The sequence below is a fragment of the Podospora pseudopauciseta genome, assembly GCF_035222475.1.
Source record: "Podospora pseudopauciseta strain CBS 411.78 chromosome 5 map unlocalized CBS411.78m_5.2, whole genome shotgun sequence".
NCBI classification, from domain to species: Eukaryota; Fungi; Ascomycota; class Sordariomycetes; order Sordariales; family Podosporaceae; genus Podospora; species Podospora pseudopauciseta.
The window spans coordinates 2,235,906-2,340,676 of record NW_026946666.1 but is presented as its reverse complement, the minus strand read 5'-3'; the positions used below and the strand labels follow the sequence as shown (position 1 = coordinate 2,340,676).

The 104,771-nt window shown below is 48.6% G+C and overlaps 28 protein-coding genes and 1 non-coding gene across 29 annotated transcripts; 14 read left to right on the top strand and 15 right to left on the bottom strand.

The window, feature by feature from the left end:
• Nucleotides 1-15,901: 15,901 nt before the first annotated feature.
• On the top strand, nt 15,902-17,437 carry QC763_506170 (uncharacterized protein; the record flags this gene model as incomplete). Its single annotated transcript, XM_062913206.1, has 3 exons — nt 15,902-16,304; nt 16,356-17,170; nt 17,231-17,437. Exons 1-3 carry the CDS (start codon nt 16,181-16,183, stop codon nt 17,435-17,437), a joined length of 1,146 nt encoding a protein of 381 aa, XP_062764474.1. The 5' UTR covers nt 15,902-16,180.
• A 497-nt stretch (nt 17,438-17,934) lies between these two features.
• On the top strand, nt 17,935-19,664 carry QC763_506160 (uncharacterized protein; the record flags this gene model as incomplete). The annotated part of the gene is made up of 5 exons (XM_062913205.1): nt 17,935-18,093; nt 18,163-18,438; nt 18,496-18,716; nt 18,766-19,138; nt 19,194-19,664. The coding sequence occupies 5 exons, from the start codon at nt 17,935-17,937 to the stop codon at nt 19,563-19,565; spliced, it is 1,401 nt and encodes a 466-aa protein (XP_062764473.1). The 3' UTR covers nt 19,566-19,664.
• Nucleotides 19,596-22,497, bottom strand: SDS23 (cell separation during budding). Its single transcript, XM_062913204.1, has 3 exons — nt 21,234-22,497; nt 20,699-21,165; nt 19,596-20,633 (listed from the first exon to the last, which is right to left on the bottom strand). The coding sequence occupies exons 1-3, from the start codon at nt 21,579-21,581 to the stop codon at nt 19,907-19,909; spliced, it is 1,542 nt and encodes a 513-aa protein (XP_062764472.1). The 5' UTR covers nt 21,582-22,497; the 3' UTR covers nt 19,596-19,906.
• Nucleotides 21,903-27,318, top strand: PSE1 (importin subunit beta-3). Its single transcript, XM_062913203.1, has 5 exons — nt 21,903-23,594; nt 23,660-23,879; nt 23,935-24,110; nt 24,166-26,669; nt 26,737-27,318. Exons 1-5 carry the CDS (start codon nt 23,409-23,411, stop codon nt 26,948-26,950), a joined length of 3,300 nt encoding a protein of 1,099 aa, XP_062764471.1. The 5' UTR covers nt 21,903-23,408; the 3' UTR covers nt 26,951-27,318.
• A 1,339-nt stretch (nt 27,319-28,657) lies between these two features.
• WC-1 (White collar-1 protein light receptor) lies at nt 28,658-32,744 on the top strand. Its single transcript, XM_062913202.1, has 2 exons — nt 28,658-31,696; nt 31,753-32,744. The coding sequence occupies exons 1-2, from the start codon at nt 28,994-28,996 to the stop codon at nt 32,173-32,175; spliced, it is 3,126 nt and encodes a 1,041-aa protein (XP_062764470.1). The 5' UTR covers nt 28,658-28,993; the 3' UTR covers nt 32,176-32,744.
• A 5,658-nt stretch (nt 32,745-38,402) lies between these two features.
• QC763_506120 (uncharacterized protein) lies at nt 38,403-39,554 on the bottom strand (the record flags this gene model as incomplete). The annotated part of the gene is made up of 1 exon (XM_062913201.1): nt 38,403-39,554. One exon carries the CDS (start codon nt 39,552-39,554, stop codon nt 38,403-38,405), a length of 1,152 nt encoding a protein of 383 aa, XP_062764469.1.
• Nucleotides 39,555-41,534: 1,980 nt separating this feature from the next.
• On the bottom strand, nt 41,535-43,341 carry QC763_506110 (uncharacterized protein). Its single transcript, XM_062913200.1, has 4 exons — nt 43,091-43,341; nt 42,937-43,036; nt 42,731-42,877; nt 41,535-42,645 (listed from the first exon to the last, which is right to left on the bottom strand). The coding sequence occupies exons 1-4, from the start codon at nt 43,107-43,109 to the stop codon at nt 41,907-41,909; spliced, it is 1,005 nt and encodes a 334-aa protein (XP_062764468.1). The 5' UTR covers nt 43,110-43,341; the 3' UTR covers nt 41,535-41,906.
• Nucleotides 43,342-43,936: 595 nt separating this feature from the next.
• On the bottom strand, nt 43,937-44,344 carry QC763_0086650 (uncharacterized protein; the record flags this gene model as incomplete). The annotated part of the gene is made up of 1 exon (XM_062906196.1): nt 43,937-44,344. One exon carries the CDS (start codon nt 44,342-44,344, stop codon nt 43,937-43,939), a length of 408 nt encoding a protein of 135 aa, XP_062764467.1.
• Nucleotides 44,345-47,340: 2,996 nt separating this feature from the next.
• Nucleotides 47,341-51,758, bottom strand: QC763_506100 (uncharacterized protein). The gene is made up of 3 exons (XM_062913199.1): nt 51,045-51,758; nt 48,754-50,986; nt 47,341-48,699 (listed from the first exon to the last, which is right to left on the bottom strand). Exons 1-3 carry the CDS (start codon nt 51,507-51,509, stop codon nt 47,582-47,584), a joined length of 3,816 nt encoding a protein of 1,271 aa, XP_062764466.1. The 5' UTR covers nt 51,510-51,758; the 3' UTR covers nt 47,341-47,581.
• A 120-nt stretch (nt 51,759-51,878) lies between these two features.
• QC763_506090 (uncharacterized protein) lies at nt 51,879-54,267 on the top strand. The gene is made up of 2 exons (XM_062913198.1): nt 51,879-52,951; nt 53,006-54,267. Exons 1-2 carry the CDS (start codon nt 52,461-52,463, stop codon nt 53,736-53,738), a joined length of 1,224 nt encoding a protein of 407 aa, XP_062764465.1. The 5' UTR covers nt 51,879-52,460; the 3' UTR covers nt 53,739-54,267.
• A 118-nt stretch (nt 54,268-54,385) lies between these two features.
• CHO1 (CDP-diacylglycerol-serine O-phosphatidyltransferase) lies at nt 54,386-56,096 on the top strand. Its single transcript, XM_062913197.1, has 3 exons — nt 54,386-54,800; nt 54,891-55,207; nt 55,276-56,096. The coding sequence occupies exons 1-3, from the start codon at nt 54,719-54,721 to the stop codon at nt 55,642-55,644; spliced, it is 768 nt and encodes a 255-aa protein (XP_062764464.1). The 5' UTR covers nt 54,386-54,718; the 3' UTR covers nt 55,645-56,096.
• THS1 (threonyl-tRNA synthetase) lies at nt 55,948-59,265 on the bottom strand. Its single transcript, XM_062913196.1, has 4 exons — nt 56,761-59,265; nt 56,643-56,702; nt 56,183-56,583; nt 55,948-56,096 (listed from the first exon to the last, which is right to left on the bottom strand). The coding sequence occupies exons 1-3, from the start codon at nt 58,838-58,840 to the stop codon at nt 56,372-56,374; spliced, it is 2,352 nt and encodes a 783-aa protein (XP_062764463.1). The 5' UTR covers nt 58,841-59,265; the 3' UTR covers nt 55,948-56,096; nt 56,183-56,371.
• Nucleotides 59,266-59,284: 19 nt separating this feature from the next.
• QC763_506060 (uncharacterized protein) lies at nt 59,285-61,603 on the top strand. The gene is made up of 3 exons (XM_062913195.1): nt 59,285-60,118; nt 60,169-61,313; nt 61,382-61,603. Exons 1-3 carry the CDS (start codon nt 59,546-59,548, stop codon nt 61,551-61,553), a joined length of 1,890 nt encoding a protein of 629 aa, XP_062764462.1. The 5' UTR covers nt 59,285-59,545; the 3' UTR covers nt 61,554-61,603.
• A 370-nt stretch (nt 61,604-61,973) lies between these two features.
• On the bottom strand, nt 61,974-65,327 carry QC763_506050 (uncharacterized protein). Its single transcript, XM_062913194.1, has 3 exons — nt 63,578-65,327; nt 63,411-63,524; nt 61,974-63,357 (listed from the first exon to the last, which is right to left on the bottom strand). Exons 1-3 carry the CDS (start codon nt 64,478-64,480, stop codon nt 62,614-62,616), a joined length of 1,761 nt encoding a protein of 586 aa, XP_062764461.1. The 5' UTR covers nt 64,481-65,327; the 3' UTR covers nt 61,974-62,613.
• Nucleotides 65,328-67,044: 1,717 nt separating this feature from the next.
• On the bottom strand, nt 67,045-68,121 carry QC763_506040 (uncharacterized protein; the record flags this gene model as incomplete). Its single annotated transcript, XM_062913193.1, has 1 exon — nt 67,045-68,121. The coding sequence occupies one exon, from the start codon at nt 68,119-68,121 to the stop codon at nt 67,045-67,047; it is 1,077 nt and encodes a 358-aa protein (XP_062764460.1).
• A 627-nt stretch (nt 68,122-68,748) lies between these two features.
• Nucleotides 68,749-71,490, top strand: QC763_506030 (uncharacterized protein). Its single transcript, XM_062913192.1, has 5 exons — nt 68,749-69,363; nt 69,425-69,778; nt 69,843-70,621; nt 70,681-70,911; nt 70,964-71,490. The coding sequence occupies exons 1-5, from the start codon at nt 69,276-69,278 to the stop codon at nt 71,063-71,065; spliced, it is 1,554 nt and encodes a 517-aa protein (XP_062764459.1). The 5' UTR covers nt 68,749-69,275; the 3' UTR covers nt 71,066-71,490.
• On the bottom strand, nt 71,369-72,442 carry EFM5_2 (Protein-lysine N-methyltransferase efm5; the record flags this gene model as incomplete). Its single annotated transcript, XM_062913191.1, has 5 exons — nt 71,369-71,788; nt 71,837-71,954; nt 72,015-72,131; nt 72,192-72,363; nt 72,414-72,442. The coding sequence occupies 5 exons, from the start codon at nt 72,440-72,442 to the stop codon at nt 71,493-71,495; spliced, it is 732 nt and encodes a 243-aa protein (XP_062764458.1). The 3' UTR covers nt 71,369-71,492.
• Nucleotides 72,443-72,772: 330 nt separating this feature from the next.
• Nucleotides 72,773-74,387, bottom strand: EFM5_1 (Protein-lysine N-methyltransferase efm5; the record flags this gene model as incomplete). The annotated part of the gene is made up of 7 exons (XM_062913190.1): nt 74,120-74,387; nt 73,983-74,059; nt 73,827-73,921; nt 73,678-73,769; nt 73,480-73,621; nt 72,928-73,422; nt 72,773-72,868 (listed from the first exon to the last, which is right to left on the bottom strand). The coding sequence occupies exons 1-7, from the start codon at nt 74,365-74,367 to the stop codon at nt 72,773-72,775; spliced, it is 1,245 nt and encodes a 414-aa protein (XP_062764457.1). The 5' UTR covers nt 74,368-74,387.
• A 91-nt stretch (nt 74,388-74,478) lies between these two features.
• Nucleotides 74,479-76,103, top strand: RPN9 (26S proteasome regulatory subunit). Its single transcript, XM_062913189.1, has 2 exons — nt 74,479-74,979; nt 75,045-76,103. Exons 1-2 carry the CDS (start codon nt 74,712-74,714, stop codon nt 75,923-75,925), a joined length of 1,149 nt encoding a protein of 382 aa, XP_062764456.1. The 5' UTR covers nt 74,479-74,711; the 3' UTR covers nt 75,926-76,103.
• GAA1 (Glycosyl phosphatidyl inositol protein transamidase complex subunit) lies at nt 76,087-78,280 on the bottom strand (the record flags this gene model as incomplete). The annotated part of the gene is made up of 4 exons (XM_062913188.1): nt 76,087-76,774; nt 76,839-77,895; nt 77,956-78,205; nt 78,265-78,280. The coding sequence occupies 4 exons, from the start codon at nt 78,278-78,280 to the stop codon at nt 76,280-76,282; spliced, it is 1,818 nt and encodes a 605-aa protein (XP_062764455.1). The 3' UTR covers nt 76,087-76,279.
• A 457-nt stretch (nt 78,281-78,737) lies between these two features.
• Nucleotides 78,738-80,240, bottom strand: RBD2 (putative rhomboid protease; the record flags this gene model as incomplete). Its single annotated transcript, XM_062913187.1, has 4 exons — nt 79,545-80,240; nt 79,341-79,478; nt 79,019-79,288; nt 78,738-78,955 (listed from the first exon to the last, which is right to left on the bottom strand). Exons 1-4 carry the CDS (start codon nt 79,723-79,725, stop codon nt 78,738-78,740), a joined length of 807 nt encoding a protein of 268 aa, XP_062764454.1. The 5' UTR covers nt 79,726-80,240.
• A 130-nt stretch (nt 80,241-80,370) lies between these two features.
• On the bottom strand, nt 80,371-83,571 carry ACO1 (Aconitate hydratase mitochondrial). Its single transcript, XM_062913186.1, has 5 exons — nt 83,271-83,571; nt 82,796-83,190; nt 82,565-82,673; nt 82,436-82,515; nt 80,371-82,381 (listed from the first exon to the last, which is right to left on the bottom strand). The coding sequence occupies exons 1-5, from the start codon at nt 83,382-83,384 to the stop codon at nt 80,716-80,718; spliced, it is 2,364 nt and encodes a 787-aa protein (XP_062764453.1). The 5' UTR covers nt 83,385-83,571; the 3' UTR covers nt 80,371-80,715.
• A 137-nt stretch (nt 83,572-83,708) lies between these two features.
• QC763_505960 (uncharacterized protein) lies at nt 83,709-85,958 on the top strand (the record flags this gene model as incomplete). The annotated part of the gene is made up of 3 exons (XM_062913185.1): nt 83,709-85,540; nt 85,604-85,783; nt 85,841-85,958. The coding sequence occupies exons 1-3, from the start codon at nt 85,491-85,493 to the stop codon at nt 85,956-85,958; spliced, it is 348 nt and encodes a 115-aa protein (XP_062764452.1). The 5' UTR covers nt 83,709-85,490.
• Nucleotides 85,959-86,434: 476 nt separating this feature from the next.
• On the top strand, nt 86,435-88,821 carry QC763_505950 (uncharacterized protein; the record flags this gene model as incomplete). Its single annotated transcript, XM_062913184.1, has 2 exons — nt 86,435-86,642; nt 86,830-88,821. 2 exons carry the CDS (start codon nt 86,435-86,437, stop codon nt 88,494-88,496), a joined length of 1,875 nt encoding a protein of 624 aa, XP_062764451.1. The 3' UTR covers nt 88,497-88,821.
• A 95-nt stretch (nt 88,822-88,916) lies between these two features.
• QC763_0086480 lies at nt 88,917-89,016 on the bottom strand. Its single transcript has one exon. It is a non-coding gene; the product is annotated as a tRNA-Ser (tRNA).
• A 5,364-nt stretch (nt 89,017-94,380) lies between these two features.
• Nucleotides 94,381-95,890, top strand: QC763_0086470 (uncharacterized protein; the record flags this gene model as incomplete). The annotated part of the gene is made up of 3 exons (XM_062906195.1): nt 94,381-94,429; nt 94,497-95,435; nt 95,792-95,890. Exons 2-3 carry the CDS (start codon nt 95,136-95,138, stop codon nt 95,888-95,890), a joined length of 399 nt encoding a protein of 132 aa, XP_062764450.1. The 5' UTR covers nt 94,381-94,429; nt 94,497-95,135.
• Nucleotides 95,891-95,894: 4 nt separating this feature from the next.
• On the top strand, nt 95,895-98,197 carry MCA1_2 (Ca(2+)-dependent cysteine protease; the record flags this gene model as incomplete). Its single annotated transcript, XM_062913183.1, has 5 exons — nt 95,895-95,971; nt 96,033-96,126; nt 96,184-96,259; nt 96,331-97,156; nt 97,418-98,197. 5 exons carry the CDS (start codon nt 95,895-95,897, stop codon nt 97,635-97,637), a joined length of 1,293 nt encoding a protein of 430 aa, XP_062764449.1. The 3' UTR covers nt 97,638-98,197.
• QC763_505930 (uncharacterized protein) lies at nt 98,155-100,677 on the bottom strand. The gene is made up of 2 exons (XM_062913182.1): nt 100,479-100,677; nt 98,155-100,134 (listed from the first exon to the last, which is right to left on the bottom strand). The coding sequence occupies exons 1-2, from the start codon at nt 100,501-100,503 to the stop codon at nt 98,366-98,368; spliced, it is 1,794 nt and encodes a 597-aa protein (XP_062764448.1). The 5' UTR covers nt 100,504-100,677; the 3' UTR covers nt 98,155-98,365.
• A 1,445-nt stretch (nt 100,678-102,122) lies between these two features.
• Nucleotides 102,123-104,354, top strand: QC763_505920 (uncharacterized protein; the record flags this gene model as incomplete). Its single annotated transcript, XM_062913181.1, has 2 exons — nt 102,123-103,663; nt 103,685-104,354. The coding sequence occupies 2 exons, from the start codon at nt 102,123-102,125 to the stop codon at nt 104,352-104,354; spliced, it is 2,211 nt and encodes a 736-aa protein (XP_062764447.1).
• Nucleotides 104,355-104,771: the final 417 nt, after the last annotated feature.

Below are 104,771 nucleotides of genomic sequence, written 5' to 3'. Positions count from 1 at the left end.
TAATTATAGTACTATAAGCCTAATTTTTAATAATAAAAAAGTTAATTAGGATTAAAAATAGGAAAAATAGTAAGCTAAATATAAAGCGTTTAGGAAATAGTAATTAAATAAGAAAAAAAAAAGAAAAAAAAAGAAATAATTTTCTTTTACTTTTAATTAAAAGGAGAAATATAAAGAAAAAAGAAGATAGGAAAAAAATAATAAAAAAAGAAAAAAATAAAAATTAAAAAAATATAATATAATAATCTTTATTTTAAATAATTACTTTTCTTAATATTTTTCTTTCTTTTAAAAATAAATAATTTTAATAACTTTATTTTTATAATATAAGCTTTAATACCTTTTTAAAGAATAGTAATTATAATATTTTTATTATCGTTTCTTTTTAATGACCTAAAAAATCTTTTAGTCTATCTTTCTTTAAGACTACCTTTATACTTTTACCTTTTTCGAATTTCCTTTATATTTTAATATTTTTCCGTTCTATTTTAATTTTCCCCCTAATTATTATATTTTCTAATATCTTTTTTACTATCTCTTTTTTTTTATCTTTATTTTTTACTATATTTATACTTTCCTTCCTTTTATTTCTAGGTATTTACTTAACTTTCCTTAGTTTTAGCTATATATTTATATCTTTTTTATCTATATATATATATTTTAATCTAAAAAACTTTTTTATTTTATTTAATATATAAAAAGTTTATAATAATACTTTATTTACTATTTTTAAAAAGTAATAAATATTATTTAATTTAACCTTTTTTATTTTAAAAGGGCCGTTATAACACTATTATAGCTTCCTTATTATATTTATATTTAACTTTTTTATTTATTTTATATATTAATATTAAATCCCTCTTTCTAATTATATTACTTTTAGGTTTAATATTACGAATCTCTTTTTATTTTTTCTCGCTATAGCTTTTTATTTTACTATATTAACCTTTTTAATTTCTAAAACTAAATTTATTTTTTATAATTTTTATAGTCTTACCCTTACCTTTATTAAATCTATAGCTGTTTTTTCCTTTTAATATCTCCTTAATTTATCGGAACTAATCTTTTTTTATTAAACGACTTTCTATAATAGTATATTCTTTTCGATTAGCGTAATAAGGTTAAACCTATATATTAAATAAAAAGTATTATATTTATAAATATCTTATATCGTAATCTTATTAATAAATAATATATAAGGAAGCTATTACTTTTAATTCTTTTTTATCCTATCTATTATTTTTATTAATATTAATATAATTAAAATATAATTAAACTTTATTACTCTATTTACTTTTACGTTATAAAGTAAAATTATTATCCGGAAAATTCCTAACCTCTTTAAAATCTTTATAGCTTTCTTTTTAAATTCCGATCCGCCGTTTACTATTACGATTAGAGGGTAACTCTATTTAAGGATAATATTATAGAAAATAAAGTTTTTAACTTTAAAAGTTTTATTTAAATTTAAAACCTTCGTTTTTAAATACCTAATTAAGTTATTCCTTACCTTTAAAAAGTAAGCTTTTTCTTTAAAAGCTATTAGTAAAAATTAAATATTTAAATACTATTTTATAAATAAAGTAATTAAAGGTTTAATATATAAATATTAATCCTTTTAACGTTTCGGGCTTTATTATTAATATTATTTATATATTTTAATTTAAGCTTCGACGTTAACGTATATACCTTTCTAATAATAGTTTTTTACTATTTAGGCGTAAGTAGCTTCTCGTCCTTTATAGCCTATTTCGTTATAGTATATATTAAAGACTCTTTCTCGCTCGATTAAAAGGTTAATAATTTTTTTAAAGGGAAAGCCTCTTTTATTTAATTTAAAAAATAAAACTTTACTTTCGAAAATTAATTTTAAAATATTTTTTTAATAGTTTAAACGTTAAACTTTATTTTAGCCTTTAGCTTTATATTAATCGCGAGGAACTCGGTAATAGTATAGAAGTAAAGAAACTATAGTCCGTTTAAGTAAGGGCTTTCCTTAATAAATTTTTTTTTTTTTTACTATTTACCCGCTAATTATTTATTTTTTAAATATCGTTTTCCTAAATCCTTATATTAACCTTATTATTAATATTTAGTTTTAACTCCTTTTCCTTTAAATTAAAGGAGCTAAATAGTTTTTTCGATAATATATTTACTATAAAGTTTTTACTTTTAAAAATATAAATAATAGTAAAGTCGAAAAGTTTAATTTATTTTAATTATTTTATTATTAAATCGCTAAAAACGTTATTAACTACCCCTTAGATTTAATAAACTATTACTTAAATATCCGTTTTTACCGTAAAATATACCCCGAAAAAATACTTTTTAAATCTCCTTTAAGTATATAATAGTCCTCTTAACTTTCTTTTAATAATATTATACTTTTATTTAGCCGGGCTTTAAATATTATTTTTAAACTAATAAGGGTACCGTTTTTTATTAAATTTTATTTATTTAATTACCGCTCTTTACCCTATTAAGCTTATATTAAAAATAAGAAAAATTTTACTGAAATATTTATTATTAAATATTAAAAAAACTAAATACGGTATTTTTATAGTTAAAAAAGTAAGTTACGTTATTATACTTTATTAAACTTTTATTTATTTTTATTTTATATCTTTTTTTATTAAAAAATATAGTAGGATTATAATTAAATTAAAGAAAGGTATTTATAGTCGATAGTAGCTAGTAATTTTTAAAAAAATATAAATATCCTTTAAATTATAGTAAATTCGCTATTCCTTTATCTTTATTATTTTTATTTAATTATGGAAGCGTCCGTCCGGTATATAGGAATAATTAAAGATAATAGTTTTTTATTTATATTAAAGGGATTTTACGGTTATAATAGTAGCTTTTATAAACTTATAATTAAATAAAATTATATTAATGTTTTTTAAATATTTTAAAACTTATTTCTTAGCTTTTAACCTTTCTTTTTTACTATTATAATTTTACTTTAGCCCTTTTACTATAATATTATTTAGGTATAACTGATATATCTATAGAATAAAATCTTAAAAGACTTTAGTTACGGCCTTTTAAAATTAAATTACCGAGTTAGTAACTCTTTAAAGTAAAGTATATATCCTAAATAGGCCGATAAATATTGCGAAGATAGTAAAGTCCCGGCTCGTTAAAGCTAATTTAACTTAGTCGTATTTAAAGAAAAAATCGAGTAAGGAAGTAATAAGGTACCTTCTAAAATCTTTATTAAACTCTTTAATATTTAAAGAAATAAAAGTATTTCGTTATATAAACTTATTATATCTTTAAGTATCGTTAATTAAACGGAAACTACTATCCTTTTTTTTTATTAGGAATTAATTATTATAGTAAGAACTATTGAAATGGTGAGAAAACACACAAACCAACCACAACACCACAAATATACCCTCAACAGGGTGTATAAATGAACGCACCTGCGTGACAGTGGCTCGCTCGCAGGCCGCACTCCACGTAGGACAAAGAAAAGACTCTATGGGCTCGCAGACCACATAATAAGCACCTGATCGGCCTGATCAGAGGGCCAGAATTGCCTCCACGCGTGCAAGGCACAAAAATATGAAGAAATAAAAGTCGATGTCCTGTCTAAAACAGAATGTCCGAAGCAGACCGCTTATATACATGACCCCTGAACCTCCGAATCCTCCGAGAGCCCCACTTCCTTACTCAAACCCTCAGGCCTATGGCCGCACCCCAAACCAATATATAGACCTTTATCCTTTAGGTACCTCCGTACCTGGCTCACTTCTGCTAAGAGTAAGCGCCCCACTGTACTGCAGCTCCGTCGTTTTCTTTTACATAATTGGCCACTATAACCGGCTGCAGTCTCCATCCTGCCTTACCAGATAGTTGGTCTGCGACACCTAATAACTTTATAATTATATATTATTTTTATTAAAGTTAAAGATATTAAAAATACCGGAAAAAAAGAAAAAGAAAAAAAAAAGGTTAAAGAAACCTCTAAGGCCTCTAAAACCTTTAATAAGCTTAAAGAAATACCTTTTATAATAGGCTTTAATATTAAAACCGGGTTTTATAACGGTAATTTTTCGAAATTTATTAATCGTTAAGCGGCTTTTATAGCTTTTACCTTTTCCTATAAACTTTAAATAGCTCCTACGGCTTCGTTCTTTCTCTATAAGTGTTGAAGTAGGTGCTATTAAGGCCTGTAAATATAGGCTCAAATAGCTATCGGCGCAGTACACTAAGAGCGAAGAAGACTTTAACTGCAGCATTCGACAGTTACCGTGGCACTAAAGGAAGGAGAATTACAGGGGCGGCGCCCTGTAATATATAAAAGAGAATCACTGTAATATAGGCTTGTGAGGCACTAATAAGTGTGGTAAACTAATATATTAATTAAACCTCATAGACAAAAAATACTATAGTAAATAGAGTATAAAGCAAAAGTTTTATAGGCTATCGGCCCTTTACTTACTCCCCGAAGGCGGCTCCGTTTCCGGGCCTGAACGTGCGTTTCCCGAGCCTAAACGTGCGTTTCCTGAGCCCGAACGCCCGCTAAATACGCTAACTAAATATAAGGTTAGAGGCTACGTTACAGGCCATATTGCCGCTACCGTTTGACTACTGTAGGGCACCGGCCTTAGCGCTTAGCTTTCCGGGACTTCGGATTACTTCCGGAGACCAAGCTTCCGCTCCGGTAACCGCAGTCTCTAAACACTGCTGATTTAAGCTATCGTATTGCCTTTGAGGCCCTGTAATATAAAAAGCTTAGATATACTGTAAAATCCACAAATAAAAGCTTTATTTTAATATGTAGTTTAAGGTTAAATATTACTATAGTAATCTTTTTAATGCTAAAACCTTATTATTAATTATATATTTTCGTTTATATATTTAAAATAATATATTATTTACTTTAGTGTAAACTAACTATTTATAATCCGTTTCTTAATTAAATTATATTTTCTATCTTGTATAATAAATAATTATTTTACTTTTTGTTAGCTTCTGTTTATTTTACTATTATTCTTCTAATTAATTATAATTTACTTTCTTTAATTACTTTATATACTAATTAATAACCGTGTAATAACTTACTTTAATAATATTTTATATATTTATATATAATATATTAGAATTAAAGTATATTTTGATTTTCCGGATACTTAAAATAAAATTATAGTATATTTCTTTTATAAGGTATATACTATATAAACGTAGGTATAAGTTTAATAATTTTTTAATCCCGATATTAACGACTTTTTTATTTTTTAATATTTTTTTAATATTTTTCTATTCGAACTTTTTAGATTATTCTTATATAATAATAATTAGATATTTATTATATTACTTTTTTAATATTATTTATCTAATGGATCTTTTTTATTATATAAAGTTATTTTTCCTAGCGACTTCCGTAACGATATCCGTAAAAATTCATACTATTTAATTTTATAGTACTTATATTTAAAGATCTCCTTTTTCGTGCTTCGTCTTTAGCTTTTTCATTATTTCCCGTAATTTTTACAACTTTATTTTATTTTATTTAAAATATTATTAAAAGTTTTCTTAGAAATTTATTATTTCCTTTTATTAATACCCGATAATTATAACCTTTATAATTCTCAGTTCTTTTAATATAGCAATTAATATAATATTATAACTCTAGTGCAGGACGGTTGTGGGGCCACGGGAATAAGAGCCAATAAGAAAAACGTATAGGGGAGCCAATTATAATAAAGAACAGAAGTAATTAATGTAATTAGGGTACTAAGCAGACTAGATAGAAGTAATTAGTGTAATTAGGGCACTAAGCAGACTAAACAGAAATAATTAATATAATTAGGGTACTAAGCAGACTAAGCAGACTAAATAGAGGGGATTAGTAGCCTTAAAAGACTAATTACGGCTTAGTACGAGGACTATATATACGGAGGAACTAACTAACGTAAATAAATAGTTCCGTAATATATAATTTAAGTTATATTTACGGTATTTAATATTTATATCGAAATATCTTATTATATACTATTTAGCTACACCGAACTAGGATTATTTAAAAGTGCTTTTAACTAATATCCTTTTTAAAGGTTCTAGATAGGGGTTCGTTATACGTTATATATTTACTTTAACTCTATTACGGATAAGTTAAAAGTATTTTTTTATTACTATAGCCGGATCTAAAAACGTTTAAATAGGAGGCGTCCCGCCTAGCCTAAGTACCGAAGGACTTTCCGCTAAACCTATACCCTTTACCGCAAAGTAAGTTATTAAGTATTTTAAAAAGCTCGAAGATAAGGCTTAATAGACCCGGAAGTAGATTTTCGCTATCTCGATTACGTTTAAATCGACTATTAAGTTTCCGGTACTAAAGCGCTATAAAGGAAAAAAGGTAGAGCTTAAAAGGTTTTTAATTTAATTTAAAACTTATTTTTATTAATATCTAAATTAGTTTACTAACGAAGAATCGAAAGTAATTTTCGCGGCTATTAAACTTAAAGATAGAGCTTTCGTATAGTTTAAGCCTATCCTCGACGACTATTATAAATAAAAATTAAAAAATTAGGAAAAGATTACTGTAAAATATTTTAAAAATTATCGTACCTTTAAAGCTAAGCTTAAAGAGGTATTTAGAAAGTATAACGAGGTAAGGCGCACGTAAAGTAAACTCTTAAGTTTACACTAAACGCGCTTAATAACCGATTATATAATTTAGTTTAAGATCGATAGCCTATATAACGCTATTAATAATAAAGGGTTAATATAGTTTTTTTATTATAACCTTAAAAATAAAATAAAAAATAAATTATATAAAGAGATAAGGCCCGACATTATTAATAAATATATTACTATAGCTATATAGATCGACGATCGGTAATTCAAATATCGTATAAAAAAGAAAAAAAATAATAGTAAGGGTAGTTACGGTAATAACTATAAGGGACACTTTAACGGTAATCGCTTTAACGATAAGTATAAATAAAAATACCTTAGTATTAGCTACTCCGGTACTATATACTCGGGACTAATAAACGTCGATATTATATAGTAATAAAAGCCGTAAGGCTAAAATTAAAGTAGAAAGAACTTTAAATATTTTAATTACAGTAAAGTAAAATACTTTAAAAAAAACTATAGGGTACCTAAATAGCTTAAATAGAAAAAAGAGATCGTATTAATTATTATATCGAAGGAACCGAGGGTTATAAAGATAATAGCTATCGGGTATTAATAAAGCAAAGCGGTAAACTCTAAGGAAAACTCTAACTAGTACGCCGGATAGAAAAATATAGAGTTTTAAAAGATAAAGGAAGTATTAAAAAGGCTAAAAGTAGAGTATAAGGAAGGAGATCTTTAGATATAAGCCTTACGGGATTAAATAGTATAAATTATTATGGAAATTACTACGGAAGTTACTAAAGGTAAAGGTCTCGCGTAAGGATTTATTAAGTAAACGATATTAAAAAAGTAATATAATAAGTATAGAATTACTATTTTATAAAATATATTATAGCCTATAAAACTTTTATATAAAAGCTAGGAAGAGTATTAAAAAGGTAGGAAGGTCGCTAGTATCGGGATCGCGAAATTACTAAAAAATATACTAATATCTATATAATATATACCCTATAAGGGGGATACGGTATAGCTTTATTCTAGGTATCCGGAGTATCGGAGAGTATTTTAATTTTAGTATATTATATATAGATATATAAAGTACTATTAAAGTAAGTTACTATACGGCTACTAACTAGTATATAAAGTAAGTAAGGAGGGCAAGCTATAGTTAGTTAGAAAGACTATAGCCCGGTAGGAAAAGGCCTAATAGAAAAACCTAAACGATTATATTTTATAAAAGGTTTAGGACTTAATTAAATTAAAGGATAGCCTTTAAATTATATAAATTATATTAAAGTATACGAAATATTATATCGAATATATAAATAATTAAAATATAAATAATAATATACGTTCGTAGAAAGAAATAGTACTAGGATAGTATTTAAGCCTAAATTACACTATATATTTACGGAAAAAGGTTAAATAATATTATTAAACTAAAACGATTAAGTAAAAGAATTACTATCGAGCGTAAATATAAAAAAATATTAAAAACGGAAAATAAAAGGAAGCTAGGCGGATATAGTTAAAAGACTTTATATTATTAATTAACTTAGAGTAAAAGGACGCTCTTAAACGATATAACCGTTTAGGAAATAACTCGCGGCCCTTTACGGAGGCCGTTAACCTTTAATAAACTACGAATAGTATTTTCGAAGGTATTGGCGTAAGGTAAAAGTGTAAAATAATAATCCGGCGCTTATTAGCGAGGTCGCTACTATATAGAGAGGAGGTAAGAAAAATAAACGCCTTTAGGTTACTATACGATAAAGGGATCTCTAGGTAATAGTATTAGTAGACGGTAGTACGGAAACGAATTTAATTTCGTTATAGTTTATATATTAGGCCTATATACTATAAAAAAAAAAAAAAAATAAATCGTTATATAAAAACTATTCCCTATATAAAAGGTCTATAGGGAAATACTACCTCTAGATATTATAGTTAAAGGAAAAATAATATTAATTATATTCGATATTATAGATATAGGACTTTCGAAAAATATAATTTTAAAATAATTATAGTATAAAGATTATAATCTAGATATTAATTAGAAGGATAATAGTTACTTACGACTAAAAAAGCTTTAAAAATATCTAATTAACGATAAAAAATTAAAAGTACGTACGGAGTAAAGTATAGGATATATATCCTCTACGGCACTACCGTAAAAAGTATAGGAAATAATAGTATATTTTATCGATATAAGTAGTAAGATCGAAGAAGTAAGATTAACGACGTTAATAGAGATATCGGAGATTAATAAGTACGCTTATTATAATAATATAAAGAAGGGCGAAAAAAAGGTAATATTAGTAAAATATTAAGGATACTTAGCCTTTACGGCTAAGTATTTAAAGGGGCTTTTAAAGCGAGAACTATAGAACTATAAAATTAAATTAAAAGAAGGAGCTAAGCTACGGCTATTTAAGGTTTATTATATTAACGATAAGTAAAATAAGGAACTATAAAAATATTTAAATAAGAATTTAAAGAAAAAGTATATTAGGGAGTCTATATCGCTAATAAAATACCCTGTATTTTTCGTACCGAAGAAAAACGGTAGTTTACGACTATATATAGATTATTACTAGTTAAATAACGAGACGGTAAAAAATAATTATTTATTACCGTTAATATTTAGGTTATAGAGTTAATTATTAAAGGCGCGATACTTTATATATTTAGATATACCTATCGGGTACGCTTATATACGGATTAAAAAAAAAAATAGAAAATAACGTTTCGTATATCCTATAGTTATTTCGAGTATCTTATAATACTATTTAAGTTAACTAATATATCCGCGACGTTCTAATCTTTCGTTAATTATACGATACGGAAATACCTCGATAAGATAATAATATATTACTTTAATAATATTTTTATTTACTTATGTATTTTAGAAAAGTATAAGCGGTATATATAAAAGATATTTAATATACTATATAGAGCCGGACTTTTAATTAATAAAGAAAAAAGCGAGTTTTACGTATAGAAAATAGTATATTTAGAATATTTAATATCGCTAAGTAAGGTTTGTATAGAGTTTAAGAAAATCGTAGTAATTAAAGATTAGCTTACGCCGTAATTATAGATATACGTTAAAGAATTTTTAGGGTTTATAAACTTTTATTAGATATTTATTTAGAGCTACGTAGGTATCGCGAGGCTACTTAACTACTTAATTAAGAAGGATATAGAATTCCGGTGGGGGTAGAAAAAAGAGTAGGCTTTCTAGAAGCTAAAAGAGGCTATTTTAAAGGACTCGGTACTTAAATTACTAAACTTTAATTAACTATTTAAAGTCGAGGTAAATATATTAAACTATATAATCGGTAGATAATTAGGGTAGTAAAACGACGACGGTAAACTATATCCGGTAGCTTTCTTTTTAAAAAAGCTTAAAGAAATACGTTAGAACTACCTAATCTACGATAAGGAACTATTCGCTATTATCGAAACGTTCGAAAAGTAAAGGCTATACCTTAGCGGTATTAAGTATAAAGTATAGGTCTATACGGATTATAAAAATCTACGGTACTTTACTACTATAAAGGTCCTTAACGTACGATAAATACGATAATTAAAATTTCTTTCGGAATTTAATTTCTAAATTAACTATAAAAAAGGTTCGGAAAACGTTAGGGTAAACGTATTTAGCCGGCGAGCCGATTACTATAAAGATATACCTAAAAAGTTACTATTACTATTTAAGGAAGCGCTAAATAGCATTTTTAAGTATTTACTATAGTTATAAATAAAGTATTACGTAATATATTATAAAAAAGTTATTTCTAATAAATATTAAAGGAAGTTAAATAATAATATTATAAAATAATATTAGTAGGAAGAGCTAAAACTATAAGGTATCCGGAAAAATAATTAGGGAAAACTATAATATAGAAATCGAGCGTACGTAAGGTTAAATAATAAAATAATATTAATAATAGAGATTTACATATCGAAGTTTAGAGGATATATAAGTATCGCTAAAACTATAAAAAAGATTAAGTAACACTTTAATTAACTAGAGATTAAGGACGACGTTAAAGAAGTTATTTAAATATATTATACGTACGAAAGAACGAGGATTATAAAGTATAAGCCCTATAGATTTCTAAAGCTATTACCGGTAATAGAACGGCTATAAAGTTTAATTATAATAAACTTTATTACTAAATTATTAGAGTTTAAGGATACGGTAACCGGCGTTAAGTATAATAATATATTAACGGTAATCAATAGGCTTACTAAATAAATATACTTTTTACTTTATAAAGAAACTTAATTAGCAAAATAGTTAATAAATATAGTACTACGGTATATTATATTAATATATATATAGCTAAAAAAATTTATTATAAACCGCGATATTAAATTCGTATTAAAGTTTTAAAAAACGTTAATAACAAGGTTAAAGGTAGTAAGTAAAGTATCTTTAGCCTACTACCCTTAAATAAACGGTTAAACGGAACGGCTTAACTAAATTATAAAATAATACTTACGGAATTATATTAATTTTAAATAAAATAATTAAGTTAAACTACTACTTACGATATAGTTAGTATATAATATATCGCTAACCGAAATAACTAAAGTTATACCGTTCTTCGCGAATTTCGGCTACGAAGCAAACCTACGGCAGGGACCTACGATTAAGGTACCTAGGGCTAGGGTTAAAGTAAATAAAATATATATATTTTACGGTAAACTTAAATAAAAATTAAAATTTATAAAGGAAAGGATACGGAAATACTATAATATTAAAAGGCTTAAGGGACCTTACTTTAAAAAGGGAAATATAGTATTTCTTTCTATACGTAATTTATATATTAAAAGATTTAGTAAGAAGCTAAATTATAGGAGAGTAGGACTATTTAAGGTTAAAAGGAAAATATTAGAGACGGTATTTAAATTGGAGCTACCTAGTATAATATATTTACGGTTATATACCTTTTATATTTTATTTTTAGAACCCGCACTATACGTAAGAAAGGTTAATATATAGGTAATAGCGGAGGACGAAAAAGAAAAATATAATATAAAAAAAATATTAAATTTACGGTTTAATAAAAGTTAATTAAAGTATTTAGTTAGTTAATTAAGATATCCGGCTATAAATAACTCGTAGGAATTATAGGTATACCTTAATTACTTAAATAAGTAAAAAAAATTCTATTAACGATATCCGGACCGATTAAAACCTAAGTAAGTAAAAAGACTTAGCTTCGGCCTATAGCTAGATAATTATAAGACGGAGCTAAAAGAACTTCGGCAGGAATTGAATTTGCGTCTTCGACGTAGTGGTCGACGTACTATATACTATACTACGAGGTTGGAAGGTATAAAGGGGACTAAATATAAGTAGTGCTACGCGCTTTAGGTACTTTAGGAAAGGAAAGGTATACCGCTAACGGCATTATACGTAGCGAAGAAAGAAGGACCGGCTACGCTAAAGGCGGGAGATAGGCCGTCCGGTAAGGACTAGCCAGACTAGTTTAGTATATCGGAGGCCTAATCGAGAGAAAAGGCTAAAGGAGGATTAGTAGTGGAGGAAGCCTACGCTTTTTCCTACTTTAGATCCTTAATTACCCGCTCCTTGCGAGCGGCTAGGTAACGGAATTTAATAATTAGAGTATAGTACTAGGTATTTACCCGCGAGAGTTTTGAGGCAGCTTATAGTATAGCCGTACGAACTTTCCGCTCGTTAATATTTAATTTTTCTTTCTAACGACATAGGGAAGTTATTATTACAGGAGTAAGATTTAGGATATCGTAATCGGAGCGACCTAAGTATATATAGTAATTATATTTAGAAAAGCGTTTAAAAACGCGGTAATTAAGGATATCGAGGACCTCGTAGGAAAAATAAAGAAATATTTTATTACTAAAAATAGAAAGAGTGTCTATAAGATTCTAACGGCGAAAGGTACTCGAAAGACCTTTCGGTATAGATTTTTTTAACGTAGTTAAATATTATAAAAAGATAGTAATAAAAAAGGAAAACTTATTTAAAGTTATTAATAAAAGAAATAAGCGAGTTAGGCTATCGGGGCGTTAGCCTAAAAGGAAAAGTATTATATTATAACCTTAGTGTAAAATAGTTATAGGGCTACGGGAATAGGGGCTAATTAAGAAAACGTATAAGAAAGTTAATTATAATAAAAAATAAAAGTAATTAATATAATTAAGGTACTAAGTAAATTAAATAAAAATAATTAATATAATTAAGGTACTAAGTAAACTAAATAAAAGTAATTAATATAATTAAGGTATTAAGTAAATTAAATAAACTAAATAAAGGAGATTAGTAGCTTTAGGAAACTAATTACGGCTTAGCATAAGGACTATATATATAGAGGAACTGGCTAGCGTAAATAAATAGTTCCGTAATATATAATTTAAATTATATTTACGGTATTTAGTATTTATATCGAGATATTTTATTATATACTATTTAGCTATACCGAACTAAGATTATTTAAAAGTGCCTTTAATTAATATCCCTTTTAGAGGTTCTAGATAGGGGTTCGTTATATATAATCTCCTTTTTCTATCTATATCGCTTAAGCACTTTATAGTTTTTATTAAAATATTTTACTATACTATAATTAAAATACTTAAGGTTATTTTTACTTTAACTCCGGCTTTATAGCTTTTACTATTATATAATATTAACGTTTATTAATTTTAAATATATAGTAGCGGAGTAATTAGTATTAAAGTATCTTTATCTACGCTTATTATTATAACGGTTATTACTAAAATACCTTTTATTACTATTACCTCTCTTCTCTATAGAATACTAAAACTACTGATCGTCGATCTATATAGCTATAATATCACAGTTAACCTAACGGCAGGTCGCGTAGTATATAGGGCGCAGGACGTCCCCAGCTAATTATTAGGAAAGTCAGGAGATAGCTTAGCTAATTAAAGCTAGCTAAAAGTGCTATAGCGCTAAAACCCACGAGTACTTTGCAGGATATAAGATACTCGAAGTAATCGAAGGCATAGCACGACGAGCACTTTGTAAGATATAATATGCTAAAAGTAATTGGGGCTATAGCAGGATAAGCACTTTAGGATCCCAAGGTCTATATATACGGAGGAACTGGTTAGCGTAAATAGATAGTTTGTGACGAACCCCTATCTAAAACCTCTAAAAGGGATATTAGTTAAAGGCACTTCTATATAATCCTAGTTTAGTGTAGCTAAATAGTGCATAATAAAATATCTTAATATAAATACTAGATACCGTAAATACAAGCTTAAATTGCATACTGCGGAACTATTTACGAGCTATTTAGTTTCTCCGTATATATAGACCTTATGCCAAGCCTAGCACTGTCTTGGATCGATTGACTCGACTATCGATCCTATCGATACTATCTCTTTTAGGGTTAACTTTTTTGGATCGATCCTCGATCCCATTAATCCTATTTTGATTAGTCCTTGCTCCTATACTAATAATTAGTCCGTAGTGCGCCCCGCGCCCTACTAAGTATTAAGTTATAACACAGTTCCGCAGTATGCAATTTACGTTTATATTTACGGTATTTTGTATTTACATTAAGATATTTTGTTATGCACTATTTAGCTGCACCGAACCAATTGTTAGAAGTTACTTTCAACCTATATCTTTTTTAGAGGTTTTGTACAGGGGTTCGTTACATATAATAATATACTTATTGATAATATCGGGCCTTAATTTTTTATATAAATTATTCTTTACTTTTTCTTTAAAACCGTTATAAGATAATTATATTAATCTTTTATTATTAATAGTATTATATAAGTTATCGATCTTAAATTAAGCCGAGTAATTAACTGCTAAATACGTTTAATATAAACTTATAAGCTTTCCTTATATATACCCTACTTTATTGTATTTTCTAAATATCTTTTTAAATTTAGTTTTAAAAATATAAAAACTTTTAAAATCTTTTATAATAATTCTTTTTAATTTACTAGCTTATATTTATAATAATCGTTAAGAAAAAACTCGAATTATATAAAGCTTTATCTTTAAGTTTAATAGCTATAAAATTATTTTTAACTTTTCGTTAATAAATTAATTTAAATATTAACGAAAATAAGTTTTAAATTAAATTTAAAATTTTTTAAGCTTTACTTTTTTTCTTTTATAATACTTTAGTACCGGGAACTTAACGGTTAACTTAAATATAGTTAATATAGCGAGAATTTATTCCCGGGTTTATTAAACCTCGTCCTCGAATTCTCTAAAATACTTAACGATTTATTTCGCGGTAATAATTATAGGTTTACTATTAGTAAAAAGTCCTTCGTTACTTAGGCTAAGCGGGACGCTTGTTATTTAAACGTTCTTAAGTCCGGCTATAATAAAAATAAAAACGCTTTTAATTTACCCGTAATAAAATTAATTTAACTATATAACGTATAACGAGCCCCTATCTAAAATCTCTAAAAGGAATACTAATTAAAAGTACTTTTAAATAATCCTAGTTTGGTATAACTAAATAATATATAATAAAATATTTTAATATAGATATAAAATACCGTAAATATAAGCGTAAATTATATACTACGGAACTGTCTATCTATACTAGCTAGTTCTCCTATATATATAGACTTTGGGAATGTGGACCGTTAACTTACAGACGGTCTTCAGTCCACTTATAATTAGCCGATACTAGACCGTAGACCGTAAGCTCCGCCGCAGTCCCCGATCCCCATTTTATTAATCCGTTCCGTCTAACTAAACCGTAAGCCCCTCTTGATTGCTCGGTCCAGCACTGATTAGCTCCCGTGGCCCCAGTAAGAAAAAGTAAAAAAAAAAAAAAAAAAAACTTATAATATTATTAGTAATAAAAAAAAGACTAGGCCGTAGGGGCTTCGGCCTAAAAAGGAAATATTATATTACGGTTCTAAAAGATAGTAGGGCTACGGAAATTAATTAACATTAGACCGAGTAATTAAGCGAGGCTTACGGTCCAGTTAAATGGAACGGATTAATAAATGGGAACTAGAGACCGCGGCGGGGCTTATAGTCTACGGGTCCAGTATCGGCTAATTAAGAGTAGACTAAAGACTGTCTATAAGTTAATAGTCTACGATTTTAAGGTCTATATATACGGAAGAACTAGCTAATATAAATAAATGGTTCTGTAATACATAATATAAGTTATAATCGTTAATATTAAACTATTATAATTAAAATAAGCTATTATTATATACTATTTAGCTATACCGAATTAGGATTATTCAGAAGTGACTTCAACTAGTATCCCTTTCAGAGGTTCTGGATAGGGGTTCGTCACAAATATGCACCAGTGCTACCATCCGACCCTCAAGAGCGGGGCCAGGACCCATCAACCCATTTCCGGCTTAGCCGAGCTTTACCAGCAGTCCACTTGGGACAGTTGACATCATCGGCAGGGGCACATCTCAGATGCCGCCTCGAAGCGTGAAGCTTGAAGCTTAAAACACATCCATACCTGTATATCAAGCTGTCTCGGGCTCAAGCAACACCATTCACTATACAGCAGAAGAGTCAAAGACAGAAACAGGCAGACATTCACCAAATCCCGCACCTAAGATGGCTTCAAATCAAAAACCACTGATAGATCAGCTGGACAAAGACAAACTCAAACAGAAACTCGATGTCTCCCACTTCGACTTTAACGCCATCCTCCGAGGCGCCCAATTGACCATGGTTGGTGGTATGTTTTCACTCCTATCTACACTTGAGATTTGATTCTGACACCCATCAGCTCACCGCGCGATGCAAAACCCGGACCTCTTCACTTCTGAGCACTACAAGCAAGCTGCCATTGCCGTCGGAGCCGGAATCGCCATTCGTCTTCTCATCGTCATCCCTCTTGTCCTCCTCCGGATTCTCTTCTGGGTGCTCTCCTTCTTCGTCAACATCCCCTGGGACGAGTCATTCTTCACCTTCATCGAAGAGCATGTCCTCCAATTTCCCCTCTTCTTCATGAGCCTGGTCCGCTACATCACACCTACTCTCGACGACTTGTTCATGGATAGCCTGCAGTGGGTGGATATGACGTATATTCAGAAACATAAACATGACGAGGACCCGTCCAAGCTGAGGGCTATGTACTACCCCAGCCTGAGATTGTACAAGAAGAGCGATGGGAGCACCAACTCGACGAGCACGGCGGAGAACGTGAGTATGTTTCTGTTTCGGTTCGCGAGACGGGGCGCGATTAGCTTGGGGGTGTTTTTGCTGAGTTACTTGCCGTATGTGGGGCGGTTTGTGCTGCCTGCTGCTAGTTTCTACACGTTTAACAAGGCTGTCGGGCTGGGACCGGCCGGGATTATCTTCGGAACGGGGATTCTGCTGCCTAGGAGGTATCTGGTTATCTTCTTGCAGAGCTACTTTGCTAGTAGAGGCCTGGTCAGAGAGCTGTTGGAGCCCTACTTTGCGAGAATCAAGTTTACCAAGGAGCAGAAGAAACAGTGGTTCCGGAGCCGTGAGGGGCTCTTGTTTGGATTCGGCATTGGATTTTACACGCTGTTGAAGACTCCATTGTTGGGAGTGTTGATTTATGGCATTGCCGAAGCTGTAAGTCTTCTCCCTTTGTCCGGCGAAGAAACCACGAGGGTAATAACTAACACCCAACAGAGCACTGCCTATCTCATTACCAAGATCACCGACCCCCCTCCGGCCCCGGCCGAGGCCAAAGAGTTTGCAGCCGGTCAGGTCGAGTGGAAGAACAAGCAAAAGTTCCTAAGCCTGAGCCTCGACAAACTCGATACACTCCACGACAAGCCGCCTGCCTACTCCGAGACAGATCCACACCCAGAGGCAAAACCGATAACTGAGCAATGAGGCGGTATTCGCATCAGTGATTCTGACAGATGTGGATGACTGACGGATCGAAGTTGGAAATGCCATTTCCTATCTCTTTTCTCAAGGCCATTGCTCTCACGTTTTGTTATTGGCCAATGGATGATGCTTGGGACCTCAGCAGTCCGCGTTATCTCCGGCCTCAATTCCTATTTGTATATGGATACCTTTGCAGTAGCCTTCTTATCACGGCCCCTCTTCCCACCTCGTCTGCCGTGGTGGAGCGTGCGGGGGCCGTCCAAGAACACTGCGAATGCTGCAGTAGCTTCCTCCAACGGCGTGGGTCTGGGATGCAAGAGAGTCTCGGCGTTCACTGATAGCCCTCCTGCAGGACGATGATAGTGGCTTTTCTGGATGTCATTACGTCGTTCTCTTTGGTTTACATGACCTGCGAGGTGAAGAGAGGAACACATGGGATGCGGGGTAGCTTCACGAGGGATGCGTGAGATTTGTATATATAGAGCTGGGTCTTGTCTTGCATGAGGCGTATGATACTTAATATCCAAACAGTTGATACTTTCCCCTTCCTTTTTCCCGTGTCTTTCTTAACCTCATTAGTAGCCATGGGCAAGTCCGCTATCCGCATCGTTTGCAAGGTTGACTTTGACAAGCCGGCTTCTGAGCAGCCATACCTTCATGTAACTTTTCTCATGGCTCTCCTTCTTCATCTTGGACATGTTGACTAACACCCAGGAACCCTCCTACAGAACAGGTGGCACCCAGACATCCCTCCAGCAGCCACCATTAAAGATGGCGAGACGGTCAAGATTGAATGCCTGGACTGGACCGGCGGCCAAATCAAGAACGACGACTCCGCGGACGACATCAAGAATGTCGACCTCACCCGTGTTCACTACCTGTCCGGCCCGTTCGCCATTGAAAACGCCGAGCCAGGCGATGCCCTTCTCGTAGAGATCATGGACGTCCAGCCCTTTGAGGACCAGCCATGGGGCTTCACGGGCATCTTTGACAAGTCCAATGGTGTATGTTGCCCTTTTCTCCCGTTCTCTCCCCATCTCATGCTGACAGCAAAACGAAAGGGTGGCTTCCTTGACGAGCTCTACCCCTCCGCAGCCAAAGCCATCTGGGACTTTGAAGGCATCTACTGCACCTCCCGCCACATCCCCCACGTCAAGTTCGCCGGCCTCATCCACCCCGGCATCCTCGGCTGTGCTCCCTCCCAAGAAGTCCTCGACACCTGGAACAAGCGTGAAGCCGAGCTCATCGCCGCCAACAAGCTCGACCGAGACGTCGCCCTGCCGTTTGCCTCCCCTTCCCCCTTTTTCTTTCCCTACTAACCCAACACCCAGTCCCCAGCCCCTCAACGTCCACGCCGGCTCCGCAGACCCAAATATAAAAGAAAAAGTCGGCCTTCAAGGCGCCCGCACAATCCCCGGCCGTCCCGAGCACGGCGGCAACTGTGACATCAAAAACCTCTCCCGCGGCTCGAAAGTCTACCTCCCCGTCCACGTCCCCGGCGCCAACTTCTCCGTAGGCGACCTCCACTTCTCCCAAGGCGACGGCGAGATCTCCTTTTGCGGCGCCATCGAGATGGCAGGGATAATCACGATCAACTTCTCCGTCATCAAATCCGGCGTTTCCCAGCTCTCCCTCACATCCCCGATTTACATCCCCGGTCCGGTAGAGCCCCATTTTGGTCCAGGGAGGTACATTTACTTTGAGGTAAACCCCCCCCTTTCCCCCTCCCCATCCCTCTTGCTAACGCCTAGGTATCTAGGGCTTCTCCGTCGACCAACACGGCAAACAACACTACCTCGACGTGGCGGTGGCCTACCGCCAGACCACCCTCCGCTGCATCGAATACCTCCGCCGCTTCGGCTACTCCGACTACCAAATCTACCTCCTCCTCTCCTGCGCCCCCATCCAGGGCCACGTCGCCGGCATCGTCGACATCCCCAACGCCTGCACCACCCTGGGTCTGCCGATGGACATCTTCGACTTTGACATCTCTCCCTCTGCCATCCCCGTCAAAAAGCTAGACATGGGACGCTGCGCCTTTGAGACCGGAAAGACAGAAGGTGAGGTGGTCACCACCGCCGGCAAAAACAGCGAGGTTAGCTTTGGTGGGGGGTTGAATTATAAGGAGTAGAGAGACGAAAATGGTTCGGGACACAAATTTTTTAGTATAGTACAAACCCATGAGGTTTTTTTATTTCCAACTTCTAATATCAATTGATTCTGTGCTATCAAGACGAGTCCCGCCCATGCCGTCACATCATCATAGGTCTGTCTGTTTTCGCCATCGTTCCCAGGAACAGTATGAAACTTGTGTGATTCGCATAATTAGGAATTCTGTCATGATGCCCTCCTTTCTTCCTCTAAAAAAGGCAAATGCCACTCTCTTCCCCTCCCAACACAATGAAACAATACAGGAGAGCGGCTCGTGCTGAGTAATGACAGTATTTCCATGCTTCAGCCATAAAAGATGTACTACCTCCTAAACTCAACGCTTCCTCTCCCCACATCCAAACTTGGCCGGACAGATGCACTCGAGCTCCGTCTTCTCCGAGCCCTCTGTTCCGAGGGATCCGAAGGCCGAAGCCCGCTCGATTTCGCAAAGAGATTCAGCACATCTGTCAGCGAGACAACCCCGGACAACCTCCCAGAGACATGTGCCCCAGGCAAGCTGGCAGAAGGCACCGAAGAGAATGACTGTCCTGGCAGCGGCGATTGGGGCGCTGAGGGGGTTTGCGAAGAAACAAGAACAGTTGGTTGTGGGCCAGGGCTTGATGACGACCCAACACCAGTGACTGACGTAGGTGGAGGAGCCGTTGCAGCCGTAACTCCCAGCTGAACCGGCTGGAGTAACGGTGTAGCGGGAGCACTAGGGGAAGGTGAAGCCGTCTCGACAACCCACATCCGGTGAGATCTTGTCGCAACGAGCTTGGCCACTGTGTGCGCAAGTGTGGAGTAAGGATTGACGTAAAAAACCGGGAAAGAATCACGTCCATGTTCGACGCCACGCTCGTTGAGGATAACGCTGATGAAGTGCATGCACGAGCGCTTGAGAAGGGGCAGGTTGTTCGTACTGGTCAAAAGCCTCAGATCTGCTGTTGAAATATTCCCGAGAACGTTGAGGCCTTGATCGACCACTGCAACCGAAGTCAGGCCCTCGTTGTGCATCAACAGAAGGGCATCAGCGAGAGGCCCATCGGCACTAGGATCCCAAGTTAGCCCGATAACCGGAACAGGGACTTAGCAAGTGATGCGACGACGACTTACTTGACAGCGATGATCTGAGTGCTACCAATCTGAAGATCTCGCAGCACACTCCCGTACAGACGGTCAATAACAGGAAAATTGACCGCTTCCTTCCAGAAGAACTCGAGCAGACGGAGCTGGCTCAGAATTCCAATAACCTCTCTAGCGCTGTTGGTAATCAGTAACCGATGGATGCCGCTTCCGAAAGCCTCCACAGCCGCGTCCAAAGTTGCCTCGGCCGGCAAAGCTACCAGTTCGCTCTTCTTCAGAATAGGCTGGATCTCCCGGAGCGCTACAGGTGTCTGGGCCTGGGCACTCTTCGCGATGTGGTCGTATAGCTCGATCTGCTCCTCCTCAGGTTTCGCAAGCCCGACCACCACCAATAAGTAGGCGTTCAGATCGCTGTAGTCAAACGTGGAGATGGCTCGTTTTGATGTGGGGGTCTCCCGTACAAGGACCGCATTGGTGGGGTGGTTTTTGAGGAGTGTCTACCGAGAGGTGAGGTATCAGCATGGAGTAGCCGGGTCGCGTTGGAGTAAGTAGCTAAGAAACATACCAGCGTGGCATCCTGAACACTCTCATCAAGATCGGTCCACTTCACATCATCTGCCACAGCCAATTCCCCGACTGCAATTTCCTGCCAGTTCCTACCGGCATACTGGGGATTGGCGTGTCGGTTGATTGGGGGGTGGTTCATAAGCTCTTGGACGGCTTGTTGGGTGAGAGATGGGTGTCGATGGCTGCGAGGGGAAGGAGGAGGGCGTCTCTGGTCCTCGGCAAAGCTCTGTCTATGAGCAGCAATATGGCCAGATTTGTTGCGCTCAGTCTGGGAAGTCGAGAGAGTTGCGCCCAGTGAGCTGTTGGAGCTGTTGGCAGCGCTCTCTTGAGCACCAGGGATGTCCATGGTGGGTGGTAGCTGATGACAGTTCTCGATAGGATTCGGTTTATGTAAGACTCGACGGTGGGCTCATTTGAGATGCCAAAGTTTGGGATTCAGAGTTGTGTCAGAGCTGTAGGTCAGGTCAGGTTACTGTTGGGTGGTCAAGGAGAGGAACAACGAGTGGTTCTTGTCTCTGTCTGTTGAGGTGGTCGCTTTGAACAAGGGTGGCACGGGTGCTATGACGGAGCTCCAGGGCGATGCGGGGTCAGCACCAGAATCATAAACAGATCCATGCTGCAGCAGAGGGGAGCAACGCGGTGACTCCTGGCTGGACAACCTGTATACTTTTCAGACAACTGGCGATATTTGGAGGCTGTGCTGGGGTTTCTGTATATTCCGGCATCACCTCCTCTGTTCTAGATATCCTGTTGTGAATGTCAGGCCAGCCCTGGCCTGATGACCCTACAACCCCGCAATATTTCTTATCGGAATCACCTTTCGCTGTTATCGCCGCTTGGCCCAACAGCCCAGCTTGACGGTTGTCTTTGACGCCGGCGGTACCATCGACATGTTCACCGGCTCGCTGCAACGGTTGCTGTAGTATCTCCAGAGAGAGTAAACATGTTCAAAGTCTGGGATGCAAAATACAGGCATATCGTCCCGATTGTACCTCGTGCAGATCGCACACTCCTCTCTACACTATGTTGGTGATAGATATGCCCCCCACCAATGGCGCCACCTAATAGAGCTCCCGATATCATCGTGGGAAATGTTTCCTTTGTGAAGCTGGAGGTGAAAACAAAAAGCAACCGGAGGGCGTTGGTGGTTTGGGCGGCGTGCACTGCAAATGGAAAAGCTGACAGCTGGCATCCATGAAATTGGATGTCAGGAACGAGCTGGATGCGTTGTCACCCAACCATAAAGTTCAAGCAAGGGCAGTGAGTAACAAGTGACCAACCTGCCTAGCCGGCCTATAATCTCAGCCCTATCATACTTTATGCCATGGAAGTGAGATGAATGAAATTTTCAGATTTCTACACACAAGCCACGCCGGGAGAGATATTTATCTTTCCTGCTGGCCAGGCATCAGTTGTTGAGAGATAGGAGTTCACGCCATTTGCTCGTGTTCACACTCAGACGACCATATTCCAGTTTCGCCTTCATTCAGCCACACCAAAGGTTGTTACCACAACCACACACACAAGCCACACCCGGAACTAAAAGCTTGTGAACATTCAAAACCCTCTGTTGCTTGAATTTTTTTTTTTCTTGATTTGCAAACACAAAAGTAACCCTCTCTTCACATATTGCATTCCACCGCCATCCTTTCTTGTCAAGACAGATTAGACTACCCTGGGAGATTCTGTCTGAGTAGAACTGCGAGACCCGCTGGCACTGCACGAACACCAAATTTCCCCTCCGCCAGCTGTCTTGACTGCCCCTCCCCCACTCCTCAACAGCCCTGACCCAATCAAAAAATTATTGACCATCGTCGCACTCCCCTCTCCCTCCCACTTCACAGACCAAAACCCCCCTCTCACGACGACTCGCCCAGAGAGTCAACAACATTTACCCACTTAAACAAGCCGCCGCGCTTTTTCACTCCCGACGCGTCTCCCACAGAGCATCTCGCCCTCGACATTCCAGACCACCAGCCTAGCGCCCCCCCTCCTCCCCAGGTAGCGACGATCCCGCCGACGCGTCCTTCCATATCCGGAGCCCAAAGCTCACTCGACGTCTCAGTTTGGTTTTGTCCTGACTAAAACAGACGACGTCCACTTTGGAGCACGACGGCATCGGCAGGCCCCTTGAGCGCCTCTCAGCTCATACAACTTAGATTCAGACAACATCATGTCTTCTGTTCTGCCCGCAGATGTTAGCGCCCAACTGGGCCAGCTACTCCAGCAGCTTCAGTCATCAGACAACATTGTCCGCTCACAAGCCGAGGAGGTTCTGCAGAATCAGTGGACAAGCCAGCGGCCAGAATACCTATTAATGGGCTTGGCCGAGCAGATCAGCAGCTCCCCTGATGTCTCGGTACGTCTCGTCCTCTCTGGTTTGCCTGTGAACCAACGCCATCATGCTGATATCTTGTTTCCTAGGTTCGCACATTTGCAGCTGTCATCTTCCGTCGCATAGCATCCAAGACTCGCAAAACACCAAGCTCCGAAAATGTTGACCTCTTCATCTCCCTGGGAGTCGAGTCTTGCCAGGCCATCCGCAACGAGCTTCTGAAGACATTGCTTGCCGAGACAGATAAGAACGTTCGGAACAAGATCAGTGACGCGGTTGCCGAGATTGCCAGACAGTACTACGATAGCAGTTCGTCTAGACCTGCCTTTCCTCCTAAATTGCGCCACCACTAACGTGCTTGTAGACGATTCCTGGCCAGACCTGCTGCAGGTGCTTTTTCAGCTCAGCCAGGCCCCTGATGCTGGCAAGCGCGAAACCGCCTTCCGAGTGTTCACAACTACCCCCGGCATTATTGAGAGACAGCATGAGGAGCAGGTAGCTGGCGTGTTCGCCCAGGCCTTCAAGGACGAATCAGTTTCAGTATGAAAGTCCTGTTTGGAAAATAGTTGAGGGTTTGTTGTACTGACATGAATAGGTTCGCCTTGCCGCCATGGAGGCCTTCGCTTCCTTCTTCCGCAACCTCAGCAGGAAGAACCAGGCCAAGTACTTTGGTCTCCTTCCCGAAATTCTCAACATTCTGCCACCAATCAAGCAAGCTCAAGATTCCGATGACTTGAGCAAAGGTTTGGTGGCCCTCATCGACCTCGCCGAAAGCTCGCCCAAGATGTTCAAGCCAAACTTCAGCGGACTCGTCCAGTTCTCCATCGCCGTGATCCAAGACAAGGAGCTTAGTGACCTTTGCAGACAGAATTCTTTGGAGCTCATGGCTACTTTCGCTGATTACGCCCCATCCATGTGCAGAAAAGATCCCAAGTACACCGAGGATATGATCACTCAGTGCCTCAGTTTGATGACCGACATTGGCGAGGATGACGATGATGCTGCTGATTGGCTTGGGGCCGACGATCTTGAAGACCAGGAAAGTGACAACAACCACGTAGCTGGAGAGCACTGCATGGACCGCTTGGCGAACAAGATGGGAGGCATGGTCGTATTGCAGCCCACCTTTGCTTGGCTCCCACGCATGATGCAGTCCCCTGCTTGGAGGGACAGGCACGCGGCTCTCATGGCTATTTCTGCCATCTCGGAAGGCTGTCGTGACCAGATGATTGGGGAACTCGAGCAGGTTTTGAAGCTCGTTGTTCCGGCTCTGAAGGACCCCCATCCTCGTGTCCGATGGGCCGGGTGCAATGCTTTGGGCCAGATGAGCACTGACTTTGCGCCGAAGATGCAACAGGAATTTTACGATGTTGTTCTGACCGCTATCGTGCCAGTCTTGGACTCGCCCGAGGCTAGAGTCAAGTCGCACGCTGCGGCCGCTTTGGTCAACTTTTGCGAAGAGGCCGAGAAGAGCGTCTTGGAGCCGTACCTGGACGGCCTCCTCACCAAGCTCTATGAGCTCCTCCAGAACGAGAAGCGGTACGTGCAGGAGCAAGCACTCTCGACCATCGCCACTATTGCCGACGCGGCCGAGCAGGCGTTTGCCAGATATTACGATACTCTGATGCCCATGTTGGTTAGCGTATTGCAGCGCGAGAACGATAAGGAGTACCGCCTCCTTCGCGCAAAGGCTATGGAGTGCGCGACTCTCATTGCTCTCGCTGTTGGCCAGCAGCGCTTGGGCAACGACGCCACCATGCTTGTCCAACTTCTCGGATCCATCCAGGACAATGTTACCGAGGCCGATGACCCTCAGGCCCAGTATCTTATGCACTGCTGGGGTAGAATGTGCCGCGTCATGGGCAAAAATTTCCTCCCTTGTCTGCCCAAGGTCATGCCTCCTCTTCTCGAGATGGCCAGCGCCAAGGCTGACATTCAGCTTCTCGACGACGAGGATCAGGTTGAGAAGTTCCAGCAAGAAGAGGGCTGGGAGCTGGTGCCTCTTCGTGGAAAGACGATTGGAATCAGAACTAGCTCCATGGAGGATAAACATATGGCCATTGAGCTCCTGGTTGTTTACGCCCAGGTTCTTGAGGATGAGTTTGCGCCCTATGCCGATCAGATCATGGAGAAGATCGCTCTCCCCGGCCTGGCATTCTTCTTCCATGATCCTGTCAGATATGTTTCTGCCAAGCTCGTGCCACAGCTTCTGAGCTGCGTCCAGAAAGCTTATGGACCCGCCTCGGACCAGCTCAGGCTTTTGTGGGACAAGACCATTGACAAACTCCTTGAAGTTCTTTCCGCTGAGCCCGCTGTCGATACCTTGGCGGAGATGTATCAGTGCTTTTACGAGTCTGTCGAGGTTATCGGTGGGCCCTGCCTTAGCCCTGAGCGCATGGGCAAGTTTATCGATTCAGTCACTTCTACCCTTGATGACTACAAGGACCGTGTTGCTCAGCGCGAAGAGGAGCACCGCGCTGGTGGTACTGACGATGCCGAGGATGACGCTGAGGAACTCTTGATGGCCATCGAGGACGACCAGACTCTTCTCTCGGATATGAACAAGGCCTTCCACTGCGTCTTCAAGCACCACGGCGAGAGCTTCCTCCCCTACTTTGAGCGTCTCGCCGACACATATCAAGGTTTCCTCAAGTCGGATGACCCAACGCAGCGTCAATGGGGCCTTTGCATCATGGACGACGTCCTTGAGTACTGCGGTGCCCGCAGTGGCAACTATGCTCCTATGATTAGCGAGGCGCTTGTGCGTGGTTGCCAGGACCCCTCGCCGGCTATCCGCCAGGCTGCGGCTTATGGCATCGGTGTGGCTGCTCGTCATGGTGGTGAGCAGTGGGCCACGTTCCTGGCCGGAACACTGCAGTACTTGTTCCAGCTTATGCAGGTCCCTGATGCGCGGAACGAAGACAATGTCTACGCCACCGAGAACGCATGCGCTGCCATTGCGAAGATCCTGCACTACAACGCCTCGGCAGTGCCAAACGCCAACCAAATCATTGATGAGTGGATAAATTACCTCCCCATCTGCAACGACGAGGAAGCAGCCCCATATGGCTATCTCTATCTCGCCGACTTGATTAGCAAGTAAGTTACCGCTTTTCCCATGAGTCATGTGATTCACAAGGTACTCTGGACTAACAGCTTCCTGTAGGCAACATGCTTCCATCGCCGCGCCCGGGCGGGCCGCACAGATTTTCGTCTACGTTGCACAGGCTCTCGAGGGAGAGACGCTGAGCGGGCAGAATGCTGCTCGTGTAGTGGCAGCGACCAAGCTTCTCTTGGAGGGCACCGGCACTGACCCATCACCACTGCTCTCTCAGTTCTCACCCGAGGCTCAGCAAACCATCCGCGCCCATTTCGGTTAGTTCCCAAGCCCGGTAGTGATGGACGCGATACCTCAGTACCTGCGAGTGAAGCTGTCCTTTAGCAAAGACACGCGTGTAAGGGCAGGCCGCGGATAGGAGTTTGGGACCCTGAAGGAGAGGGTCGGATAGTTGGGATTGAGAAAAAGGGCAGGGACGGAGGATGAAGTTTTTTTGGAGTTCACGGGCATGATACCATGTTTGTTCGTCCGATCGGTCATTGGCGTGTACGAGTTACATGTCATATTAGCCAGGTAAAGCCTCCGCTTCGACATGTCTCAGAGCGAATCAACATGAAGCGAACAAAAAAAAAACAGTTACATATTTCTAGGTCCCTTTGGGCGTAATCGTATATTCACATGTCTCTCGGCCAACAGGCAGAGTCCCAGCAGAGCAAGTGATGAAGGGTCCTTCTCAGCCCGCAATGCCTTGGTAGGGTCGAACGGCTTTGTATGACTTCACACGTCATCGGGCTCGAAGCGGACACAATAGGGGTTCGCCAACGCCGGACATGGAAGCTGACACGGGAATTGTGTAGGTCGGATTGCATCCCGGCCGAGAGAAAGCGAGAGACAGTTTTGAAGAGTGGCGGCAATGGATCTAGACCAATCGAACTGCCGACATATGGACGGACCATGGGCCGGATGGGTATGGGCGTGTGGCTTGGGATGATGAAGAAATGTGAGATGACAGATTGGGATGGGGATCATTGGGATGGGATTTGCCACAGCGGCATGGCATTGTCTGCTGCGGCGCGGGGAGCCGGAGACTGAGCATGGGGACCTATGACCTATGGGGGACTGGCATTGCATATGTCGGGGAATGGGATGATGGATGGAAATGCTGAGCTTCTTCCATCAGCAACTCTGAAAAGCGCATCCATTGTTTCATTCAGCCAATGAAGCCCTTGAGACGGACAGGCTACACAAGAGTGGGGTGTCTCTCCGGCAGGCTTACGTAAGGGGTTTGAGTGGCGTGTTCTCCAGTTATCCCCTCTCTCTGAGCAGCATCTGAATGGTCTGATTGGGCTCGGACGGGGACTTGTGAATCCCCACGGCCGCCGATGTGCCCTGGGTGGCCCCGCTCTGCCCGCTTAGGAATGCTGCCAGCGGGTGGGTTTAAGGAAGGACGGGAACCGGGGGGGAGGAACATCCGGGGACTCTAACCCCGTTGTGCGCTGCAAAGAGTCAACTTTCCACTCACTACTGCACCTTTATCATCAACCGCATCCCGACGACGTCCGACGTCCTCGTCCGCCTGCCGCCGCCCGCCCATCTGCATCGCACACTCTCGCCGTCGAATAGCTGCCTCGTCTCGCGTGTCGTGGGACCTGGCACCAACGCCCTGGCGGACCGCTTTCACACGCAACCAGCAGCAACAACGGCGCCAAACCTCGGACGACATCGTCCTTCTGCTTCTGTCTGTCTGTCTCCACGTCGACTTACCTTACCTTAACCCAGCATTTCCCATTCTCGTCCGCATCCTCTCCTTGTCCCTGTCTCTATACCTAAACCCTGCTTTGGGCATCTCGAAAACGGGTGTGTAACGTTCGATCTCTACCATCCGCATACTCCTCCACCATCACTGCCAATTTTGCTTTTTTGCTTCTTTTCCCCTTCCCCCTCTGTCATAGTGTTGCCGCAGATGGCATATGCTCGTTGGGCTCAACGAGAACGTCGGGGAGTCCGGGAGCTGATAGTTGACAAATAGACCGCCACTGCCGTATTTTTCTTTCTCTATCGTCGTTGCTTGCGTTTCGGAGCCCTACGCCAAATCCAGACCGCCTCGGGTCACTCTCCCCGGTAGCTGCCGCCGCCCCCCCCCCCCTTCCCTTGGCAGTAGTTCGATGCCGCCGCCCATCTGGTCCGATAGAGAGACGTCAAGGCCGCCCCGTCCTTCGATGGGGCAATGATAGCTAGGTTACCTGATTGTTGAGGGACAGACTTGGCTTCCCGGTCACACACACGCACACACACGCACCACCACACGCACCACGTTCAGATACGCACACTCCATCGCGCGCGCAACGATTCTAACGTGGTCGCCATGAACAACAACAATTTTTACACGACTCAGCTCGCTCAGGAGGAGGCTCAGCGCCGAGGTCAGCAGCAAAACGCCGGCCGGAACCTGGGCATGATCAGTACGACGGGCCTGTCCGGTGTGTCGGACTCACTGGACGAGATTGTCCGTCAGAACAATAATGAGCTTCAACGGAGGAGAAGCATACCTCAGTCTTTTCAGGGCGGCGCCATGCTCACAACCGATGCGGATCGTCGCCTGTCCATGATGGATTTTGGGAGCCCGGACCATTACCAGGACTTCCAGTTTGGAAATATGAATTCGCCTCAAATGGCGGGGTTCGGAGCTATGTCGACGAGCATGCCAGGGAGCTCTGGCCCCTATTCACAGCCTGGACTCATGGCCATGTCGGACCAAAACGACTTCGCTTCACTTTCACCCGACATTATGGGCAACATGATGGCCTTTTCAAGTCTAAACATGGAGGCGATGGGAACCGACCCTGCCTCACTCAACCTCTTTAACTCGCCCGGCCTCGGTCACCAGTACCCTCCCACGACTATGGATTCGGTTACGCCTGACTTTTCAATGGACATGGGAATGGGTACCACCCCTTTGACTTTGACGAGCGACGACATGTCGGGCGTGGAAGATGCATTTGGCAATCGCCCTCAGCAGAGACCGCATAATCTGACGTTGGACTCTCAGATGAACCAATTCCAGCCTAGCATGCCGCCGCCATTAACACGCGAGATTTCAGGCACTACAGCCTACCGCTCGCCAGCGTCAGGAACCAGTCACACCTTGTCCGGCATGGGTGCTGCCCAACCCAGTGCTGTAGCGACAGTGTCGACCCCTCAAACACCAGCCACCACGGTTGGTCCGGCACTCCCAGACAGCCTACATGCTTCCAAAGAAAAGAGCATATATTCCAAGAGCGGATTTGACATGCTCCGGGCCCTGTGGTACGTGGCAACGCGGAAAAACGCACAGCTTCAAATTGGTGCTGTGGACATGTCTTGTGCTTTCGTCGTGTGCGACGTTGAGTTACAAGACTGCCCTATCATTTACGTGTCGGATAACTTCCAGAACCTGACGGGCTACGTTCGCCACGAGATTGTGGGACAAAACTGCCGCTTCCTCCAAAGTCCCACTGGTAAGGTCGAGGCGGGCACAAAGCGAGAGTTTGTCGAGAACCACGCCGTCTTCAAGCTCAAGAACGCCATTGCTGAAGGCCGCGAGATTCAGCAAAGTCTTATCAACTATCGGAAGGGCGGCAAGCCCTTCCTGAACCTCCTCACCATGATTCCCATCCCGTGGGATGACCCTAACACGATACGGTACTTTATCGGCTTTCAGATCGACCTGGTCGAGTGCCCCGATGCGATATCAGGACAGGAGTCAGGGGGTGCCATGCACGTCAATTACGTCCACAGCGATATTGGCCAATACATCTGGACTCCTCCAAGCTCGACGCAATGGGAGCCCGAAAACGGCCAGACGCTGGCCATCGATGACGTATCTTCCCTTTTGCAGCAGTTCAACCCCAAGGGGGCCGTGTCAGATTGGCACAGGCAGTCATGGGACAAGATGTTGCTGGAGAATGCGGATGACGTTGTGCATGTGCTCTCGCTTAAGGGCCTGTTCCTTTACTTATCACCGTCGTGCAAGAAGATTCTCGAGTACGACACCAACGACTTGATGGGAAACTCGCTGGCATCTATCTGCCACCCGTCAGACATTGTTCCCGTTACGCGAGAGCTCAAGGAGGCACAGGCAAATGTACCAGTCAACATCGTATTCAGGATACGACGGAAAAATAGCGGCTACACCTGGTTCGAGAGCCACGGCACTCTGTTCTCCGAGCAGGGCAAGGGCCGCAAGTGTATCATTCTGGTAGGCAGAAAGCGTCCAATCTTTGCGCTATCAAAACGGAACCTGGATCAACACGGAGGTATCGGTGACAGCGAGATCTGGTCCAAGGTCTCAACCTCGGGTATGTTCTTGTACGTTGCGTCAAATGTGCGCTCGTTGTTGGATCTTGAGCGCAAAGATCTCGAAGGAACCAGCATGCAAGATCTCATGCGGAAAGAGTCTCGGGTGGAATTTGGTCGGACTATTGAAAAATCGAGGAGAGGCAAGATCGCCAGCTGCAAGCACGAGATTCAGAACAAGCGAGGCCAGGTTTTGCAAGCGCACACGACCTTCTACCCTGGGGATGCCGAAGAGGGTCAGAAGCCTACATTTTTGTTGGCTCAGACGAAACTACTCAAGGCCTCTTCTCGCGCGATTGCTCCTGCTGGCAAGACTGGTGCGTCGGTGGCGAGCGTATCCGACGATGGACAACAAATGACCGGCATCGTGATGGGTCACACCAAGACGATCAGCACTGAGGGTGCCCTTATCTCTCAACCTGCAGGTCAGCTAATAGGTGGAGCTCAAGATATCGCTCTTGCATCGGATGACAACATCTTTGATGAGCTCAAGACCACGAGATGTACCAGCTGGCAGTACGAGCTGCGACAAATGGAAAAGGTCAACCGCTTATTGGCCGAAGAGCTGGCTCAGCTGCTGTCCAACAGGAAGAAGCGTAAGAGGAGAAAGGGCGGCGGCAACATGGTTAGAGACTGTGCCAATTGCCACACACGCAACACGCCCGAGTGGCGGAGAGGACCGAGCGGGCAGAGAGATCTCTGCAACAGCTGCGGTCTAAGATGGGCCAAACAGGTATGTCGAGCCCTGACCAAGCGCCCAGCTTCAACAAATTGCTAACCACTGACAAGCGTGATGCACAGACTGGCAGAGTTTCCCCTCGCAACTCAAACCGTGGCGGAGACGCGCAGAGCAAGAAGAGCAACTCCCCCTCCCACGCCTCTCCGCTGCAGCGGGAGGTTAGCAGTAACTCGACCAAACCAGCCACGACAGACACGCCGCCTACCGAGCCTGGAAGCAAGTCAACGACAGCGACTCCCACCAACGTGCTTACCCCGAGTGACAACGGCAGCAGTGGGTTCCCCACCCCGACGGCCGGTGGAAACGGCAGCAGCAAAACCGGGGCCACCTCATCCGCCTCCCCCGACATCAAAAGCGAAAACGGAGGAGGAGGACCGCCGCAGAGCCAGCCGATGCTCGAGGGCGGCAGCGGTCTCGGTGGCAGCGGCATGGAAATGACGTCTATCCGGGAAGAGCGAGAGATGAGCGCTTAGGACGCGGTTGTCCCTACTGCTGTTGACCCTTGGGAGATAGACTGGCAGTATTAGCCCGATCTATATTTTCAGGCTTTGATTTGTCTGCTGTTGCTGGACAATCTTTTTGTCACGATATTTTGGCTTGGTTGGCATGGCCTGGTGGAAAATGTGTTGCATTTTTTGCGAAAGATTTGACAACTCAGGTTTTTTTCCTCATGACATGAATCATTGCGTTGCGGGTGCGTTATGGGGAGGGGGGGGGTGTTGTTTTGTCTTGTCGGGGGGGATTTTCGACACGGCCTTGAGGAGTAAAGAAGAGAATCTCTCAACTCTTTTACCAACCACGACATTCTCACTGTTTGTCATGATTTTCTTTTTACTATGGGCTGAAACCCAAATTCTCTTTGGAACATTTCCATCTTGTTTGTTTGTTTATTTTCTCTTCTAGTAGGCGGGGGTGTACGTTTTGTTGTTTTTTATAGGGAGGACATGGGATTTTTGTTATCGTCATGGTGGTTACTGTTAGGTATCACACGCACGCAGGCACAAACACATTGTTGTTGTTGATTTATCATTTGGGAATATGAAGGCGGTATGTTGGGTTGGTTGGTTGGGCTGGGCATCATCGGGAAGGGACAGGGAGGGGGTTGGGTGGGGGGACGGATGGATTACTAGATCGCACAAGAAAGACTTTTGATACCTACGCGGGAGGGTGGGAGGGCGGGAGGGGGTATACGGTACGATATATTGTGGGAAGGGGGTTGATGCCATAGAGGCCATAACGCAAATTGAGGGATGTGAAAGATTAGGGGGATATGAATTGAGACGAAAGGGATTTTTTTTCTTTTTTCTTTTTCTTGTTTTGTGGTGGAAAGAGAGAAACTTCTTGAGAGCTCTCTTTGTGTTTTCGAGGACATCTATGTGGAATTACCTAGGCCAGGAAGGCAGAGAAGAAGAAAAATGATGTAAAATATTGCAGTTGAGTTGAGTTTGTGTGTGTGTTCAAGTGGGAGTGATGACGTTGGTGATCTTGACCGTAAAGTTTTGAACCGGTGTGTTTGTTTTCTGCGGGTATAGCAAGTTCATTTGCGTCTGAGCCCTGTACCTTGAACTTTATAGGCGGGGAGTCGTGTTGATGAGAGTTGGAAGCTCTAAAGAGGCTGTGTGAGGGGCTGCAGTGGGCGGCCTTTTTTTTTTTTTTTTTTTTTTTTTTTTTTTTTTTTGTTTTTGGCTGGTGGACTGTAGAAAACATAGGAAAATTCTCAACAACTGCTGGCATTCAAGACAGACTTGAAGGGATAGTTGGTTGATGGCCCAAAGGAAGAATATTTTCCCTGATCGTGCAAGCGACACTTGGGTAGAAAAGCTTGATGGCCTGATGATGGCTGAATACCTAATTGTGTCCCCCTGTGGCGCTTGAAAAGGGGGCAGACATGTTTTCAGTGTCACCGCGTTATTTTTGCATGTGGTGATGATGTGTTCGCCTCACAGTGTAACAAGAAAGACGCTGACATCATGGGTCTCACTTCGGAATCCCCGCTTCTCTTTTCAATTCCTCCATTATGTAAGTAAGTGATGGTAAGTAACATGAAGTTAGGCAATGACGAGATGGATCCGTTTCAAGAAACTCTCACAAGTGTCGATGCGGCAAGGCGAGGTTGACTTACCCGGGCAGTGATTACAACATTGGCCGTTCAAGAAGCTATTTCGGATCATGCCATGGAATTTCGTTAATCTCCTTCATCGTGCATATGCCCACATAGAGTTGTATGTTTTGATCAGTACTCAGTAGTTTTGATCATTACTCAGTAGCTACCCCTCCAACAAATCACATCCTCCTCACCAGATTGGGAAAAGCGCGGCAGTGTTGTGGATGGACGAAGCGGGAAGGATTTCTTCCCTACCATGGTTCACCGCGTGGGAGGCAGTGCTCTCTCAACTTGGGACTGCTTCTGGCTTGGGATGAACACAACATCTTGGGAAACTGGACACATGAAACATCTCTCTCTCTCTCTCCCCGCGTCCGTGTCTTGTGTCTTGGAAATAAAAAAAACGCGGGACAACTGCATATATGTTGGTGAGATGTACCTGTAAAACTGGGGTCAGCAACGGAGATAACAGGGGGGGCTTGCTGCATAACTCAGCCTCAAATATTTGATTACCCCCTTTATCATCAACAATCCTTGGATGACAACGCTGGAGATCCAACGTGGGGTAACGTGGTAAAAGGAACTTTGAGGAACTTTGTTAGTAGCGGTTTCCGACTGACAACACTCCAGAAGTTGCCATATTTGGCGATAGTTGGTGGAGAAGGTCAGGTGGGGATGGGAACGGGGAGATCAAAGGCGTTGCACTGGTTTTGGCGATACGCCCCGGTAGAACCCATCAGCGGTTGACGTCCGGTCTTGTTGAATGATGAGCAAGATGTTTGAGAAGATCGAGTTTTTGATCGGAAAATAACTGACCTGTAAAGACACTTTCCACGCGCCGTGCTGATACAGACAATATCATCTGCACAAGCTTCAACTGCATGTGGCTTCACCAGGCAAACATATATCTCTGCTTGCCGATTGGATACCAGGGTTTGGTACTGCCCCTAGCTTTGGATTGAGTGATATTCGGTACTGCGATAATTCGATGAGCATGCTTGTATCGGAGCGTGAGCTTTTCTTCCCGAATCCTTCAACCCAAAAGGAAAAGTTCCTGGTTCCTGATTGGGCACACCGGATACATACAGCTAGGCAACAGAATTCTTTTCGGCGTTGTCAACATTCGGGACTGCGGACCAGGGCACACCTGTCGAAGGGGGTCACAGCTGCATGCAGGAGTGCTTGTGATGGCCTCTTGATGGGCACATGGGATGGACGGTATGTCGGTAGAAGAGGCTGTGACGGATGGAGGGGTACCTAGCGGCCATGGTGCCGTTGCAGTTGTTGGAGCGGAGCGGAGCGGGAATCCAAAGATCATCAGACAGATGGTGTTGGCCCCCTTCCTGCACGACAGGTTTTTTGCGGGTCTTCAACCGTCCAGAGTAGCCTCCTTTGCCATGAAAGTCACCCTAAGGGGGTTGAAGTAGTCGGCTACCAAGACTTTGACCTGGGTGGCTGCTACAGCAGAAAGTGAGAAAAGGTTTAAACCTCTTGGGGTCAAGCCATGCCGAGTTCTTCTGGTGAACCAGGAGTAGGAGCGAGTTGCAATCGTTACGGCTTTAACGAAGGAAGATACTCCGTATCGATGCTATGGATGCTGAGGATTCGCGGATAGTTGAGATGGCTGTCGCTGTCAGAAGGCTAAATTTGCAAAGAGGATGACTTCGGTGCTTACCGCCGTCAGTCCAGGCCCGATATCAAGCCGGCAGTCACATCTCACCAAAAGAACAACTGCGAAAGTGTCAGGTCGTTAGCTAAGAGATATGGATGTAGCTGCTGGAAATGGGTCCCCAACTCCGCCTCCGCCCCTTCATGGGGAAGGAACGACAAGCGCTGGCCAACGAGATTGGAAGGATTTGGCAGGGTGGACATCGACACCATCAAGGTAGGTAAATTTACAATTAATTCTATTTTTCAACATCATGTCTATCACATGCTGGCCAAGTGACTGACAGATCTCTCGTTACTATTCAGGAGCCAGCCATGTCACTCGGTACATCCTTCCCACTCATGCGTTTAGATCCTGGTAGTCCAGTAACCCCTTTTGGATGATCCAACTGATGACATTGTTTCTGAGCGGTGCTACCAGAACCACTCAGTTGTGTTCCAGCGGCCAGTGGCGGTCCAGATCAAATATGGGGTCTCAGGCGATGCAGCAAGAAGCCAACATGGCCTGGGCTCAACCATGTTACAGCTGCTGCAAGATATCTGGCAGCCTAAGGTTCCCTGCCTTTTCTCAGGACGCCCCCAGTACAACCTCGTCGACTATTTTTCTTCCTCATTTTACATGAGGCTACAAAGCCACATTCACACTGCATGATCGGAACTGTAAAGGCAATAACGAGGCATTCTACCTCTTGATCAGGCTTCTTTGTGATCTGACTGCTTCAGATGTTCCCACAATCGCAACGTCACAGACGAAACACACAGTGACATGGTAGAAGACATTTATCATTCAAAGCTCATGAGGCCAAAGGTTCGAGGGCATCGCCTCCTAGCTACCTTTCATACCCAAGCCTCGTCTAGACAGGGGATGGTAGCCACCTGAGAGACTGGCTACCGCCAAACATGCTGGGCCACGACCATCTCCACCCCATGAATAGCCGAGTAAAGCTCCCCGCAAACCTCCGCCAACTACCAGGTCAAACAACAAGGCCCGCGTGGTATTCTTCCTCTGGCTCTTACCACCAATGAGTTGCCAGCCAGTCCTGTGGAATGAGGGGTGGCAGTGCCCCTCGCCTTCATGGCTGACAGAGTGGGCCATCAGTCAAAGACTGCTCTGGCGACATGACCGAGAACTCGGCATGGGCATGGTCTTGTAGCAAGAATGAGTCTTCTCAAGCTAGAACATCTGACGGCTTCAACACTCATGTCCAGACCCCTGAATCACAACCTTCAAATGTCTCCCTGCTCATCATTCTTTCCACCGGCTACACTCTAGACCATCCTCAAGATCACGATGGATCAACCCCGGAGTAGCATCACCTACATTGCCCAAGAGACAAACGGGCCGAGTCCTACACAAACTACCTCCACCTCAGCAGTTCACCCTTTCCCCTGTGGCTATCGAGCAGCCGCCAGGCCCGCTAAGCCATCCACCAGAGCCGAGCTGGCGCCGCTGAGATACATCTGCAACGTTGTGAAGGCTAGGCCCCCATCGTTTCCTGCTCGAGCCCGAGGGCCACGGTAGATACCGTCAAGCTAGACCCACTGAAGACAGTGAAGATTGCCCAAGTCGCAGATACCACATTACCCGCTGCAAGGGCCGTCAACAGGCTCCAACAATACATCCCTGAAGTGGCATCAAACAGCCATAGCTTCACCGAAGCTCCGTTACGATAAGGTAATCACTGCAACGAGAAGGGACCTCCCGCCTGTAACCCACATCACCAAGCGGCAAGGGAAATAGTTTACTCACCAGGCCCTTTGGCTGGCGGGCCATCACAAGCCCGAATCTACCCCATCATCTAGCGTAGGGCTAGGTTCACAAACGACCATCTCTGATGAAGCAAACGAGAAAAAACCTCTCGGTATTCTCGGCGTCACTCACATATTCGTACTGTAACATCACGGCAAAGAGTGCAAGACGGAGAATAAACCCCCTCTCGCCAGGCCACAAGAAAGCGGACTGCCATACACCCCACTCGAGCAGCCCCCCTTTGCCATGCCATGGAGAGAGCAGACTACACCCCTCCCTCCTCAACCACTTCAGCCCGGCTCACCCACCACGGCCAGGCAGCTCCCAAAGATCAAACGCTGACAGCTGCAGGTTGTCGGCCGTCCGGGGATTCCCAAGCCGCATGCAAGTACCTATCATGAATCAGCTCCTCTCTGTCCAGAACAAATCTCTCATACCATACCTACCTAACCTCACGCTCAAGCGTTTTAGGCCTCCACATACCAACATCCCAAGCTTACCTACCCCTGAGGCTCTTCACTAACTTCAGTCTAGACTCTCCGATGAGTGCCTGGAGTCTCCAGTGAGGACTCAAAGGAAGGAGGAGGTGGGCGAGGGGCCACCATCCATTTGCACACACACTCCAGTTGCGCTTGCTAAGCTACAGACATGCCGACTCTAGCACAACGAAAGAATGAAGTTTCAGTTCGTCAACATTCCAAGTTTCTTTGTTGAGCAAGTAGAGATGTTGTTTTCCGTATTTACATTTATATTCCCCTTTTGAAATTCGAGACACATTGCCTATCCCTCAACATCATGAATGCTGTTCTCTATTTTCGGTATCTATCTGCAGAGGGGTCGGCTGGAAACCAGCATTTCTTGTCACAGGAGTAGCTTAAGACAAAATGACAGTAACAGAATACATCTTAAACATTGGATATCGCCAATGACAAAGCCACACTGTATACAGGCGGCTCAGCTAAAGAGACAAGTCACTACCAAAAAGAACCCCCCCAAAAACTCCAAATCAAGACCCAAAACTCCCCAATAATTCCACAATACGCTTTTCTTCCAAAAAACACATTACTCACGTCATAAAGCCGAGCGAGTCCCATTCATAGATACATGTACATTAGATCACATTAATAAATACCAAGAAAGTTGAACAAGAAAAAAATGGAAAACCCTCCAGAACACTATTATGCCCGTTCAGAAAACCACAGCTCTTCCGACCTCGTCGACAACGTCCGCTGAAGTGTGCCAAAACCCAGAGCAGGGCTCGCAGCTTCCGTGATCGGAGAGACAAAGCCGGTCTGGGCCAGGGAAGGAGTCTGGCCGCTGACGGTGGCACTCATCGTCTCGGGGCTGCCTATGGGCTCTGTTGACCAGCGGTGCAGCTGCACATGCTCCGGTGTTCCTGGCCTCGGTGAATGCAGACTTCTGGTTTCGTTGGCATCCTCGGCGACCTGGGCTCGCCGCCCTTGATACCACCACTGATTCTCGAACCCGTTGTCGACCGTCATCATGGCTGCCGAGAGCGCCTCCAGTTCCCGTACGCGACCAGTGTCAGGTTGGTCGGGAAAGTGTTCGGGACTGAATGGAGATGTCATGACGGAACCAGATTCCACATGATCGCGCGCGTGGGTGGTGGCTTGGGCGGGTTCGGGTGAGAAGGTAGAAACCTCGGTAGGGTTGGATGCCACCCATTCTTGTGGTCGTTGTGCCGAGTCTTCGGGCTCATCCTGCAAAGAGATTGTCGGATCAAAGCCCGGTGGCAGCGACCAGGTTGACCATGGATCAGATCCCTCTCCCAAGCGGAACTGGGAAGGCGCCGGGGGCAGAGCCTTTGTCTGTTGTCCTCTCGGGACGCTCACGTCCCACGGGTTATCGCCAATGGGTGGGGGCGCTGAGCTTCCTCGTTCATGTGAGGAAACCGACTCGGCTCGAGATCGACGTTGATCTGACTCCTGCTCCGGCTCGTGGATGACGGGAATCTGGTGCTGTGGTCTCCCCCGTGTGTCCTCCCGGTAGTACTCCTGCAACTGCTGGTGGGCTCTTTGCTGGCCTTCGGCAAGTAAGCTCCGGCGTACTGCCTGTCTCTGATCAAAGTCACGGATGGCGGCGAGGTAGTTGGTGTTGGGAGCATGAACCTGACGAGGAAATACTGGGGCCCTCTCACGACTGGCGCGAGATCGGTATGTAACGTGGTGGTTCTTGACGGGCTGTGGCTTCCTGGACCAGGCGACCCTAAACTCGAGATGGAGATATATTTCGGGACCCCTCCACTCAGACCGTTCTTGTGACGTTGAAGCTGACGGGTTGGCCATTGTTGTGTCCCTTGTGTTTGCCATGGCCGTGAAAGCCCTTGGGAAGGAAGGAGAAAAGCGGCTACCAAAGGATCATATAGGTAGGTTGGTGAAGGCACCACTGGCTGATGATATAAGCTGAGAAGGCCGCTAAGATATGTCTACTCTCGACTCGGTAGTTTGATGCGGCGGTTTGCGGGCGACACCCGAAGTATAAGGTTTTGGTAAACGGAATGTTCAGGGGCACAGGGGCACACAAGGGCACAAGGGCACAAGGGGGGTTGATGGAAAAGGCGGGCGGCCCAAGATGACCGCTGCGATGCGCGTGCTGCTGTTCGGGTGGTGCACCGCCGCCGACAGGGGTGGGATTGGGATTGATGGGTTGGTGTGTTGGAAAAACGGCAGCCTGGCGATGCTGGCATCCCTTGGTCCTTCTCTCACCTCACCGGGACACTGGCACGCTGGGTTCGGCGGGCAGAGGCGGATTAATCAATCAATCTTTCGAATTACTTCGTACCAAGTTACCAAAGCAGCCCCGCGCCAGAGAGATTGACTGTCACCAAGGAACTACCTCGGACAAACGATATCTTGGCCTCTGCCGTTTGAAACTAGCAGCGATCCTCTCGCAACTTCGCAATCCACAACTCGCAATTCAGTGTTGGGGAGTTGGCCGAGGCCGAGGAAAAGGAAGAGCCGAAAGTAGGAGGCGAGTTGGGAAGCTGATCCTCGAGGCTGTGTTGGTACTGAGAAACAATTTAATCTTGTATTACCTACAAGACGCTGCAATTGTGCACCTGAACCAACGAGGCCACTAGGCTCCAGGTATAGTGCCCGTAAAAAACCGCCTCCCGAATATGCATTTACCGCAGCATGGCATGGCATGCAGGTGACAAGCAGCAGCGTCTCATTGCACGGGGGGACGAGGGGACGAGGGGCCACGGGGGCGGGCTGTAGTGTGTTTGAGACGGTGCAGATGCTAGAAACGAAACAGACATTTGAGGAGCATGTCACCTTGGCTCGCGTCACGGTCGTGTATCGTGTATCGTGATCGTGTGCTGAGAGGGTTGAGTGAGGGTTGATGTTAGCTAGCAGTCAGCAACTCGCAGCTCGCGCGTGGACGGGGACATGACAGCGGAAGGATTCAATGCCCGGCTGAGTTGTCAGGCGGAGAAACCACTCGCCTCACAAAGGGAATTGACAAATGTAGAGAAAAGATAGGCACCCTTCGGATGCTATTCCGGGCACTGTTTCTGACTACCGACAGCAAACCGAGTGAGAATGAACATCTTCAACGGCGTTCAAGCCACCGACCGTGCCCCGCCAAGCCAAAAGGCAAACCCACACAGGTGTGCCACCAACGCCACACTTAGTATGGACAGTGCTCTTTCATCAAGCCACAATGACAGGCACACAAACCTCATCAACCTCCAGTCTAGAAGTCTCATGGTGAACCCCGTTCCCAGCCACATTTTCGCGTGTCCTTCAAGTCGAATCAATTTTATGACCGAAATGACCGATAGTTCTTCATCTTGGCATTGCCTTTTTTTTTTTCTCCGGTAGAAGTTGCTGACGCCAGATGATCTTCCGCCATCACCAGCCCGGCTTGCTTGCTTAGTGGCCATCAAGGATGAAGGATTCTCAAGGGTCCAACTGGCGGTTTCTCCCTCGTCATGAATGATAAACAGAGCTGCTGTTCAGATACTTGACAAAATTGCAGTCCCACTTTGCTTGATATCAATCGGCTCCCAAAGTCCTAAATTTCGAGGCTTGGCTAACACACATAGACCTCCAAACCCCCCAAAGTTTGGCACTTGAAGTCGCACAATAAATCCTCGTGTGGCATTCTCGTGTTGGCCTCTGGTCGCATAAAACAACGAAAATGGACCTTGATATTTTGAGGCCATCTCCGGGGTTGGTCGTTAGGACTTCCGCCCGTTGTTCGTCCGTTCGTATCATGGCCAACAGCAAGCCGGCTCCGAGTTCTTGTCAAGATCGAAACAGCATTGGGACGATCAACTTCAAGAATTCGCAATCAACGCTCAACACGATGACTTGTGCACGTTCAAAAAGTCTATACATCCTTCCGAGGGACCAAGCCGCCCTCAACCCCACCCTATGACCGCAGCGGCTTCTAGAAAAAGACCATGAAAAACTACACGCTCATCTGTCGGATTCCTTTGAGGCTTCTGAAACCGCCTCTTCCCCGTCGGCGCCTCACCGCTCACCGCATTATACGATCGGATCTCGGTTCCCCTTGAAGAAACAGGCAAACAAGCATCTTGACGCCGTACGCCAACGGAGAATCCCAAAACACCGGACCGAACCTCGCACCAGCGATTAGAAGTGTTTGCCTTCCTTCCCTTCACCGCTCGTCCTGACCAAAACAATTCCAAACCATCAACACCCATCCTTCCCCATCCGTTGTTCCCCATCCCCATCCCAAAGTTCACCACCCTTCTTCCTCCCACCCAACAACCCATGCACATCAAAAGGATCAACAAGCGTCACCCAAAACGGCCTCCCGTCCTTATACCCCGGCCCGTCAATCTCCGTCGCCCCATCCGCCCTAGACAAGTACGTCTTTGTGCTCTTTGGCAGCCACATCCTCGGATGCCTTACATTCAGCAGCACATGATTAATCAACATCAGCATCGCCTCAAACACATAAAAAAAACTCTCATATCTGATCGCCGGGCTCAAACTCTTGGGATCAAACCCCGGCTTCCAGTAATCATGCTCAGCGATGGACCAGTACTCCACCACCCGGAAGATTGTCCTTGCAAAGAGCAACGCGGTGGAGATGTAGAGCGTGTAGAGCGGGTTGTAGAGTTTGGCGTTGCGCATCCCTGACTTATAACAGCGGCGGTGGAAGATGGCTGCTAGGAGAATGAAGAGGGTGATGACGAAGACTTGGATGAGGAGGGATGCTTTGAGGAGGGCGCGGCCGATGTCTTGGCGCCAGGGGGCGAGGGATTGGTTTGCTGTTAGGGAGACGCCGTTGCCGTTGAGGGCTTCGATGACGGCGGAGATGAAGGCGAAGGTGGTGATTACCTGGCCGGGGTGGATGGGGGAGTGGTAGGGGGCATAGTAGAGGATTCTGTCGAGTATGTTGTAGTTTGCGAGCTCCAGGAGGGGTCTGAAGGGGGTGGTGGTGCAGGTTAGCGGAATGTGTAGATTTGGGGGAGGGGGCGAGGAGAGAGGATGGGGTGTCAACAACGTACGGTGCGCCGTAGATGAGGCAAACACTGACTATGTACTTGACGAGGTTAGTGTAGCCAAAGGCTCCCCAGGCGCGGACGACGAAGCCCCCGGCGAATAGGACGGCGCAGAAGACGTAAAGGCCAGTTAGGCGCCAGCTCTTGTAGTGGCTGGTGTTCACGATCAGTATTGTTAAGTGATGACAGGTATAGTTGAATCCTGTTCGTACATGCACTGGTAGATGTGGTAAAAGCCAGAGAAAGCAAAAGCTATGGCGAAGAAGATGGCAGCTCCCTTGTTGGGGGCGTAAAAGTACACACTGCCAGGGACTATTGCCTTGGTTGTAAGTAAGCACGGACAAACTCCATCCAGAGAAAACATACCGTATTCTCCTGACTCCATCGTGGTTTCGATCTTGTGGTGCTCAGTGGTGGTTGAGTATGACCAAATCGTTACTCCTCATCACATGCCGCAGTGGGCGTCATGAGCGAGATATATACATTTCCATATTCATCCTATTTCAGCCGCAACAACACCCTCATCATATCTCGCGATTTTCCTATCCCCAAAGACGTGCGTCCACATGCAGCAAAGGTGGTAAGCCACACACGTCCAGTGCCTCACTCTTCCAACAACCAATCGCATCGCCCCCCCCTGAATACGATGCACAGAAGCACAGACCAATCCATCTCTTGGACGCCTGACTGACGGCACATGGAGAAACTGATAATCTGATTTCATCTCCCATCAGTCCAGCCTTACCCACCAATCTGGTAGTCGGCACGATAAGACAGAGCCTTGCCGAAAGACTGACGTCGGCACTGCCCTGTCTCTCGCCCACGGTCTGTCCGCACTCGTACCTCCTCCAACAGCATGCTTTCCAGTCATGTTCCAGAGAGCCTTATTCTCCCATCATCTGATCAAAACCCTTTTTTGAAAGAGAGAAACACAGTTGACTACCTTGACGTGAAGCACCTTTTCTCGATAGACACATAACGACAATAAAGAGAGAGTAAAGTCCAATAGCAGCCAAACACATCCCAACTTCCAACCCTCCCCCTCCCCCTTTCCCCCTCCCAAGGATCCCCCAACCACCCCCTCCACAACTCCTCCAACAGAATCCCCAAAGGCCTATACACCCCCCTACACCTCCTCTCCACCTCACCCATTCCAACCTTCCCCTCCCACCCCCTCCACACCGCCATCCGCTCCCTCGCAAACCTCACTCCCTAAATCTGCCAGCCCCCCGTCAGGTACCACCCCAAGAGCACCAGGTCGAGAACTGTCCCTCCTGTAATACCTTGCAACAAAATCCGCCCGTGCAGCTTCATAAGACTGACCGTGTCTTTGTCGAAATCCATGGGGAGGAGAAGGCGTAGACCACAGAATATGAGCGATATGTTGAACCAGAAGACGGGCGCGATGAGGATTTTGAGGAGGATCTGTCGCTGGGGGGTGCGAGGGGAGGGTGGGGGCGGGCCGGGGATTTTGTAGGGTATGAGGAGGACTTTGGTCACGGCTTTCCATCGTTGTCGTAGTGTTGATTCGGGGGGCGGCGGTGGTGGTGATGATGGGGTATTTGGTTGGGGGAGGTCACTGGTTGTGTCACCCGGGGCCTTTGTGTCGAGTTTTTCCATTACTACTCGAAGCAAGAGATGAGAACTGTCTTTTGTTGTTTGAGGGGTGTGTGTGATGCCGCTGTTGATTGTGGCAGTATCATGATCCGAGGTGAGGTCGAGATAGGTTGTCACCATCGAGTTCTTATCTGTGCTCTGAACTCGGATCGGCTTTTCAGAGGCTCGCTCCTTGTTTACGATCGCTTTCTCAAGGGCCAAGGTCGTCTCAGCAATTTGAAACGCCTTTAAACCTCGGAGAGATTGTCGGGAATTCGATTGAGTAGTGAAAAAAGCTTTCAGCCCACCTGGCAAAATGTGTCAAAGCTTGCAAAGACGCCAGCTGTGAACTCAAAATTTTTGGAAAAGCGAACTTTAAATTCCCTCTTTCTCTATCCGTGCATAACCAAAAGTGCCATGATTTTTTGCCCAAGTTTGAGGTTAGCACCTATCCCCAAATCTGTCTGGCTGCTACCTGATGGTCCGAATATGGTTTCAATTTTCTTTAACATCTTCCAGAGTGTGTAGTGACTTTCTTTAGGTTATCTTGAACGATCACGGAGTTCAACATTTACGCGGTCATATCTTCTGCCTGGAGAAATGTGGCCAACCCAGGATTTGGTGGTCCCAAGCCATGCTTCAATTACTGCTCAGGGGTGCTTTCCGCAGACAGGAGGGCAACACATGCAATGGGACTTACCCTCGGGACCAAAGACCACCCGGTGTCCTGCTCTGTTCTTTCCTCACGGATTTTCAGATTTGTGACTTCCATTCCCCATCTCTTCCCACCAACGGACAATTCGGAGAACTACCAGCGAAGTTCGACGTACTGGGGAAGGAACTACGCCTGCAAGCGGGGACCAAAATGACCTCAGTAATAGGAAACAGCAAGAACGAGCATGTTTCCAGAGCGGCTTCAAAACCCAAGTCTCCGGCCTTGTCACATTTTCTCTTCTCTTTTCTCTCTTTGCCAACTACCGAAAGCAAGAATGCCATCCTTCTCTTCCCCTTCTTCTGGAACACGTGGGCAGCGTGTTTGCTACGCCCTTCTTGTGTTCCTCCTTTCCAGCAGTATCATTACCTTGCCCTTTAGGGGGGTCTATCGTTGTGTGGCTCTATGAACGTCTGGCTCGGCGGAGGACCCAGCCCACTGGCTCATCGTGTGGGGTGCGGCCACCTTGGTCCTCCCCTCCCTCGGTGTGGCTTTGGAATTGGTGACACTGATGCCTCATGACCCACATATCCAGACTTCGATGTCGCCTGGTACTTTCGCGGAAGGGTGGTGTCTGAAGCATTACACGGCTGCAGCAAACTCCATCCTGGCCTCACCGTCACGGATGTTGCAGAGCTCTCCTTAAGTGGAACTTTCTACGACTCCTAAACGACGTGGCTGCCCACCACTAGTTGCGGGCTCGGGACACTTACCTGGACTCGGCTCGCTGGATTGGGGTGGGTAGTCGGTCGGCTAGACAGGGTGGGTGGGCGAACAGCTTTTTTTGGTATCAAATCGTTGTCGAATCATCAGCTACAAGGTACGTGCATTTGTCCCTTGCTGGCTAACATCACAAGGTCTTCGATTACGGGATAGTTCTCTCGAGTGGAAGCCGTTGGGGCTTACTACAGGTATGTCTGACAGCCAGAATCATCTCGATGTGTCTTTATTAACGACTCTGGTATGAATAGTGAGACGACACGGCGATTCCCACAAGCAGACATTCCCCAGATGGGAGCGAGTTCAATGACGGGTATTTGGTGGTGGAATTTCGATGGGGCCAGTTGTCTGTGATGAGGTTCTGGAAAACCGGCTGTTTGATGGAGGGTGTTTTGATGGAGGGTGTTTTTGATGAAGGGTGTTCTGGTGGAGTCTATTCTTATGGGAAGTGTTCTGATGAAGGGTTGTGATGATGGCCGATGGGGGACTGTTCAATGGATGGCAAATTGATGAATAGGCCTGAGATAAAGGAGTACCTGATGGGTGGGTGCGCCGATGCTGTCTACCGGTTGAGTTGTCATACGGCTTTTCGATGGGTTACTCTGGCGAATATAGGGTGTCTGATGTCGATGGGAAACAAGAGATGAGATTGTGTTTTGAAGGTTGATTGGTGGGGGCGAAGTGAACAATTGAGCATGTTGACAGCGGCGTGAACGAAGAGTACACACAATAAATCACGATGAACAAACTGTTTCCTCGTCTGTGCTCTGCGATCTCTTACAAGGTCCTGGTTCACTTACCCAAAACCACCCCCTCACTCCCCCCCAACCTCAAATAAACCACCAACCCCAAAGGAACATACCCATCCTCCCCCTTCCCCCTTGAACAGCTCACCTAATCCCCCTCAAGCTCCAAAGTTACCACCCACTCAAAAAACCAAACCCCAACCCCCCCCCAACATCATACATCGACCCACCCCAAAAACAACCACCGTACACCAGGCAACCACACCCCCTTCTCCCACCATTATCCCATATCCTCAAACTCCCTTTCCAGAAACAATGACAACCTCCCTCCCCTCAAAATGACCGGCAGCAGCAAATCCCGGATCTCACAAAGATAGGTTAAACAACAACCCACCCAGAGAAAAGCAGCCCACAAGAAAAAAACCAGAAGACGGGAGTGAAGATGGGAGGCAGATGGGCCAGGGGGTATTAAAGGGAGTAGGTGGTGTCGATGGTGTTGATGGTGCGGACACATTTGACAACACTGAGTCGAGCTGGGGGTTCACATTTCCAGGTGCGGTTTGACCATCGAGATGGTCTCTGTTTGGGTCGGTGCGGCTCATTTTTTGGTCAGGTTTTTGTAAACGAGGCGTTGGTCGAGTGCTCAAAGTCGATCATCAAAGTTCATCCTACAACTGGCCCATAAATCCTGTGGGGGAACAAAATCAAGGCTTCAGACCTTTTTCCAAATTGCTGAGCCCCGATCTTCATCTGCTATCATCGTCATGCTAGTAGGTACTTCCGCCTAGGTGTCCCAAACCACTGACAGACAACAAGCATCGGATTCATCTGAACAAACACCAGTCACCAAGTTCTATTCTCCCCCAACCCCTATAAATACCAACATCACCCATTTCAATTTCCCACAAAAACGCCGTGCTATGGTTTACCTCATTTATTACAATCCCAGAAAATAAAAAAATGTGACAAAAACCCCCAAGATAAAATACCAATTTCTTTTGTCAAGCGCTTCCTCCCAAACCCAGTCCTACATCCACCAGTCCACCCACCATTCATATTCACCCCCCCCCTACACGCCTCCCATCAATACCCCAACTTCTTCTGTCCCTTCCTATCACCCTTCTCATCTCTCCCCATCGTCGAAAAAGCGCAAAACTTATCCTTGATGGCCACAACCTCGTACGTACCCTCCTGGCTCGCCCGGATGACCTTGCTGTGCTCGTGGCTAATATCGTGCCTCGTCTCCAACACAACACTCTTCTGCCCCTTCTTCGCGTTCGTGCTACGAGTATACGTAAACTCAAACGGAGGCGTGCCCCAGAACTCGAACAGAATCTCCACCTCTCCACCTTCGTGGATATCAACGCGAGCGTTCTTGCCCCTGCTGATCTTGACGGCCGGCATGGGGTGGATCGTCTTGGCCACATTGACAGGCGCCTTGCACTCGGACGACTTGTCTGAAATGGTCGTGATGACAAACTCACCAGGCGACTCGGCCACGCGACGGAAGTTAGTCGTGGTTGACTTGGCTTTGCGCTCGACGCCGTCAAAGGTATACCAGACGTCGAATGGTGGGCTGCCTGACAAGGTGTATGAGATACGCTCACCCACGCAGTAGTCGGTGCGTGTCTCGAGCGGGTAGATGGTGGGCGCCTCAAAGAGCTGCACCTGTATCGAAGGACCGCCAATGTTGGCTGTGGCCGAGTGGCAGCCGCTGCCATCCTTGACATCGCGGATGCGGATGTTCTGGGTACCAAGGCGAAGCTGATGCCGAGGGATCTGGATTTCGTACGTGTTCGAGTTGATGACGGGGGTCCGGTAAATCTCGGGGAGGGCGGCGCTTTGGTGCTTGATCTCGACCTCCAGAGAAAATGGAGGCACACCTGAGAGGACGACAGGGATTCCTTCTTCCGCACCCTGCTCGGACTTGCAATACTTGAAGGTTTGTCCAGGTTTGGCAAATGCCGCCGTGGGCTTGCTGTTCACCTTCTGCTCTACGAGCACGGGCTTGAAGTTTCGATCGCTGTTGTACAGGTGGTCTTCCAACGCCGTGAACTTGTACGTGTATGTGCCGGCCTTGGATGTGTCGGCTTGGATTGATTCCTTTCTCAAGGCGACATCAAACTTCTTCTTGGCAGTAGACGCTGATCCTTGAGGGGGCTTGTGGCGAATCTCGTACTCAATCGAGAATGGGGGAGTTCCTATGACAAGTTAACAGTTGATCGAATTACCACAGTGATGGAGTATCGACTTACCCTTCATGCCCACCTCGAAACCAGACACATCACCTTCGCAGACATTATCCAGGCGGTATCCAGTCTCCGTTCGCTGAACGCCGTGAGAGAGCAGCACAGACATGTCGGGGCGAGAGAACCAGTCGACCTCAAATGTGGAGGTCTTGGGGTCAATAACACCATGGCATTGGTTGTCCCAAACATCCACAAGCTGGTAGGTACCACGTTCCCGGACCGAAAGATAACCATTGTCGTTTCTGACAGTCCTCTCTTGGCGCGTAGCCGCGTCGTCGTTGAGCTTGATGTACGAGACCTTCCAGGGTCCCTCACCAGTGAGCCTCAAAGGCAGGCTAAGGGGCGAGCCCTCGACGCCCGTGATCTTGCGCTTGTGCTCAATCTGGCCAAACGCAGCCCTTGGGCTTTGGCGACGTACCGAGATCTTCAGCTCTTGCTTCAAAAAGTTGCGGCAGCCTCTCTTGTCCTGCACGCTGCTCAATGCCAGAGTGTACTCGCCACCCTGGGTCAAAGGCGGCGTCGAGATTTGGTACTCATTCCCTTCAATGTTGGTAGCCTTGTGGGCCTTTCTCTTTCCATCGTGGATGATTTCCCATTCCAAAGTGAAGGGTGCGTCTCCCAGGAGCATGACGTCCGCCGTCACGTGGTCTCCCAAGCAAGCCTTTTTACCAATGGTCTGCTGGAGAATAGCGCTCGCCTGCGGCTTGACATCCTGCTCCAGGGTGAATTCTGGGCCCGAAAGTTTGACTCCCTTGTAGACATCGTCACTGATATGAGTGAAGATGTACTTGTGGTGCCCGGAAACGCTGGGGATCAACTCCATCTGGTGGCGCAGGCCAGGGATCTTAACCGGGTCCGCGTGTCTCGTTTTTCCGTTTTCAATGATATCGTATCGAAGGATGAACGGTGGGGTGCCAATCAAGTGAAGGTCCACCTGGAGACCGATCGAGTTGCCAGCACATGTGTCTGGAATTTCTTCTGAACGCAGTGAGAGTTTTGGTTCGAGAGGGTTCAAAAGCAAGCAGGAGGATGGCTCCCGCACTTCACCCTCACATCCACCGGAAGATACAGACTTGAGAGTGTAAAGACCGGGAGCAGAGATCCTTGGTTTGTCCCTGGCGTTTTTAGCATTGAAGGTGCCAACCGAAACCACATCTCCGTGATCTCCGGTATCTGTAAGGGTGTCTATGGGCGAGAAAAGCCAGCTCAGACTGTGCGCTGTCGAATCAGGCGTACCGCCAATCCCAAACTTGACCGGCAGCTCCTTGGAGTCACCCCTGGCAGCCCTCAACGGGTTCCTCAGATCACATCCATCAAGTTTAAGGATTGGGCGTTCTTTGACGAGGAAGTCCTGGACCAGTTCCTTGGGCTTGGCTTTGCCCTCTGGATCTTCCGAAGGGGAAATGTACTTAACAACGTTCCCAAATCCGTCCTGGACCTCGTCAACAGAGTACTGCCACTTTCCGCTGGCGTACATGGACTCGTTGACACTGACAGGAACGCGCTGGGGTCTGGCCCAGGAGATGTCTTCATCGTCATCCTGCACCAGACTCGTGGGCCGTATGGCGCCGAGAGGACTCGTGAATCCCTCGGGCTGTAAGCTCTGAAAGTGAAAGCTGACATCCTTGCCATTGATGGCACGGCTGTAAGTGATCTTGAGGGGCGGAGTACCTTCCACCTGAAGAGTCAGATCCGAGAGATCAGCGAGACACCTTCCGGGGGTTGTCGTGGGCCCAACCCAAGCCTTTGGGCAAGGCACAACAAAGGTTGGGGGACCAGGACGCTGCACCTCCAACTTGTACTCGTCCAGTACTTTTCCGAGTTGGTAGGCGCCAGGCTTCTTGGCAGGATATTCAAAGTGGACCACAGACTGCATATCATCAAGGTCGCTATTCTTCTTGGCCTTTCGTTCGATATCCCTAAGATGCACTCTGCCGAGCTTGATGGACTCTTGATGACCCGTTTCGAGATCGGTGCGAAGCAGCTCGACTTCGACCGGAATGGTAGCGTTGAAAAACATGGGGATGAGCGCGGTCTTCTGGTCACTGCTCAAGCAGAGCGGGTGTCGTTCGGGGTTGAGCACCGCTGAGCCCTCGGGTAGAATGTTGATGATTTGCTTGCCCATGATGAGCGAATGGTTGTGAGTAATGCTGGAAAGCTTGACGTTGTGCTCAGAAATAGCCAGTTCGCGATCATAAAACATCTTGACAATTCCGATGATCCATCCCTGCCAACCAAACTGTTCAAGACCCAAAGTCAGTACCAAAACACCTCCCTGGAGAACGGACACAACATACCCCAAGGTTGAACATCAAGGACCAGTCAATGAAAGCGTGAATAAAGAAGGCCGATATAACGAAGGGCTGCGATAGTTCCAGCCATGGTATCCTAAGCTCTGGCAGGCCGAACAAGAAGGCGCAATCTATGGCAACCCATTTGAGAAACAGCCACAAGGACTCGGTGTCCTCCTCCACCACGCCGGCCCAGTCGTAGAGCTTCCATGCCAAGAGCGCAGCATAGACGGCAACCGCGTACAGACGCTGTGTCGGGGCATCGAGGATGTTTAATGGAATGACGGGAGGGTTGGCAGTGGGGGGTGCGCCGCCTGCTTGGGGAGCCACGGGCAGCGGATTGGGGTTTGCCGGTGGTCGTCGGGGCTGGTGTTGGAGGGTTGGCGGAAGATTGTTGTTGAAGGGAGTTGGCCGGGCACGCCCTACTCGGGGTGCCACGGGGGTCTGAGGAAAGGCACCGACGCCGGTCATGGCATGCCGGGTTGGGTGGTGATGCTAATAACTCGATGCTCGGTTTGTTGTGCTTGGGTGATGAGGGATGGACGATGGGTGGAAGCGCAACAACGATAGTACTTTTGTAATGGCGACAGTATCTGGCGACAGGCGTGTGTTTTGTGACGGCCGCTCGTTCGAGAAAGATTCGGCTGGCTGTTCGTCGTGGAGGTGATGCAGGCAGCGCAGTGCGAATAGAAAGCTGCCAAAAATTCCTGTTGCTTTTGTTAGCGGCACGTCAAGACGCGGTCTCCAGTTTCCATCTGGGCCGCGCTGGCAGGGTCCAACGACAGCCGATGCTGATTGGTTTAAGCTCAAGCTAAGGTCTCCGCTCTTGACTTTCATCACAACTTCCAGAGCTTGATATTTCTCAACTCCATACCCTGCCCTGGTTGATCTAGGAACCCAACAAGATGCTCTGCAGACCAATATGACTGTGAGCCTGAAATTAATCCTCATCGGCAACTTCCACAGCCTGCTCAAGGTATATTTCTTCTCCTCATGAAACGGACGGTAGTCCATCCGTCCACCTCCTACCACCAACCGTCTGTTTGAATATCCAAGATACTCAGAGACACCCACCTCATGCACCGGATTAAGACATATTTTGATTGTTATTTTTGATGAGTGTATTGTCAAGACCAAGCGTCCAAGGTAATGGATAATTTGGATGGGTAGCAAAGCGCAACGGGCCGTCACCAGCACCTGCCAAACATCCAAAGTTCAGCCACGGCATCTCATGGCTCTGGTAACTTCCCAGAAAACTGACCTACTCGTGCCTCCTATTCCAGGCAGGCCAAGGCACCAACTCCATACTGCTGTCAGTCAGCCGGCTTGCGCCAACTATCATCAACCTCTTCCTTCGTTTCAGCAGCGTTGATCGGTATTCTTTCTCTCTTTCCCAAACGCAACACGGCATATCAATCCAGCATGGGTCCGAGAAAACCACCGAACAAGCATCCATTTTATGCACCAGAGGACTCCTCCTCTCTAAAACACGTCACCAACGCAGAGGATATTAAGGATTTCGCTCCTCGTCGCTCGGGTCGCGCGACTAAGAAGCCCAGCTATCCTGGTGATACCGAACAAGAGCAGGCGCCTGCGAAGACTAGAAAGCGGAAGGCAAATAACCCAGCACTTGATGAGCCGGAGCCTGAGGCAGAGCAGGATGAGGGGCAGCAATCTGGGCCCGACTCTGATCCTGACAGTGAACCTGAGCCCGAACTGCCCGAGCACGTGATGAAAGACATCATCGCGGCATCGCTCGAACCATGGAAAGAAAACGAATTGGAAGAGTGGGATGGTTGGGCAGAGGTGGTGTCGGATCCCAAGCTCTTCACCGACATCTTAAGAAAGCTGGGTGTTGAGGACGCAGAGATAAGAGAACCGCTGGACCTCGAGACGCTCGCTGCCACTTTTGAGTATGATTCTCAACTCCTGCGGATGGTTCACCTTGCTAACAGCCCCTCCAACAGGTCTCCGGTTTATGGGTTGGTATTCCTTCAAAGTTACAGAAGTATGCGGCAGGTTTGGCTCCCGCGTCAGCCCGACGACAAATCAGATCTGTGGTTCTCCAGGCAGACGGCTACGAATGCGTGCGGGACCATTGCCCTCCTGAACATTGTCATGAATGCCAAAGATCTTGCTCTCGGGGGAAAGCTGAGCGAGTTCAAGGAGCAGTCCAAGGACTTGAGCCCCCCGTTCCGAGGCAACAAGGTCGCCACCAGCACCTTTATACGAGCTGCCCACAATATGCACAACAGCCGCCTTGACCTTCTAAATGCTGTTCTGGAGCTTGAACAAGACGCCATGCGGAACAAGCGGGCCCGGGCGGCCAAGAGGGCAAGGGGAAAGGCAGCATCTGCTAATAGAAGACGCAGTAGTGGTGCTTCTAGTGCAGCCTATCATTTTGTTGCTTTTGTGCCCATCGGTAACGGCATCTGGCTTTTTGATGGCTTGGACACGGAACCGGGATACATCTGCGACATTGAGAATCCCGACAACTGGTTAATAGACATTCAGTCGACTCTGGAAGAGTACATGAGAGGGCGGGAAACCGAGTGCAACCTCATGGCCCTCTGCGGGAACACCCTAACCGACAGCGACAATAGGGCTGCCAGCCGCCAAAACGATTTCGGACTGGCCATTCACGAGTGGATAAAAAGGTTGAGCGAGTCTGGTGCCCTTGACGAGCTCGTCGAGAATTAGTTGATCTTGCAGGAAGCGGAGAGATACCCGGAAAATGTGGAATATGAGGATGGGGAGTATGAAGATGACGAGTGCTGTGAATTCGAAGACGGCTATCGTTGGGATGATGATGATGATAGTGGAGAAAACAATACAAGCAAGAAGAGGGCCAGGTCGCCGAGACTTGACGACGAAGAAATACGACGGAAAAGGCGGAGATGGTTGGCCGACTTGACCGGAGACTTGAGGCCGCTTCTGTATCAACTTTGGCAACACCTCAATATGGATACGACGTTCGTTGCCCTGGATCAGTTCAGGCCAGGGACGCAGGGAGAGATTGAGCTTCCATCTTTCCTTCTCAAGAATCCGACTGTGACGGATTGGTTTGATGTTTTGCAGAACAAGAAAAAGAATAAGAAAAAAAAGTAACTGTCTTGATAGCGAGAATTTATATAGACATAAATAATGCAAATGAAAAAAAAAAGGGGGGGGGGAAAGTCCACGAGGTGTGTGCCAGCAGAATGTGAATAGTTTCCATGACGTATTATGCAACACACTTAGCCCAGCAGAAAAGTGACGGCATCCCGTCCTGGGCGCATAAATCCAGACCTTCTGGCAGATGCTAGACCGTATGTGGCAGGCGGTCAAAGCGCACCGTTCACGGTTCAGACCATTCGGGCGGAAAGTCCCCACTGTCTGTGTCAAAACCAACTCCCGCTCAAGCGTCCGCCTGCGCCGTTCCTGCTTGTTGCTTGTGAGAGAGAGCCAACAAAACAACATACCTCCGACCTGCCGACCCTGACGCAATTCCCTTGATCCAGTACATACATTGCGCTGCGCAATCCATCGTGGCCTTGTTTGTATTGCGCTTTTGTTTGGAGCAGCAGCACACCTTCATCACAGACATACTACATACCAACCTCTCTCTTTTTACGATACCTACCCTGCTCTCCTCCCACAGAACCAAAGCCGGCAGCGCATACATTCGAACCAACACCATCATGTCAAAGAGAACAAGCGTCGCGGCCTCCGGGTCTGCCGCCTCCTGTAGCAACGATGCCAACGTCTCCAAGTCGCCAGCGCGTATGTTCATTCTCCCCCTCCCCCGCTATTTTCTGAGCTTTTCTGTCCCAAACTACCACCCAGTGAAACTAACGCCCCACCCACCAACAGTAAAAGACAACAAGCAAGACCTCCTCCTCTCGTCCGATGTAGGCCACTTCTCCCTCGTTCGCGCCCTCCACCTGGCCGACCTCATCACCGAGCTCAACGGCCTCTGCGGCATCCTCTCCGTCTTTTCCTCTCTGCGGTACTGCATCGCCACGGGCCCCCTCGCCTCGGCGCTGAACACGGAAGCCCACTCGACGCTCTACTGGGCGCTGGGGTTCCTGCCTCTGGGCTTGTTCTTTGACTTTTTCGACGGTAAAGTTGCGCGGTGGAGGAAAAAGAGCAGCATGATGGGGCAGGAGCTGGATTCGCTTGCCGATCTTGTATGTCTTCCCCCCATCTCCCAGCAGCCCACCTTTTTCTTTTACTGACAAGCTTTGTGTCTTGCAAGATCTCGTTCGGCGTAGCCCCAGCCTCAGCCGCCTTCGCCATGGGCCTCCGCACACCAGTCGACCACCTCCTCCTCGGCTTCTTTGTCTTGTGCGGCCTGACGAGACTGGCCCGATTCAACGTCACTGCCGCCGCCATCCCCAAGGACGCCACAGGAAAGGCAAAGTACTTTGAGGGAACCCCCATCCCTACAACGTTGGCTACCGACGCGGTGATGGCGTATTGGATCTCTAAAGGCTGGATTCACGAGGCGTTGCCTCTGGGCACTTTGTTCACGGGCACCCTCCTAGAGTTTCACCCGGTGGCGCTCATGTTTGCTATTCATGGGTGTTTGATGTGCAGCAAGACGATTCATATCCCTAAGCCTTAGGTTTTGTATGGAAAAGGGTTTTTTGAGGGGCAAAATAGGAACTGGGATTATTAGTTGGGGAAAGAAAAATGATAAAAAAGGGGTGGTTTTTGTTAAAAGATACCTGACGACACACGCAACACACACGGGACTCATGAGGCTATGCATGATTTCACACTCAACTTTTTATGTAACAAACCTCTCAGTCCTCTTTTTCTTTTTTTTTTCTCATGATGGAGGGAGAGAGACTGGGGAACAAAATGGGAAGGGGGAAAAAGGATACCAATTCAACATGATGAAGTAGTACGATTAGCTTTTGTTTTTTGGCTTTTTGTTGCGGCTTTTGCGTTGTTTGGTTGGGTTGTCTTGTAGAGTGCCTTGCTTTGGCTTTTGAATGATACCTTTTTTTTCATTTTTGGACAGCTCTCTTTAGTCCGTTGTCGAGCCGACCAACTTCCAGGCAGTATTGCGAGCTACCCCTGAATTCTTAGTAAACATGCTTGGCTTGCATGACAACCAATATCTCGAGTTGGTTTGTTTGTCGAAAGGGTTATTTCACCTCGTATTTCTGCTACAAACACCACACCACCACCACCACCAACACCAGTGCTCCCCCAAACCCCTGCTTTAAGCAATACCAAAAAACCACTGAAAGCTACAGATTCATGGTATACCGGCAGACAAGAAACAGGTTCGATGGAATAACTTCTACTTTTTCTACCCTCATTTTATCATTTCATTCATTCATCTAAGCCTTGACCTCCTCCTCCTTCTTCGCGTCGGCCACATGAGGGAAGGGGTTGTACATGCCCCTGTCAGACTTGAGCTGCCTGAGCTTCTGGATGGCCTCGTCCAAGTCAAAAGGCACATCTCTCGCCTGGGTGGAGGTGTCGTCGCGATAGCGGATGTTGACCTTGCGGTTGCGCATCTCGTCGTCGCCGACCACGAAGACGAAGTTGTCTAAAAGACCATGTTAGTTTCTCTTCCAGAATAAATGCGCTTGGATTGTTGTAACTTACATTGGGCGAGCTGGCCGTTGCGAATCTTCTTCTGGAGGGTGTTGCCGGAGCTGTCGACATCTTGGAATCACACAGTTAGAATTGATGTCGAAAATAGGGGTGTGAAGGAACAACATACCGGCATAAAACTTCTCCTTCTTCAGCAGGGCAGCGACCTCCTTAGCGTAATCCAAGAAGCCCATGCCAACGGGGATAACGATAACCTGGCGAGGCGACATCCAGAATGGCCACTTGCCGGCAAAGTGCTCAGCCAAAATGGCAGTGAAGCGCTCGATACTGCCAGCCATGGCACGGTGGATCATGACAGGGCGGGCACAGCCAGGAGAAAGAGCCTTCTTGATGAGAAGAGGCTTCTTCTTCTCCTTGCCGTCCTTGTCCTTCTCAGCCTCGGCCTCAGGAGCAGGAGGAGCAGGCTCCTCAACAGCAGCCTTGGTCTCACCCTTTTGCACAGCCTCGCCAGTCTGGTACTCGAGGGAGAAGTTCTGGGGCTGCTGGAAGTCAAGCTGGATGGTGGCGCACTGCCACGGTCTGTTGAGGCAGTCCAGCACAGCGATATCTATCTTGGGGCCGTAGAAGGCACCATCACCAGGGTTGAGCTCCCAAGAGACACCACCATCCTTGTCAGAGGCAGCAAACTCGTCAAGAGCCTCCTTAAGACGAGACTCGGCGCGGTCCCATGTCTCGATCTCACCAAGGAACTTTTCTGGGCGAGTAGAAAGCTTGAGCTTGAATGTGAGGCCGAGGATACCGTAGAACTTGCGCATGAAGTCGAAGAGATCGGCAACTTCCTCCTTGATCTGGTCCTCACGGCAGAAGATGTGGGCATCATCCTGCTGGAATCTTCTCACTCTGGTGAGACCGCTGAGCGCTCCGCTGGCTTCGTTACGGTGGAGGACACCGAAATCGGCAAGGCGGAGGGGAAGTTCCTTGTGACTGCGCTCTCTGTGACGGAACATCATGGCGTGGGCCGGGCAGTTCATGGGCTTGAGACCGAACTGCTCCTTGTCCACGTCAAGAAGGAACATGTCCTCCTTGTAATGCGCCAAGTGGCCAGATTGCTCCCAAAGAGACACGTTAAACATATTGGGTGTCATGACCTCGTCGTAGCCACGGGCCCAGTACTCCTCCTTGATGTAATCCATAATCGCATTATGGATGCGCATACCGTGGGGCAGCCACATGGCCGAACCGGGCGAGCACTCCTCAAAATAGAACAACTCTTGCTGCTTGCCAATCAAGCGGTGGTCACGCTTAGCGGCCTCCTCCAAAAACTTCTTATGGGCAGCCATTTGCTTCCTGTCGGGGAAAGATACACCGTAGATTCTCTGAAGGGAGTCGTTGTTCGCATCACCGAGGAAGTAAGAAGACGAGTTCTTCATGATGGCAAAAGCCTCGATTCTGCCAGTGTCGGGGACGTGGGGGCCTCTGCACAAATCGATCAAGGGGCCGTTCCTGTAAACTGTGGTCTTGGTGCCATCCTCAATCTTGTCCTTGATGATGTGCTGCTTGTACTTGTTGTAGGCAAACATCTTGAGCAGGTCCTCCTTGCTCATCTCGAGTCTCTGGAAAGGCTGCTTCTCCTTGACCACCTTGCTGACAATGCTCTCAAGTGGCGCCCAGTCTGTGGACTGAACAGCGGCACCATCCGGCAGAGCCATTTCGTAGTAGAAACCATTGTCCACTGGGGGCCCAATGCACAGTGAGCAACCGAACCTCCGCTCGCAGGCCTCGCCAAGAATATGTGCGCTGGAATGCCAGAAGACAAACTTGCCCTGGTCGTCGTTGAAGTCCAGAAGCTCAAGCTTGCAGCTCTTCTCGAGGGGACGCTCGAGATCCCACAATGTCTCGCCATCGATTCTCGCAACAACAGTGCGCTTGAAGAGGCTGTTGGAGATGCCCTTGGCAATTTCGGCGGGGGTGGTCTCGTACGATTTGCCGACCTTGATGGTGCCATCTGGCATTGTGATTGTGATGTCCTCGCGAGGTCTACTGGCGATTTCCTCCTGCTGTTCCTTGTACAGGCGGTCGAACAGGTCGATACGCTCCTGGATGAAGGATGGAGGGGGGTTCATCTCGAGTGGGCCGGCGCTAGCATCGGCGGCAGGGGCGGCCTTCTTCTCCTTCTTAGCCCTCTTCTTCTCATCGCCGTCGATTGTGGCCTTCTTGAGGGCTTCGGTGACCTTTTCGACCTTCTCCATGGTGACGATTCTCCGGGACTGTCGATGTGGACGGGGTGTATTTGGTGTTGCCTGTAGGTGGCTTTGGAAAGGGATTCGGTCGAGGGCGATGGTAGTGGCCTAAATGGGAATATTTTGCGTCCCCTGAAACCGAAATAAGGGACCTGTCAGCCAATCCGTGAGTCACGGTCCGGGAGCAACTTCAGATGAGAACAAGGGACGGGGAAGCAGAACGGCGTGGTGGTGGGCGGTGGTGGAGGGGCTCCAGGAAATTTGACTGCTACCCCGCGGTCGATAGGGGATCCCGGCCAGGGATTGCCGGCTGGGACGTTTTTGGTGGGCGGGGCTCCATGTCTTGCAGCTGCGCAACAGACCCGAGGGGCCCAACAACATTGAGGAATGAGGAGCTCGGGCCACCCAACCGCTGCGCTATCGAGAAATTAATTACCACTGATAAGCATTTCTACATGAGGCCGGTCTGGCGATGACGCGCTTTGCGCCTGCGCAAGTCCCGAGAGCTAGCAAAGTAAGGTTTGCCAATGGCAAATGACTTCAAACTCTTCCAGAGCATCCCCGTCTTTGAGACTCCCGTGTATGAGCGGCCGCCACTGGTATAAAGCGCTCCCAGGTTGAACCATCGCGCGCCGCTGCTCCCTCTCGAGCTCCCTCCGACCATCCGAACCACATAAGAGAATTCCGCCAGATCGCCCTCGAAACTACACTGCGATGGCTCAACTCTCCGACTTCCCCGATGAGATCATCCGTCACATCCTTCACTTTGTGTCTGCTGAAGACAACCTCCGCAACTTCCAGCTAGCATCACGACGCCTACATAATATCGCGAACGAGCCCCTGCTGTGGCGAACTCATTGTCTGCGTTGTTTCCACTTTTGGGATGCGAGACACAACCTCGAGAAGAAGCTCAAAGCCAGAGCCTCTTCGGTTGGCTGGAAGGACTTGTGGCTGAAGAGGCGGAGAACAAACTTTCGGGTGGAACGATGGCTGGATGGTATCGTGAGGACCACCAGAGGTCAGGCCAGGAGGGTAGCAGCCATCTGTGAGCTTGGGCTAGATGTCAAGGACTACTTGCTGGATCAGCGCTACATTGACGACTCGGACGAGTATGTGTTGGCGAAGAAGTACTGGGCGCAAGCCACCTTGGACAGTCTTCATAGGGGACTAGCAGTGGAGGTATGGTTCAGTTACCAAGGGCGTCTCAACAGCAGGGAACATCTCGATGCTGCGCTGGGGGCTTTTGACATGTTTGTCTTGCACGACCAGGATCATGATCTTAACTACGTAAGTTGTTCCTATAGCTCTACTAGACTTATAGCTAATAGCTTCCACAGATCGCCCGGACGCTTGATCAGTACGCCATCCAATACATCACGGAGCATCCACATTCCAAAAGGTTCAACACGAGAGACAAAGCCATTAATCTGATGCGCTGGCTTCGACTCAAGAATTACATTGGCGCCGAGTTCCCCATCAGCGAGTATCGCAATCTGCAGTACTGCCTTATTGGACACGTCCTATCCGAAAGGGAGCACGCGTCGCTCCCCCTGGTTGCGGCTGCCATCTTCGTTTGCGTGGCCCAACGGTTGGGGATAAATGCCGCCTGTCTCAACTTCCCAGGTCATGCCTATGTCAGCGTCGAGCCGCCCGCCGGCGAAGACCTGGACGGCGAACTTGTGTGGAGCAACAAGCGACCGACAGCTTTGCACCGCATGTACATCGATCCCTTCACCTCTGATCACGAGGTGCCCATCGAATACCTTCGCGCCAAGTTAGTCGAACATGGCTGGGAAAGCGACGACGACTCTGCCAGTTTCCAGCCGTCGCCCGTGCCCATCATCGTCCAGCGAATGGCAAAAAACCTCAAGGCCTCATGGGCTGAGGTGTATACGCTTCCCGAAAACGACCCCAAGATCATCTCTACCGGCCGCCTCCGTACCGGTGTTCCTCTTCGCAACCTCAACACAGCCAAATACGCCGCCATGTGGGCTGACCTCATGTCCAAGGATCCAGCCACCTTTCGGTGGAGTGACTCCCTGTCCAGGCTCCTGGCAGAATGTTCACAACACTGGTCAGAAGATTTATGGATTCTCGAGAAGTATCTCTCGCCCGTGTACGAAGCGTACGACTCGTTCCTCAAACGCCAGCCTATGGCCATGGATGACCGCGTCGGGTGGCAGCACGTTCCGGATATCATCCGAATGATGAACAATCTCGACAACCGGGGGTCAACAGCGTGTCATAGAAGGTACACAGAGGACATTCAGCGGTCGGTGCACTACAAGATTGGACAGGTTTTTAGGCACAAGAGGTACGGGTATGTGGGCGTTATCAACGGGTGGAGAAGCAAGAATATGATGCTGCCGGATCCGCATACGGTCTCGCATGAGGATGCAAGAGTGGAAGGTGGAAGATTTGATATGTATTCCGAGATGGGGTATGGCCGGCGGCCGACTGACAAGATTTTTTATACTTGCGTGTAAGTAGCCCCCCGCGCAACGCCATGCTCCCGGTTTTTTTTGAGAGTGTGTGACTGATTTGTTGTAGGAGACCGGCGTATTGTCGCCTCAGAATTGCGCAGGAGAATGTGGAGATTATCACCGATCCGGCTGAAATTCCAGAGGAGCTTTTTATCGCGGCGGGTAGGTTCTTTAAAAGGTTTGATCGGGAGAGTTGTCGGTTTGTTTCCAACATTAAGGAGTACTACCCTGATGATTGAGGTCTGATTTGTGTTTGCTTTTTGCTTTCTTTCTTTTTAATATGTTGGGAAGGGCTCGGTAGACTGAGCAGGAATGGTTTTTTTTTTTTTTTTTTTTTTTTTTTTTTTTTTTTGGGGGGTTGGAAAAGGAAAAGGGTGGTGTATATCCAGGGAAACGGGAGCTGGTTAGGAAAGGATACGGGGGGTAGGAAAGGTATAGGATTGGGAAAAGTCACTCCGCTTCGTTATTTGTTCTGTTTTATTCTTTTTGATATCCTGTATTATTTTACGCGGAGATTGCTGTGGCATCGGGCATTGGTAGGTAGTTGTATATCCATTCCTGGTATCAGCGTTTGAAATAGAAAGTTAATTTGGTGGGAAACCACACTGGATGTGCGAATGAGGTGCAAGTCAAGATGCATGTCAAGGTGAGTGTTGTGACGTACAACACTTTGGATAGTAGTAGCCTGGTTGCCTCCCTCAAGTGTGTTTATTTCTTTTGGTCCAACTCATTGTAAAACCCCACATAGCCATATCGCAACGTTACCCTTTTACCCCTTGAGCACATCAGATATTCACACACCACCACTCACAAAGCCCCTTCTTCATCTGATTTCAGTATAGACAGAGGTGAACCAACCCCCTTGTTCAATCCCCATCTATATACCTAAAACAACCCAACTCCATCAAGCAATAGTCATTATTTCCTCCCCTTGCCCCTTCTTTTCCCAATCAAAATCATGTACGCTTGTATCATAGCCATATTCTTCATCCATCCAGCACTCCTGTATCCATGTATTCCCCCCATTCCCCAAACGAATTCCAACGATCATATGTATGTATGTGAATGGTATCAACTGTGAACGAGTGTACAAAAATCAAGAGAGCGTGTGATGCAACATAAAAATCTCCAAAAAGGTGGTATAAAACGGGGTATCTTTGGAAGCGACGTAAAGGAATTTCCGAAACCGAACTTCCTCCAACTTTTCTTTTCTTCCACACATGGTCATGGTCATTTTCCATCGTCGTGGTTGAGCCTTCTCCTTTATCTCCATGAGAAGATCAGCAGGCAGAGACCGTTTCACGCAAACGCCTTCCCAGTCAACCTACCCGCTGCCTCCCGTTTCTCCGCCCACCCCTTCAACGCCACCAGCAAAATCACCCACGCCATCATCAACGCAACGAAGCCCATGGTAACCGTGTACATGAACATCGGGTTGAGCTGATAGTGGATCATGCCGTCGACCGTGTCACTGGAACTAGCCATGAACATGAAACCGCCAGCGGTAAGACCAAAAGCCGTCAACAACTCCGTTGGTGGCCTCGAGGGGTAAATCGTCTTGGGCGCCTTGAGGTACATAACAACATAACTCAAGCCGCGGGAAAGCGACGCAGCAGTGATGAGATCGCCCCATTGCTTGTGGACCATGGTCGAGATCATGCTCTCTTGTGTGTGAGAGCTCATCATCAGGCCCGTGAGAATGATCACAAGAGCCGGTATTGGGTTGAGAGAAAAGGCGTATGTCTCTGGCTCGCGGAGTTGGTCCCTGTCTATGTGATCCTCCTGGGCGGTTTCGACAACATGAAAGTTCAAGAGATTGCGAATGCGTATCGACTCGATGAGCATACCGCAGAGGCCGCCGCCAATGAACAAGACCGTAATAGAGACGTGTTCCAAATCTTGAGAGGACCACTCACCACCCCAATTGCCGAGATGCTCGAGGAAGACGTTAGTCGATCCATAAAAGAAGATGAGGGCACTTTCGACGAATTCGGCAGAAGGACACCATTTCTGGCCCGCCTTTTTCGGACGGACATTCCAAGCCTAAATATGGTTAGAATAGGGGTAACAGATTTGAAAAAAGCAAGAGGTCTTACCCATCCAAGATCGCCAAAACTGCCAGCCCAACGAGCGAGCGTCCACCATCCCAACCAGATAAAAACACCCCCTTTGATCCAATGTGCCAAACCACTAAAGATCCCGTTGCCCTCCTATCATCATGGTTAGCATCTATTCTCTATCACCAGAAGACTTTCAAACTCACAAAGAATCGGGCGTAGGTGATAACCCCTGTGCAGAGTGCAATGAAGCTAAGGAGAAGAATCGTCCGATCAACAAAATTATAGGCAAACATGAGGATTTTCCAGAAGCGATCCGAGATCTTGCCAGCCACCTTTGCCATCATCGAGAGAGCCTTGCCAGTCTTTTTCAACGATGGCACGTTGTAATCGAGATCTTCGTCCTCAAAACCGTCGTCATGTTGGTACTCTTTGTGAGCGAGATGTGAAGGGATAGTGGGAGAGGTTGGAGGTGACGGGATAGAGTGACTGCGGAGAGTTTCCGAGCCGAGCTCTGTGCCCTGTCCGCTGTCATGGGAAAACCGACGGTAGGGACCAGGAAATCCTGATTCGTGGGCTTGAATGGCCTCAGTCGACACGGGGATGAAACCCTGGCGTTCCCCCACGTTGCCCAGCTGTCCCCTCTTCATCATGCCGGCCACGCGTGCCAAAATTCCAATGGCCACCTGGGATACGGCAGCGATGGTGACGATCCATCCGGTCTTGTGGTGGGCATTATTTGGGTAGAGATCCGGCGTGCTGGCGTTGTAGACGATGCCCAACAGCATGCCACCCGTGTTTAAAGCGAGGAAGCTGAACTGCACATAGAGGGTGTATCTTGAGCGAGCAAGGGATAGCATAACAGCTGCGGGCAGTACAAACATCCAACCCAGAACCATCAAGACAATATGTCCGTAGATAGCCGCTTTGTGGTCCGGATGGGCGAAATATGTCGGTGGGTATTGATCCTCTGGGAGAGGCTTGTCGGCTTCTGTCATCTCCATGCCGCCATGCCCCCCATGTGCGAGGGCTCCTCGGGCGAGGCTGAGGGTTACCCAGCCCGTAAGGGCTGGCATGAGGATACCAGGTGATCTCAAATGTGCCATCATCTGGACTCTCCTAGCTTATACATGACACGCTGTTTTCGAGGTCCCCAGGAAGTGATGCTGGCTAATGGATGCTGGTCAATGGTATGTGGTCGTTGAATATAATATTGTGTAGGCGGATGTTGTTGTAATAGCGAATACTGATTCAAGGGCTGAAGATGGGATAGAAGTGCCGTTATTGTCATAAAATTGGAATCAAGTTCGACCCAATGAATTCAGACCCAAGGTATCGGATCAGATGAAGGACAAAGACTGGTGTGGTTTGATCTGGGGAACAGACCGTTCTGCAACTAGAGGGTATGGGCAGGTTGTGGCCTGAGAGACCTTATAAAGGAAGCTCCAAACATTGCAAGCTTCATGTAGAGGTAGAAAGGACCCATCATAGCTCTTTCCCTGATCCGGTATACAAGGACATAGTGATTTGTAATTCCAACCTCTTTCTTGGGGCCAAGATGGGCAAGTGTTCTCCTCGATTCTACTCGTGCTCGGTCTTTGCAGCGAAGCGGCTTCCATATGTCACTTCCACGGCTTGTACTCATCAACTCCGGTACATCCGAGCCTTCTCGTGCCTTTCTGGGGCTGGACGTCGTGGAAGGTTGTCGATGAAGGGTCCACAATGACGCTGCACTGTGTGGGGAGTCATCTTCAACAGACGCCCCCGACCATGTCACCGCATCATGAACGCTATCCAATCAGGTGGCAGGCCCTCGTGTGATTCTTTGAGTCAGCCTTGGGGGAAGGGAGATGGTGTTAGTCTTGGGTGTCACAGCTGTGGCATGTGGTCGGTTCTGATACCTAACTTGGTGGCTTTTTACTTGGCTACAGATACGAAAGAGCGCAAATATTTCTTTTCATTCGTCCAGGGTTTGATGACGGTACAATATGTTGCCGATATCTCCCTAGCTCGTTGGTCGTGAGACCGGAGTTAATACTCAGCTTACAAGGCTGATGAATCAGTTTTCAAGCGGGGTCTTAACCGTTGGCGGTTCACCTCACCCAACCCACAGCTTACACCACAGTGTAAATTCTTTCACCAGACAGATATCATATAAGTTGCGCAACTTCTTTTCGTCCAGCGGAAAGTTGTATGAGGCTGTATTCAATGGAAAAGTTTACAGGCCACAGGTATTACCAAAGGCCATATAGGGACAAACCGGGACGCTCTTCACCCTCCATGAAGCCCTTGAACCCCTCCATCGCCAACCATCGGCTTACTCCACATTTGTCCATCCAGGATCTGCCCCACATGATGAGAAACAGAAACTGACAACGCCAACTCCCGCTCACGTTTTTTTTGCGCCCGATACCACCCTCGGGGCCGCTCTACCGAGTCTCGGCGCATAAAAGCCGTGACGGCCTCATCTAGATCGACGATCTGCTCAGGGAGACCACGATATCAGTTCGCGGGCTCGGACTCGAGACAAGAGCCCGACCAACTGTCCTTCCCTGGTGGCTGGCCTTTTGATACGCAAACAGAACAGAGGCTATCCCCCAGAAAGTTGCCCCTTTTCATGGGATGGGAAATGCAAGACCAGATCAGCAAAGAGAACTATCATATCGAGCTATCAATTCGGCTCATTTCTACCCAACAGCATGATTAGAAATCCGTCAAAACTCTGTGGTGGTGCTGTCTCGATCTTTTGCAGAATGCAGGGTTCCGGATGACTCGATGGGGAATATCCCGGCAGCGTCTTTCACTTCTTTCTTGCGCTATCCTTTATTGTCGACCTCGACTGCTATAAACTCCGATTCGTCCACCAAAAAAAACATTCACACCATTCCCGGCGTCGGCAGCCAGAGATACCGACAGAAGGATTTGTGCAGCTCTTAATACGATCTGAATACGCCGGACTATCGCAGAACCAACAGGGTCAAGCAACCACATGCGAACATCACTGTTTGTTGGTAGTCCTCATGTCAGCACTTGTCCAGCCACCGTACATGTTGGGCTACCAGGCAACTGTGGAGAAATGTGAGCGATAACTGACCCAAAAAATGACAAAAAACTGCAAATTTTGACCTCCTGATGATTTGATACTAACACTGAAGACCGCGGACTCCGAACTTCCCGAGTGCCGAATCGAGATCGCATTTATACAAACACAACCCAAGCAAACTTGGCGAGGTCCTCTTTTGTACCATGTAGATGTTCGTACTGTGTGATCATTCTAGCCTCTGCTGCTGAACATCTCTACATAGATGTCTTGGTATACCATCAAGATGTGCATGAAGAACATGAGAATTCTAGCGAGGCAAAACGCCAGGCGCTACCTAAGAGTATCTGATAGTCGTTGAGACGTTGGATCTTCAGCAAATCTCTAACAACAGTAACCCACTCACTGCTGTAATAATGATATCCTCCACAGTCTTCCCCCCCAGAAAGGAAACATGCTAGAACGCTACAAGGCTGAATCCAACACCACACTCTTTCCCAAGCGCCAAGCCATCACCTTCACCATCATGACTTCATCACTTCATTAACCTCCCTCTCTCGCACTTTCCTTTCAAACCCGACAGAACGGTTCCCAAAACCATGGAACCCACCCACCTGGCTCACCCGGCCTCACTCACAGCGCAGATCCCCGGCCCGAGCCCGTTACCCCCTGCCGTCCCACCAACACCCACCTATCCTCCTCACCACCACCCCTCTCTTCCAACACCCTCACCCTCCCCTCCCGCTCAAGCTTCTTCAAAATCTGCACCACCCCCCCAGCAGCCGGTACGTGAAGCGCCTCAGGAACATCCTTATAAATCACCCTCACCAACCCCATCAACGTCCACCCCTTCTCGCTCCCCTCCTGCCCCCCCGCAACAGCGACATCGGGGTAGGCTCTCAGTTGCTGGACCACCTGATCCTCTCTCTGCTGCCTGTGCCGGATATATTCCTCAATCTTTTCCCTGCCCTGGTCAATAACCGGCCCATGACCCGGGTAAGCCTTCCCATCAACCAAACTCTTCATTTTTGCCAAAGAGGTGAGATAAGCAGAAAGGTCTTCAAACACAGCGGTCCCGTGGCCGAGGACATTATCCCCGGTAAAAAGACCGGGCTGTTCTTGCTGAGATGAAGAGGGGGGAAAGTATTGTAGCACCATGTGATCTTCTGTATGGCCTGGGGTGTGAACCGCTTTTAACCTCGCCCCTCCTCCTCCCTCCTCCACTTCAAACTCTTGCCCGTCGGAAATGTCCAAAAAGGGTATGTTGGTCGGGTTGTGGTAGTCTGGCCTGTGCTTGTAGATTTTGATGCTGGGGAAGGCGGAGAGGAGGTCGGGGATGCCGCCTACGTGGTCATGGTGCCAGTGGGTGATGATGCATTTTGATATTGTGGCACCTGAGGAGGAGAGACAGGATTTGAGGGCGGTGATCCAGGCTGGTTTTCCCTCGCCGGTGTCGATTAGGATTCTGTTTGGGCCGGTGCCGACGAGGTAGGTGTTGGTGCCTTGGAGGGTGAATTTGGAGGGGTTGCCGGCTAGGATGCGAGTTATGGAGGGGGCTAGGGGGGTTACTTCTGGGAGGGGGGGTAGTTGTGCCATTTTGAAGAGGGGATTTGGTTCGGGGATGTGGGTTTTATCGTGGTGGTGGTGAAGGTGGTGAAGGTTGTGAAAGTTGTGAGATTGGCGGCGGAGGAATAGGGGGAGGAGGCGCATTACCAAAACACCAAAACCAGCTTCTGGGTCTTGAGGTAGTAAGAGCTTGATGGTGGGATTTATAAGTGGGATAACGACGCGGGGTTAGGGGATCAAGCAAAGCGGCTGCGGGGTAAAGGGGTCTCGGTGATCAATGTCCGGGTTATGGGTAGACGCAAAGTAAGTAACAGTTACCCGAGCATGGGGACGGACATGTGAGGTGCTTTTTGCAGGGCTTTGTTCGAGTCTCACTCAGCTGCCGGGAGTGGTGATACCTTGAATAAATTTGGGATGGAGGAATTTGATTCTGATACCAGATGAGATGACGAACAACACTGAACGTTATAGTTGACTTTATGTTGTCATGTGTTTCGTCAGCTCATGGAGCCTTGTTGATGACATACTAACACTGTTATGTTCACCTATATACACTCGAAAACATGCGAATGGGAAGATGAGTTCCAGAAGCAAGAGAAGAGCTCAGCTGTGCCGAGGCTGATGTTGATGCTGTCTTGGCGGCATGTCGCCATCCAGTGACATCCCACCTTAGCGCCGGAAAGCTGAAGGGGTCCACAGCGTATCGATAAGCCTTGCGGGCGGATAGCGATAAGCAATTTCCAGCCAGCCGTGTGGCTGTTGGACGCCTGCCTTGCCGTGGAAGCAACTGAGATCGCTGAATCGGCACAATCCCAGCAGCCAACATCTTTTGTTTACTTTCGTGGCTTAAAGCTTTCTTGGAACCCTTGACCCGGTCGAATTGCACCGGAACGAAGAGTGAAAGCCGATATTTTGACTCTGAATCCCTGTGAAAGCCATTGAGCTTTGATCGCCGCGCGCCACGGTCAAATAAGACTATTTTCAGCCCCGGTCGACAAGTTCGACTTACACGGCCAAGCACCCTGAAAGCTATCCCAACTTCGCGACGTGACCCCTCTGGACCAACCCTTGCCGACAAGTTTTCTTGGGTACTTTGAGGCAGGAAAAGTCATCAAAAGATCCAACGCGGAAACTGAAAAAGTCTGTAACTCCAACAGCCGCACGATAACTGTGACTGGCGCATCTTGATCTCGCCAGTGTCCCCTCCCCCTCCTATTCAATCGCGGGGTTCCCTCGACCGAGCCAGCCACACCAGCTTGGAAGTGTATCACTTCGTATAGACTCCAAGACTATTCAAGATGTCATCCGCGAGGCCCTCCACACCGGTGTCGCCCAAGAACTACAAAGTCAAAGCAGCCCAGCAAGGCCAGCCCATGTACGGTTGCGGTAGGTCCTTCCGGTCCCCCGTGTTATTGCATGATGTTTGCTAACATCTGGGTCTCGATAGAACACCTACAGAAGCTCTTCAACCAAGATCAAGTGACGACCAACACATCGATCCATCATTACAAGATGATTCTCCGTACAATATTCGACCAGACCCCGGTCGTCTCCCAGACGGTGAAGGTGGTGGACACTCAGCAAGTTGTCACCACTCTCACACCGACCTATCTTTGTCTTCAGTGCCCATCAACGGTTACTGAGGAAGACCGAATAAAACATGGAAACAAGAAGTCGCACCGTTTTTATGTCGACTCGAGAAGCGCCGCTCTTTACTGCCAAATGTGCGACGACATGGTCTATGACCCAACCTTTGAAGAGCTTCGGTTGAAGAAACTCGGCACAAGCACATTCTCCAACAGTATGCCCTCTCTTTTCTGTCTGTCTGTCAGCCTAGCTATAACTTATCTTTATCTTTATTGCAGCACGGAAACGCAAGCAAGACGAGCTCTTCTCGCCCGATCCTGTCAAAGATAGCCCCGCCTACATCTCCCAAAACACCACGACAGCAACCTGCAAAGCCAACGGTCTCCGAGGCATCTACAACGCAGGTGCCACCTGCTACCAAAACGTCGTTCTCCAGTCGTTCCTTCACAATCCCATCCTCCGAAACTACTACCTGAGCGACGGCCACTCGGGCTGCGACACCCCCCACTGCCTTTCCTGCGCCATGGATGACATGTTTCAAGACTTTTACGCCGTGGAAAACACCAATGGCTATACGGCGGCCAATATCCTCAGTGGATTCTGGATCTCGGAGCGGAAAGCCTTTGAAAATCTCGTCACGACCAAGGAGCAAGACGCGCACGAGTTTTTCCAGTTCTTGGCCGAGGAGCTGCACGAGAGGAACGGCGACGGGAAGAAACCAGAGATTGGGAGTGAGCACAGCTGTAACTGCATCATCCACCAGACTTTTTATGGTAAACTGCAAACGCAGACAACGTGCCAGAATTGTCAGGGAGTGACGAACCAAGTACAAAGCTTTTTGGATTTGAGTCTGCCGCTGGAGAATCTGACGCAGAAAAAGGGAGGGAAGAAGCTGCTGGGGGGCAAGGGGACAATGACGCTGCAAGAGTGCTTGGATGAGGAGTATGTCAAGCTTGATAAGTGCGAGTATAGGTGTAATGGATGTAATTCGACGCAGCAGGCGAGGAGACAGACGAGTATCAAGCGGTTGCCGAATGTGCTGTCGATTCAGCTGAAGGTACGTTCCCTCCTTCCTTTTTGGCGAGCAAGTGAAAGTGGCCACTGACACTTGAATAGAGATTCGAGTACAAGCAAGGCCGTCATGAGCGAGCAGCCAAGATCGACACCCCAGTTCAGTTCCCGCTGCAGTTGAACATGCTGCCTTATACGACTGTTGGCCGGTCTGGGGACACAAAAGATAGCTACGAGCTGGCGAGGCAGTGCACGTATGATTTGTTGAGTGTGGTGGTGCACGTGGGGGAGATTGATACGGGGCATTATGTGTCGTATTGTCGGGTTGGTGATCAGGTATGTCCCTTCTTTTCACTTTGGAAGATGGCAATGCTAAGAAGACTGAAAGTGGTTCGCTTTCAACGACCACAAGGTGGAAGTTGCCCAGAAGTCGGACGTGCTCAACGCAAAAGCCTACCTCTTGTTTTATATTGTCAGGTCGTTGACGTAGGAACCTTGCTGGGCTTCTTAGGCAGAGCTGGTTGGATTGTCTCCATATCGTCCAACGGAACGAGGCCAGACCTTTTGAGCCGCTGAGTCGAAGTGATAGTTGGTTTTTTTTGTTAGCTGGCTATTCTTGATCTTGTTGTTCTTCCGCGAAAGCGAAAGAGACCAGCAAAAATGGATTGTTGTGGTTTTATTTGGTTTTATGGATGGATGTACGGGGATGTCTTCCAATGAAGGAAGGAGCGGCATTTGTAAATACCACTTCTTGCACTGTATAAAAAGCATTCATTGATATGAAATACTGGTTGGGAAAGGGGTAATAGATTTGGTGTGGTTCATTGAGCGCACTTTCGAAGCACCATTACAAGACATGCGGAAAGGTTGTCTGTCATGAAGCCATGCTACCTATATCTACAAAGTAGGTAGGGAATTTACTTTTCCTCCCTCCACTTCCACCCCAAACTCTCAAAATTAGCATAGCAGTAAAACTCGTTACTTAGCCCCCTGGCATGCACAGGGTCGTAGTCTGTGGTTCTAAGACCGACGGACTTGTAGAGCCGGGTGACGAGGGGTTCCATCCTCTCGCCGGTGCAGACGATGAGCTTTTTGTCGTCAGCAGCGGTGGGCTTGAAGAGCCAGTTGACGGTGATGGCGGCTTTGGTTTGGCAGTCTTCTGAGAGGAAGGGGGGGTCGCAGATGATGCGGTCACAGGAGGATTTTAGGTGCGCTAAGGGGTGTTAGTTAGGGGAAAAGGGGAGGGGGAAGGGGAACGTACCAGGGAGTTTAGTCGGCTGGGCGAAATCGTAAAAGGAAAACTCGGGAAAGACGGCGAAGCGGTTGTCGTGTTCGAGGAGGATGAGCTTTGGTTTGGGCTCTTCTGGGTTGGCAGCATTCTAATTTTCCTTTTGTTAGTGATCTTGCAAGAAAGGAGAGACGGAATAGAGAGAGCATACCAACATATTCTTCAAAGCCACAAAAACACTAGGAGCAGAAACGACACCAATCGTCATGTCTGGTGTTGCGTTGAGCAGGAGCTGTTTGGCGAGGAAGTTTGCTGTTTCGTCCGAGTACTGTTTTCTCACAATGTTAGCATTTATTTCTGACCATCATTGAGAGGAAGTTATGCTGACCCAAAACTGAGACTCGTTCCAGTCCTCCCCAAACGCCTCCATCGACAGCTTCTGCTGCTGCAAATCATGCTGCTCTTCGGCTTTGGCCTGAAGCTTGGCGAACTGCTCCTGCCGGGCATCGCGCTCGGCGTAGAACTCCTTCAGTGCATCGAGGGCGGAGGAGGAGAGAACACTGTGATAGTATTAGTTTCACATTCAACTGTTTCTCACAAACAGACTCACATCTCATCATCACTATCTTGGCCGGCCATTTTCGGGTGAGTTTTGGTTGTGAAGTGTTAGTGAAGCAAAAAGGTGTGACTGGATGGGGCTGTTCGGTTGAAAGTGAAAGTCTGCAGCAAAAATTTGGACCCATCTGTGGAAATCTTGCATTTTTTGGCAAGTCCAGAGCCCAGTTTTGAGGGTTGCAACAACCTCTTTCAACTGCAACTACTTGGCATCAAAATTGAACAACAACAACGACGGATCTCTTCTTCGTCTTGTCTTTTGAACCCACACAAGCCAAGGAAATTTCTAGTTACATAGGTATGTACACTCTACGTGGTGTCCGGTGCTCTCCACCCCAGGCCCCTGACAACAGTTTACTCATCCAAAACGTGGAGATACTTTCTCTCCTCCTTCTTCTCCTTTTCGGTGGCAGGCGGCAGGTCGTAGAATGTTGAGGAACGGAAACCTTGCTGGAAGGGGGTTAGTCGATGCAAACAAAGCAAAAAGGGGAAATTAAAATAAAACGTACCAGATAATGGTAAGTCCACTTGCTGATGTCGGTGGGCTCAATGTCCAAATCCTTGAAAGTCTTGGCCGTCTCGTCAATTACTTGGTCGTGGAACTCGCGCTCAATCTCGTCGGCCGACATGATGTCCCACCACAAAGCCTTATTGATGATGGCAGCCGCAGGCTTGAGGATGGCTTTGGGCACGTTGATGTGTCTGCGCTTCTTGAAGATCTCACGGTCAACCAGCTTGGCGATTTCAGCCATGGCGTATTGCTTGGGACCGTAAAGCTCGAAAGTCTGGGCGGCAGTGTTATCGTCCCAGAGCATCTTCTCCAAAGCCTCGCCGACATCGATGACGTGTACTGGCCAGAACTTCTCCTGCATGTTGTTGGAGGTGAAGAGGTTGACAACGCTGGCAAGCTTGAGGAGCAGGTTATCCTCGAAACCGAACATGGGAGCAGGTCTCACGATGGTGGTCTCGGGGAAGATGCTGCGGACAATGTGCTCAGCACGGCCCTGTGAAGTCTGTTAGGCCTCCGCACCTTTCCACTTGGCTGTTCAGGGGCTACATACCTTGGTGGAGTAGAACTCGGAAACGTGGTTAGGGTCAGCGTTGTACGAAGAGACGTGGATGAACCGATCAACATCGTACTTGGCAACCGCCTCCGCGATCCTCTCAGCACCCTCAATGTGGACATCCTCATAGGAGAAGTTCCTGACCTAGTTAGCCCCCTTTCCCCCTTTGCCCAAGACCAACGTTACCGCACTCACTTGGTAGGGTAATTCCGGCCAACCAAGTTGTAGACAACGTCAGAGTGTCTGACGCTCTCCTCAATCGACTGGGTGTTGCGCAGGTCGTATTCCTAGCTCCTCTTTAGCATCATGGCTCACATTTCCTTTCCTGAAGACTCTCTCCATACCACGAAGACAACCCGACCCAAATCACCTGTCACCTTGAGATGGCGCTTGGCCATCTCCTCACGGTAGGGCACAACGACAGTGCATCCTTGTCTCGCTACACGCAACATTCCGTCAGTCCCCCTTCATAATTGCCTCTGCCCCTCGGTAGTTCGAACCTAATCTGTTGACAATATAACGACCGAGCTGGCCAGTGGCGCCGAAGACGGTGGCAGTGTGCTCGCCGAGGGAAGAACTGTCGATACTCTATCAGAAAGGCCCCTTTTGTCTCGGTCAAAAAGGAGAAGCAACGGACCGGCCACCCTGGGTGCGGATAAGAGGCTTGCCGGTGCGCGTGATGTGGACGTCAGAAAGGGCTCGGCGCTGGTGGTGAAATGCGCTCCTGGCGATCTTGGGCGCCGCCGTCCGCACGGCGGTCGGCATGGAGGCCATATTTACTGGACTGTGGACGTTGAGATCGCTAGAAGCGCTGGGTCCTCTCAATTGACGTGAGGGTCGTCGGGAAATACGGAAATATGGGAGCTTCGTTTCGTCAATTGGCATTCAACCACCACCAAGTTGCCCGCCCGCTTCAAAGCTCCCAGACCCACTACTGCCCCGGTCGTCGATGACGCTAGCCAATCAGGGGTGGGGGGCTTGAGCAAGGCAGAGGGAGCACGAACCAGCTCCCGCCAGGTACGTACCTCATCGATAGGCTGCCCTGCCGCGTCAAGAGGGAAACTGGGCTCAGCAGCGGGCAGCCTCAAGCAGTTTCCATCTTCAACTTTAACTTCCAACATTTCAACTTCGATTGATACCCCCGCGAGTCACATATTCGGAAGGAATCCAGGATTGATAGTGAACACACCATCTAACCCACAATATTAACCACACAGTGGACGGCCATCATGAACGTCGACACCATCTCCGACTTTCTCGCCGAGCAGCGGGATAACACCATCGATGAGCTCCAGGGTCATGTCCTGGAGTTCGAGACGTTATGGGAGCGCAAGCTCTGGCACGAGCTCACCAACAACCTCATCGAGTTCTTCAACCACCCCAGGAGCGCCCCCCAACGCCTACAATTCTACAAGGTCTTCATCTTGAAGTTCGCCGACAGAATCAACCAACTCAAGCTCGTCGACCTCGCCCTCAAAGCCGCCACACAATGCCGAGGTAGCTTACTTCGCCTTCATTGAACTTCCAACATGACGCAACAATACTAACCCACCCACCACCAGACAATAACGAGCGCCTCGCCTTTATGCAATCCGTAGCGACCAGAGTCGACAAGGAAAACTCCCAAGACGCCCACGTCTTCGCCCTCATCGCCGTCGCCCGCGTCAAGCTCGACCTCGAAGACCTCCCCGGCGCCCGAAAAGATCTCGACAAGGCCGAATCCATCCTCGACAAGTTCGACTCGGTCGAGACTATCGTTCACTCCTCCTTCTATCACGCCCAGGCGGATTACTACCAAGCCAAGCAAGACTTTGGCGCCTACTACAAGAACGCCCTCCTCTACCTAGCCTGCATCGACGTCAAGAACCTCCCGTACGAGGAGCGCCGCCACAGGGCACACGACCTCGCCATCGCCGCGCTCGTGAGTGCCTCCATCTACAACTTTGGCGAGCTGCTCCTCCACCCTATTCTGGATGCGCTCAAGGAGAGGGAGGAGGACAAGTGGCTGAGGGACCTGGTGTTTGCGTTCAACAAGGGGGATCTGGTGCAGTATGACCTGCTGGCCAACCAGATCCAGGCTCATCCTCTGCTGGCGGCGCACTCTAATAAGCTCAGAGAGAAGATTTACCTCGCTGCGCTTACCGAGGCGGTGTTTAGACGTCCCCCTCACGACAGGGCCATGTCGTTTGACACGATTGCGTCAGAGACAAAGGTCAAGCCACACGAGATTGAGCATCTGATCATGAAGGCGCTTAGTCTGGGGCTGTTGAGGGGGACGATTGACCAGGTGGATGAAGTGGCGCATATCAACTGGGTGCAGCCCAAGGTGTTGGATATGACGCAGATTGATAACATGAGGTCGAGGTTGAAGGAGTGGGATTCCAGTGTGGAGCAGCTGGGCAACTGGATTGAGAAGGTCGGGCAGGACGTCTGGGCTGCTTAGTCGGATCTTAGACGGGACAAGACGTTGATGGATGAGGAGTGAGAGAGAAAAGAAACAGCGAGCTTCGATGCTGGGCTAGACTGGCGTGTGGAAATCATGGCATAGAGTAGTAGCCTTGTACAACGCTTGACGTAATTAGACAAATGATGAAAGTCTGAGCGTTTTATGATCTTATACACTGAAGCTTGGGTTTTGATGTTGTATTTGCAAACTTGGCTTGGGTACTGGTGGATATGGTATAAATTATGCACTCCTGTCTCCTGATGTAAATATTTCCCATTTTTTTGCTGTCTTCCATGATAGATGACGAAAAAAAAAAATCAACGCCAACAAAAACAAAATCTTTTTACTCCGTCAAGTCTTCTTCACCTTCTTTTCCTCTTCTTGATCCCGACCCGGCCTCCCCAAAACACAAACACACCCCGCCAACCAAGCCGGCCACCAAACGCACCAGACCACCACGGCCGAGTACGTCCCCGTCACATGCCACGCCACTGCTACCTCGCGCAAGATGTCACCGACGTTGAGACCCCAAATCGCCGCGCTGGCGAGCAGGACAGCGGGGGGGCTGGTGAGGTTGAGGAGGACGAACCCGACAATGCGGGACACAGGGGAGGAGGAAGGTTTGACAAAGGAGAGGGGGGCGGATAAGAGGCCGATGAGCATTGCGAGGGAGAAGTTGAGGGTTGCGAGGGAGGAGAGGAACATGCCCAGGAGCAGGAGGGAGAAAGATTTGACGAGGTGATATTGTTGGAGGGTTGGGGAGAAGAGGGCTGTTATGGTGAGGGAGAGGGTTATTGGGAAGAGGGTGTTGATTAGGAGGAAGAGGTAGAAGAGGGGGGTTAGGGCCTAAAGGGAGGGTTAGTAAAAAGAAAGAAAAAAGGGGGGGGGGGCACGGGAGGGGATGGCTTACCGATTCGGGGACGTGGTTGAAGATGTAGAGAGGGATGGCGGAGAGGGAGCCGGATAGGGCTACTATCGCCAGAGGGAGAAAGAGATCACGCTCGGTGGTTCGTGTTGGGGCGTCGTCCTTGTCGGAAGACTCGGTGGTTGAGGCGGCCGGGATCTCAGGTTGTCCGCTCTTCATCCAGAGGAAGATGGCCATGATGGTGAAGTTGGCGGCTACGAGCATGGCGCTGGGGAGGTAAGTACCGATGCTGACGAAGCGCTCGCGGTGCATGAGCAGGTAAAAGAAGAAGCTCTGGTGGAGGTGCTCGAGGAGGTTGTTCAAGCTGCGGAAGGTACCCTCAACGACACGGCCCATGGCCATCTCATCTTGCCAGCCTTCGCCAAAGGGTTGAAGAGTAACGGCGTCGACGTGGTAGGGGATGAAGCTGCTGTGAGGACCGCTGGCAAGGCCAAGACCCTGCTTGAGCATACCCCGAAGCATGGTGCGAAGACGGTCAGGGTACTTGTCATTGTGGTTCCACATCTCCTGCAAAGCCACGCCCATACCCATCTGTCCTCCGGCGATATTAACAACGGAGTTGATCAAGTCGAGGTTGGGAAGCTGCCCGTTGACGCCATCATAAACAATATGAACGCTCTTGAAGCGGTTCTCCTGAACATAGTCAATAGCAATAGCCCCCTGAAGAGCCCCCGACTTGATAGGCAGGCTGGCCACCCGGGAGCTGTCGTGCGCATCATGGTAAGCATCAACCCAAGCCTGAGGACCAGCGATGCTGTCAGGACTAAGAAGGATAATAATATCCTTCGACCAAAGCGACCACCTCTTGAAATATCTCGCCAAAGTCAACACCAGAGGAACCCCATTCTTGTTAACCTCATGCTTGACATTCTCCCAAGCAGCCACCAGAACAATGGCCTCAGTAGCATCTCCCCTCGGAGCCTGAAGGATCGCATAAAGGTTCTCCCCCTCAAACGTCCGTCCCGCCGCATGAAACATAAACTTCTGCCTCGCCGTCTTGAGCCCAAGACCTCTGACTATCGACTCGAGCTTGTCGTTGATCCTATTCCTCTTGTCAGCCCCCCAACTATCCAGCCCGAGTCAATCCTATGCAAGCACCTACTCGACATTACTCTTCCCCACCAGCGTGTTCACCTCCTGCTTATACGCCCTAAGAACATTCTGGTCACTCCCCCCAAAATAAGTATGTACCTGTCCCGGTAAAAGCGCATTTTCCGAAATATATGTCCGTCTCGAGTACTCGTTCAGCGGGAGGAGGAACAGCCACACTGCACCAACAAGGATGCACAGCAACGAGAGGTATGGTGGGATCTTTAGAATTCGTGGGTCGCGACGAAGCGCCAGCGCGCTAGCTATTCAGGAAACAAGCCGTTAGTAAGCTGTAGTCGTCCCAGGACTCTGAGTTACTCACATAATAATCGCGGCATCTTGACTGCAGTGCCGTCAGTTGCATGCAGCGGGAAGCTCTCTCGTGAGCTGTGCTGTCAGATGCGCCTACTGAATCAGGGGTCGCGCGTTTGTGTGATTAACTGGGGACCGAAACCGTGGCGCGCTGTTTCATGAATAATACGCGGTTGCGCTAACCTGATTGGGTTAATTATTAACCATAACGGCTCAACAGCTTCTGGGGTTTGTTTTAAGAAAATGTTGACTTTGGAATTCGAGTTTAAGAATGTCCAACCCGAAGAAGAAGCATTACGTATATCATATCTATAGCAGGGCCCACCTTCCAGCCCAAATTAACATAACCCTTATCCCTCCCATCTTACCTCTCCAACACCATGGTATATCCAGCGTGCTAGAATTACATTACAAGAAGAACATAACCCAACACTTTGTTCATACAAGACATCGCCTCATAATCCCAATCCCCGTCCCCCAAATCTAAGGTCCTAACCTCTGGGTACTCCCGACCAACCCCAACGCAACACCTGGTGAAGCAACAGCAGGGGTGTTATTCGAAGGCAGCACTCCAAACCTGCCATACGTCTTCTGGTCAATGCTCACATAGTGCGGCAGTCTCCCCAGCAGATTCAGCTTCCCCTCGATCCATCTCAGAATCTTCTCTGGTGGCGCAAGGAACTTAACATAGCCCAAACCAGCTACACCTTTCACGTCAGCACATTGTCTCTTTTCTTTCTTGTTAAGAGTTGAGGAAAACATACCACCATAACCAACCACCAACCCAGCCGCATGTCCCCAAAAGCTCGAGCTCGGCACCAACACCGCCATCGCAAACAGCACCCCAATCGGCGTCGTCCAAGTAGGAATACTGTACGTCCCAATGACAAAGTTCGGATTGACCTTGTAAGTCTTGACCGCCTCCACCCCGAGCAGCAAAAACACCCACATGCTCGCTCCCATGACCGCAACGTTGTTACCGAAAACGAATTTCTCCAAACCGACGTACAGAAACGCGGGGATGGTTGTTAATGCTATTATTTGTCAGCCGTGTCACTCCATAGTGCTCACAGATGGGATACTCACGCCCAAAGAATAACGCCAGGCAGTTCAGCGTGCCGTACTCAGCCTCAAACCTCTCCATCAGAGGTGTCAAGGCGAGTATGTTCATCACAGCGTGGAAAATGTTGAGGTGGATAAACGGAAAGGTGTTCATGCGGTATACTATCCCCAACGTTAGTCAGCCCTGTCTTGTTGTCCATCTTCTTTTGGGTTATTGGGCAAGCATACGAGTAGCAAGTCCCATCTCGTCCGGTATCAGCGCCCCCCATTGTTGAATATCAACGATGCTCTGTAACCCCGCCAGCCAGAATCCAACAATCGCAAGTATCACCACTCGTGTAAACAGCGGCAGCCGGAAGACGTAAGTTCGCGCGCGGGTGGTGTTGAGCGCGGTGATGTTGGGTGGCATAGTGTCTGATTTGGTTGTATCTATTCCCGGAAAATACGGTAAGTGTTGAGAAAACGTAAAGTCGTGATTAAACTGTTATATGACCGAATCGTCGTGATGTTCCAGGACCAATTACTGCGTATCCCTTCTCTTCTGGTAGGCCCCTTTTCCTGCGTCGCTTTCGTTGGGCTGTTCGACCGGCTCGCTTCGTTGCGATTGTGGTCGTCGTCAGGTCATTCGCTTCGTCGCCGGATGCCTCAACAAAACCTCGCTTCTAGCGTATACGACATAGAATCAAGAGTGTGAAAATGCGGGAAGAAACCACAATAACCAAAGTAGAAGAGACCTCAGCCAACCGCGCATGCATCAAGGGAATTGGACGGATGCGCGATGAACCCTACCTCATAATCCACCCGTAAACATGCTGACAGCTGCACGGCGATAAGGATAACGGTTGGTTTGGCATTTGATCAACCCGGTAAATGCATAATATGAAAAATGGCTCTTGCCGGCCGGCATCTTCGCCAATATGTAGCGTAAAGTGAGGTAAGGATATCCAACCCAAAAAAAAAAATTTATTAACTACGTGCGGTCCCCGCCACGTTGGTGCATCTTCGCCAAAATTAGTAGCATAAGGCTGATACAACACATGACGACATTTCAAGATATTACAACGGGTAGTTTTCTTCAAATCTTCATTCATCGTACGTAAATGATAGCGATACACCAGCGGTATACTTACACCAAAGAACGCGGTGTTCCCTCAACTCCAAGTGTATACCGGTGAAATTCCAGATTCCACACAAACCATTGAACAACAGCCCAGACACCAGATTCATATAAATGACAAGTACCATTGAAATGCAAGGCCATGACTATACATACAAAAGGAAACAGTTGCTGCGGTTACGCCAATTCCCATAGTTCCAGAAGCCGCCGATCATTCCTGTCGGCCCTCACACCACCATTCTCATTCTCCGATTTATGACACACGTCACATTTTGGGGTATTTTAGTTCTTGGTCTTCTTGGCCATGGTGTTGAGAGCGGAACCGTTCTTGAACCACTCAATCTGGGCCTCGTTGAAGGTGTGCGAGAGGGGGATCTCGAAAGCCTCACCGTTGGCGGGCTTGACACGGAGAGTGATGGGCTTGCCAACAGCAAGCTCAGTGCAGAGGATGTCGACCTTGTCATCGGGGTTGATCCTGTCGTAGTCGGCGGGGTCGGAGAAGGTGAGAGGAAGCATACCCTGCTTCTTGAGGTTGGTCTCGTGGATACGAGCGAAAGAGCGGGTGATGATGGCGAGACCACCAAGGTGGCGGGGCTCGAGAGCGGCGTGCTCACGAGAAGAACCCTCACCGTAGTTCCAATCACCGATAACGACCCAACGGATGCCCTTGGCCTTGTAGTCACGGGCAACAGCGGGGACGGCATCCCACTCACCAGTGGTGAAGTTCTTGATCTTGTTGGCCTCGCCGTTGGCAGCGTTGATGGCACCAATCAACATGTTGTTGGAGATGTTGTCGAGATGACCACGGTACTTGAGCCAAGGACCGGCCATGGAAATGTGATCGGTGGTGGTCTTGCCCTGGGCCTTGATGAGGATGGGCATGTCAGTGGCATCCTTGCCGTCCCAAGCGTTGAAGGGAGAGAGGAGCTGGAGACGGTCGGAGGTGGGGGAGACCTGGACAGTGACGTTGGCACGGTCCTTAGGGGGGGCCTGGTAGGTGTCCTGGCCGGGGTCGTAGCCTCTCTCGGGGAGACCGTTGCCGGTGGGAGGAGAAAGCTTGAAGTCCTTGCCATCCTTGTCCTTCAGGGTATCGGTGAGGGGGTTGAAGGAGAGAGAGCCGGCAATGGACATGGCGACGACGAGATCGGGGGAGGTGACGAAGGAGTGAGTGGCGGGGTTACCATCGTTACGGCCGGTGAAGTTACGGTTGTAGGAAGAGATGATGGAGTTGGCCTCGCCCTTCTTCACGTCCTGGCGATCCCACTGACCAATGCAGGGGCCGCAAGCGTTGGCAAGAACGACACCACCGAACTCCTCGAAGGTCTGGAGCTGGCCATCACGGGCAATGGTGGCGCGAATCTGCTCGGAACCGGGGGTGACGGTGAAGAGAGCCTTGGACTTGATGCCGTGGTTGAGGGCATCGCGGGCGATGGAGGCGGCGCGGGACATATCCTCGTACGAGGAGTTGGTGCAAGAGCCGATAAGACCGACCTTGACCTCATCGGGCCAGTTGTTGGCCTTGGCAGCCTCGGCGAACTTGGAGATGGGGGTAGCAAGATCGGGAGTGAAGGGACCGTTGATATGGGGCTCGAGCTCAGAGAGGTTGATCTCGATGAGCTGGTCGTACTCGGCACCGTCATCTTGGCGGAGCTCCTTGGCGTAAGAGCGGGCGAAGTCACCGATCTCGGTACGCTTGGTGGCCTTAAGGTAGTCGTACATGCGGTCGTTGAAGGGGAAGAGGGAGGTGGTGGCACCAATCTCAGCACCCATGTTGCAGATGGTACCCATACCAGTGGCAGACAAGCTGTCGACACCAGGGCCGAAGTACTCAACGATGGCACCAGTGCCACCCTTGACGGTGAGAATGCCAGCAACCTTGAGAATGATATCCTTGGGAGAAGTCCAGCCAGAGAGAGAGCCAGTCAGCTTAACACCGATAACCTTGGGACTATGAAAATGTTAGCGCTGCGCACATTTTAAGCTTTACGCTAAAAGCACTTACGCCTTCAACTCCCAGGGGAGGTTGGCCATAACATCGACAGCGTCAGCACCACCGACACCAATGGCAGCCATACCGAGACCCTATTTGCTGTCAGCGCCTGATTTTCCTTTGCCATCGCATTCAACTTACACCAGCGTTGGGGGTATGGGAGTCAGTGCCGATAAGGAGACCACCGGGGAAAGCATAGTTCTCCAAAAGAATCTGATGAATGATACCAGAGCCGGGCTTCCAGAAACCGCTATAATCATGTCAGTAAATCGTTCTCGATGGCAGGAATACGCATATGTTACATGTTATATTTAGCTGTTTAATATGTTAGTATATTGTTCTAAACCAAGTTGAAAGAAGTGCTGAGAGCACAGGGAGAACATACCGCAAGCAGAGGCAAGGAAGTCGTAGACCTCCTTGTTGATACCAACAGCGCGAGCCAAATCCTTCTCACCACCCTGCTGAGCCTCAATCAAGTGGTCGCAGTGAACGGTAGTGGGGTTGGCGACGGAGGGCATGCCGGCGGACATGAACTGAAGGATGGCCATCTGGGCGGTAGCATCCTGGCAGGCAACACGGTCGGGGCGAAGTCTGAGGTAGGAGACACCACGCTCGATCTCCTGTCCATGGGGATCGTCCAAGTGGGAGTAGAGAATCTTCTCGGCATAGGCGAGAGGGCGGTTGAGTCTGGAACGGACAATGGCGAGGTTCTCAGACATCTTCTTGTAGTTGATGAAGTTGCCCTCCTCCCAGTTGTTCTGCTTGACCTGTTTGCGCGAGCATGTGTCAGATAAGCCATGATCACCAGTGCTTCCCAGGTTGTCCTCCCAGCCGGTCGAGTGCTCACCTTCTTGTCAAGGGCAGAGTCGGAGACGGTAGCCATGGTGCGCCGGAGGCCCAGGCTCGCGCTGCCGACAGCGCGGCTCCGGGCAGCGCCCAGGAGCTGACGAGTAGCCATCATCTTGCCTTACGATCAGCTCGGTGAGCGCAGCTTCACAGAGTCAATTGAGGTAGAAGGTGTTGACGTTGCAAACCAGGTGGCTTCTGGAGGAAGAGAAGAGCGAAAAAGTGGAGGAGAATTTAAAAAGATAGCAAGAAACTCGCAAGGAGGGATTTTAGGTCATAAGTGGCAACGGGAGGACCTGTTGCTGGAGCTGCTGCCACCGTCATAGCCGAGAAAGTATCTCGTCCGGATGGACTGCCAGCTGGCCAATCAGAACCCCGCCGATTATGCTCTCCCGCATTGTGGGGGAGCACTGGATCGCAAGACATGACATCGCTGCCAGCTCGAATCAGGTTAGCCCTCTCCCCAATCCCTTCCCCTTATGGCTGTTCTTTTTCCGATCAAAGCCGCGTGAGTGGTCTATGTCGCATGCCCAGCCCTTATTGCTGCTATCTGTCTATGAGTCCTGAATTGTCACCACTGTCTTTTTGATCCCGTTGCCGTGGCCTGGGGGACGCCAAGCACAAAGAGACATTGGGCGACCACGGGCACACACACACACGACAAAACACCAGGGTTTCCGGGTTGGCACCCTGAGAGACTAGCGAGAGGAGGCTGCAGCTGCGAGCGGTACCTGGCCTCGCAGACGCTTGCTCTGCTGTCAATGAGGGGCAGGGATATCGGATGAAGGGTAACGACAGCACCTAGACTCCGACCGACGCGAGCACGAATAGCCGAGGCAGCGACCTGTTTCCCTCCTGATCTCTAGAGGTATTGGCTACGGAGACAACAAAGAGCTTTGAAGCTCTTCTCAATCAAACATGGAATTTCGACTCCCTCAAGCTTCACAGGGGTTGTGGTTGTTTCAAGCCGGAGCTTACGACCGGGGTATCTGAGGCTTGGGGGTGCTACGGTGCTGATGACATGTGCTGCAGCTGATTCATGTGCCTCTCAAGCCGCCAACAAGCGCTGGGCAAGATCACAGCCTCTCCTGAAATTATCATAAGCTGACATTGGGACAGGAGCTCTTCTGATGAGCTTCATTTCCATCACGGCGAAATCCCGCAGCATTTTCCGCCGGTCACCGAGCTCGAATCCATTCCCAAGTTCCCCACGTGGGGTCTTCTTCAAAGATTCTAGCCAATGCCGGGGATGGTATAACCAATCACCGACCACTTCTACCACAACTTGTAGGACACATAGAACAGATATTCGAGGATGGGAGACTGTTTCCGCAGCTCCAAGCGTCCTGTACATCGTTCACTGACACAGCGCTATGAGAGGAGACAGACGGCACGCTTGCGTCAAAGCCTGTCAACTACGGGCGGCATCTCGAAAAAACGCGGGGTGACACGCGATAAGAGCCTCTCGCCAACCCTGAAAGGCTTAAAAAGTGACGCAACAACCCCGTTGATCACAACCCCGCATGCCGCCTGGTATAAAGAGCACCGGCCGCCACAACGACACCGGTATATCCGTCGGTGCACCGGGACAGCGCAGCTGTCCTCACAGCCAGCTAGTTGTGCTGTTTGGAGGTTCCTGACGGGTTCGGCATCTGGTGGGATCCAAAACGGGTCTCCCGGTTTCGTGGAGCGGGTACTTTAAACGTTATGGCGCCAAAATATCAAGAGGTCTTGGCGCGCGGGCACAAGGAAAGCTGCCATGAAATTTTCTGCTGACCTGGAGACCTGAAAGTGGGGCCACCCGGGGCCTTGCCGGCTCGGCCTTTGAACCGCTCGGCGGAGACATGGAGATTCGAGGGCGATAATCCTGTAGCTCCGTTGCCGCTCAGCGTCGGAATGGCGACGTTTTTTTGAGCTGAGGCGACGATTTTGGACGTGGCGATGTCTTCTGAAGGTGAATGTCAAAATTGCAAATATTTCACTTTCAAGAATGCGGCTCCAAAAGAACGTCGTTGAAATGTTCGGACATAACGGCGCTCCGCCAAAAAGCTCGGGCCATATCTAGCTGTAGCACAGAAAAATGCTACTGCCAAAATCTTGCCCCACGTTCAGAATTGAGAATCGGTACCAATTGATACCGCCAACGCCCATCCAGCCCACCACGCATTTGTAACTTGACACTCGTAAAAACAGCCACACAGATCGAAAATCCATCGATAAAATGGGTGTCTTTGCAAAGCGTTCGATGGCCAAGACGAGGCGGAGACGTCGGTGAGTTGTGATGCACAGACCAAAATTACATGAGAACAGGATATCAACTAACACTTCTCACAGCGACCTGGACCAGGTTGCCTCTGACATTGCCTCTCCAAGACATCTTGAACTCTACAAGGAGACCAAGGATGTAGAGGATCTCCCCGGTCTGGGGCAGCACTACTGCATCCCATGCGCCAAGTGGTTCGACACTGAGGCCAACCTAACCTCTCACAAGAAGGGCAAGCCTCATAGGAGACAGTAAGCGACATCTCAGCAATGACCTGTCGAGAACAGTCATGCTAACAATTTTGATAGATTGAAGCAACTCAAGGATGGCGCTTTTACTCACAAAGAGGCGAACGCTGCTTCGGGTCTCGGGGTGGACAACGGCCCTGTGAAGCCCAAGATGGCCATGGAGATCGATATTGCTTAAAGGCGTGTTCATTTTCAGTTCCATTCATGATCTTCATCAGTTCCATCTACGGTACGCTTCTGCGGTTCACATCGAACAAAGACTAGGGCAAGGCGTTGTATGGGGAGGTTCGTTTTTGGCGTTGGTTTCGAGAAAAAATACTTGGCTTTTCCTTTGCATTGTATGGAGAGATATATACCACAGGTCGCATTATCTACTTGGACCGCCTAGAAGGGATGAAGACACTAGCAAATTTGATATTAGGTCGCTCGAGTTGACCACATATCCGCTCGGAGACTTGAGGTTATAGACATGCAATTATAGGTGATACGTCCTGACTCGGATAAGTGCATATTAGAGACTTACAAGTCCCAAAACTCAAACTTGGCTTCCGTGGCTCGCCCCACTCTTTCCAGACATCCATGCAGCCTGCAGCAAGGCGAACGTGAAATTGTTAGCGCCTAGTTCATCGCCTTAGCCTTTCGTCGTCGCAAGTGATGAGCTCGCCATGGTCCTTACTCCTGCAACACGTCTCTCGTAAGAAAACATTGGTACGACAAGTCATGGGAACATCAGCCTTTTCCGCCTTCAGCAATGGCAGTTTTGGCACCGCCAGTCAAGCCAATGGCAGCAGTCCTGCTGTAAGCCCCCAACATACTGTCACTGCGATGGGCAGGTGGTCCATCCTCAACAAGCAGCTCCCAGGTTCGTTCGCATTATCTTGAGTGGTCCCTGACTGAGTCGGAGATGAGTACTAATACCGCGTCGCATCATAGCTGTCGACAAGATCCAGGCGATTCACATCTACGATTTTGATAATACCCGTAAGATGTCCCTTGGTGCATCCTCGATATGACATAACCAGTCGCTAACAGAACGCGCTGCGCGCCAGTCTTCAAAACCCCTTTACCCAATCCCAAGATCTGGAACAACCCAACGATAGGCACACTCTCGAACCCCGATGCGTTTGTAAACGGTGGATGGTGGCACGATTCCCGGATTCTCGCCGCGACGGGCGAAGGCATCGCGAAAGAGGAGCCGCGCGCATGGGAGGGATGGTGGAATGAGAAGATTGTCGAGCTCGTCCAACTGAGCACACAACAAAAGGATGCTTTCTGCGTCCTGTTGACCGGTCGATCCGAATCCGGTTTCAGTGAACTGATTAAGCGGATAGTAAAGAGCAAGGGTCTCGAGTTCGACATGGTTTGTCTCAAGCCCGCCGTCGGCCCTGATAACCAGCATTTCACCAGCACACTCGACTTCAAGGAGAAATTTCTCAGAGCTTTGATGGAAACATACAGACATGCGAAGGAGATTCGTATCTACGAAGACAGAATAAAGCACGTCAAGAGCTTTCAGACTTTCTTGGCGAGCTTCAACGAGCAACAGAATACCTCGCCGACGAGAGGCCCGATCAATGGGGAAGTGATTCACGTGGCAGACATGGCAGCCTATCTCGACCCGGTGGTGGAAGTGGCCGAGGTTCGATCCATTATCAAAGATCACAACGCGTCACTGACCAAGAGACGACGCGGCTCCCGAGGCGAGCGCTGGGTGATCAAAAGACAAGTTTTCTGGACGGGGTATCTAATCTCTAGCGCCGACACGCGACGGTTGCTGGACCTGATGCCAATCCCCAACCTTCCCGACAGCGAGATTAAGCTGCATGCTAATAACATCATGATTTGCCCTCGTCCTTGTCCGGATGATCTGCTTCGGAAAGTCGGTGGCTGGGGCAAGAGGATGAGCTGGCAAGTCAGTGGCACGGCTTGCTTTGAAGACAACGTCTGGGCTGTTTCTCTGAAGCCTGTCCCTGCAGACGCGTCATACCACACTGGAAACCCGGTCCCACTGGTCGTCCTCGCCCTCAGGAGGGGCGCGAGACACGCGGATGCCGCAAAGATTCAGCACTGGAAGCCGGTTTCTCCGGAGCAGGCGTTTGTGTTTGAGACAAAGGTTGCCGAGAAAGTGCTGCTGCGCATTGATGGGACGAGTCATAGGGAGGGTTCTTACGACGGCGGCTACTTTAGAGGAGCGAAGAGGAAGCATACCGCTCATGAGGATGATTTCCGGTCGAGACAGGGGAACCATCACCACCATCCTCCGACTGGTCCTGGTGGCGGTGGGAAGAATTTCAATAGCAATAATAACAACCAAAATAACTTTCCACAGGTCAGTCGGGGAGGGAATCGGGGAGGTGGCGGTGGTTTTGGTCGGGGTGGTGGAAGAGGAGGTGGTGGGAACTTCAGGGGCCAACGCGGAGGGACTCCTAAGGGGGCCCGCGGCGGTCGTGGTGGGGGAGACAGGGGAGGTCATCACACTCATCACTACAAGTCGCTTGACGATGTTGGCGGGAGAGATAGCCAGGGAGGGTTTGCAGCCATGTACGAGGATACACAGCAGCCTATCCCCAAGGGGCCCTCGAATCCCTCTAACCCTGGATTCTACCATGCGAATAATCAGCAAAATAACAAGCCAAATAATAACGGTGGGTATCAAGGCGGCGGCGGGGGGGGGTTATCAAGCTGGGGAGGTGACGGGGTAGGAAATTTTTACTGAAGAGGTTTGGGTTGAAGAAATATTCATGTAGGTTTGTATCTGTACCTGGAAAATGCTGTACATCTCTAGCGCATCGTTTCCATTTTGTTGTCATTACTTGGGCATGGAGCAAGTATGGGCCTGGCATTCATGATTACGTGGGGCATGAATTGGAGTTTTGTTTCCTCGGAGGCTAAGGAACGAAAGAAAAGAGGCATGCATGCTGGGAATACCTACTGATGTAAGTTTTAGCTAGCTAGTGTTTCCGTATTCCTATTGTAAATGTACATTGCTGAAGCCTTTGGGCGTTTGCGCGGTCATATAATTGCCGATAATATAATCAAAGCAGGTGAAATATAAAAAGAGTCAATGATTTGTCTCTATGCTCACAAAAAGATCTCCATGATAATGGATGAGGTGTGGAAAAATGCAAAAGACTATCGTCAGCAGTAGGGTTCGAACCTACGCTCCCGAAGGAATTAGATACCTGAATGTGATGGATATTCAAGTCTAACGCATTAGACCACTCTGCCATGCTGACCGATGCTGACTGTTAGTTGATTTAGAAAAGAGAAATGTGGCTCATGTGTGATATCAACCCCACCTGGGCCTCCTTTTTTTTCAATTTTTTTTTTTTTTGAATTGCACCACCACATAACTTGGGCAGAGAGGCGCCCGTTAATTATGTCCATTCCAATGAATTGCAGACTAAATAAGCCATGGTGATTCTAAGGTATTTTAACGAGGCGGCAACCTGAGATACCTCAGAAGAGCTAAATGCGTGGGTTTATTCCGGGAATTATGGGAGGGACTTGGTGAGAGTTGAAGACAAGAATATAGTTCTGATCATCGGAAAACATTGAATTATTACATAAACATGACCCTGGTGCCTACTAATATGATTCAGTTGCACCGTTTACCTTGGGATTGATAGCTGTAAATAATACGGCAACGTGCATAGTAAACAAGGGTACAGTCTACTCTGTAAATAAATCTTAAAACTGCGAAGGTTGGAGTAGTCAGATGAGTCGTGATTGTGTTACCGGAAATGCCACAAGATAGGTACCTTAGTTACATATAACTGTCATAAAATGGAGGGACTTTGGCCAAGCAATCTGACGGTGCACTGGGTGCTGTCAACGGTTTCGTGATCTTTAGGTCTTGCGTGGAAGGGGTATTAAAACTAGGATGGTTGACATATATGGTACATTTATTCCTTACATTATACTGCTATTGATCTTGAAATAGTTTGGCTGCTTCGGTTGGGCTTACAGGAGACTCCCACCGAGTTGGGTAGAACTGATGGCTTGCATGTATATGATGTCGACCACAATAGAAAGACTTTTGGCACAGTGCTAGATTTTGGGTTTGAAGATCACTGTGTCAATTATTGGCTGCATTTTATTGCTTAAATATGTTTATGGAAGGTACGATTAGTACACCGACCTGGCTCTTGCCTGGTAAGATCCAGTTAGTGTAAAGAAAAAATTCGCAAGAGGAAGTCACGCTCAACCCGCGGAAATTTGTGACCAGCACTTTCATCATCAACAACCGTATAATTTTATTTTCGATGCGAAATCGGCAGAGAAGCACCAGCATCTATACCAATGAATCGGGTGGCGAATGTTGGGAGCTGGCACCATCCAAATTCACTCTCCGATTCCTCTCACGTACCTCATATCTAACCATCTCCGAGATGGCTCAATCATCTACCAAGCAAAGTTGAGATGTTATCGACTTCTGGGCTTCGCTTATATTGTGTAAGCATCATCCTGAGCTGCTTACGACTCCCAACGCTAGCTTCCTTCCAGAATATATGAGACCAAATTGTTTTGACTTGGAGGCCGTCTACTCGTGTTCTTCGAAGCCACCAACACAATCCCCGACACTCTTGTGCTGGCTCGCCAAAGCAGCAACAGTATCACCAAGTAGAAAACGCCATCAGCTAAGTTATCCGAATTTGCGATCATGCTCAGATGGCTATCCGTGGCGATGGAAGCAACCTCCATATACCCCCCTTGCTTCTGCCAACGGTCAGCACCCAATTGACATATGTGGCTGGCGATGATACTGGGAGCTCATCGTCTCACCTCCAACCAGAGCATCCGCTGCCTGAGCACTCGGATCGAGGATCTGATTCCCGTCAAAACTCCCCGGCCTGAGATTTCACCCAGCACAGATGGTGAGCTGATAGTCAAGTCAACTGAGTTTACTGAGGAGGATATTATGTGATGGGCCTTGATTAGCACGATCTGCACTAGTTCCGAGGACCATCCGCAGAACACAGACAGAAAGCTTCTACAAACAGCTAATCAGGGGCAAGGCTGTTCTCTGCGGCATCGATGTGTCTAACATGTCCCCTATAGTTCTCATAGGGGCCAAGATCAACAAGGAAAGTATCGAGAAGCATGTCAAATCGGACTGGATTACCGGAAAGAACTCTGGTCTCGCCAAGCTGAATTGTGTGTCTGGACAACGGACAGACTACTTGATCCTGATGGTAAAGTACTGGCGAAAGGACGCCCTCGAGAAAACCAAGCGATTCCTCCTGTATTTGTTGCGCAAGCAGTGGTCTACAGAAGACACAGACTCTTACACGACAAGAGATCGGTGATACCCAGCGTGTTTTACTGGAACCTGGTGGAAAGAGTGAGGCGCCAGTCGTAGCATATCTCAAGCAGGAAGACAACGAGTATCGTGCGGTCTATGAAATGAACCCCGATGCCGAAATCGAGAATATCGTCAAGCCCTCGCCGGACCCATTCTCCTGCTTCCAGTTTTCGACCATATCAACAAACAAATCTGGCAAGTTGTCATTGAGACCCTTAATAAGCTCAGAGATGCCAACCCGATGCATCTGATGTACCCCGCAATGGTGGTTCAACGGCTCTACCGGTACCAGTATTTCTTCGCAGAAGAGGAGTTGGGGATTGAACCGCGATTTTCGAGCAGTGCAGAAGGGAACGATGGGAAGTTCAAACCTCTCCGGCCTCGGCTTGAAGACTTCTTGGTTCTCGGCCGCTAGCATGTAGCCGTACATCAACTGGCACAGTCAGCCTGGTGGTTACATCCATTTCAGCATTATTCCGAAACCTGGAAGGCCGAGGCACATATCCAGCACCCAAGTAGTATTCTTGAGCCCGAGAGGACTCAGGTCCGTAATGCTGCAAGGGCAACGGCAACTGGGGAAGACGTCCAAAACTCTACGTGACAGATCACTGACGGGCACGACCTGCATGAGACCATGTATGTTTTGGACAACCAAAACGGCCGTGAGATGATGATTGCGTATGATATGATGAAGCCAGTTCAATTCGAAGACCTCATCTACCAACCAGCGTCGGATGCTCATTGAGAAGAGTTCACGCGGCCAGAATGTTTGCCACAGTTCGAGGAAGCGACAGTGGCAAAGGCCGGACAATCAGAACGGCTATAATAATGCCCCTCAGAAGACATTTTGGTCATAACTCCAAGCCCGGCCATCTCATGAGGCTCACCGATTATATTTCAAGGTATGGCAGCTATCGTTTGAGGCGCAGTAACTATCTTTTAGGATACATTAGCTCGCTTCGCAGGCACACCGACTGTTGTGCAAGGCCGAGGCACTGCTTCTCAACATATGGTCAATACTGTAACCGCGCGTCAGGGTTGATTGCACCTATGTCTCTTGTCGTTACAGAGGAGCGTGGTTGACGCTGTTATGAGGTCTGGGATTATATCGACACTGACGTCCACCAAGAACCAGACTGCGGACCCAGACCCGATCACTACGTCAACAGTCTTAGGGACGTCAAATTGATGTGGAAGGGCCTCGAGGGCGTAACCTCGAAACATCAGCCCAGTTGCTCTTAAATGCACAGACTAACTCTACACCCCAGGAAGGAGTTCCCAGACGAGAGGTGGAAAGGCGATGCCCACCAGGGCAAGATTACCGAAGCAACATTTGTAGCAGCCTTTGGAAGATACCCTGAGGTATGATAACAAAATCTTACCAGTTGCTGGTAGCTTTATGGCAACGCCATCGACTCCTCCGAAATGGACCAGAGGTGTCGGATGATATTTGGCGGCTACTATCTACCTGATTCTGGATCATCCAAAGTAGTCCTTGATATCACTAGGAGGCTTCAAGCAAGGTTCTGGATGCAACTAGACGGCTTTTTTGATAAGGTCGTCGGCCAGATCAAAAAAGAGATTTGTTGGATGGGAAGAAAGGGTTGTTGCTCAGGAAGAAGACTGGGTAATTACAAAGAAAGATAGAGGGAAGAAGGGGAAGGATGGGGTGGAACGTAATCCTTGGTTTCTGTGTATACCTCATGTATTTTCATGTATTGGTGCTGTTACTTCCATGGCTGTTTTTAATTTTTTCCGAAAGGTTTAGCTTTTTGGTCCAAGTGTATCGTAAACGGATTGGTAGTCTTTAGAGAGACCTAAGCAAGGTGTCAACGCATCCTATTATTAGAGTTGACGATTATAGATCGTGAGTATGAATGGACGGCTGCTTGTACTGGTCACCGCGTTGGTGCGATATCATGTTTGTGTCATACTGCCACCCCCTTCGCCTGCTTCTGATATTGCTTGTCATGTAGTCAAGGTCTATATGTGAGACATGCGCATTGCAGCACCTATACCCTCCTCCTACAAACTCACCTTACCCACCCCCATGACCAACATTTGGGTGGTCAGGAAGGGAGGCAGTGCTGAAGTCTGTTGGTTGCCGAGATAGAGCGAGAGTCAGATCTGACGTTGATGTGGGAGTATGAGTAGCTAGCTGACAAGTAGGAAAGTAGGCTATGGCCTTTTGCATCTCCGATGGGGCATTGTAAACCAAGATGGTCAGCTGCGTGCTACCCCGGATTTTACCCGTAGTGCCCGTCTGAGCATTACCACCGGAGGTAACCAGCCTAGAATTAGAACGAAGAAAACTTGATTTAAACCGGATCAGGGACCGAGAAAGAGGATCCAGCAGGGTGGTAGCCAGCGGGAGAAGTGTGGCGCATGCTCCCAGGGATCTGGTAGCATTACATGATGCACATCCAGCTGTCATCTTCGGGAGCTAACTTGTTTTGCTTTGATGGTGGAGTGGAGAGAGTGTTGCTTGAGGCTTCTTGGGGACAAAAGGGCCGTTTAAGGCCTCCTCCTGGGTTTCTCCATCCACCGTTTTTGTCATCAACGCTGTGGGGAAACGTTGCACAGCCCTCGTTCGCCGTCTGAGACGGGGAGGGCCATCTAAGGCATTCAGGGACCAGTACCTTGTGAGTCTTGAAGTTTCTCTGCGCTAGTTTGTAGTCTTGGATGCTGAATGGCTCGGAGAAACACAAGGTTGGGGTCTGTGAGTGTGTGGCTGCCATGCCACAGCTCCGTTGTTTTACATAGGGCTGTGCAAGAGCGTGTGGATGAGCTTCTATGTTTCATCCGGGCTGGCGGGTATTTTATATCAGTGAGGGTGCATGACCACGATGCAATGAGTGCTATGCAATGCCATGTTCTGATGTGACTTCGGCCTGCCCTCGATTGGTTGGGGATTCTTGGAGTTGGGCTGTTAGATATATCGAGATTCCGGACCTCTCAACTCTTTGCGTTATTATGAAAGCGAAAAGGTGGCATTCGCGTGTTGAGACGTCTCACCTCGAAACGAAATCTCGCTCCCGCCAAAGAAGACAGAAAATGCTCCCACGCGTGGTTATCAAGATGGCGTTTCTGAGAGCTCGTTGGAGGATAGAGATTGGAGGTTTGATATGGCCCAAGCTCGTCTGCAAGCCACCTGCTGGTAGCTGAGTCGTGAGTGGTCCACGGGGGCTGTTCAGCAGCTCCACACTGACAATTTCGAGGATCCAGCCAATGGAACCTGCCGGTGAAGACCGGAGCTAATCCAACTTGGGCGTCATACATCAACGCCAATGTACATCTCGAACGACATGTCTTCGTAGGGACTGGGAGAAAGCGGGAAGTCGATGGTGAGCAAAATCCCTTCATGGCCCAATGGTGTCTGGAAGCGGATGTGGCGGCTTGCTAAAGGGTTAGTGGTGTCCGGGGCTGCATGTGCACCGCCGGCACTTGGAGCACAATATCTCGGGGGGGATCCCTATTTCAGTGTAATTTGTGTGATGATGCAGGACGTGCTGGGAAAGGTCTAAATATGAGGTGCTTCCTCGGTCAACTGATCGAGATGGTGAGAGAAATTGAAGGCTGTGGTGAGGGAACTTTGACTCCGGCATGCGTGGGGGGTGCCATATCCCGAATCTGTTGATTGAAGTCTTTTGAGGTCGATGATGATTCGGAGGAGAGGCTCCTCTTGGATAGCACCCCCGAGAGATCTAAAGTTAAATTCAGCTAGGGCCTATGGGCAACGCTTTAATTGTCCGGTAGCTGATAGACTTTGTGATAAGGTAGCGACCTAAGCATGCACAGCTGAAAACGGATAGCCTCGACGACCAAGCGGCGCGTAACGTGCCCGCGGCGCATGTACAGGAAAGGGGCAAACCGTTCCAGAGAGCGTCTTCTGGATGGGGATTGGGAATTCCTGTAAGTCTGGAGATTGAATGAGACATCAGTCATGGGCGATAATGGAATGAGGGGCAGTCGGCAGCCTGGCAACAGTCGGTGGTTTCTTGTCCTTACGCAGTCGACCCTCGGAACTCCACGTGCTTGGCAGTGATCAGCATGAACCCTGCACGGCTAGCCCTGTGCCCAATCGAAGATCTAGATTGCCCGCAACCAGCCATCATCAACCCCACCCCGGTCTTGACTTGTCCACTTGCTCGCCTCACCTGGCTTTGCTGTGTTGTGCTGTGGTTGCCAACCCGTTGGCCAGACTCTTTTTCTCAAAGCTCTCTCTCCTCTCCCCGCCACAATCGCCGCTCAATCAACGTTTCCCCTCGTCCCAACTGCGCTTGCTTAACGACGCTTTCCGTAATTCCTCCGTTCCTCGTCCGTCCCCCGAATCCGAATCCCAAGCTGCAGGTAAGTCGATGTGAACTGCCCTTGTCCTGTCCTTGACCGCTCCGTCGGGAGCGCTCCAGGTCCTTTACCGTCCTTCGTCGTATCGCTAGACGCTTGATCCCGCACGCCACATCTTGCCTCGGAGGGGCTCAGCGCATGCTCATGCGAATGAATTGCTGCGGCTTGCTAGACATCAACATTGACAACCCTCGCGATTACCGAACCCTTTCCCCTCCACCCACTGTCCCCGTACTTCCACGCCAAGAAGGGGCACCTTTCCAACGCGTCTGTCCCGGATTTTTTTTTGGAAGGAGCATATTTAACTTTGTTGACGACCTGCCCAGAGCTCTTTTGCTCTCTGCTCTCCCAGTCCACAGATACACACCGACGCCGCGTCCTTTGCCGCTCGACCAAGGCCTGTTGGCCGCCCGCCGATAACAACAACCCCTCCCTCTGTTTCCCTTTTGCTTTCCTAAAAGAATGTCTGGGTTTCCTGGTGCCGGTTATGCGGGAGGATACGCTCCTCCGCCGCAACAGCAGTATGCTGGCTACTACCCGTACGGCCTTTACACCCGCGTTTTCAAAACTCGACCGTCTTGACTGACATGGGCCTCACAGTCCCCAGAGCTACGGTTACCAGCAGGCCCCTCCGCCGCAGGGCCAATATGGCTACCAACAACCTCCGCTAGGCCAACAATATGGCTATCAGCAGGTGTGTTCTCCGTTGGCCTGGATCAGAGGATCTTGAAGCTAAATACATATGGTATAGCCGCCTCCACAAGGCTATCACCAAACCCCACCGCAACAGCAACCACCGCAACAACAACCACAATACGGACGACCGAGTGAGTGGAACCGGCGATTGGGCCCCAAGTGAGGGAGACATATATACGCACATTGCTAAACATAACATCAGACATGCCGACCGTAAACTCCAACTCTTACGTTCACGGGAACCACGGTGCCCCTCCTCCGCCACCCCAAGCTCCTCAGCACTTTGGATATGGTGCTCCGCAAGGCTATGCTTTCCAGTACTCACAATGTACAGGGAAAAGGAAAGCTCTACTGATCGGGATCAACTACTTCTCGCAACGCGGCCAGCTTCGTGGGTGTATCAACGACGTTAGGAACATGTCCTCGTATCTGGTGGAAAGATTTGGCTACAAGCGAGAGGATATGGTCATTCTTACGGACGACCAGCAGAACCCCATGAGTCAACCGACCAAACAGAACATCTTGAGGGCTATGCATTGGCTCGTCAAGGATGCTCGCCCTAACGACTCTCTTTTCTTCCACTACTCTGGTCACGGTGGTCAGACGAAGGATCTTGATGGTGACGAGGAGGACGGATATGACGAGGTCATCTACCCGGTCGACTTCCGGCAAGTCGGGCACATCACGGATGACGAGATGCACAGAATCATGGTGCGCCCACTACAAGCAGGCGTTCGCTTGACGGCCATCTTCGACTCGTGCCATTCCGGAACCGCGCTCGATCTTCCCTACATCTACTCCACCCAGGGTATCCTCAAGGAGCCCAACCTTGCCAAGGAGGCCGGCCAAGGTCTTCTCGGTGTTATTTCCGCCTACAGCCAGGGCGATCTCAGTGGTGTTGCCAGCAATATCATGGGCTTCTTTAAGAAGGCCAGCAATGGCGAAGATGCCCATGCCCGTACCCTCGCGACGAAGACCTCGCGTGCCGATGTTGTCATGTTGTCCGGAAGCAAAGACGACCAGACTTCGTTCGTACCCCCCTTTTTTTCATGAATAACATTCTGTGACACCCATCCCCCTTTTTTGCTTTTCCTATTTGATTTTGCAGGGCCGATTCGGCAGTATCATGTGACGAGACATGGCTTTTTTATTATTTCTATTTTGGTTTCCGTTTGTTGGTCCAGAGTTGCGGCCTTGCTTGGCATTTGGGGCCGATGAACTCGGTCACCCCTTCACTAGTCACCCATTCCTATCAGCAGCAACCGTGAGCTAACACACACCATCTACAGTGCCGATGCCACGATTGCTTCTCAAGCAACTGGAGCCATGTCCTGGGCCTTTATCAACTCGCTCAAAAAGAACCCCCAGCAGAGCTATGTGCAGCTCCTCAACAGCATCCGCGACGAGCTACAGACGCGTTACACCCAAAAGCCGCAGCTCTCGTGCAGTCACCCTCTTGGTGAGATCGCGCCCTACCTTGTGACCACGTTCAAAGCGCGTCCGGATTGAAGAGAACAAAGTTTTTACTAACAAAAAGGGGATGTGTTTGGGGGAGTTTAACAGATACGAACTTGCTCTTTGTCATGTGAGGGCGTTCCTACTAAGATAATAATCACTTGGCATGAAATTGTATATACGATTGAGGGTTTTTCTTGTATCCCCTTTTGGATGTCACACAAAAGAAAAAATCTACTGGTGGATTTTTTGGTAGGGAGAAATCGAAGAATCTTTTGAGTATTTGGGATTGTTTTTGATGTATGTCATGGCTTTTATTGTAGGATAGGGATGCAGGATTTATGTGAGGGTTGGTGATTTGTTCAGAGGAAAAATGATAAAAATGATGATATGAATTTTGGTTCTTTCTTTCATTTTGGCTGAGGAGCAAAAAGGGTCGCTCGCTAATTGCTACAAGTCTCCTGGGGGTACATGTATATATGTCTCTCACTTTCTAATGTCTGTTGTCTCTTATTTCTTGCCACTTTGACGGTCAAGCAACAAATGTTGGGTTCTCTTGCTTGATCTTGGGGTTTTGACGATGTTGATGACTTATGAAATCCTTTTCACCCTTTTAACATCAGAATAATGCAACGAGTACACCGAAATGACAGATATGTGGTACCCTGTCCTGAATCCGCTTTTATGCTTTTTTTTTTTTTTAAATCCTTCCATCTGCTACATATATATCCATTGAATTTCCACTTCATCTTTATCCTTTCATTTCCAACCCCCTCCCAACCTCAACCACTCATAACCACATCCCCTCCCCCCTGCCCCGTCTCCTCCTCCCTCATCAACCAAGCCATAAGCCCCCAAAGCAGCTTCACCGCCTCGATCCTCTCCTCCACCTTGAAAAAGTCAAACCACTGACTCCTTCTCACCTCAATCTTCCCCCAGCTCCTTCCCCCCCTCTTGTCAATCTCGTTCAAATCCCCCTCTAGCACTTCCAACAACCTGTTTGGCACCCTGACGCGGACAACGCTGATGTGGTGGAATAACCCCGAAATGACAAAAATATCATCATACCCCGCTGCTTTGACCCTTCCAATAGCAGTATACTTTGCCTTTTTGTCCCACGTTGAGTTAGGAGGTTGAACACGGCGGTACGCGTCATAAATAGGGTTTTGCTTTCCGTCTTTGCCCGACTTTGTCTTTAGACGTTTCGAGCTTGAGCCAGAGCTGGAACTACTTCTTGAGGAGGAGGGAGAAAGCGAAGAATAAGGCCGGCGGGCGAGGGAGCTGGTTATTGATGGTGCCGAGGAAGGAGGGGGTGCTGGCGAAGAGGGGATAGCAGGAGAAGGGAGGACAACAGGGGGAGGAGGGGCGTCCTTGTCGCCGAGGATGACGTCGTTGGTTGACTTGGCGGATTGGGCTTCGATTTCCCTTCCTATGGGACCTCCTGGACCGCCTCCCCACCTGGGCTTGGTGGCCCACCAGGCGTTTTCCCCGATGCGTTTCTCTGTTTTCCCTTCACGGGCGCGGTGCTGGGCTGTGATGAGGGCTGCGATGAGCTCGCGGGAGAGGTCGAGGAGGGATTCCCTGTCTGTTGAGGGGGTTGGTGGGAAGGCGGTGGTGTGCCGGGCTGAGACGGCGGCGAGGGGGCCTTCGACTACGCCGGCGCGGGCGGCTTCACGGGTGGTGGGTGAGCGGAAGAGGAATGTGCATCCGGAGGTGAAGTAGGAACTGCGAGACCGGGGGGAAGACTGGTTGGTGGTGATGAGGAGACGGGGTTCGACACGGGGGGAGGTGACGTTGCAGCCAAAGTCGTAGGCTACGAGCTTGAGGAAGGCGGTGACCATGCCGCCGCGGTAGTCGGGGGGCATCTTGTCACCGGAAAAAGTCCTCACGTATTGGGCTTCCTTGGGGGTGTTGGCATCGTCTTCCTTCTCTTTGGCGTCACTTTCTGCGCCACTGGCAGTTTCTGAAGATGTCGTTTCTGCTGGCTTGGGCCCAGGCGGTGTTGGTTTCGAAGTGTCATCCCAGTAGGGTGTGAACAGCTCGAGGTGACGGTAGAACTCATAGGCATTTCCTAACCGAGCTTGAGGTTGACCTTTGGGGGCGGGCAACCTACGGACGGTCCGGTAGGCGGCATCATTGTCGATAGACAGCTCACGCTTCCGGTCCAGGTAAGTCTGGCAGCCGGGGGACAGTGCGCCATTGTTCAGACGTTTCCTGGTAGATTCATTTTTCAGATGGGCCTCCTCACCTGAGAAGGCATCCCAAGCAGCAAAGTCCGGGATGAAGGACGGGTCTGGGACGAGCTCCTGGGGGGCCGAGTCCGGGATGACGTGCACTCCCAAGGCTTCCAGGTGCGATATGGAAAGATCAGTTGGCCGCACTATGCTCTGCAGCAACTTCGTAACAGGCTTCCGGGCCCGGCCCTCAGGAGCCGAGTCGGTTTGTTGCTGATCGTCATTCTGGACCTGGGGATAGCATTGGGGAAAGTTGATAGGTGTAGGCGGTGGGATGTCCTCGGGCTTGATGTTGGACAATACCGGCGCGGCAGGAACTAAACCATCTCATCAGAAAAAGCCCAATGACGATCACACAGCGGACGTCAACTGCCGCATAAACCTTAGATACGGATGGAAGCTAGCAACTGGGCAGGCAAAGACAACTGGCAACGGTTCTTTCCGCGACGCCATCCGACGCCGTTTGGGTCTGTTTGAACTCATGGCTCATGGACACGGCAGCCGCCGTCCGGTACTAACTAGCTAGCCAGTGCCAGTGCCAGTGCCAGTGCTTCCGACGGACGGAAGGAGCGGTCTCTCTTGTGTCACGCCAAGGGGGAACTGACTTGACTGATGACTGATGACTGACTGTATGGAAATGAGTCCAACGATGATTACTCACTGAGGGTATGTAGACTTCCAAACATTTTGATTACTTAGGTAAGGCTGTTTTGCGGGGAAAGGAAGCGAGGTTGATCAGGAATCGAAACGACAGACGCCTAGGCACAGGGGACCTAGCTGTTATCGCCGATCAGGTCTGGGCTCACACACAACAGTGTGTGTGTGTGTGTGTGATGGAAGCACAGGAATTCGATTAGAATTGATTACTCCGTAGTCTCTCCTCTCTACTTCGAGGAAAAGCAGCGGTGGTTCTGGCGGCGGTGGAGAGCTACGAACACACCTTCGGAGGGGCGGGAAGCGGGGGAGTCGACATTCGTTGGCGTTGCATGAGATAGCGTGCCGGACCGAAATGAACCGTGCGTCCACGCAGCCAAAGTGATCCGATCCGGGGTCTCGTTCGCCGGTGGGCGGATTCATGTATTATTCGTTGTCTTCCTCAGTTGGGTTCATCTCAAGTTCTTCGTCTCAAACTGCCACGTAAGCGACGACTGGAAGCACCACCCAACCGCATTCTACAATCTCCTCTCCGGCCTGAACGGGGATGGCGGCGTGGGGTCCGAAACTTGGGCTCCGCTTCCCGGGGGTTCGGTCGGACGTGCCCGTTGTCGCGGAACCTCGCGCCATCGCGTTCGCATCAACGACCACAGCTAAACCCAATTGGGGCATTTTGAGCTTGTCAACTGGTGGTGTGGTGGTGCACTGAAGTGGATCCGGCGTTTCCCCTGCCGAACAGTCCCTGTTTCAGAAGATGCTCAACCATCTGCGCCTCTCCAATGCCAACCTCAGTCTGGCTGATGAACATTTGGCTAAGGTACGGAGCAACTCTCACTTGCTGGGCCTCTGGAGTGAGCAGCACCGACATCTCTGACAATATACATGTCGACACTCGCATCCTACAGGTTATACGCATCTTCACCATGGTTCATCCTGTCTTTGACTGCCTCTGGCTAACATCACCACTGCCCAGAACAAGCGCCCGTTCCCCGCAAAAAGGGGCAGCGGGGAAGATGCCTCAAGACTGTCACAGGACAGGGGTCAGCACCACCACAACGTTTCTGGAACCACACTCAGATTAAGAGCCTCACGGGTGATCCCCTGCGCGTGCTCTCCGACATCTTGTCCTCGTCCAGCCAATGACAGCTCGCCCAGAACCCCTACTGTCGTCCATCAAACCACTGCCCACCATCATGCTGCCCGTGCTGAATGTCAGAGCCGTCCCCTTTGGGACATGCTGCCGTCGAGCGAGGGGCACATCGTGAGAGCGCCAGTCGTGCCTCTCTCACCACCGTGCCCTATCCCCAACCCCAGATCTCATCCTCTCCCTCCCCGTCTCCTCGTCTATTCACCCGGCATCACCGCTTTCTGGGTGCTGTGTTGAGTTCAACTTTAGCCGCAGGCCGTCGCTTGTTTGCCATCTCCTTCGACAGGAGATACCTGCCCGTTCTCTCTCTCTTCTTTTCATACTCATCTTATGATTGTAGCAATGCTATAGAAGGCCCTAGAGGCCAAGCATCTTCGCTTCTTTTGAGTCGCCCTTTTTTGATTGTATTTTTAGACCTTTCCTTCGATAGCGACTGGCCTCGCCGAACCGAACAGGATTTCGAGAGAGTGTGTGTAGGGGTTTAGAAAAAACAAAGAGAACAAGATGGCATCAAACAACCTCCCAGCGGGAGCGTTCTTCACATCGATCGAGGGGAGGAAATGTACGGCAATACCCAAGGTGGCAGTTGCGTCGCCCGACGTGAACACGCCAGCCCCCGTTCAGACGACACCGCCGCCAGCCATCATCGAGGTCCAGCCGACGCCGACGCCCGAGCCAGCACCAGCCGAGACGACAGCAGTGGTAGTGGTAGGGGCAGGAGACAACAGAGCAGATCCTGCTGCCAACGATGGCAATGAAGTAGAGCAAGAGATTGTTGCTCCAAGTACGACGAGCTCCCCCCCGGCTGTCATCGACTCACCCATCATCACACCTCCCAGCCCAGCGCCAGAATCGGTGCAAGTGGTACAGGCACCAGCCGAGATCTCTCCGCCGCCGGTGGGCCCCCCGCCGCCGGTGTCATCGTTGTCTCCTCTGCCTATTGTACTCCAGCCTGATGCTGGCGCTAATCTCCAGTCCTTCACTGTCATTGCAGAACCTGCCCCGTCTCAGCAGTTCATGGTTGAGCCGTCTGCCACGCGGAACAGTCAGACTGATAACAGAGTAATAGCCTCTTCTACCAATGCGCTGCCAGGGTCTTCGGAGACGGACAGTTCGGATTCTCTATCGCCTCCCCCGGGAGTCTTTCCTGATGGGGGCCCAGCAGCAACACCGGTCTCGCCCACCATTGGGGGCGTGCCGCCTCAGGGCACGGCTGGTGGTGGAGCCTTTCCCGATACCGACATGACAGCAGGTTCATCAGGAGCTTCCAACAGCAACGCAGTGCAATCAACCTTGGCCGTGGCAGGAGGTGTCATCGGAGGTGTGGTTGCCCTTAGCATACTGGCCTTCTTCTTCTGGTGGTGGAGGCGTCGGATGCTCAGGAAAAGACGGAGCACTCTTCTGACTCCGCTCGATGCGACCTCCTTTGACAGAAACGAAAAAGGGGGCCCCTATATCATCCAGCGAGGGAGCATCGGTCCAACCCCAGTGAGCGAGAAAGTCAAGGCGGCCCTGGGGATCAACTTCAACAAGTTCCGCGTCCACGTCAGAAACAAGACAGGAGGAGGCAGCAGCGCGCACTCGGTCAACCTGGACCGGGGCACGTCGCAGTTCATCGACGCGAACGACATCGCCCACAGCAGGAACGGCTCAGCAGGAGTCAACACCCGCGGAGGTGAAGCATCAGCCAGAGACCGATTCGTCGACTTCTTCTCCCGGATGAAACCCGATATTGGCTTCAAGAACCGAGACCCGGCAAGTGACAACCTAGCAGCGATGGGCAACTACAACGCCACCGCGGAGAAGAACGCCATGGCCAACAACCTGCCTGGCCAAAACCAACAACAACCCGACTTTCTGACCCTGCTAGGAATGGACGAATCCGAACTCGACCACGAAGCCCAACGCCGCCGCGGGTCACTGTCGCGCAACAACCGGAGGAGCACCTCTAGCACAGATCACTTCCTCTCCGGACTCAACCTCTTTTCTTCCTCCACCTCCCAAAACAACAACAACAACAACAACAACAACAACAACAACAACAACAACAACACCGACCCCTTCAGCGACGCCAACGCCGTCACCCTCCCTCCCCGCTCCTCAGCCCAACCCCCGCCGTTGAACCCCTTCTCCGACGCCAACGCCATAGGCAAACCAACAACCTACATATCCGACATCCGCCGCTCCCGAGGCCAATCTTTTACCACCACCGGCGGTCCCCCCCGCCAACAATCAACCCTCTACCGCGACAGCCTCCGTGACTCCTTCACCACCACAGTAACAACAACCACCATCCCGGGCCGCAACAAATTCCGCTCTGACCCCTTTGACCTTGAAAGGCCAGAGTTCCTCGGCATGGGGAATATACCCCCTCCTATCCTGATTGAAGGGAAAAAGGCGAGCATTATTTCGTCTACGGCAGGGACGGTGGGGACAGGGAGCGTGAGTGGGAGTGTGGTTATTAGGAAGCCACAGTCGGCGGTGGTGGTGAAAAGGGGCCAGAGGGCGGAGAGCTTTTCGAGCAAGTACTCTAGTGGGGTGAGTAGTTTGGGGGGGTTTGAGGAAGGTGGGGGGTGGAGTGATCCCGGGCCGGATGTTGGGCCGGCGGTTGTGGCTAGGGGTGGGAGTCCGACTACTGGGACGGGTGGATGGAGGCATGAGGAGGAGGGGGTGATGGAGGGGATTAGGAGGGTGGGGACTGGGGGGAGTGGGAGGAGTGTTGGGAAGGCGATGTAGTTGAGGGGAGTTATGTCTCGTTGTTCTTTTTTCTTCTTGTTTTTTTGGTAAAGTGTTTTCTCTTCGTTGGTGCTGTTGTTTTTCTTGAGGAGGGTGTTGTTTGTTGTTGTTGTTGTCGTTGCCGTTGTTAACGCAAGATGGGGGATACCAAGAAGGGAAAGTGAGCATTGGGTATGGGGAAGGGTTGGGGGGAAGAGGGTGGTGATGACGATGGGATGTAAGCACATCGGATGGTTGGGAACATTATTACCCCTTTTTGGATGGAGTCAAGGGGGTTGGGTTGCTCGTGAGCTGGGGTTGAGGATAGGGGATCGCTTTCTCACACAAACACAAACACATTCGCTTTTTTACCTTTTTTTCAACACCACACACAACTTTGGCACAAAAAGCTGTACGTATATACATATAGGCACACCC

What these genes read in the sequence shown, in the direction of transcription:
- SDS23 (XM_062913204.1), bottom strand. Translation starts at nt 21,581, where the DNA reads ATGGACATCCCTGGTGCTCAAGAGAGCGCTGCCAACAGCTCCAACAGC. An exon ending in GTGTTCAGGATGCCACGCTG is followed by an intron (nt 21,166 to 21,233) that starts GTATGTTTCTTA and finishes ACCTCTCGGTAG; the next exon opens with ACACTCCTCAAAAACCACCC. An exon ending in ACTCAGATCATCGCTGTCAA is followed by an intron (nt 20,634 to 20,698) that starts GTAAGTCGTCGT and finishes TTGGGATCCTAG; the next exon opens with TGCCGATGGGCCTCTCGCTG.
- PSE1 (XM_062913203.1), top strand. Translation starts at nt 23,409, where the DNA reads ATGTCTTCTGTTCTGCCCGCAGATGTTAGCGCCCAACTGGGCCAGCTA. An exon ending in TCAAGGACGAATCAGTTTCA is followed by an intron (nt 24,111 to 24,165) that starts GTATGAAAGTCC and finishes TGACATGAATAG; the next exon opens with GTTCGCCTTGCCGCCATGGA. An exon ending in CTCGCCGACTTGATTAGCAA is followed by an intron (nt 26,670 to 26,736) that starts GTAAGTTACCGC and finishes AGCTTCCTGTAG; the next exon opens with GCAACATGCTTCCATCGCCG.
- WC-1 (XM_062913202.1), top strand. Translation starts at nt 28,994, where the DNA reads ATGAACAACAACAATTTTTACACGACTCAGCTCGCTCAGGAGGAGGCT. An exon ending in GTCTAAGATGGGCCAAACAG is followed by an intron (nt 31,697 to 31,752) that starts GTATGTCGAGCC and finishes ACCACTGACAAG; the next exon opens with CGTGATGCACAGACTGGCAG.
- QC763_506110 (XM_062913200.1), bottom strand. An exon ending in TACCACATCTACCAGTGCAT is followed by an intron (nt 42,878 to 42,936) that starts GTACGAACAGGA and finishes CGTGAACACCAG; the next exon opens with CCACTACAAGAGCTGGCGCC. An exon ending in TGCCTCATCTACGGCGCACC is followed by an intron (nt 42,646 to 42,730) that starts GTACGTTGTTGA and finishes CACCCCCTTCAG; the next exon opens with ACCCCTCCTGGAGCTCGCAA.
- QC763_506100 (XM_062913199.1), bottom strand. Translation starts at nt 51,509, where the DNA reads ATGACCGGCGTCGGTGCCTTTCCTCAGACCCCCGTGGCACCCCGAGTA. An exon ending in CCTTGATGTTCAACCTTGGG is followed by an intron (nt 50,987 to 51,044) that starts GTATGTTGTGTC and finishes GGTCTTGAACAG; the next exon opens with TTTGGTTGGCAGGGATGGAT. An exon ending in TTTCGAGGTGGGCATGAAGG is followed by an intron (nt 48,700 to 48,753) that starts GTAAGTCGATAC and finishes AACTTGTCATAG; the next exon opens with GAACTCCCCCATTCTCGATT.
- QC763_506090 (XM_062913198.1), top strand. Translation starts at nt 52,461, where the DNA reads ATGGGTCCGAGAAAACCACCGAACAAGCATCCATTTTATGCACCAGAG. An exon ending in ACGCTCGCTGCCACTTTTGA is followed by an intron (nt 52,952 to 53,005) that starts GTATGATTCTCA and finishes CCCCTCCAACAG; the next exon opens with GTCTCCGGTTTATGGGTTGG.
- CHO1 (XM_062913197.1), top strand. Translation starts at nt 54,719, where the DNA reads ATGTCAAAGAGAACAAGCGTCGCGGCCTCCGGGTCTGCCGCCTCCTGT. An exon ending in CGTCTCCAAGTCGCCAGCGC is followed by an intron (nt 54,801 to 54,890) that starts GTATGTTCATTC and finishes ACCCACCAACAG; the next exon opens with TAAAAGACAACAAGCAAGAC. An exon ending in TGGATTCGCTTGCCGATCTT is followed by an intron (nt 55,208 to 55,275) that starts GTATGTCTTCCC and finishes GTGTCTTGCAAG; the next exon opens with ATCTCGTTCGGCGTAGCCCC.
- THS1 (XM_062913196.1), bottom strand. Translation starts at nt 58,840, where the DNA reads ATGGAGAAGGTCGAAAAGGTCACCGAAGCCCTCAAGAAGGCCACAATC. An exon ending in GAAGGAGAAGTTTTATGCCG is followed by an intron (nt 56,703 to 56,760) that starts GTATGTTGTTCC and finishes TGTGATTCCAAG; the next exon opens with ATGTCGACAGCTCCGGCAAC. An exon ending in CAACGGCCAGCTCGCCCAAT is followed by an intron (nt 56,584 to 56,642) that starts GTAAGTTACAAC and finishes ATGGTCTTTTAG; the next exon opens with ACAACTTCGTCTTCGTGGTC.
- QC763_506060 (XM_062913195.1), top strand. Translation starts at nt 59,546, where the DNA reads ATGGCTCAACTCTCCGACTTCCCCGATGAGATCATCCGTCACATCCTT. An exon ending in AGGATCATGATCTTAACTAC is followed by an intron (nt 60,119 to 60,168) that starts GTAAGTTGTTCC and finishes TAGCTTCCACAG; the next exon opens with ATCGCCCGGACGCTTGATCA. An exon ending in AAGATTTTTTATACTTGCGT is followed by an intron (nt 61,314 to 61,381) that starts GTAAGTAGCCCC and finishes GATTTGTTGTAG; the next exon opens with GAGACCGGCGTATTGTCGCC.
- QC763_506050 (XM_062913194.1), bottom strand. Translation starts at nt 64,480, where the DNA reads ATGATGGCACATTTGAGATCACCTGGTATCCTCATGCCAGCCCTTACG. An exon ending in TCACCTACGCCCGATTCTTT is followed by an intron (nt 63,525 to 63,577) that starts GTGAGTTTGAAA and finishes CCATGATGATAG; the next exon opens with GAGGGCAACGGGATCTTTAG. An exon ending in GTTTTGGCGATCTTGGATGG is followed by an intron (nt 63,358 to 63,410) that starts GTAAGACCTCTT and finishes AACCATATTTAG; the next exon opens with GCTTGGAATGTCCGTCCGAA.
- QC763_506030 (XM_062913192.1), top strand. Translation starts at nt 69,276, where the DNA reads ATGTCATCCGCGAGGCCCTCCACACCGGTGTCGCCCAAGAACTACAAA. An exon ending in CACAAGCACATTCTCCAACA is followed by an intron (nt 69,779 to 69,842) that starts GTATGCCCTCTC and finishes TCTTTATTGCAG; the next exon opens with CACGGAAACGCAAGCAAGAC. An exon ending in TGCTGTCGATTCAGCTGAAG is followed by an intron (nt 70,622 to 70,680) that starts GTACGTTCCCTC and finishes ACACTTGAATAG; the next exon opens with AGATTCGAGTACAAGCAAGG.
- RPN9 (XM_062913189.1), top strand. Translation starts at nt 74,712, where the DNA reads ATGAACGTCGACACCATCTCCGACTTTCTCGCCGAGCAGCGGGATAAC. An exon ending in AGCCGCCACACAATGCCGAG is followed by an intron (nt 74,980 to 75,044) that starts GTAGCTTACTTC and finishes ACCCACCACCAG; the next exon opens with ACAATAACGAGCGCCTCGCC.
- ACO1 (XM_062913186.1), bottom strand. Translation starts at nt 83,384, where the DNA reads ATGATGGCTACTCGTCAGCTCCTGGGCGCTGCCCGGAGCCGCGCTGTC. An exon ending in GCTTGCGGTATGTTCTCCCT is followed by an intron (nt 82,674 to 82,795) that starts GTGCTCTCAGCA and finishes ACATGATTATAG; the next exon opens with CGGTTTCTGGAAGCCCGGCT. An exon ending in CTCCCCTGGGAGTTGAAGGC is followed by an intron (nt 82,382 to 82,435) that starts GTAAGTGCTTTT and finishes ACATTTTCATAG; the next exon opens with TCCCAAGGTTATCGGTGTTA.
- QC763_505930 (XM_062913182.1), bottom strand. Translation starts at nt 100,503, where the DNA reads ATGTTTGGAAGTCTACATACCCTCA. An exon ending in TGGAAGTCTACATACCCTCA is followed by an intron (nt 100,135 to 100,478) that starts GTGAGTAATCAT and finishes GAGATGGTTTAG; the next exon opens with TTCCTGCCGCGCCGGTATTG.